The sequence below is a fragment of the Coenobita brevimanus genome, chromosome 98 (genome assembly GCF_032717465.1).
Source record: "Coenobita brevimanus isolate Jiangsu-jjx chromosome 98, ASM3271746v2, whole genome shotgun sequence".
NCBI classification, from domain to species: Eukaryota; Metazoa; Arthropoda; class Malacostraca; order Decapoda; family Coenobitidae; genus Coenobita; species Coenobita brevimanus.
Window position 1 is genome coordinate 15873774 of NC_137051.1, and position 113727 is coordinate 15987500.

The 113727-nt window shown below is 41.9% G+C and overlaps 1 protein-coding gene across 1 annotated transcript; it reads right to left on the reverse strand.

Annotated features, from left to right (window-relative positions):
• Nucleotides 1–15266: 15266 nt before the first annotated feature.
• LOC145414270 (putative ATP-dependent RNA helicase DDX10) lies at nucleotides 15267–105641 on the reverse strand. Its single transcript, XM_080283875.1, has 14 exons — nucleotides 105491–105641; nucleotides 90083–90283; nucleotides 87308–87458; nucleotides 84741–84862; nucleotides 79816–79937; nucleotides 71175–71376; nucleotides 63024–63186; nucleotides 60553–60739; nucleotides 60171–60347; nucleotides 58637–58794; nucleotides 43564–43802; nucleotides 26531–26664; nucleotides 18738–19013; nucleotides 15267–15445 (listed from the first exon to the last, which is right to left on the reverse strand). Exons 1-14 carry the CDS (start codon nucleotides 105629–105631, stop codon nucleotides 15313–15315), a joined length of 2406 nt encoding a protein of 801 aa, XP_080140001.1. The 5' UTR covers nucleotides 105632–105641; the 3' UTR covers nucleotides 15267–15312.
• Nucleotides 105642–113727: the final 8086 nt, after the last annotated feature.

The following is a 113727-nucleotide window of genomic DNA, read 5'->3' on the forward strand; positions in this document are numbered from 1 at the left end:
CATCAGCTCAACCCCTGTCCGTTGTTCTTCCTTGGCTGGCCGGCATTGTGAAGAAAAGTGAGTGATGAGTGACTGATAACAGGCATTCTCTTAGTCGTGATACTGTTTCTGGTATTTTCTTGAAATTTGATTTACAAGTCCAGTCATTAGTCATTAATTCTGATGGCCGCTTTCTCTCCTTCTCAGCATTTTTGAGTTGTGGCAGGAGTGCCGACCACACGTATTTAACGGATGCCAATGTTGTGTTATTCCAGGCTTTGACAAAGAAGTTTATGGCCTGTCGAATGTTATATTTCATCCAGAATGCAGCAACAGTCATTATGGTGGGGGTTGCAGGTATGCCAGGTGGAGCAGGTATGCCAGGTGGAGCAGGTGAGTCAGGTGGGGCTGTGGAGGTGGAGGTGTCTGGTGAGTCAGGTGGGGCAGTGGAGAGGACGGCGGCAGGTGAGTCAGGGGAGGTGGTGAGGGGAGGATCCTCCATCTCCTCCTTGCTGCTGCTCACATTTTTGGCCATTTCTTTCTTCTCTTCATGTGTGTCTGTTTCATTCCTCATCTTGTTATGTGCAGAAGGTGGGGTTGAAGCTGTATAACAACTTGGCACTCGCGAAATAACCATTATTCAGGTGAATCGAAACTTTATTTTAAAAACTGGATATCTATTCTAACTTACCGTGATTGCTGAAGACGTTATTGTTGAAGTGATTATTGGCGAGATCCTACTGTATGTAGTTTTTAGTTTGATGCAGGGCTTTTATAGGCCTCTTTGTGTTGTGTGTACATCTGTTCTCAGGGATTGGTTAGTGTGCCTTTTCTGTGTATACAGGTGTGCAGAGAACCCTGTAAATTTTTAGAAATAAAGACTACATTGAAGCCTTTTCATGGGTAAATTATTACACCCAAAAAGAACATGGAAGTACCTATGCCTAGAAGGTATGGCACTTAATGAGAATAGATATGACTCAAGCAAAAGATTACTTCATCAGTGAAAAAGAGATACCTCGGTTTGCTGGTGGCTGTACGTTTTTAATCTGTCCACTAAAGTGATTCTTCTTTTATTATTTGCTATCTCCAGTTGATTTTACTAGATACAGGAAGGAACTCTAGCAAAGACAGGGTTGTTGAGACTATGTCTAACCCCTCCCATCTGAAGTCTTTCTTGAAGATCACTGGTAGATACTGTAAATTCATGCCTGAAATGTGTATTTCAGCAGTATATGAATGTAATCAATTTACTTAAATAGCAATTTTTTTTTTTTTTTTTTTATACTTGAAGGCTCCAACATGCTTGCATGAGTTGGCCTTGGTCATCTGATGGCGGCTCTCCATGCTGCTCAATCTCTGGCAGCTTCCCTATTCAGTCCTTTATCCCTGAGGTCACACTCAAATGACCTTGTCCCAGATCTTTTTCGGTCTACCTCTCGCAACTCTACCCCTAACAATGACACTTCTCACTTTCTGCACCAAATTACCATCCCCTATCCTTTTCACAGGCCCAAACCACCTCAATCTACCTCCTGATCACACCACCAATACACTCCATTGTAAACCTAGCTCCCCCCCCCCCTCACACTCAGGGACGCACCGTACATCCCCTAATCATTGCCATATCTGTACGTTTGGGCCTGCAAATACCATCTTCCTTTTCTGCCCAGGTCTCACTACCATACAGCATTACAGTCCTAGCACATACCACATACAAAGGTCCCTTAACACAAAAGAGAGAGCCCTCTCAATGTCAGGAAAGGCAACAGCTCCCTGAACTTCTTCCAACCACTCCTCACTCTAGCTGCAGAGCTAGCTTCACACCCACCTCCTGCACATAACATCCATCATCCAGTCTTACGTTGCCCCATGAGGAGCTAGAAGCCCGGGGCTAGGCATTTAAGATGGAGTGACCAGCCTCACTCATCCCTGAGTGGCATTACATAAGCAATAAACCCCAATCACCCCTTGGATATAAACCTTCACCGGCTCAATCCGACTGGAGCACAATAATTACCCACTAAACCACCAAGCGCCAAAATCTGGTTATATGGTTACCACCCAGCATAGTAAATGGTTTCCTGGTGTACAGGAAACCATTTGGCTTGTCACTCAGTGCAGAGTCACCCACAGGCAGAAGGGAAAGGAAAGAATGAAGGAATGAAAGACAGAAGAGGGAGTGTAAAGTCACCCGTAGGCAGAAGGAAGAGAAAAGAATGAAGGAAAAAAAGACAGAAGATGGAAGGAAACAAGGATGGAGGAGAGGACAGAGCAGACACCCGAGAGCAGCACTACATTGAGTGAGTGGATGGTGGGTGCCCCCAACTACCTACTGCATGTCTCCCAATAACAAAACTCTTCCACATGCTCAAGAGACTTGCCAGCAAGCTCATTCCTTTCATGCCTGGCAATCTCTACATGCTCTCCCCTACACACCACACACGTAAAATCAGCGTTATCTCGCAGTCTACCTCTAATACAACTACTGCACATCTCTTATGCACCCACTTATCACAAACACTGCACAAGGTGGAATTACTTCCCATGCCCACACATGGCCACTCTCCCTCTTCTCTGACAGTACTGCCACCAGCCCTAGATACCATCACTTTTGCTTTATCTGCATTTACTCTTAAGCCCTTGTGCCCCATACCATCTCTCCACCTCCTAAATTCTTCCTTCACCTCCCTTTCATTCTCTGCAATCAACACCAAATCATCAGCATATAACATCTCCCACGGAAGTCCATTTCTGAAGTCACGTGAGAGGGCTTCAAGTACCATGATAAACGACAAGAGGCTCAAAACTGACCCCTGGTGCACACCAACATTCACAGAACACTCATCACTCAAATCTCTATTCACCCTTACCTGGGTGGGAGTATCCACATACATGGCCATAATGACCCTAACCAGCCACTCTTCGATCCCAAGCTTTCTCACTGCCCACTTCAGAACCTCTCTGGAGACTTTCAAATGCCTTCTCCAAACCAACAAAAAGTGCAGTTTGCTTTTCTTTCCTATATATTTTTCCTGAAGCTGTCAATGAATATGGTATCAGTGGTCCCACCTCCTGGCATAAACCCAAACTGCTTCTCATCAATATTCACTCTTCTCTAACCATACCTTCTATAGTAGAACTCTCTCCATTACCTTCATTATCTGGTCTAAAAGCTTTATGCCTCTATAATTTCCTCTTTCCAGGGCATCACCCTTCCCTTGTGCACATTTACAATTACAGTCTTCAGCCAATCATCTGGGACAACACACTCATAGCATTTTGATAATGTGTCAGTGTGATCAGAACAGCAGTATCTGACACACACAAAAACAAAAACTTGGTGGAAAGACATAACATCTTTTGAGTCATGCTTTGTCTCTTGCCTGGGTAGCTGTATTGCAAGGCATACAAGTAAAAAGTTTAACAAGTGTGTCCAGCAGTGCAGAATGGTGCACTGTGTTGCAACATAGGTTAATGTATTTCCTGGACATGGCATCACAACCAATACACAGTTAACCTCAAAGAAAGAAAGGTACTAAAGATTTGGACTAATGGAGGCAGTCACATGAACTTCAACCCCCTTCGCTTTGACAGCATGAGATAGTTCAATACCATGACAAATTCACTGGGCGTGCTGTTAAGAAGATAGTTCTCCTGCTATGATTTTTTTCCCTCCTCAGTCCTTGCTTTGTGGACCTTACCTTACCCCATCCTCAAATGGGAAAATGAAGTCAGGATGACGATGACAATGATGATGATGATGATTATGGTGATTATTATAAATCCATACATCCCCAAGTATTTCCTTTATTTTGTATAAATCCACACATCCCCAAGTTTTTCCTCTATTTTGTATTGTAAATTATTTAAGTCTCAGGGGCTTTACTGAAGGTTGACATTGCTCTTTTCCTGTAGTCAGCCATTCTCCTTTGAGGGGATAGGGAAGGAAATGAGCTGTTTGTACAAATGGGCAGCATAATCTCATGATTCTGCCATTGTCACAGCATGAAGGTTTCCCTCTCCATTTGGGGAGCGCGGTAACTTGGTGGTAGGGTGTCGGGCTCGTAATCGTGAAGTTGAGAGTTCGCGCCTTGCCCGGTGGCTGCTGTGCTGGGAGGGGTAGCGCTCTCCTGTAACCCTAGCAGGGCTATATGATCTGATGAGGTCTAGCTCGGGGATTAATCCCTTCCCTCTCCAGTACAACATGAAACTGCTAACCTCAAAGGTAAATTGAGTAACACAAGCTGTTACCTGGTAATTGCCCCAGATGCTCACCATTCACATCCATGAGGCAGACCAAAACTAGGCAACCAGGTGGAATCCATAAAAACACCGGACTGTCTAATGTGTATCTGAGATACACCAAGAAGAAACCCTAACTAAAAAAAGAGCTACAGTAGTTGCAAAAGTATGCAGGAACATAGAGATATTCCAAAGAACATGTGGGATAGGGAAAATACTGAGATGGACACTTAGCAAGTTCCACAGAGTATAACAAAGAATGCTCGGCCTTACTTAGTGTTACCCGAGAGGGACTGGTTAACAGGTAAAGTAAGAGAAGTGAATCAAACAGTGGGTGCACTTTGAAGTGTGGTCAGGGGAGCTGTATCAGTCGCAGTTACAACCATGACTTAAAAATGGGTTGCATTCTGTAAATTTAACTGCCATTATAGTAAATAATCCTTTATAAACCAATAATTATTGTTTCTTAGCCACACTCCTAATAAAAGTAATTAAACTAAAACTATTTAGAACATATTACATCTTCAACAACCATGATTTACTACAATCCATATTTATAAGAGGTCTAAATGCTATGATAAATGTTTATGAAATGCAAATAAAACTGAAAATCATAAAACATTGCAACAGGGTGCAGAATGAGCCAGTCTCTCAAAAGAACCCATCAGACAACAGCTGCAGAGGCTGTGTTGCACTGACAGTGGGAGTGCTGGGTACAGTTACACTGAAGATGGCTCATGAGGAATGTTCTTATTGCTCTTCACTTTCTGACATTTTTTTCAACACTAATGTGCCTGTGGCTGTGGTGCTGTCCACTCCAGCCACAGTCATCACTATTAAGGCAACAATGTGAGCCACTGTCCTTGATACACTATATGAAAAAGCAACTTAATGATTTACAAATTAAAACCATGCTAAGTAGTTCTTCAAAATATACTGCATGTCAACACGGACAGCTGCAAGAGTGCAGAATACGAAGTAAGAGCTGTAACATGGCCCAACTGTTTTAAAGCATTTATCATGAGCTTCATCTGAAAGACACTGTAGATAATGTAGCTCCACGATTTCAGGAAAAGAACAGGATATGAATTCTAGGGCTGAGTGAAAGAAGGGCCAATGTCAAAAACTGCTCATATGGAGATAAGGGCACCAGGGGGCTTGTAAAATAAAGGTCTTTCAGTGCTACAAAGGCCAATGTCGCCAGAGTCCTAGGGAGGATGCTATAACACAACTAGAAGACGGACCACGGAAACTTGCGCCTAAAAAGCTGAAGGACCTGATTGATCTTCCTCTGATTTCTGCTGGAAGTAAACATTTCTACAGGAGCTTACAGGTAGCAGATGGTGTAGATGATGATTATTTAGACGATGACACCAGAGTGTAATTTCTCATTAGTCTTTATACACCGAAAAATGATTATCTTAAAATTTTTGGAGATCTGGCTAATGTTTCAAATCAGGAATGATGTTTATGAAAAATAAATATATATATAATTATCAAATTTTTGTTTATAAACAATGGAAATATTACCTAAGATAAGGAAATTACACTTAGGTAAATTTAATATTCATTTAAAAACATGTAACAATAATTTTATTTAAAAAATATGCAAATTATTATCGAATAAGAAAAAATTATGTCATAGGAAAATATTCTTTACATATATTTATTATTTTTATTCACAATGCAATGCAGCTTTTAGTTACTGGAAAGACACTATGTGATTGCTACTTGGCTTAAACAATAATGAAAAAAGTACTTTTATGTCTATTCTTCTTAGCTGAATTTTAGTGAAGCCTGCAAACTTTTAAACGCGTTTTCCTCAAAACCTCATTTTTTGACATTGGCCCTTCTTGCACTCAGCCCTAGAATTATAGCTCATGATCTATCTATCTATAACCAGACAGTATAATTCTATAAGGGGTGACTGTTTGTCTTTGAGTTTGTTGTTTTACGGGAAGGGGCACTGATCCTTCACCAACCCACTTGCTGACACGTAGGGAAAACGTAGGGGCTGGTTATGGTTACCACCCATCCACCATCCAATCTTATGCTGTCCCATGAGGAGCGCAGGAGCCCGGGGCTAAGCAAGCTGGTCCTTAACCCTTTAACCGCGGGCATTGTTTTGACCCGACTGCCCCCCCCCCCCATGGGGGTTCCAGCCAAAATGTAAACAAACTTTAAACCTTTATAACTCTGCACAGAATAAATCTAGAGCGAAAAATAAGGTACCATTAGAAAGTACTAACCGGCTTTCCAATGATGTAGGTTTCATGATTTCGTTGACTATCACTGGATGGGCAGTGCCATTAGAAGTGGGCGATCTAAAATCACTATTTTTCGCTCACACACCATTACCAAATGCCAACCTCATTCTGATAATAATACCATAAACATATATGAACACTGCACATATGATAAACACCCACTCTGTGTTCACTGAGGCAGGTAAAAGGCACTGTAATTGCCCGCACTTCACTGCCACATCAGCGCTGTTGTCACTCACAGCTGGACAGATACTGATGCGTGTTTGGTCAGGGGTGGGGTGGGGGGCCCAGGGGGTGGGAGGAGGGAGGTGGGGGTCAGCTGGAGTGAAAGAACTTAATAGCTACTCTCCCTTGAAACAATTGGCGCACGGAAAAACCCGCGGTATTCAAAATATTCACAAACATTCCAGAATGACACCCGCGGTTTGGTCCAGTTTTTGTAATGTCATTCTGGAATGACACCCGCGGTTAAGGGGTTAAGCCTTGTACACACCGAGATACAAAGTCTAGGGACAGTCGAGCGACTATGTATCTCGACTGTTGTGAGACAATCCAGATACAGACGGGCAACAGTCCAGAGACACATTGGAGACAAGGCAACTTTGTCTCTGAATTGTCTAGAGACTGTTGTGAGACGGTCGCTAGACATTTCTGCTACTTTCTCGCTGGACTGTTGCTAGACAATTGAGAGACAGTCCAGCGACTTTGTAGCGCATCCGTAATTGAACCATCCACCTCGTGAATTTTGAAATATCAGTTTACAACCAACATTTGTCATATTAAACTCAAGAAGTGATTTTCCAGTCACAGGCAAAATGTACATGTGAAAATATACATTTATGGACGAAGATATATATATATACAGGTAACTCGCACGGAACACGTGGGTTTCGTTCCTACCGTGCCGTGTTAGGTGCGAAATCGCGTATATTTAAACTACTCCGTATTTTGCTCCCTAGACCCCCCAAATGTGTTGTTTTGCTGTTATCTGTCACTGGTAATCACTAGAAAGCACTTTAAGTGGTTAGAAGGTTTATTTAATGTTATAACTCACAAATACAGTACTCCAGAGCAAAACTTCAACACACAAATACTGTACGTAAACACAAAGAAACATTCCGACGCCGATCATAGGTAATCATATAAATCAGGTTAACTGGTACCAGTGCTTTAACTTACAAGTACATACCAGAACAGTACATATTTAACTTAGAAATGTAGTACTGTGATATCGAATGATTTCAGTACATAATCTGTTAGGAATGGCTGTAAAAAAAAAAGTTATGAATACATTTTCACCTTTTTGATATACGTTTATGATAGTTTCGAGTTATTTTTTACGTTATCGTTGTGCCCATGCTTGGAAGAGGGAGCGAAAGAGTTGAATTTTCAGTCCTAAATGAGAAAACTGCACGTCCTCCAAGGCTAGACTCTGCCACGGGAGAATAAAGTGGAGGGTTAGTCCCATTAGCAATAAGGAAGTTGTGTCACAACTTCCAGCTCTCACACCACGAGAATGGCTAAAAATAGAATAGTAATGCAGTTTCAGAACTAACATTAAGTCTAATTATTACGAATACAGATACAAAGCAGAAATAAATACGTTTACAGACGGGGAAAACGTACTTCTTCCGTCAAAACATGTTCATCTTTCTCTATCATTTTACGTTCATCATTTTACCTTGTTATTTTCGCAATATATATTGCTGTCTCGTAAACAGGGTGGTTGTTTGTGTTTTGCAAGGGAGGAAAAAGATTGTATTATCTGTCTGGGTCGAGATAATGGGTGTAACTATGTGTGGTTAGGCATGGCCACGAGCGAAAAAATCGTACATCCACTCATCACGATAGCAGGTGGTGAAGTGACAGATGATACATGAGAGGGTGAAGTCAAGGTCAGTCTCATGTCCCAGATTTTCGTTCACTTCCCGAAAGTTTTCAGTTTTCTAGACGTTGCATTGCATCAAATGATCCAAACCATTACAGCAAACCTGAGCAAATAGGTAAAGATACCAAGACAAAACAAAAAAGGCAATATTCCGACGCCGATCATGGGTAATCATATAAATCAGGTTAACTGGTTACAAAGCCTTATTTAATGCTTTAATTGCTTACAAGTACATACCAGAACAGTAAATATTTAACTTACAAATACAGTACTGTAGAAAAGCAGTACAGTAAGAGTTTAACGAACAAACAAAAAAGGCAATATTCCGACGCCGTTCATGGGTAATCATATGATTCGGGTTAACTGGTTACAGGGCTTTATTTAATTATTTAACTTTATTTCGGTGCTTACAAGTACAGTACATACGGGAACAGTAAATATTTAACTTAGAAATACTGTACAGTACTGTGGAAAAAACGAACAAATAAAAAAGGCAACATTCTGACGCCTATCAGGTAAACTGGTTATAAGACTTTATTTCTTGCTTTAACGTTATTTAATAGTACTTTAAGTTGCACATAAACTTACCAGAACAGTACAGTACTGTAAATATTTAACTTACAAATACTTTGCTACTGTACTCGGGAATGTCTCACTCACTGAATAATTTCCAGCCTAGGTCGTCACGTAATCAAAACAAACCGCTCGCTGCGGGGACGTTCGAGGATTTGATCTTTCAAAGGCCTCTCCTGCGTTAATTTGTAGTTTTCAAAATGGTTCTTTAATCTTACGTTGTCTTATATGTATCCCAGCCCTTACCGTGTATAATTGCGAGCGCGTTCCGTGAGATCGTGTTCCGTGCGAGTTACCTGTATATATATATGGGGTAATAAAAGAGGTACAAGGTAGGGTAGTGGATGTTGGAGTGGCCCTGGTGAGAGAGGATAGTGTTTGGAAACTCCCTGTACTCTTGTTTGCAGATGATACTGTGTTGTTGAGTGAAGACGAAGGGGAGCTGCAAGGCTTGGTGGATGAGTTTGAGAGAGTGTGTAAGAAACGGAATCTAAAGGTGAATGTAGGGAAGAGTAAAGTGATGGTCTTTGAGAGAGGTGAAGTCAGTGAATGTACTGCGAGGTTGGATGGTGAGGAATTGGAAAATGTGAGTACGTTTAAGCACTTGGGTAGTGTGATGAGTAAGGATGGAGGTTTGGAGGGTGAAGTGCTTGAAAGGGTACAGCAGGGAAGAAAGGTTGCTGGTTCTTTGAAAGCAGTGATAAGAAACAGGGAAGTGAGCATGGAAGTGAAAAAGTTACTACATGACAGTATTGTGATACCAACTCTAACGTATGGAAGTGAAGCTTGGACATTGTTGGAAGGACACAAGTCAAGAGTGAGAGCAGTGGAAATGAGTTATTTAAGAGGAGCCTGTGGAGTCACATGGAGAGACAGGCTGATGAATGAGGATATAAAGGAGCGTTGTGGTGTTGATGTGGATGTGATAGGAAGCGTTATGAGGAACACACTGAGGTGGTTTGGCCATGTGGAGAGGATGGAGGGTGAAAGACTGACGAAGAGAGTGTATGTGAGTGAGGTGGAGGGGGGAAGAGGGAGGGGGAGGCCGAGGATGAGATGGAGGGATGGGGTGGAGAGGTATATGAGAGAGGGGGGTGTGAGTTGGGAGCAGGGCAGTGAAATGGCGGGGGACAGGGCGACTTGGAGGCGATTTATTTGTGGCCACCCCAAACGGGATTGAGGCGTCTGGCAATAGATATAGATATATATATATATATATATGTGTGTGTGTGTGTGTGTGTGTATATATATATATATATATATATATATATATATATATATATATATATGTACCGTATATACCGGTATGTATATTTAATTTCAATCATTCATCACCCCATCCTACAGTGCCCCATGAGGAGAGCATAGGAGCTCGGGGCTAGACAAGTTGGTCCTGACATTTAAGATGAGAGTGACCAGCCTCACTCATCCCTGAGTGGCATTACGTGAGCTATAAACGCCAACCATCCCTTGGATATAAACCCTCACCGATTCAATCCGATTGGAGCGCCGTATTTACTCACTAAACCACCAGGCGCCAAAATGTGGTTATATGGTTACCACCCAGCGTAGTAAATGGTTTCCTGGTGTACAGGAAACCTTTTGGCTTGTCACTCAGTGCAGAGTTACCCACAAACAGAAGGAAGAGGAAAGAGTGAAGGAATGAAAGACAAAAGATGGAGTGTAAAGTCACCCGTAGGCAGAAGGACAAGGAAAGAATGAAACACAGAAGAGGACGGAAGGAAAGAAGAATGGAGGAGAGGAAAGGGCAGACACCCGAGAGCAGCACTACATCGAGTGAGTCGATGGTGAGCGTCCGCACCTACACACAATGTGTGTGTGTGTGTGTGTGTGTGTGTGTGTGTGTGTGAATAACTGCCAAAACCAACAGTGGATTCACTAAAGCTAATAACTGTCATGACTGAACCATATACGTACCCATAATTTTTCAATGATGTATGTAAAACGTGTAAATATACCATAATTATTATTAGGACAGACCCGTATACATACAGTATAATCTTTCAACGATGATGTATAACTTTTATGGAAAATTAGAGTATATAAATATACTCTATAATTATTTAGGATAGAACCATATACATATAATTATTCAATGTATGGTACAACTGTTATGCATAAATAATGTTAAAATATGTGAATACTGACTCCTCATAGCAGGAGGCGTGCATTTTTTAAATGCAAACTTAAAAAAATAAAGAAAAAAAAATCGTCATCCGTTGCCAAACCCCTCCGCACCGAGCAACTTTTATCTTGTCTCCCATATCTAGTGGGAGACAAGATACAGCCAAAATCTTGTCTTTGGACTGTCGTGCGACTGTCCAGCAACAGATTTAGACTTTCCTGAGACAGTCGCACAACAGTCTAGTGACATTGTCGTATGACTTTTGCTGGATAAAGTATCTCGGTGTGTACGTGACCCAGAGACAGTGTCTGGCAACTGTTGCGAGACAAATTTAGATTTTTCTGAGACAGATGCGAGACAGTCCAGAGACAATGTTCCGTGACTTTGTATCTTGGTGTGTACGAGGCTTTACATTTAAAATGAGAGTAACCAGCCTCACTCATCCCTGAATGGATTTATGTGAGGATTAAACCCCAACCACCCCTTGGATATAAACCTACACAGGCTCAATCTGACTGAAGCATCTTAATTACCCACTAAGCCACCAGGCACCATAATTTGGTTATATGGTTACCATTTAGCGTAGTAAACGGTTTCCTGGTGTACAAGAAACCTCATGGCTTGTCACTCAGTGTAGAGTAACCCACAGGCAGAAGGACGAGGAAAGAATGAAGGAAAGAAAGACAGAAGAGGATGGATAAAGGATGGAGGTGATACACTCTTGAAAACAAGTTTGAGTATGGCAGATAACAAGGATTGTAGCCAAACTAGAAATTCCATTAAAGTAAGGCAGTTACATGGCCTATAGTCACATAAATTACATGTGACTTTGAGTATCCAGCCACTGATTTGGAGATGCTACGTGAGATGTGGGGTTATATGGAAAAGTATAGGTGAAAGAAATAATGGTATCCTGCCCTCAGCACACAAAACCATAGACCATCCATATCATCACCTTTCACTGCCTTCTCCATCATTTCACTGTGACATAACACTCATTCTCAACTTCATTTGGCATTTATTTTACCTTAGACTGAATGGGTGTTTCACTGGTCCTGGTATTTTCTGTCAAAGGGTGACTAATTACTGTTTTCAAAGGTACTTGAACCAAAGCTTCTTCTACAGTTACTGAACCAAAGTTGTTCTCAGCCAAGGAACTGAAGTTCATATCAAGTAGACCTTGGACTGGACTGGGCTGGTAACAAGATGATACCACAAAGGAAAGGGTGCATGATAAATTTCCAGATTTGTGCCTGGATCACGGATACCACTACATAAACATCACCACATACTCATAATATTCCAGTCATAAACATCTATAAACACAGCACATGGGTATTCTTTTTGATTTGTCAAACTTACTTGTTATGAAACACAAAGTCATTAGATTTTTTAGTGGTAGGTAAGGGGCGCTCACCGTCCACTCATTCAATGTAGTGCTGCTCTTGGGTGACTGCCCTTTCCTCTCTTCCTTCCTTCCATCCTCTTCTGTCTTCTTTCCTTCATTTTTTCCTCTTCCGTATGCCTACGGGTGACTCTACATTCACTCTTCTTTTTTCCTTCATTCTTTCCTCTTCCTTCTGCCTATGGGTGACTCTACACTGAGTGACAAGCCAAACAGTTTCCTGTACACCAGGAAACCATTTAGTGTACTATGCTGGATGGTAACCATATAGCCAAAATATGGTGCTTGGTGGTTTAGTGGGTAATAAAAGCACTCCAGCTGGATTGAGCCTGTACACGTGTATACCCAAGGGGTCGTTGGGATTTATTGCTCCTGTAATGCCACTCAGGGATACGTGAGGCCAGTCACTCTCATCTTAAATGTGCGGACCAACTTCCCTAGCCCTGGGTCCCTACGCTCCTCGTGGGGCAACACAGGATTAAATGGTGATGATGATGATGATTAGATTTTTTTTTTTTTTTTTTTCAAAGTACTAGATATCATATTCTTGTGTTGTTCATATAATTCAATTTACCTCGCTTAAAGAAAGTAACGCCTGAGACAAAGGAAGTTGTTACATGCAGATGTAGCAGGTGACTCGCACTTCAATTCCTGGCAACACTTATGCGACCTCTGGATATCTATAGGGATAAGGAATTTTCCAGCTAATCTCTTTGTGTACTGTTCTTTACAACGTCAGTATCTATAGTAGGGTGTGGTGACCATCCACTCACTCAATATGCTGCTTCCTACCTCTTCCTCAGATGACAATGCTGAGTGACAGGCCTAATGGTTTCCTGTAACCAAAGAAACCAAATAACACAGTGATGTGGCGCCTACTATGGTGCCCTGTTAACTAGGTGGAAAGATGCAAATGTGGCATCCATCCAGGAAAAAAACCTCCAAGCTATTCCCTGAGCCTCGTAGCAAAGCGCTGTCCACCACAAGGGAATGTTGGTTCACTGCATGCAAATGCTTGCTTGTGGTTGATGATCTGCTCAGCTAGACAGACTGGAGTTGGTCTACTACTGTACTATTAATACAAATTCAATTTGAGAATTGCTGTATTTTGGCTTTTCTAGATAACTTGATGCAGCTTGAGTGAGACTTTTTGTAATCAGAGGATTACTGTAGAAACATTCTTCTCCACTATAGTGAGAGGATGTAGTTTGTTCTTGCTATTACCATATGAATTTACACACCTTAAAGGAGACCTTCTCTTAGTGATGGGGTTAATATGGCCATAGCATGCTTCTTTACAAAATCACAAATTTTGCTTTGAACTGTATGAGGTCTGTTCAGAAACTATTCGACTTTAGGCTCTAAAAAAAATAAATACCTAATTGTTGAGCTAGGACACTAATCCCCCTCATAGTAGCACCCTTATGACTTCACACATGTAGCCCAGGGCTCTTTCCACTGCCTGAAGCATTTTTCAAAGTCGATTTTTGATATCTCATGCAGGTGCTTCATCACATTCGTCATGATCTCTTCTCTCGGATGAACGTTGCTCACGACAAGTTGGAGTGTGTAAATTGTGATCCAGAAATTCTGATGACTGTTATCACTGGAGATAAGACTTGGGTGTATGGGTACAACCCAGAAACCAAAGCACAGTCATCCCAGTGGAAGCATGCAGGGTCACCTCAGCCAAAAAAAGCACAACAGGTCCATAGCAAGATGAAGTGCACTCATATGCTGACAGTTTTTTTCAACTACCACAGAGTTGTGCACCAAGAATATACACCAGAAGGTCAGACTGTCAATGAACATTACTACCTCGACATTATCCATTGTCTTCGAGACGCAGTTTGGCGGAAGAGACCAGACCTTTGGATAGTGGCAAGTTGGAAGCTGCACCATGACAATGCCCCTGCCCATTCTTCTCAACTGAATCAATAATTTTTGGCCAAGCACAACATCCTGCAGGTCCAGCAGGCGCCCTACTCACCAGACATAATTTTTGGCCAAGCACAACATCCTGCAGGTCCAGCAGGCTCCCTACTAACCAGACATGGCTGTGTGTGACTTTTAGTTATTCCTGAAGCTCAAAACTTCACAGAAGGGTTCCCAATTTAAGACAAATGAAGAGATAATGATGAATGCAACGAAGCACCTGCAGGCAATACTGAAAACCAACTTTCAAAAATGTTTCAAACAGTGGAAACAACACTGGGCTACGTGTGTCAAGTCAGAAGGGGCCTACTTTGAGGGGAATTAATGTCCTAGCTCAACAAGTTAGCTATTTATTTTTTTAGAGCCTAAACTCAGATACTTTCTGAACAGACCTCGTAGTTATGCAATATATATATATTTTGGGGGCAGTGTAGCACACTAAAGATAACAATCTCCATAATTCACTCAGACTACTTATTTATGCAGATTACAATCATATTCTTCAGATGTGTGACTGAAGTCAGTTTCCTGAGGAATAACAGATTGTGTGCATAACCTTGCACAACACATTGCCTTCCTTTCCACTTCAAGTTACATATATCACTTGAAATTTAATACAGCTTATGAGTCTCTGGCCCCATTTCAGTAGGCATATTTTCTCTGATTTCTGGACTCAGCTTCACTCCACCCTCAGGTGGAAAAAAATTATGTCTGTATGATGATGAGGATATATATGACTATATTTGTAAGTCAGTTTAACCTGCTATTCAACAAAGCACACACTAAAGATACAAGAAAACTCTCTGGGATGACAACATAGTTCAGTCCTCCAACACATAACACTGGCCTTCATCACTCCAGAGGTGAGAAGTAGCTATCTTTGTCCTCCGAGGAGGAAGAGAGCCAGCTGCTCTTGCTCGTCAACAGGCAGGTTCTCCAGGGTGTTGCTTTGGGCCAGTCGTGCTCGCTTAGCCTCTCGTGCACGATCCTTGGCACGCCTCTTGCCACTGGTGAGAGAATGTGAAGGTTAGAATACAGAGAACAAAATTCTGCTTAAAGTGTGTGTGTGTGTGTGTGTGTGTGTGTGTGTGTGTGTGTGTGTGTGTGCAGGGGAGCACCCAGGAATTTTCTAAGGGGGGGGCCCATAGTGAGGTGAGGTTAGGTAATCCGAAAATTACGGGGAGGTCATATGCAGGTTTAGAGTCAGGGGGCTCCTGGCTCATGTGTTACTCTTTGTTTGTACTTGCCAATTTTTCATGTTTTGCTGTTACCAAAATAAATATACAGTATATAAATTTTTTTAAAGGATCCAGAGAGCTAAGGGGGGGGGCCTGGGCCCAGTGGTCCCCCCCGGGTGCACCCCTGCCTGTTTGTGTGCACGTCCATAAGCATGCATGAATGCATGGTTAACTACCAGCTAATTACTAGAGAAGCACTTGCAATAAATGTAATACAGCAGTGCACTTACTGAAAACTGCTGAAATTGTTATGGCAGGGTCATGAATAAAGCTTTACGACTTTTCCCAGGCATTAAAAGTATGAGAAGAAGGTTCCAGTGCCAAACTCTTACTGAACCTGCAGTGTGGCAGCTATGACGCTGATTATACCTAAAGTGGTGGATCATAGGCTTCTTATCTGGTGAAATACAGTAACACCCAATTCATGTGTACACTTAATTTCCTCCATAATACCAGTTTTACTACCTAGAGCATCATCTACCGATATATGCTTTCATAAATCTGTAAAGCTATATGGATGGTCAAAAAAAAAAAAAAAAGTTAATGATCTAAACTTGCAATATGAAAATATAATACAAATGGTCATGAGAGATGTCACTGAGCTAATTTCTTTTTCAAATGAGCATACAGATAATATGAACTCATTACTAATAACTCTTATTAACGGGACATTACATATTTGTTAACCTTGTTTATTCTTATGTAAATATTAATGTGGGTAATATGTAGCTATGCATAACAATGTGTAGCTGTGAGATGGGCTACGTGACTGATTTTGCAGCCTTAGGTGCCGCCACTGCTTGGATTTTGATTATGTAGCATCTTTTGAAAGCTAGGGTTGGGAGCACGCCCAGCTCTCAGGCAGTTCATACCAGGTCGTCATCCAGGGTCAGATTGCATTACATCTAGTCACAGTAAAGAATAACTCTGGTGACGAACTTTGAGTTTACCCTTCGCATAGTCTATCTATTTCATAGTACACATTGGGGTGAATATTATATAAGTAGCTTAGGTATACTGCAGGTGGAGACATGAATGAGTAATATGGTAAGGGTGTAATTGGATAAATAATATAGTTAACTCCTGACTACAGGGGTGTATAACAATGAATGGGGCAGAATGCTGTAATGCAAGTAGTTGGATTCAATAAGGAAGGAAATATATTTACTGAACAAGGCCATGTTAAAATTCAATGAAAGTGGAGTAAATAAGATGACAAAGTGAAAGTGAATTTAATGCCACCAATACACTGTGTAAAATAACTCAAGTTTCAAATCCAAATTAGCCTATGGGTGTGAGACCGGTGGGAAAAAAAAAAAAAAAAAAAAAAAAAAAAAAAAAGTGGAAATGGGGCTTATCGAGGAATGTGTGCAGACTGTGGCAAGTGGTCAGCATAAGGAATAATGTGATCCTTGAAAGATCTGGAGTAATGAAGCATGTGGACACCAATCAATGAGAGTGCATTGAAATAGTATGGGTATCTGAAGAGCATGGGCACAAACTTGGTGAAAAGGATGTATCTGAGTGAGTTTGAGGGTGAGGGAAGGCATTATGGTCAAGGTGGATAGCAGATGTGATAAACAAGTGTGTGAAAACAAGGTATGGAGGTTTATAAGACCAAGGAACTGTCTGAACTGAGTTGGCTGAAAGAATTTTATATGGAGGAGTGTATGACAAGGGTTTGGTATCCTGTTCTTCCCAGAGATGTGATAGTTCTTGGACTGATTCTAGCTGACCGGTAATGCATCATCAATCATCATTATCATCAATCATCATCAACCACCACCGCCGCTGCCGCCGCCACCACCGCCACCGCCACCGCCACCACCACCACCACCACCACCATCATCATCATCATCATCATCATCAATCATCAATCATCATCATACAGACCTCCTTTCCCACTCATCATCATCATCATCATCATCATACAGACCTCCTTTCCCACTCTAGAGAAGGGTGAGGATGATTATAATAAATTGTAAATATATGGTTTCTGCTGAAAACACACACAATAACCACTGTCACCTTAGAATATACTTAGCAATTACTCCTGCTCAAATAATACAAAAATACATGCAATTAAAAGCTAATAATAAGTAAGATCTGAGTAGCACTGAGGATCACCTATACTACTATACTTAATGCCTTGTATCTGGTAATACACTCTTTAGCTATTCTTGCTGATTCCTGAAGACTAGTTAGCTACTGATATAACTGTACAACTGGGAGGTTAGGTACAGTCTTATCCCTTTACCACTACAGTTGAATGAAACTGTTGAATAAAATCATCTTATATCTGCTGGGTTAAAATGAAAAAGACATCACTGGAATGAAAGGGTTAACTTGCTTCCTGTTCCACATGAGATAAGTGGAACTACAGGTAACAGAAGACTTCAACTGGGAAGGAGACATATCTCATTTCCTGACTGTGTGTCTGGAGATATAAGACTACTTGCATTATATACTTAAAAGGCAAGCAATCTGTCATCACATCCATAGGACTGTTTAGCTACTTCAGCCAGATGATTATTTTCAAATCCCTTCAGTCAGATGATTGTCTTCAGATGATTCATTCTACTGAGGAAAGACTGCTGAAACTAGAAAGATTAACTATATTCTTCATTAACGTTTTCACTAACACAGTGCTTTCTTCAGCTGAATAAAATCATGTACAGCAATAGCAGCAAGAATAAAAATAAATGACATCCTTGGTCTGCAGAGCTTACCCATACGAGTCATATGAGGGTATCACATGGGGTGAACCAATGAAATTTATACTTTAGTTAAGGCAAAGATTAGACAAAGAGGATGTCCAATATGATCTGGTGACAAGGAAGAGCACTGATTTCAACAGAAGAAAGTTTTCAGAAATGAATGCTTTACATGTGAAAGGTAGCGCTGGATAAGTAAGACCTCACACATCATTATCATCACCATTCACAAATTTTTTCCACAATTAAAGATGGGGAGAAGTAGGATCCAGGAAAAAGGAAAGGGGAAAAAATAAGTGTGAGTACTAAAACAGTTTGTATTTTCTCCTCATACTAAACATCCTTACCTAACTGTAACCTCTTCTTCAGATATACTTCCTTTATCATCACTGTCATAATCTGGGATGCTCTCCTCTTCCTCACTTCTTTCCTCTTCTTCCTCTTCATCGCTCTCGCCTCCATTCTTCTCGGGACCATAATGTTTATCTGGGTCCGGTAAGTCATCTATAAAGGCCTGGGTGGTGTCATCTTCACTTTCTTCACCACTATATTCCTCCTCCTCCTCCTCTTCATTTTCCTCACCCTTCTTTTTGTTGTTCTCCTTTTGCTTCCTCTTTTTCAATCTGAAATATTAAAATATAGCCTCATCATAATCATAATCATCCAGACCTCCTTTCCCACCCTAGGGCAGGGTGAGGAGTAGTTGCATCCAGACAACCCAAGTTTCCCCACTCCATTCACTCACCACACTTCCATTCTGGCTCTATCTGATATGCCAAAAACCTTCACCACATTCTGTAGCTTTACATAAAAGTACCTGATAGAGTCAATCCAGATGCTGTCACAGTAAAATGGGATGCCAAATGCCTGATCATGCACTTCTCCTCACAACATTCATCCAGCCAGCTTGATCTCTTGTCAGTTCCCTAACCTCACTGACTCTTATACATCTCTTCCTCACACACTGATCCATCATATCCCTCCACCTTCTCCTTGGCTTACCTCACCACCTCCCTCCATCAAATTTGCTCAGATATACCTTTTTCACCACTCTATTGTTATCCAGTCTCTCCACATGACCATACCATATCAGTACAATCTCTTTAATTCTGGTGTCCACAGACTCTGCATCTGTCATCAATCACATTATTTAGTATCCTATCCACTCTCTGTACTAAACATACATTCCTCGGCAGTCCCATCACTGCTCTCACTCTTGACTTTTCATTTTCATGCCACACCACAGTCTCACATCCATATGTTAAAGTTGGCACTAACACTCCTTCATGTAAGCCTCGTGCAGCTGCAACACTCAAGCCTCTGTTTGTTATCAAGGCCTTCATGGCACCAGCTACTTTCCTTCCTTGTGTCACTCTAATTTCCACTTCTTCTGCACATTTTCCTCTCTTTTCTATCACTGTACCCAGGTATTTGAAATCTCTCACCAATTCCAGTCTCTCACCATTCACTGTAACATCACACTGGGAGTCACCTTCTCTCTCGATTACAATCACTTGACTTTTTTCTACGTTTACTCTCAAGGCACGGTGCTCACAGACATCAGTAAAACTCTGCACTTGTGTAACAAGTTCTTGTCCAGTACTTGCAAGTAGCACTGCATCATCAGCATACAACAAATCTGAGATATTCCATCCATCACCATTCATAACCAACGCCATCACTCTCTCCATTACTTGTGTTTTTACTTTTCTCATCACCCCAGTCATATGTACATTGAACAATCATGGGTACATCACACAACCTTGTTGCATGCCCACACTGATCCTGAACCATTCACTTAGATGCCCATTTACCCTTACACATGCCTCACTAGCATCATAAAAACTCTTGACGGCACCTAGCAGCTTAACATCTACACCGTACATGCGCAAAACCTTCCACAATCATTCTGTCTACTTTGTTGTATGCGTTTTCCTGATCCGTAAATGCCATAAACACCTTGTAATTCTTCTCACAAGCCTTCTCCACTATCTGTCTCACTGCAAATATTTGATTCACACATCCTCTGCCACTCCTAAAGCCACCCTGTTCATACTCACTAGAACTTCTAATATCTCTCATACAATCTCTATAATAATTCTTCCATATACCTTCCCTACCACACTGAATAAGCTTATGTCATGATAATTCTTGCACTCACTTTGCTCACTTTTATTTTTGTACAGGGGTACAATCACAGCCCTTTCCCATTCTGCTGGCACAGTTTCACTCATCCATGCCTTCATACATACCTCCAACAAGCACTTCATCCCGCTCTCTGCACTACACTTAATCATCTCAGCATATACCTCATCAACCCCAGCTGCTTTACTGTTTTTCAGCCACTTCACGGCATTCCTCACTTGTGCAAGTGTCCGGTTTCCTAACATTGCATTCCTTCTCTGCACACCCCCCAAACCAATCATGTTTACAGCCACTCTGCTCTCCCTATTCCCATTCATCAGGCTTTCAAAATATTCTTTCCATCTGGTCCTTCCTTCAACCCCATGGGTTAATCTAACACTTACAACCTTCGCCCTTTCACATTTCTTTCTGCAGTCACTTCTACATTTCTGCACCTCATTCCAGCATAACTTCCTATTTTCACAGTAGTTTGCATTCATTTTTCTTCCTAGATCATCATTTACCTCCTCCTTTTTCCTCTTCACTAGCCTCTTTACATGCTTCCTGCTCTCAATATATTCATTTCTTATTTCAACTGAACACCTGTTCTGTAAACACTCTAACCACTTCTTCCTCTTTTCCTCCACTGCTTTCTTAACCTTTTCATCCCATCATGCTGTACCTTTCTTCTTTGTTGTTAGTCTTGCCACACCACACACTGCTTTAGCATTCCTAACTAAGAAATCCCCATATGCATTCCACAAGCCGTCCAGATCCATTTCATTCCAATCCACTGATTCCAACTCCTCCCATACTTTGGTCCTGTATTCATCTGTCATTTCTCTGATCCTCAGCTTCTCGACTTCCAGCCTTCCTCCCTGACTGCTCCTCTCACTCCAGGTCCACCTCACTCCTCTCAGCTTGATCTTGCATACCTATCTATCTATCTATTGCCAGACGCCTCAATCCCGTTTGGGGTGGCCACAAACAAATCGCCTCCAAGTCGCCCTGTCCCCCGCCATTTCACTGCCCTGCTCCCAACTCACACCCCCCTCTCTCATATACCTCTCCACCCCATCCCTCCATCTCATCCTTGGCCTCCCCCTCCCTCTTCCCCCCTCCACCTCACTCACATACACTCTCTTCGTCAGTCTTTCACCCTCCATCCTCTCCACATGGCCAAACCACCTCAGTGTGTTCCTCATAACGCTTCCTATCACATCCACATCCACACCACAACGCTCCTTTATATCCTCATTCGTCAGCCTCTCTCTCCATGTGACTCCACAGGCTCCTCTTAAATAACTCATTTCCACTGCTCTCACTCTTGACTTGTGTCCTTCCAACAATGTCCAAGCTTCACTTCCGTACGTTAGAGTTGGTATCACAATACTGTCATGTAGTAACTTTTTCACTTCCATGCTCACTTCCCTTTTTCTTATCACTGCTTTCAAGGAACCAGCAACCTTTCTTCCCTGCTGTACCCTTTCAAGCACTTCACCCTCCAAACCTCCATCCTTACTCATCACACTACCCAAATACTTAAACGTACTCACATTTTCCAATTCCTCACCATCCAACCTCGCTGTACATTCACTAACTTCACCTCTCTCAAAGACCATCACTTTACTCTTCCCTACATTCACCTTTAGGTTCCGTTTCTTACACACTCTGTCAAACTCATCCACCAAGCCTTGCAGCTCCCCTTCGTCTTCACTCAACAACACAGTATCATCTGCAAACAACAGTACAGGGAGTTTCCAAACACTATCCTCTCTCACCAGGGCCACTCCAACATCCACTACCCTACCTTGTACCTCTTTTATTACCCCATCCATGTACAGATTGAACAACCATGGAGACATGACACATCCCTGTTTCAAACCAACTTTCAAAGAGATAAATTCACTTAGTTCACCATCCACACGCACTGCAGCCTTCGCACCATCGTACATACTCTTCACTGCATTCAACAACTTCCCATCTACTCCATATATTCTTAACACTTTCCACAATCCTTGTCTATCCACCCTGTCATATGCTTTCTCCAAATCCATGAAAGCCGCATACAACTTCTTTCCCTTCTCTAGAAACTTTTCCACTAAAGATCTAAGAATGAATATCTGATCTACACAACCTCTTCCCTTCCTAAAGCCTCCCTATTCTTCTCCAACTAATTTCTCTGTTCTTTCTCTAACTCTGTCTATAAGTATCCTACCACAATCAATATATAAGTTGACAGACCTCCACATTGTCCTGTCACGGCCCTCGTATCAGCAACCATTCCCAGCATCGTCCTCTCTATGAGCATGTAATCAATCATGCTCCTTTCAACATGATCCCCATTCCCTCTATACCATGTACTGGATATTTATGTGCATCTCTGTGTTTGAAATACGAGTTACAAATGCACAATCTCCTTTCCTGACCCATATCCTTCAGTCGGTTCCCATTACCATTTTCTCCTGGTACTCCATTACAACCTATTATGTCTTTCTCAGGACCAGTGCCTACTCTTCTATTCATATTGCCCATTACAATCACCTTATATCTCCTGGGCATTTCTCCCACTGCTTCACCCTGCTCATCCCAAAACCTGTCTTTCTCTCTCTCACTTCTGTCATCACACGGTGCATACACTACAATCACTCCCGCTTGCACCTTCTCAAATTTGACGCTGACATACATACATCTCGAGCTGACACATTTGTAGTCTTTCATTCCACTCTGCCACACATCATTCATCAACAAAGCAACTCCCTCCTTGCATCTTCATCGTCCATTCATGCCTGATCTTATATATTTCACACCCTCCCACTCCTCCACTTCACACCCTTTCATCTCTGTTTCACAAAATACCATCAAGCGTATCTCGCATTCTTGAACACGTTCACCACTTCCGTTCTTCTTGTTCTCCTCATTCATACCTCTCACATTCCACATGACTATGCAATTCTCTTAAAGCACATACAGCAAAATGTGCTGAAATTTCTTTGTGAACACTTCCCATGCTTCTCAGTTCACTCTGCTATTCATATTTTTCTCTGTTCACTATGGAGTGTGTCCTGGAATGTATAAGGGAAACAGTGATTGAGATGCAGTTTGGATTTAGGCCTGGCAAAGGGACCACTGGTGCCATATTTATTGTCCAACAGCTTCAGGAAATACATATAGGAAGAAAGGGGGAGCTATACTTTGTTTCTGTCTCTCTGAACACGGCCTTTGACAGAATTCCTAAGGAGGTGGTGAAGTGTACAGTAAGAATGCTTGGGATCAAGGAGTGGCTGGTATGGCTGGTAAGAGTGGTTAGGGCAGGGTACAAGGGTGCTCACACCAGACATGGGGTCTATTACTGGGTTTCTATTACCATTACTTTCAACTGTTCTCTATTATATTACTATTACTTTAGTGGTTATCTATTATGTTACTATTACTAATACTTGGTCATCTATTACTATCTATCTATCTATTGTCTGATGCCACAATCCCGCAAGGGGTGGCCATTTGCCTTTGAGTTATTTGTTTTACGGGGAGGGGCACTAACTCTCCACCAACCCACTTGCTGACACGTAGGGAGCACACATGGTTTGGTTATATGGTTACCACCCAGCATAGTAAATGGTTTCTTGGCTTACAGGAAACTATTACTATTAATATATTATTTGCAATAACAGAAGTTATTTAAACTGAAAATGGTTATCATTTTCATTATTGTTGGGAAGCTGTCCCACGTAATGCACAAGTATGTCTCGATCATTTGATGGCTAGAAGGTCACTTTCCATTTTGCATGGTCTCCTGTGGTGTACCTGCATCATTGAGAGTAGCCAAAAGATAACTAAGGTCTAAGGTGAGAGGGTTATTTTATATGACAAAAGGCAACCAGTATTGATATGTTTCAAGGAGATCACTACAATTTCAAGGACTGTATATAGCCATTGGCCAGTGAGGTACTGTTTATTCATAATTTCTTATCTTATTTACATTTGGCAATATATATACATAATGCAGTGATATCACTAGCTCTGTGCATTAATTCTGGGTGTGTTATGTAACTTTTAGTTGGTTATAGTTGTTGTGGGAGATGCAGTTGCCAGACAGCGCTGTCTTTTATTGTTGCTGTGGGAGATAGGCTGACACTGCATATATAATTTATTCTGATGACACATGAAGACTAAATAAGTGTCTGTAATAGGAAAGTAAAATACTATTATCTATAACTTTGTCTTCTACTGCTATTACTATTATTATTACAGCTATGATTTTTAATCTATTACATTTACTATTACTCTAAAAATCTTGTAACAGTCTATTACTATTACATATTACTATTACCCCGTGTCTGGCTCGCACCCATGAGAGAGTGAATGGAGATATCAGTGATGAGTTTTCCGTGAATGTTGGTAAGTATCAGGAGTCAGTCTTGAGCTCCTTATTATTTATTATGGAGCTTGAAGCTCTCTCACATGACTTCAGTAATGGACTCCCATGGGAAATGTTGCATGCTGATGTCTTGGTGTTGCTTGAGGAGCATGAAAAGGAGGTGGAGGAATGATTTAGGACATGGAAAGATGGAATGGGTACAGGGGTTTCAGAGTAATCGTGCATAAAACATAACTGATGATATCTAAGGCTGGTGGTGGTATTGTTAAAGCAAAAGGAAGTGTGGCCATGTGCAGTTTGTCATAGGGGTGTGGGAATTAACTCCGTCTTGAGCAGTGTTTGTGATAAGAGGGTGCATAAGAGATGTACCAGTATTAGAGGTAAGCTGCGAAATACTGATAATTTCGTTCATGAGGTGTGTCAGGGAAACCATGCAGAGACTGAGATGAATGAAAGGATTGATCTTGCCAGAAAGAGTCTTCACTGTGTAAAGGAGTTTTGTTATTTGGGGACCCTGTTATGTGTTGGAAGTGGGGCTGGAGCTGGCTCTGTGGCTAGGGTAAGAAGTGGTTGGAGGAAGTTCAGAGCTGTTCTCTCTCCTGACAAAGAGGACTCTCTTTCCAAGATAAGGGGTCCTTATATGTAGCATATATTAGATGTGTAATGCTGGACAATAGTGAGACCTGGGCAGTAAAGGAAATGGATATTTGTAGGCTCAAACATACAGACAGGATAATGATTAGATGGATGTGTAGTGTATCCTTGAATGAGAGGCCTGGGGGGGTTAGGACTGCAACTAAAGATCTGAGAGGAAGGATGGGACTTGACTGCATTAGTGTTGTGATGAGCAGAGGTAGATTGAGATGGTTGGGCATATTGAGACGAGTCGATGACAACTGAATGTGGAGGGTTAGAGGTATGAATGCTGAGGGTAGGGTTGCAAGAGGCAGGCTGAAAAAGAACCTGGAATGACATTCCAGTGTGGAACCTCAGGGGTAAGACACTGAATTGGGAGACTGCTGAAAATGGAGCAGCATGGACAGCCACCAGTAGGTGACCAAGGCCAACACATGCAAACATGCTGAAGCCTTTATAAATGAAACAAAATGAATCTCAGCTATTCATATGAAAACACTGCAGAATTAATCTGATACTCATCACTGGAAGACAAAATATACTGTATTGTGGTTTTATGGCTGCCATTTTTTTCTTGTATTTTACATTACATCAATTTAAGGATGACAACAATGACAACAAACCATTTCTGAGTTACACGAGCTAACATGTAGAAGTGTGTCTAATCCATACAGAGAAGATGGGGAAGCATGACAGGAAAATGTGTGTACACACACCCTCAGTACCCTCTCTTATGTAGGGGCCTGTTCTCTTTCACTCTCCTTTTCCCTTCCATGTTTTTTTTTTTTTTTTTTTTTTTTTTTTTTGTGTACATACAAAGTAGAATCATCCAAGATAACAAGAACACAAATTATTTCTAGCAGAAATTAATGATCAACCAAAACCATTTGTGAATAACTGGACAATATACCTTACAACTGTGACTAAACAGTAAAATAATTCCTCAAAAAATCATTTCAAATTACTTCTATGCCCGGTTATGTACGTTACATTTCTTACCTGTTCATCTGTTTAAGTTTCTCAGCATGCAGTTTCTTGTCAATGTGGTCCTCTTCCTTCATGATCTCCATCACCCGGGATATATTGATGCCACTGGTCTCCTTGCTGTCTTCCTGCTTTGCTGCATTTGATACCTGAGTAAACCATACACTGTACTATCTAGACTTCTTATGGCTGAGGAGACTTCATGATAACAATATAATAAAACCTCATTTTAATGTAGCTCAACACACTGGATATCAGATTTAAAGGACACTATGAAGTCATTGGACTTCCATCGGCTATAACAAACAATGTCCGTTAAATGGGGAACAATACATGTGTTTCATGAAGAGGTGTAATGACAAGGATGTGAAATAAACTGCAAAAGACAAAATTATGGGCCAAATTAGTGTAAAATGGGTATGGTCTTCATTTTGAGTACTCGAATACACCATTGTACTCACTTATTTTTTATACAGGTGCTTGAAATCCCACCTTGGAGGGGACCATCGGATATAACCGATTTTTGGCTTTATTGGACCAAGCTTTCCCCCTATTAGTCAGTCATACTGAGGCTCTACCGTACGATTTTTAGTCATTAATGGCTTCATCACAATCTACCATTCATCGTCATCAACTAGCAGAGGCTAGTTCCACAGCTAGAAAGAGAAATGGATGGAAGAAGTTTAGGGAATTGTAGCCTCACCTAACTAGGAAGGGGGTCTCCTTTCGTACAAAGAGTGCTCTCTACAAAACATTTGTGAAAGTGTTATGCTGTATGGCAGTGATATTTATACGATGAACGAAGAAGATACAAGCACTCTGATTTCTACAAAACATAAAACATGAATGTCAATGTAACTGTCACAATTAAAACTGTTTTAACACTGACACTGTGCTGCAACAATGTGTCGGTGCTTATTAGCTTGACAAAGTAATTACCATAAGTTTACAAAACTGCTAGTGTTACCATTCTATAATGGATTTACCCCTCCCTGCATGAAGATGCGATTCATGTTCTTTGGGTGATTCCTGGTAAACACACAGAGACGCGAATCAAACCCCAAAGCAGAAAAAAAAATTGCCAAAAATTAAGCTTTCGGCTGATTTGCGTCAAATTTTGGTGCGTTCTAGCAGGCCAGTCTCATGTCCAAAGTAAATACTTGGCAACACTGTCGGCCCTCTCATGGGAGAGTGTGCATCAGTATTCCTCAGTATCTCACCACAAGCCGGGCTGAAGGGTAGTGCTCCATTCGTCGTCCCTCTAACACCTCCATATTCCCCGTCCCACCCAAGGCAGAAGAGCCACGATTGAAATACTGTTATTGTATAGTGTTTGTGACTGTACTGTGAAGTGATTGTGTCTATATGGAACAAACATATACTGTTCGTAAAGCATTGGGTCCCGTTATCAGCCGTTAGGCCTAGAGGAAGGAGTCGTGTTTGCTATAGCGGGGTTTGCCACTCTGCTTCACCCTGCCCCTAATGATGTAATTTACCTATATAGTGAAGCCAATGCTTTTATTGTGTGAAACATATAGTGCCTGGATTAATGAAATAATTGACCTATCTTAGCAGGCGTTACGTACGCCATAGAGATACGCCTTAGTCGGTAAGGGAACAGGCAGTCGCGTATGTCAAAGAGTCAGGAAGGGAATAACAGAGGAGGTTGGGATGAAATCAATGTGATAGTGTTACACGGCGTATAGCTTTAGTATGAAATATGCGTAAACTGCATAGTGCAGCGAGTGTTCGTGGAGAAATATTGTGTGCATTTGACTGACTGATTGCAAACATAGCACAAGGAGGAGAAACAACAAATACGCCACACAACCACATACTTCAGTGAAAAGGTATTATACCATTCTCAGAGAGTGCTATACTGCACATGGTTTAGTGTGAAATATACGTACATAGTGCTGCGAGTGTTCGTGGAGAAATTTATTGTGTGAATCGCATATGTTAGCGCAAACGTGGCACAAGGAGGAAAGACAACAAATACACCACACAACTACAGACTTCAGTGAAAAGGTATTGTACCATTCTCAGACAGTGAGAGAGTACTTATGGTTTTGTGTGAAATATACGTATGTACTGCAGCGAGTGTTCGTGAAGAAATGTTGTGTGCATTAACTGACTTAGCACAAACATAGCACAAGGAGGAGAGACAATAAATATGCCATACAACCATATACTTTTCAATGAAAACCTACTGTGCCATTCTCAGACAGTGCTATATTGCGTATGGTTTAGTGTGAAATATACGTATACAGTACACACACACACACACACACACACACACAAACCTCAAATATGGCCGAAAACGTAAACACTGAAGGACTCGACTTTCCAGGATTTGATAGAAATACCAATGTCATGGATCCGGTTAAAACAGTGATGATGAGGATTAGTGAACTTGAAAAGAAAGTCGAGAATCTAGTGTTAAAGGATGTGTCTGAGAATACGGAGATTACCATACAGAGTCTGATCCAGTCCAATGAGACGGCGAATGAGGAGATTAGAAATTTGAAGAGGGAAAATACAGAATTGAGGAGAAAACTAGAAGAGAGTCTAATAAAACGGAGAAGGTGAGTAGTGTATTAGAAGAGCATAAGACAAGTGGGCACACATAGAAGATGAACAGAAAGAAGTGGTTAGCTTAAGAGAAATCATTCAGGAAGAAAGGGAAATGAACAAGAAAAAAAATGGAAGAAAATGTAGTGAAAATACTGAAGAAAAAAGAGAAAATAGTGAGAGAAACTGTAGAAAGGAACAGATGCGTGGTAATATTTGGAAACAGAGAGGAGGAAGAAACGGTTAGATCCGTGAGACTCGAGAGAGACACGAACTTGGTGAAAGGAATATTAGGCAAGATTGACCCCGAAGGAGACAAGTGGGTAAAAGAAATTGAGGATAGGGCCTTATAAGAAAGGGGAAACAAGGCCAATGAGAGTCAAGTTTTCATCAGAAAGTGTAATAAATGATATACTTAAAGCGACCTGGAAATTAAGCACAGAGGCAGGGATGGAAAATATTATAATAAGAAAAAACTTGAATGACGAAGAAAGAGAAGTGTTAAAATCATTGAAGGAACAAGTAAAGGAAAAAAATGATAGGAGGACAGAGGAAGAATGTAATAATTTTTTTTGGAGAGTGATGGATATGAAAGTTAGGAAGTGGTATGTACGGAAATAGAAGCGAAGGAAACTAAGGGGGATAGCTATGAAAGACCAGAAATCGAGGAAGTGATACTGATGGAGAGAAGGAGAGAAGAGGGTATAAAAAACATCAAAACTAATTTGAAGGCGATATACACTAATGCTGATGGTTTAATATTGGCAAAGCTTGAAATTAACGATTTCTTGAGAGAACATGAACCTGATGTCATGAGCTTTGTAGAGACCAAATTAAGAGAAGATATTGATGTTCATTTGGGAGATGGTAAATACAAACTGTGGAGAAGAGACAGAAAAGAAAAAACAGGAGGAGGAGTGATGATAGCGGTGAAGAACAACATAAATGTAGATACCGTGGAAATGGGAGAAGGCAGGGCTGAAGTGATATATATGAAATTAGAAACTGGAGAGAATGTCAAGAGTGATATGGCGGTAGTGTATGTTCCCCCTTAGACGAGAGCATGGAATGATGACGAATACCAGGAGATGTTGTCAGATGTGGCTAGTTATTCACAAAAAATAATTGAGAAAAGCAACAATATAATTTTGGTGGGTGACTTTAAATGTAAAATGGTGAACTGGGAGGAATGGGACTCAGGAGGCAGCGAGGATTCGTGGGGCACCATATTATTAAATATAATAATGAATATTGTGGTAGGTGGTGGCAACCATCATCCACGCACTTGATGTAGAGCTGCCTACTTCTTCCTTAGCCTTTATCATTCTATTTCTGTGTCTGCCCTCCTCTCTTCATATTTCTCCAATCTTTCCTGTCACTTCTTATTCCTTTTCTTTCTTTTACAGGTGGCTCTACATTGAGTGACAAGCCAAATGGTTTCCTGTAAGCCAAGAAATCATTTACTACGCTGGGTGGTAACCATATAACCAAACCATACGTGCTCCCTACGTGTCAACAAGTGGGTTGGTGAAGGATTAGTGCCCCTCCCCATAAAACAAATAACTCAAAGTCAAATGGCCACCCCTTACGGGATTGTGGCGTCTGGCAATAGATAGATAGATAGAATAATGAATAATGTGATGACGCAATGGGTCAGAGAAGAGACACGGTTCCGAGGTGAGGACACACCAGCAAGGTTAGATTTACTGTTTACCAAAGTACCCGACGTAACAGAATCATTGAAATATTTCTGTCCTATAGGAAAAAGTGATCATGTGGTCATTGTGTTCCTGATCTTAATAGGGAAAGTCGAGCCATGAGACAAGCTTCATAGACAGGGAAGCTACAATTTTGGGAAAGCAAATTTCACAGGATTGAGAAAATTTTTTGAAAATGCGGACTGGAGAAAATTCAGTGAAACAAGAGAGATACAGAGGAAGTGGGATATCTTTCTACACCTCTATAATTTGGGAGTGGAAAATTTTGTACCAAGAGTAAGAGGGAAAGAAAACAGGAAAAAGGAGTGGTTTAATAGAAGGTGTATGATAGCTAAAAAAAAGAGAGAGATAAGGCGTGGAACAACTGGAGAAAGAGAGGTAACAACAGAACAAAGGAAGAATATAAAAGAACTAGAAATAAATACACAAGAATACGTAGAGAAGAAGAAAGGAATTTTGAAAAAGGTATAATAGACAAATTCAAGGATGAACCCAAGCTGTTTTATAGATTTGTTAATGGCAAACTGAAACAAAAGGAAGGAATCACCAAATTGAAAGTAAAAGGAGAGGTCTATAAAGATGCAGCAATGCAAGCTGAAATAATGAACAAATGTTTCCAATCGGTTTTCACTAATGAAAAAGAGTTTGTGGAAGGGGAGGGAGTGTTTAGAAATGTACCAGTGATAAAAGATATAAAAGTGGAGGTACAGGAAGTGTATAAATTACTGGAAACCCAAGATGTAAGGAAAGCCCCAGGACCTGATGGAATTTCTAATTGGGTACTGAAGGAATGCAGAGAACAACTGGCGGATAAAATTCACAGTTTAATCGTGTGTTCTCTGGAAGAGGGGAAAGTGCCACAAGAATGGAAGAGGGCAAATGTGGTACCAATTTATAAGGGACGAAACAGGGAAGAACCCCTGAATTATAGACCAGTGTCTCTAACCAGCATGGTTGCAAAATTGTGCGAGACAATCCTGAAAGACAGATGGATAAAATATCTAGAAGAGATGAATATTTTGGCTGAATGTCAGTTTGGATTCAAAAGTGGAAGGTCATGTGTTTCTAACTTGTTGAGCTTTTACTCAAGAGCAATTGACGTGGTACAGGAAAGAGATGGTTGGGTGGATTGTGTGTACTTAGAGAAGGCCTTTGATAAGGTACCTCATAAGAGACTAATGTGGTAGTTAGAATATATAGGAGGACTGAAGGGGAAACTCCTGGAATGGATGAGAGACTTTTTGAGAGACAGACAAATGAGGACAGTAATAAAGGATAGGATGTCTGGATGGAGGGAAGTAACAAGTGGAGTCCCTCAAGGCTCTGTGTTGGCGCCAGTAATGTTCCTGATTTAAGTAAATGATATGGTGAAAAAGTTACTACATGACAGTATTGTGATACCAACTCTAACGTACGGAAGTGAAGCTTGGACGTTGTTGGAAGGACACAAGTCAAGAGTGAGAGCAGTGGAAATGAGTTATTTAAGAGGAGCCTGTGGAGTCACATGGAGAGACAGGCTGACGAATGAGGATATAAAGGGGCGTTGTGGTGTGGATGTGGATGTGATAGGAAGCGTTATGAGGAACACACTGAGGTGGTTTGGCCATGTGGAGAGGATGGAGGGTGAAAGACTGACGAAGAGAGTGTATGTGAGTGAGGTGGAGGGGGAAAGAGGGAGGGGGAGGCCGAGGATGAGATGGAGAGATGGGGTGGAGAGGTATATGAGAGAGGGGGGTGTGAGTTGGGAGCAGGGGAGTGAAATGGCGGGGGACAGGGCGACTTGGAGGCGATTTGTTTGTGGCCACCCCAAACGGGATTGAGGCGTCTGGCAATAGAGAGATAGATAGACTTTTTTTTTTAGGTAGTTAATAGAATCACTACCTCACAGGTATTTGTGTGCTTTTTTTTCCCCCCCAAATATATGTAGCCAAGATTTTGAAGATATGAATGTGTGAATGACTGCATGGTCAATTTAGCTGAGAACAATGACTGATAATTTACTTATTTGGCTTTCTCATTCCTATTTTAGAAGCCTACCCTCTTCAGTTTATACTGGTACAACACCAATTTTCCGGCATCGGATGGTCTGGCCCCTCTTTTAATCCACATACAATTATGAGAGGAAACTTGAAATTCCTGCACTAGCCAGACTAGTTTACCGAGCAGCCACAGATAGTGTTGCTTGTAGTGCATGATCACCTGAACTGCTTACACTGCATGTATTGGTGGTGATCCCTGTATTTCATCTGATTCTTATCTCATTTTAATTGCAGTTAACCCTAGCTACAGCTTCTGAGAAAGATGCAAGTATCAATTGTCATGTCAAGTGTAAACACCAGTCTATTCCAGTACAAACTTCCTTGATCATGGTTGATTTGCTTACTAAACTACCACAATGACAAAACCCCTCAAATACCAAATAATGCAATATTGTGCCTGTAAATGGGAATAAATATTAACTGGTTCTACATCTACAGGTCTACAGTCCCTTTTTTAACAAATACCTGAAAAATAACCCATGAAAAGACTGGAGGGACTAGATCAGCACTGTTTATACTGATTCAGGTACTCTTAATCAAGAACAAGATAATTCTTTTCTCTCATATTTCTCCTAACTAACTTTGTGAGCCAGCATTGTTATCAATGCAATTTGACTACGTATAAGAAATTCTAACAACTGACCAATCCCGACCTTCAATTTCTGCATTTGTGAGTATGAAACTTCTAATTTTTTTTTTAATACAAGGAAGAAGAAACCAAAGGCTAGAAGCCCACAAGGACTGTTCCCTCGAAGAAAAAATAAAAACAAGATAACAGAGAGCCAAATTCAAGATCCGTTCATTTCAAGATGCCTGGACACTGTGTTTAAAGACTGGAGGTCACAGACAGCAGGAAATAAAGACAGAGGAAGACAATTCCAGAGTTTACCTGCTGCATGCAAGGAGGACTGGGAGTAATGGTTCATTCATTCATTCATTCATTGCCAGACGCCATGTATCCCAGACGGGGTGGCCAAGGGCTTAGAGTTAATTGTTTTACAGGGAGGGGCACTAATCCTCCACCAACCCCACTTGACACGTAGGGATGCCAACAGCATCTGGTGTTCCCAGGCGGTCACCCATCCAAGTACTAACCAGACCCAACGTTGCCAACGGCCATACCACGTTGAGTACACCGCTTCCCGTCCAATCAGCGAAGTTAAGCAACGTTGAGTAATGGTTAACAATTGCATTTGAGTTGGACAGAAACGAGATGAGACTTTGCTGAGTGCTACATGCCTGCTGTAGTGGAGGAGAGATGCAAGCAGATAGTTCAGAGGGGCAGTGACCATTAAAGTAGTGAAAGAAAAGAGAGAAAGATACAACAATGTGGCAAAGAGACAGAGGTTGAAGGAAGCCAGTAAGAGGAGGAGAATTAATAAGGTGAAATGCCTTTAACTCCAGCTTGCTAAGAAGAGCTGTATGTGGGAAGCCTCCCCACATATGAGAGTTTTACTTTTCACAGGGATGAATTAAACTCGTGTACAAAGTCAACAACTCTGCAGAGATAAAGAAGGTATGGAGATGGCTATCTCTTTGAGGCTGATTTTATGAGAAGTTATATTATGATCTTCCCAAGATAAATCCCAAGACAATGAAACCCCAAGTATGTTCAAAGATAAGGCAGGATTGAGTTGGGTATTGTTAAAAATTAAAGGATATTCCTGTGGTACATTCTGATGGGTCAAAAGACATAAGAACTGAGTTTTTGATGCATTAAAAGCTACAAGATTACTTTTACCCCACTCACAGATAAGAGCCAAGTCAGACATTAAGTTTGCCATAGCCTCATCCCTTGTTTGCTGAAGTAACTGCTGAGATGGACGCTGCGGGATGCGGATGGAAAGGTGAGAGGTGGAGTCATTAGCGTATGAGTGGAAAGAGTTAGATGTACAGCTAAGAAGGTCATAGATGAACTGATGGAAGAGAGTTGGTGATAGGACAGAACCGCGAGGAACAGCACTACCGATGGCCCAAGGAGAAGAATGGTGGCCATTTACAAGAGCAGCTACAGAATGACCATAAAGGAAGCAAGAAATCAAGGCACAGATAGAAGAATAGAAACTGTATGAGGGCAGTTTGGAAACTGAAGATTTACGTCTGAATTGACTGAAAGTCTTTGAGATACCAAGCACAATGGCAAAACTTTTGCAAAAGTCCTGAAAGGAGGATGACCAGTAGTCTGAAAGGAAGGTGTGAAGATCGCCAGCAGAGTGTCCCTGGCAGAACCCATATTGACAATCGGAATGGTTATGATACGAAAGGTGCTTCACCGTATTTTTGTTACAAACAAATTTAAAAACTTCAGAAATACAAGATGTTAAGGCAATTGGATGATAGTTAGAGGGCTGGGAATGGTCACCTTCTCTGGGACAGACTGAATGAGAGGAAACTTCCAGCAAGAACGAAAAGTACAAGTTGACAGACAAAGGGGAAAGAGTTTACCTAGGCAGGGTGTCAGCTCTGATGCACAGTTCTTGAGGACAACAGGAGGGATCCCTTCAGGCCCATAGGCCTTGTTAGTACTGAGGCCAGCGATGGCAGAAAATGCATCAATTAAAGAAATTTTAATGTCAGCAATGACAGGAAGTCCGGTACAGGGGTGGATCAGCCAGAAAGATTGTTGGGAAGGACTGTTGCTATAAGTTGTTTTGGCAGGGGAGGACAGACGGATATGGAGGAGTTGGTGTGATGGTTGCGGAGAAATGGGTGGAATATGTTATGAATGTTTTGAGAGTAAGCGATAGGATATTGGTTGTGAAAATTCTGTTGGGAAGAAAGATAGCTGTGATTATATCGGCATGTGTTCCACAGGCAGGATTGGATGAATCAGAGAAAGATAGATTTTGGGATGATTTAATACGTGTAGTGGGTGGTACGCGGGATGATGAGATAGTGATTTTGGGAGGGGACTTAAATGGTCATGTAGGTGAAGCAGCACAAGGTTATGAAGGAGTGCATGGGGGATGTGCATATGGTCTAAGGAATGCAGAAGGGGAAAGGATACTCGAGTTTGGGGAGGCAACGGACATGATTGTGTGCAACACATATTTTAGGAAAAGAGACAGTAGGTTAATTACGTATGAGTCTGGGGGAAATAGCAGTCAGATAGATTATTTTCTGGTTAGGAGGGCCGATAGGAGGTTAGTGAGGGATGTTAAAGTTATAGGAAGTGAGGAGTGTGTGCAGCAGCACAAACTATTGATTTGTGATATGGTGCTTAAAGAACAAGTGATGAAAAAGAGGACTTATGTACCTAGGAGGAAAATATGGAAGCTGAAAAACCAAGTAGTAAGGGATGCCTTCTATAGCGAGTTGAGGAGAGTGGTGGCTGAACAGGGAGCTGTAGACAGAGGCGTTAATGAACAGTACAGAGCCTTCAAGAACAATTTCTTGAGAGTTACTGATGTAACATGCGGCTGGACAAGAGGACCACCAAGACATAAAGTAACTTGGTGGTGGGATGAGGGTGTAGAAGCTGCAATTAAGGAGAAAAGAAGGCTTTTCCGGGAATGGAAGAAGGGTGGTAGCAAAGAGGAATATTTGGCTGCCAAGCGTAGGGCTAGGAGAGAGGTATACAGGGCAAAGTCTGAGTCACAGAGACAATTACTTGATAACCTAAATCATGGGGAAAGGAAAAATATATTTAGGGTGGCAGGTCAGGTGAAGAGGGATAATCGGGATATCATAGGTGAGCAGTGTGTGAAGAATGATGAAGGAAGGGTAGTGGTGAACAGTGAGGATATTAAAGATGCATGGAGAGAGCATTATAACCGGTTGTTGAATGAGGAGTTTGACTGGGACAGGGAAGGTTTAGAGCCAGCAGATCCAGTGTCAGGCCCTTGGCCTTTGATTGATACTGCTAATGTGAGTGAGGCAATAGGCAGGATGAGGGTGGGGAAGGCAGCAGGTGTGTCTGGGTTGACTGCCGAAATGTTGAAGGCCTCAGGCGATATAGGGGTGAGTTTAGTCACTGACCTGATAAATAGGATTATTTATGAGTGTGTTGTCCCTGATGATTGGCTGAAGAGTGTAATTGTAAATGTGTATAAAGGGAAGGGTGATGCCCTGGAAAGAGGAAATTATAGAGGTATAAAGCTTTTAGATCAGATAATGAAGGTAATGGAGAGAGTTTTAGAAGGTATGATTAGAGAAAGAGTGAATATTGATGAGATGCAGTTTGGGTTTATGCCAGGTAGGGGGACCACTGATGCCATATTCATTGTTCGACAGCTTCAGGAAAAATATATTGGTAGGAGAAGGGATCTTTATTTTGTTTTTGTTGATTTGGAAAAGGCCTTTGACAGAGTCCCTAGAGAGGTGGTGAAGTGGGCAATGAGAAAGCTTGGCTTGGAGGAGTGGCTGGTTAGGGTGGTTATGGCCATGTATGTGGGTGCTCACACCCAGGTGAGAGTGAATGGAGATTTGAGAGATGAGTTTTCCGTGAATGTTGGTGTGCATCAGGGGTCAGTCTTGAGTCCCATGTTGTTTATCATGGTACTTGAAGCCCTTTCACGTGACTTTAGAAATGGACTCCCGTGGGAGTTGTTGTATGCTGATGATTTGGTGTTGATTGCAGAGAATGAAAGGGAGGCGGAGGAAAGGTTTAGGAAGTGGAGAGATGGTATGGGGCAAAAGGGTTTAAGGGTAAATGCAGATAAAACAAAAGTGATGATATCTAGGGTTGGTGGCGGTACTGTCAAAGACGAGGGAGAGTGGCCGTGTGCAGTTTGCCACAAGGGCGTGGGAAGTAATTCCATCTTGTGCGGTGTGTGTGATAAATGGGTGCATAAGAGATGTAGTGGTATCAGAGGTAGACTGCGAGATAATGCTGATTTTATGTGTACGGCGTGCCGGGGCGAGCAGGTGGAGATCGTCCGTGAAAGGATTGAACTTGCTGGTGAATCTCTTGAGTGTGTGGAGGAGTTTTGTTATTTAGGAGACATGTTGTGTGCTGGAGGTGGGGCTGGAGCTAGCTCTGTGGCTAGGGTGAGAAGTGGTTGGAAGAAGTTCAGGGAGCTCTTGCCTCTCCTGACATTGAGGGGGCTCTCCCTACGTGCTAAGGGGTCTTTGTATGCAGCGTGTGTTAGGAGTGTGATGCTGTATGGCAGTGAGACCTGGGCAGTGAAGGAGGAAGACATTCGCCGGCTCAGACGTACAGAAATGACAATGATTAGGTGGATGTGCAGTGCGTCCCTGCGTCCAAGGCCTGGAGGGGCTGGGTTTACAATGGAAGAGTTGAGAGGTAGGATGGGACTGGAGTGTATTGGTGTTGTGATGAGGAGAGGTAGATTGAGGTGGTTTGGACATGTGGAGAGGATGGGGGATGATGATTGGGTGAGGAAGGTGAGAAGTGTTAATATTGGGGGTGGGGTTATGAGGGGTAGACCGAGAAAGACATGGGACGAGGTCATTAAGTGTGACCTTAGGGTTAAGGGACTGAACAGGGAGGCTGCAATGGATCGTGCAGCGTGGAGAGCCGCCATTAGGTGACCAAGGCCGACACATGCAAGCATGTTGGAGCCTTTAAAAACGAAAGCGAATGAGGAAGTCTAAGGGGGGGAAGTGATGGAGGAACTGCACCAGAATCGTCTAAGGTGGAGTGAAGAGTTCTGCTTTATCAGTAGAAGAAACAGCTATAGAGCTATCACAGAGGAAAAGAGGAGAGAAGGATGATGAAGTAAAGCTGTTACAAAGGTTTTTGGCAAGGTATCAGAAGGAGAGAGAAGAATCTGTGTCAGAGAGTTCATATCATTTAGAACAGTAAAAGTCCTTTAATCTGACCACCCCCGAGTATCCAAATACTGTACTCTGAATTTTTTGAGACACCACTGTAGCTTTAATGAATACTGTAGCTACAGTGATAAGATAATTTTAAGAGCAGTAATAAATTTACATGTGCAGAATGAAAATTAAGTGAATAACAGTAAGTTACTGTTGAGTGAAATGAGTGAAAACTAAGTGAATCAAGTGGATTTTTTCTCTGGGCTTTATCTATGGATTTACCTGGCGTGGACTTGCTCTTGGACTTGGGTGTACCTGTCTGCAACTATTCAGCTACACTTCCATGCACTTCCGGTGCATAAAACAATAACCCATAACAGTTTAAGTGTTTATTTAATGATCACGTACATATTTCTAATGTTTTCAGAAGTCCCTCCCAATAGTAAAAAAAAAATAAAAAAATAAAAAAATAAAAAATAATAATAAAAACAGAGAGACCCTTGGTCCCCAGCCATTTGGATTACAGGACTTTTACTGTACAAATGAAATTATTTTTGGCAGAGTGATGGACAGACTTAGCACGGTTCAGGCCAGAGTTAGAAAAGATATAAGATTCCGGGTTTGGCATGGCTCTGGTACCTTTTGAAGGCCCTCTCCTTGTTGTCAATAGCATCAGAAGAAGTGTGATTAAACCAAGTTCCCCCCCCCCCCAATAGTCACAGAATAAGAGAAGGGAATGTATGCTTCCATGCCCAAGAGAATACCCTCCGTAATGCGCGAGGCACACACAGATGGCTCTTGGCCACGGAAGCGATGATCATTCCAGGGAAAATCAAAGAAATACTGTCTGAGGGCCTCCCAATCAGGAGCTATAAAGTGCCAAAGTTGCTGCTTCTTGGGAAGGTTCACAGCCTTACTGGTGTGATAGCACAGTGATAAGATTGTGATTGGAGGAGTCCAATGGAAAGAAAAATCGATTAACAGAATCAGCAAAAGGATTATTGTAAAGAATAGGTTAAGTATGTTGGAACTATCTTCAAGGCAGTCAGGGACACGGGTAGGGTGCTGCAAAAGCTGCTCTAGGTCAATAAGGGTAGAAAAGATTTAGGCATGTTCAACAGGTGGCTCAGGGGAAAGAGAGGAGAGCCAAAGGTGGTGGTGAACACTGAAATCACCTGGAATGGAGATTTCAGAAAAAGGAGAGATTGATAGGATGTGTTCCATCTTAGAAGTAATATAGTCAAAAAACTTTTCATAGTCAGTAGAATTATGGGATATGTAAACATCATCATCATCATCATCATCATCATCATCATCAGCCATTATATGACCACTGCTGAACAAAGGCCTCCCACAACCTTCTCCACGAATTCCTTGGCTGAGCCAATCTTTGCCACGTTTTCCCTAGAAAATTTCTCTATCTCATCTCTCCACCTCCTGTCTGGCCTTTTTCTGCTAAGCTTACCATCTCTTGGTGTCCAGTCAGTCAACCTCTTGCTCCATCAATTATCCCTTGTTCTTGCCACATGGCCTGCCCACCTCCATTTCTGTTCTTTTAAAACTTCTATAATATCTTTGACTTTAGTCTGCTCTCTCACCCAAGTTGATCTTTTCCTGTCTCTTAAAGATATTCCCAACACTGACCTTTCCATTGCTCTCTGAGAACGAATTAATTTAATTTCCATCGATTTTGTCAGTTTCCAAGTCTCACAACCATAGGTCATAGCTGGAATTATACATTCGTTATATACTTTTCGTTTCATACAAACTGGCAAGCTACTTTTCATAATGTCTCTATGTTTTTACCGAAAGCTTTCCATCCAATTGTAATGCGTCTTTTTATTTCGCTATCATTATCTTTCGTTAATTTTAGTACTTGTCCCAGGTAATTGTACTCCTCAACTTCTTCAAGAATTTCTCCACTTATTCTTATGACGCTCTTTGGTGTTTGAGGATTAAACATTAGTTTTACTCCGGTTCATCTTTAGCCCTACTTTGAGACTTTCTCTGTTCAGGTCATTTAACATTTCTTGCAACGTCTCTGCTTTTTCTGAGATTAGGACAATGTCATCTGCAAATCTTAAATAGTTTAGCTTTCCTCCGTCTATGTTTATTCCTTTGTTTTCCCAGTCTAGCTTTCTGAAAATACTTTCTAGGCATGCTGTAAATAACTTTGGTGAAACTGTATCTCCCTGACGCACGCCCTTCTCAATCTTAATTTTCTCTGAGTCCTTATGTAATTTAACTGTAGCAGTTCCCTCTTTATATATGGTTTCAAGCAGTTTTACAATGTTCTCATTCACTCCTTGTTCTCGCAATGAATTTATAATCGAAAGCCTTTTCGCAATCAACAAAACCCAAGCACAGTGGTTTATTATATTCTGTAGTTTTCTCAATTAGCTGATTCATTGTGTGCAGATGATCAGTGGTCGAACAAACAGCGCAGATATATTTAGTCACAGAATGACATAATAGCCAAAGTCAGAGGGTAGAGAATTCAGAAGATTCAAGTTCTGGAATGTGATAGCAAGATATGCTGTTCCATGCATATACACAACAGCCATCTTTGGCCTTGAAGTGAGTATAGAGAAACTGGAGGATACAGAGATGCTATCAGTGCCTCAGACAGCTGAGTCTCAGTAATAAAGAGAAGATCAGCTTTAGAGAAAGACAGGTGGTGTCTAATAGAGAAAAAATTAGAGGAAAGGCCACAAATGTTGCAGAAATGAAGAAGTGAGTCAGAAAGTGGTTCCAAGCATCTCTCTTGGCCGCCTTCAGGAAAGGGGCAAATGGTGGGGGTTTTCATGGTCCTCCACCCCCCTGGATGCCAAGGCTGTATTTTTTTAAAATTTATTTATTATTATTATTATTTTTTTTTTTCAAGAAAAAGTGTGGCTTGTAATGTGAATGCAGTTTGATGCTGACAGTTGGAGGAACTTGTAGTGGAGAGTACGTTGGCCTACTCTCTGTGTTGCTGAAACACTAAAAAAGTTCAGTAAAGCGGGAGGGTCAGAAGTTAGTTTCAAAGACTGATGAAGCATGAGCTTCAGCTCTCCCATCATCAGCTTTCCATCCACCTTTGGAGTACTGCCCTGTTCGACTGGTGCTACAGTCCTTCAGTTAGGTTTACCCTTTTAATACTATATCACCACTTCAGTTTATTTTTCATTACTACCACAGTCAAATCAAAAGGTTATTTCCACCACTGGTATCTACTAAGATGCTACAAGTGGGTGTGGAGTGCATAAGGTGTTATTTGCATGTGGATGCCAGTCGCCACGAGGTATGCTGTTACCTTGGTAACCAAAATGTAAATTACCCAGTGACATACTGCTCTGGCCATCCGTATCTTTACGTATATTTTCATGCACCTGTCTGGTCACACTGGTCTATTAACAGCTATATGGGGGGATTTAATGCAAGAAGATATTTTCATTATGCTAAAAACAAGCAATGATGCGGGATAAGGTAGAACTGCTGAAAAAAATGGACTGTGGTGTCTCTGTGCAGAAATTGCATGAAATATATGGTACTGGTTCATCAACTGCTCATGATCTAAAGAAGCAATGGGAAAAAATACTGAAATTCTATGCAGACAGTGATTTGAAGAAGCAAATGAACATAAGAAAAACTATGAAAGATGGTAAGAGTGCTGAGCATGACTGTGTGATGATAGAATGATTTCAACTGTGTCGAATGAAGAGGACTTGTCAGGTAATTTGATAATGAACCAGCCTCAGTTGTTCGATAAAGAACTTAAATTAGAACATGACTGTGATTACACTTAAGAATGGTGGGTCACAAGTCTATCTATCTATCTATTGCCAGACGCCTCAATCCCGTTTGGGGTGGCCACAAACAAATCGCCTCCAAGTCGTCTTCTCCTCCGCCATTTCACTGCCCTGCTCTCAACTCACACTCCCCTCTTTCATATACCTCTCCACCCCATCCCTCCATCCCCTCCTTGGCCTCCCCCTCCCTCTCCCCCCCTCCACCCCACTCACACACACTCTCCTCGTCAGTCCCCCACCCTCCATCCTCTCCACATGGCCAAACCACCTCAGTGTGTTCCTCACAACGCTCTCCATCACATCCACATCCACACCACAACGCTCCTCTATATCCTCATTCGTCAGCCTGTCTCTCCATATGACTCCACAGGCTCCTCTCAAACAACTCACTTCCACTGCTCTCACTCTTGACTTGCATCCCTCCAACAACGTCCAAGCTTCACCTCCATCTGTTAGAGTTGGTATCACAATACTGTCATGTAGTAACTTTTTCATTTCCATGCTTACTTCAATGTTCCCTATCACAGCTTTCAAAGTACCAGCAACCTTTCTTCCCTGCTGTACCCTTTCAAGCACTTCACCCTCCAAACCTCCATCCTTACTCAGCACACTACCCAAGTACTTGAACATACTCACATTTTCCAATTCCTCACCATCCAACCTCGCTCACAAGTGCACTGTTGAATTACTGAATGGCCTTTGCTGGTCCTTGTGGAATTATTACATGTGACATATATGGCCTCCATTTGTCTAGCAAAATTGTTTATCTGGCAAGGATCTGGAACCATGGACAACAGAAAACTGGTGTTGTACCTATGGCAGGAATTAGTTTAAAAAAAAAACAAAAACAAAAAAAAAAAAAAAACAAAAACTAGAATGGCACTCAGTAGAGTGTATACTTCCACCAAGGCCCAACATGCAGTTCCTTTTAATTCAGTCAAGTCTAATCCAATATCAAATTCCTGGATCTGCACCTTTATCCGGATTCGCATCAAAATTTAATGAGTCTATTCTGGGCCAAGGCCCATTCTTCTACCAAGTTTTGTAGAAATCCGTCCAGTAGTTTTTGTGTAATCTTGCTCACAAACCAACCAACCAACAAACAGACAGGGGTGAAAACATAACCTCCTTGGCAGGGGTAAAAATAATAATAATAATCATATGAAAAATTTCCTCTGATATAATAATTTGTAGTGTCCACATACCTGTTGCTTTGTGGGGTCATGTATCAGCTCTCCCTCATCATCAAACAATATTCGGGTGTTGACCTGCAGCTTCTTTTGCAGTATCTTCTTAGCAGCTGCTGCCTTGGTCACAATTTTCTTTTTGTTTTTTCCATGTTTTTTATTAAAATCAGCTGAAGCAGCATCTTCCTCCCCATCAGGTCCAAGATAAAGGGTCTGATCTGCTGCAGTGCTAAGGAAGTCATCATCATCGCTATCATCTGCAGGGACAGAAAACACTCATGATTAAATCTGTGGTCAGGCAGTTCAAATCCCCCAATCAGAAATGACAGCCTGGTCCTGTGACTAATCTTGATTCCCAAGAGATGACTGGAAGTTTTACCATCCATCCATCATCTAAACCTGTGTTGTACCATAAGGAACACAGAAAGTTTTACAATTATACAGTACCACTGAGAGAATGCAGGCCATTTACTCTGAAAGGTACTGAACAACATTCGCCTAACCTCATGACCTTAGGCTATACTCCAAAGGGTATCATTACTGTGTCTGATTGAGGGATATGCCTTAACTATGCTTAATGTCATAAGATAGCTCAGTTACACAGAACTAGTCTTCCCTGAACCATTCTAATTCCACTTCCTTTTCACCAATGGTTTCCAAATTCCATGTTACACCCCAAATCAGGTATTGATGGAGGTTCCTGAGGATCAAGGTTTAAAATTTAAAAAATGAAATAAATAACATTACATGAATATCACCAGTGTTCACAGAGATGATTTCAAGAAAAACCACTAGATCTTTAACCCCTAACCGCTGGCTGATGTGTACAGCCGTCATGATTCAGGGTGTGGAGCATCGCTGGCTGACGGCATATACCGCACTCACCTTCCTGCCACCCACTGAACTCGCGGCCATTTTCTATGACAACCATGGGGTAGGTAGGTTCCCAAGGTACCCCACTGATGCACGGCTCTGTCTGTAAATGGTACTGGTAGAGTATAGAGTGATGTCTTTCTTATGCTCCTTGTCCAATTCTGTCCCTCCACTTGAGGGGCCGATTGCATCGTCGACCCCCGTGAAAGTTCTGCCCTTACTGCCGGGGAAAGGGCTCAGTGACTGAGCAGGTGTATGGGGAAATTGTAAACAGTAAACAAGTATGCACGTGTTTTTTTTTAATACATAAGTGAAATGTAATAAGTGTTTAATAAACTGTTTTACAAGTGCACTGCAATAAGTGTTACTGTTTATGGTTATCTGTGAAATAATGATTGGAAATACCTTGAGTAACCCTCTCTAGTACTGTACAATGAAAGAAAACCAAAAGTCCATGGGAGAGTAAGAAAATGACCTGGTTGGCTGTAACTAAATTTTTTCCCCTCATTACACAGAAAATAAAGTTAAAATGTGAGCATATGCATATCTGTGATGTGAAGTACAAAAAAATGTAAGCTGCGTATAATAACAGTAATATTTTCACATTGCCCCTGATTAGTACAAATTAGTCACTATTTCTGTACAAGTAATTACCTCATACTCAACCACAGTGCATGAAACAGCCAGAGCACTTACTTCTCAAAGTGCAATTATCCATAATCGTGATGTCAAGTGCAAATATAAGTGCTGTAGTAGAGGGAAATTAATATAACTGATGCAAGAAGTAATAAAAATGAAGAGCTATTTTTTTCCCACACATCTACAGGGCATAGTGCTGCTATGAAATGGGTGGAAAACCGTATGGGGAGCCACATGTAAGGGGTGATGACTCACCCTTACGACGGTGAGTAAAGTTGAAAAAATTATTGGAATATTCCGAGGGGCCGGGCAGTGTTACAATCACCACTTCGGTCAGTGCTGCCAACGCTAGCCAGCAAGTGCAAGGCCACTGACAGTGGCCAACGACTAGATTAGCCTGCCAAAACACGGAAAACCAGTCATCTTTAACTTATCCTTACTCATCGACAGGACCACTTGGAGACCTCAGGATACTTTCATTTGAAAGAGGAATAGTTGATGAGTCTTACGTATACTTAATTTTTTCTCTAGCTATAATAGTTTGGCAGATATTAGGGTTTGAAGTATGGGTATTTTTGCCAAAATCTCAGAAATCCCCTGTAAGGAGGAATAGGCAACAACTGGAAACCCCATGCAGCTAAGGGTCTTTAAGAAACTCATGTATAGATACAATGCACTGAAAGTTTATCATACTATCAGGGACGTGCACAAGGGTGGGGGGGACTTGGGGGCTTGAGCCCCTGCCCTTTTTCTTCCTCACATCAAAAGTGCCTTTGTTATCAAAATTAGGGAATAAATGTGTCCTTTTTGTCATAATCATGGACTTAAGCTCGCCCTGTATTTTAAAATGTTCTTGCACTAATTTGCGCTATCGTATCATAACCTCATGCTTATTATGTATTTTTTTATTCAAGGATACACAATGAGTGGTGAATTTTTAGCGTATAAATCAGTTTATGACGAATACCACCCGTCTAGCCGAGTCTTCTGAAGATATGGATAAAAGAAAACTGGTCCCTTCTTCAGATCACCCCTTCATGTTTTCCATCCATCCATCATCAAATCCTATGCTGCCCCATGAGAAGCATAGGAGCCTGGAGCCAGGCAAGTTGGTCCTGACATTATAAGATGAGAGTGACCCACCTCACTCATCTCTGAGTGGCATTACATGAGCAATAAACCCCAACCACACATTGGATATAACCTACACAGGCTCAATCTGACTGGAGTGCCTTAATCACCAACTAAACCACCAGGTGCCATAATTTGGTTATATGGTTACCACCCAGTGTAGTACTGTAAATGGTTTCCTGGTGTACAGGAAACAGTTTGGCTTGTCACTCAGTATAGAGTCACTCATAAGCAGAAGGAAGGAGAAAGAATGAAGGAAAGAAAGACAGAAGGGAGTGTAAAGTCACCTGGTGGCAGAAGGAAGAAGAAAGAATGAAGGAAAAAAAGACAGAAGAGGAAGGATGGAAGAGAGGAAAGGGCAGACACCCAAAGGAGCAGACTGGTTTCAAACACCGAAATGCTCTACATTAACAATCACTATGACTGCAGCCTAACTGTGGGCCGCTTAAAGGCAAAAGCCCGCTCCAATAACCTGTGGATGGGGTATTGGGGAGAAAAAAATAAATAAAAATAAAAATAAAAATAAAACTGGGCCAGTCAAAGGCAGCTGAATTTATTTACCTAGTTGTGGTATACAGGAAATCATCTACGCTCATGGTAACCCATCTCTGTGTCTCAACTGGTCAAACTTTGCTTTAAACTCATTTAAGTTTTGGACTGGACGGCCTCTTTGTCCAGGCTATAGAACAGGTCAAGGGACGCAAGGGCGTGAGGGGGGGGGAAATAAAAAAAAAAAGAAAAGAAAAGAAAAAAGGACTGGTGGTGGTACTGAATGCAGAGGAAGAGTGACCATGTGCAGTTTGCCACATGCGTGAGGGAGGTAACTCCCTCTTGCACAGCTGATACGTGAGTGCATAAGAGATGTAGTGGTATTAAAGGTTGACTGCAAGATAATGCTGATTTCATGTGTGTGATGTGTCGAGGAAAGCACATAGAGATTGTCAGGCATAAAAGGATTGGTCTTGCTGGTGAGTCTCTTGAGTGTGCAGAAGAGTTTTGTTATTTAGGGGCTATGTTAGGTGCTGGAGGTGGGGCTGGAGCTAACTCTGTGGCTAGGGTAAGGCGTGGTTGGAGGAAGTTTGGGGAGCTGCTGACTCTCCTGACAATGAGAAGGCTCTCCCTCTGTGTTATGGGATTTTTGTATGGAACATGTGTTAAAGCATAATGCTGTATGGTAGAGAGACCTACGCAGTAAAGGAAGAGGGTATTCGTAGGCTCAAACATACAGAAATTACAATAATCAGATGGATGTGTAATGCATCCTTGCATGCGGCTAGGTTTACAATGAAAGAGCCGAGAGGAAGAATGGGACTGGAGTGTATTTGTGCTGTGACGAGGACGGGCAGATTGAGATGGTTCAGGCATGTAAAGAGTATGAATGATGACAATGAGGTGCTTCTGAAAAGCCTAGCATTCCACTAGATGGCTCCATGATTAGGACAAAGACATTCCCCGCACTGTTTAAAAAGCATACTTCTCATTGTTAAATACCTACACTGTTGTGTGAAACTGTGAATCACAGTACAGTACAGTAAAATCTGTACTATCCGCACGCCCATTATCTGGACTCCCTGCTTACCGGACATTTTGGGACAGGGCCTTGGGGGGGGGGGGAATCAGACATTTTTTTCAACCGTACTTTGAAACTGGCGTGCTGCACCGAACAGCTGTGTTTACGCTCGGTGCTTGCTTCCCGCCTTCCCACATCCCTCCCCAGTTACCACCCAACTACCATCCTAACTAAACGCTCATTCAACGGATGCCACATGTGCTCGTTTTTGTGAATAAACAGTGAATAAGCTGCTATACCTCGCCACTAGACCACATGGGAATTTACAGTGTTGTGCAGTATTATGAAATTAGAATTCAGAGTACAAAGATTACAGTAAGTACAGTGTCCAGTAAACTGGTGGTTGAAACTGGCGTGGAGCAAACAAGAACAAAATGTGCAGTGTTAAACAATTATAACTCATAATGCAAAGGATTAAGTGCAGCACAACACTGGATTACTGCACGTGCTTCAAGAGCATTTTCACCACTGCCAGAGCCTTAGAGGAGGCGGGTTAACCTTCATAACGAACGACCACGTACGTGTTGTAAGTACTGTACTGTACCCTGTACACTGCTAAATATTTTCCATGCTCACTTCTAATTCCTCATTCTCTGGTTCCTTTTCATTTATTTCATACTTTCTGTCGCTTATTTGTGTGAATAGGGTCTTAAATAGGTGCTATGCATGTCCAGTAGAGTTATGTAGGTGGTTTTCTGAGTTTAGCTAGGTTAGGGTCCATGTAAGTACCAGTCCCGGAGGCAGGGGCCCACTATCCGGACGGACCCACTTTCCTGACGTGCCTTTGGCTCCATTACATCGGATAACGGAGGGATTACTGTAATGTCGTATATTGTAATATATCTATCTATCATCCAATCCTACATTGCTCTATGAGGAGTGTAGGAGCCTGGGGCTAGGCAGTTGGTCCCGAAATTTAGATGAGAGTGACCAGCCTCACTCATCCCTGAGTGGCATTACACGAGCAATCAATCCCAACCACCCCTTTGATATAAACCTTCACCAGCTCAATCCGATTGGAGCACAATAATTACCCACTAAACCACCAGGCGCCAAAATTTGGTTATATGGTTACCACCCAGTGTAGTAAATGGTCTCCTGGTGTACAGGAAACCATTTGGCTTGTCACTCAGTGTAGAGTCACCCACAGGCAGAAGGAAGAGAAAAGAATGAAGGAAAGAAAGACAGAAGAGGGAGTGTAAAGTTGCCCATAGGCAGAAGGACAAGGAAAGAATGAACGAAAGGAAGACAGAAGAGGATGGAAGGAAAGAGGGATGGAGGAGAGGAAAGGGCAGACACCCGAGAGAAGCACTACATCCAGTGAGTGGATGGTGAGCGCCCCCACCTACCACAATCGTAATATCTATCTATCTATCTATCTATCTATTGCCAGACACCTCAATCCCGTTCGGGGTGGCCACAAACAAATCGCCTCCACGTCGCCCTGTCCCCCGCCATTTCACTGCCCCGCTCCCAACTCACACCTCCCTCTCTTATATACCTCTCCACCCCATCCCTCCATCTCATCCTCGGCCTCCCCCTCCCTCTTCCCCCCTCTACCTCACTCACTTACACTCTCTTCGTCAGTCTTTCACCCTCCATCCTCTCCACATGGCCAAACCACCTCAGTGTATTCCTCCTAAACATTCCAATCACATCCACATCCACACCACAAAGCTCCTTTATATCCTCATTTGTCAGTATGTCTCTCCATGTGACTCCACAGGCTCCTCTTAAATAACTCATTTCCACTGCTCTTACTCTTGACTTGTGTCCTTCCAGCAACGTCCAAGCTTCACTTCCATACGTTAAAGGTGGTATCACAATACTGTCATGTAGTAACTTTTTCACTTCCATGCTCACTTCCCTTTTTCTTATCACTGCTTTCAAGGAACCAGCAACCTTTCTTCCCTGCTGTACCCTTCCAAGCACTTCACCCTCCAAACCTCCATCCTTACTCAGCACACTACTCAAGTACTTGAACGTACTCACATTTTCCAATTCCTCACCATCCAACCTCGCTGTACATTCACTGACTTCACCTCTCTCAAAGACCATCACTTTACTCTTCCCTACATTCACCTTTAGATTCCGTTTCTTACACACTCTTCCAAACTCATCCACCAAGCCTTGCAGCTCCCCTTCGTCTTCACTCAACAACACAGTATCATCTGCAAACAACAGTACAGGGAGTTTCCAAACACTGCCCTCTCTCACCAGGGCCACTCCAACATCCACTACTCTTCCTTGTACCTCTTTTATTACCCCATCCATGTACAGATTGAACAACCATGGAGACATGACACATCCCTGTTTCAACCCAACCTTCAAAGAGAAAAATTCACTTAGTTCACCATCCACACACACTGCAGCCTTAGCACCATCATACATACTCTTCACAGCATTCAACAACTTCCCATCTACTCCATATATTCTTAATACTTTCCACAATCCTTGTCTATCCACCCTGATTTATGCTTTCTCCAAATCCATGAAAGCCACATACAACTTCTTTCCCTTCTCAAGAAACTTTTCCACTAAAGATCTAAGAATAAATATCTGATCTACACAACCTCTTCCTTTCCTAAAGCCTCCCTGTTCTTGTCCAACTAATTCCTCTGTTCTTCCTCTAACTCTGTCAATAAGTATCCTACCATACACTTTTCCTACTGTGACTCTTCTCACAAACTGGACAGCAGAACACAGTCACATCCCACACCTCACCATAAACAACACCCCCCTACCACACACACACACACACACACACAAAATCCTTGGTGTAACATACAATACATCAGTGTCATTTAAACAACACATCACAAACATTAAAAATAAAATAACTCCAAGACTCAAAGTTTTGAAGTCACTTGCCCATACAACATTTGGACACAACAAAGAAACCACCACCACAGTATACAAACAATACATATGTTCAGTGATGAATTATGCAAGCCCTGCTTGGCCTTCTAACCTCACCAAAACACACTACAACACTCTACAGACCATACAGAACAAGGCCCTAAAAATAATCACAGGCTGCACAGCTACTACACCCACAGACCACCTACATCAAGAAACCAAAGTCCTCAAAGTCAAGGATCACCTAGACATGAGAGGCACCCAGTTTCTTGCTGCAGCCTCCACAAACCCACAACATCCACTACAGTACATGGCAGCACATCCACCCACACCAAGGAACATCAAAACAACACCCAGCACACGATACCATACACAAATACTGTCATCTCTCCCCCCTCGCCCACCTCAGACCAGCTTCCAGAAGCATATCCACACTCAGATCACTTGCCGCTCCATTCAGTCACTTAAAGATAACATGTAGCTGCATGCACAGCCTCCTGACATCCACCCTTCTGAATCCTATCTTCTTCGTGAGGACACGGTCCACCTAGCCAGGCTGAGATGTGGGCACCATCCAGCCCTCTTAAGCTACCAGAAGAGGCTGGATGACTCAGTTGCTGATGCCTGTCCAGGATGCAACACAGCACCTCATACTATTAAGCACATTATGGAAGACTGCATTGCACACAATCACCTACGCCAACAACACAACATACACACTTTGAGAGCTCTGTGGGAAAGCCTGGTCTCGGCCTGGCCTTCCTAAGGGACTCGGGGATGTTCGGCCAGACTGCCTAGGGAACAACTACTACTACTACTGCTATTACTACTATAGTAGGACTCGCCTAATTATGCGGCTGTGGTGTGTCCCGCGGCTGTGGTGTCCCGCACCTGTGTACAGTGTTGCCACGTTTTCTACAGTATACCGTTATCTCTCTCTCTTTCTCTCTCGCTCTCTCTCTCTCTCTCCTGGCAGGAGATGTGAGCCACCTTGAGTACTTTTGATTCTTGTATAAGTTATTTATAATTGTGCTTTCATTTGTTAATTTGGTTTTGTTATACTTAGTGATATTTATCATTTTTTGTATGCGGTGACAGATGACCTGTTATTGGAGTACCATGATTGATTTTCATTCATTCATTCTCTTTCCCCTTCCCCCCTCGCGAGTGAATGTTTTTTTTTTTTACTTCGGTATTGGCATAAGTCTACTATTTTGTCCTACATATTACCTTATGATTATAAATGTGATTATTCCTCGCCCTTAAAATTACGGTAAAAGCCAGTAAATGTGAGCATTTTTCCCTAGCAACACCTGTACAAGTTATGCTTGGGTCTATGGAGGTACTTACTTTAGACTGGGTGTGTCAGTGTTGCCACTCACAAGAATTATATGAATTATTTCTTTTACTTTGGATATTGGCATATTTCTTTTTTCAGGCTCATTATCATATACAGTAACCCCTCCAATATCCGGATCAATAGAGCCATAGGCAGGTCCGGATAGTGGTCCTGTCCGGATATTGGGCCCCAGTTTATGGACTTGTACTTATGGACCCTAACTCTGAAAAACACCTATACAACTCCCTCTGGACATGTATTGCACCTATTTAAGACCCAAATCACACCAATAAGGGACATAAAAGACTGAAATAAATGCAAAAGAACCATAAAATGAGGTTTTAGAGGTGAGTTTATACAATATTAAACATTCTGGGTACTTACAAGTCCCTTGCTCTTGGACTGGTTTGAACCGCCAGTTTGCAGTCCACAGTTAATCCTCTGCACTCTAAATTCTAATTTCTTAACACTGCACAACACTGTAAATTCCTGTGTGTTCTAGTGGCAAGATATTGCAGTTTATTCACTGTTTATTCACAAAAAACAAGCACCTGTGGCTTGCACTGTTATGAGTATCTGCTCTCCATCGGAGTTAAGCTGTGACTGTTGATGTTGGTGGGGTAACAGAGTTGCCAGATCGCAACAGCCACATTACCAATCTCCTCAACTTTCATTGTCAAATATAACTTTTCATTACCAAATTCGTAAAGCTAGCATATATTCTTCACTAATTATATATACAAGTGGAAATACATGTAATCACTCTCCTTATAACTAACACCATGTTGATTATTTTCACAATATGTAGGGTAGCAGATTAATCAGAGAGAGCAAACAATCCACCATCTCCATCCTGTGTATCCTCATACATGTGAAAAATCCATTTGGTAATGCATTATTCTAATTCATTACCAAACGAATTTTTCATTACCAAATTGGCCCACATTTGGTAATGAAAAATACCAAATGGCAACCTAACAGGGGAGGGGGGAGGGGGAGGAAAGAAGGGGTGAAGGGACCATGGTGTAACAGCTGTTTGGCGCCAGGCGGGAATTTCAAATTATGGGAGGGAAAAAAGTCAGATTTTTTTCGAATTTTTTGCGGTTTTTGGCCCATTTTGGGAATATTGGATCCCAGGAGGATTATGTCCGGTTAGTGGGGATGTTCGGATATTGGGCGTTCGGATATTAGAGGGATTACTGTATCTATAACTGATATTATTACCCACCCTAAAACTATGCTAAAAACCATTGAAAGTGACTACAATTTCTTTTAGAAACACTACAATATGTATGCCATGTTTATGTGTTACTGTATAAATATTTTATGCATAATAAGATTACTGTTGATTCATCCATCTAAATACACAAGTGGAAGTTTTATTCATCTGAATTTATCGCATTTGTGATGCCTTGTACATAAATAGCTTCCGTTTCACATCGCAAGTTGGGGAAACGTGGCACCATTGTACACAGGTGCGGGCCACACCAAAGCCGCAAATTTAGGAGAGTCCTACTGTACACTTTTCCTATTATACTAAGAAGACTGATGCCCCTATGATTACCACACACTTCTTTTTCCCCTTTTCCTTTGTACAAGGGAATAATTATACAGTACCCTCGCGTCCAACACGGTAATATTGTCATGCATGGGTCCTGTGTTGGACCAAAAACGTGTTGGACGAACAACAGAGCTTATGGGAAAAAATGAATTATGTCAGCAACCCTAGGAAAAGTCACCCTAAATACCTACCATATACCTATACATATACTGGTACTACTGTAATTATAATAAATGATACTGTACTATGAATGATAACTAACCTTTTAGGATAATGTTGGTGGGCTTGCTGGGAATGGAAGGTGATATCCGAGATTAGGTAGTCCTACTGGGTCCCTGGAGGATGGCTGCTGGCGTCACTAGCGGGTAATGGCTGCTGCTCCTCCTCAACCTCCCTCATAAATCCTTTGAAATTCCTCTCCCCTTTCTTCTGCCTCTCGATGAATTCTAGCTTGGTGGCCTGAGGGAGGTGCTGCCGCTTCTTGGGGTTCTCAAAAGGCTTCCTAGGCATAGTGAGCAGGGTAAAATGCAGTAGCACGGGCAGAAAATGCAGCGAGAAAAAAGCACCGTCCAATGCGAATTATGCAACTGAATGGTGCTGTGGTGAGAGAAATTTAAACAAAACATCACGTGAGAGCAGAAGCGTTTTTCATTGGGTGACATCACGATCTCGTCACGATAGCGAGCGGGGGAGGCTACTTGATCAGAAGTTTTGATTGGCTGTCAGTGTCACGGGAACGTCCAGAATGACAGTGTTGGACCAGGGGTGATAGTGCTAGAGGCGAACTCTGCAGATTTCGCCCACTTCTCGGAGTTCCGTCAGTGTTATGCTTACACACCCATTTTACAGTACTTAAATCATATTAAATCGTACTAATTTTTTGCTCTCCGTGCTGGACGCGAATCGTGCTGGACAAACGCGTGTTGGACGCGAGTGTACTGTACCTGACTTCCAATCCTCCAGGACTCTACCTTCCTCCCAGGCCAATATAAATAATACAAATTGAACACGTATATATAATGTAGTGTGAATTGTTTATATTTATCATAAACGGAAATTAAAATATCATTGATGGCATGCGACGGCAACCTGCTCTTTCAGTGGCCCCATATTATTTAATTTCTGCTACATTTAGTGCAAGTTAAGTTTTTAATACAGTTTGTTCAGACTGTAAATTACGCCTAGTGGGAATTTTGACTCATTCAGTCTCTATGTGGACAGAAATTTAATACTGAGTAAATACTGGGACATTTTGCTCACTCCCTTCATGCACGTGCACCACAAGACAGTCCCATGTTGCCCCTCAGACCCTCCAAAGCAATTACAGTATCTTACTTCATGTAACCTAACTAGATCACAAGTTGTCTAAATTATATTATTTTAAGCATAGTCCTCGTGCGTTTGTTTTGAAAACAAATCTCTCGTGAAAAAATTAAACACAGGACTGACTTGTGGCGCGCATGCGTGATGGGAGTGAGCAGGATGTTGAGTCCCAGTATTTACTCGACATTAAATTTCTGCCCACATAGAGATTGAATGAGTCAAGATACCCACAAGGCGTAATTTACAGTCTAAACAAAAATATACAGTATATATTAAGAACCAAACTTGCACTAAATGTAGCAGAAATTAAATAATATAGGGCAACTGAAAGGGCAGGTTGCCATCACATGCCATCAATGATATATTAATTTCTGTTTATGATAAATATAAACAATTCACGCTACGTTATATATATATGTGTTCTATTTGTATTATTTATATTACGATATATGACATTACCATGATTCAAAGTTTCACACAACAGTGTAGATATTTAACAAACAATAATAGGCTTTTTAAACAGCCTGAGGAATGTGTTTGTCCTAATTGTGGAGGCATCTCGCAGAATACTAGCTTTGAAAGCACCCCATTGGGTGCAGAAAGTAAAAAGTGTGAACATCAGGGGAAGGGGTGCAAGAAGCAGACTAAAAAAGATTTGGGACAAGGTCATACAGTATGACCTCAGACTGGGGACTGAATAGAGAGGCTGCCATAGATCAAGCAGTGTGGAGAGCAGCCATTAGGTGACCAAGGCTGATGCAAGCAAGCATGTTGGAGCCATTATAAACAATACGAATGAAAGCTTGTTAGCAGGGATTGTGTAGAGTCTCACCATGATATGCATTGTGTCTTGTCTAGCAACATAAAACACAAACCTTGAAAACTCACTCACTGGAAATAATTTTTGTCTATTGAATTTTCGTATAAGCCCCATTATCAAGAGAATGGATACTTTTCATTCTGTTTAAGTTACTAAAATTAATTCTCTTTAGTTATTCAATAAACCTAATTCGATTAATTCGGTACTCACATATCAACAGAAGTGAAAATTCAAACTATTTGTTCAAATACTTTGGGACATCTCATGAAAGATATATACTTTTCATTTTGCTTAAATATTCATTTACTGAAATTAATTCTTTTCGGTTATTCAATAAACTTAATTAGATAAATACAGTACTTACACATCAATAAAAGTGAAAATTCAAACTACCCGTATAAATATTATGGGATATCACGGCAGAAATACAGTGTACAGGTGTTTGGAGCCGCAGTAAAAAAAAAAAAAAAAAAAAAAAAAAATAGGGGGTGGGGGTGGAGGTCAAGCATTGCTTTAAGTTGACTGGTCTGCTTGGCCAGACAGATTGGGGTTATGCAAAAACAACAACCACTCCTCTACGATACTACAACGAGGAAGTAAAAATCATTCACAAAAGTCTCTCTCCATTCATGTGCACATCATACTGAGTCACCTGTCTCAGTATCCTAACCATAATGTTAATATGCCAGCAAATATGCACCCATCCACACATGGACAAGTAGTGGGCATTTTCAACTCCTACATACCAGTTGTCTGAATGGACCGATGCTAAAGGGGTGGACGAAGACTGCTGTGTGTTGGCAGGAACCACAAATGCAATCCCGCCACAGTTTGAATGGTTCGCCATTTGATCTTGTTACCAAAGGGTAGGGAGAGGTGTCTACCGCCTGATGCACGCATACCTCAATCTTCTCTGTGACTTAGTCAGGTGTAGAGTGATGTTTTCTGAAACTTCCTTGTCTGATTCCATTCCCGCCTCAAGCGGACCCCTTGCCTCATCCACCCCTGACGTGCCTCTGCCCAAGGATACTAGGAAATGGCTCAGTGATGGTGCCATAGGGTGTGCCTTGGATGCTACCGAGTCTAGTTTACGTAGTAGTGGAGTAGTTATCATGTTTAGAGTGAAGCCAAAGTTGGGGCCACATGCACATGCATGGAGACATCCTGCTTCAAGTACCAAAAGTTACTCATCTTCACATCCATACTTACTGACGTGACCACCTGCAGACCAGAGGATGTTTTCAATCACAAGAAGACTTGGTGAATGATATGGTCTTTAATTTGTTTCCCTAACTGCTATACTTTCCAAGATATGATGGAGTGAAAAAATGGCTATTTTGGGAAAGATGCACATAGTGAGAGGGCAGCCACAACAAAAAAAAAAGGCCCGGCATCTAGAGGTTAAAGCACTACATGTCACTCACAAGTTCGCATGATGTAATATTTATAAACATCACATCTAATTTGTAAATAAATTCTGGGCACAAGGGAGGCCTCAGGGTACAAGATATAAGTACTGTACTACCGTAGTAGCAAACTGACATAGGAGGTCTGTCAAAAAAAAAAAAAAAAAAAAAAAAAAAAAAAAAATTATTTACAACATAATCAGACTTGGCTCCTTCAAAATACTCCCCTCTACTGTTCATACAATGTTCCTAAGGTTTCTTCCGGCTATGGAATGCATCCTGGGATGCATTTTCAGGGATGGTGTGCAGTTCTTGTGGCGAATATTCTTCTATCTCTTCAACTGTACGAAACTGACATCCTTTCAGGGTGGCTTTCAACTCAGGGGGGAGGGGAGAGATCCACAGGGGCCATATATGAAGAGCAGGGTGCAGTCAGGTCATGCTTAGCTAGAAAGTCATACATAATGAGAATGAGAAGGTGCATTATCATGGTGCAGCATCCAGGTTTGGTCTGTCCATGCCTCAGGCCTCTTCCTTCATACTGCCTTCCTCAAACATTTTGGGGTGTCCAAGTTTAACTCTTTATTGACGGTCTGACCACACAGAAAAATCTCATGATGAATGACACCCTTCCAACCTTCCAATAAAAAAGACCATCAACGCCATCTTCATGTCTGAGCTAATCTGACTAGCATTTTTTGCTCAAGGTGATGTTGTTTTAACCCACTGCGACGACTGCTTTTTTGTTTCCACATCATAGCCGTATACCTATGTTTCATCACTTGTTATGATGTTTTTCAGATAGCTTTTGTCAGCATTTGAACAATCAAACAGTTCCTGACTGATTGTGACATGGTTCTCTTTTTGCTCATCTGCCAGCAGATGCTGCACAAATATTGCAGCAACATGATGCATCTTCATTTTTTAGGTTAAAATCATGTGGCTTAAATTTTCAGATGCCAACATATTCTGAAACTTCATGGACAGCCAGGTGACGATTTTCATGGATCACAGCACGCACTTTCTCAAAGTGATCTTTGTCTGTTGAAGTGGAAGGCCGAGAAGATTTAGAACTGTCTTCGGTGGATGTCCTTCCTGATCTGAAGCACTGGAACCACTTGTGACACTGAGTTATGGTTCAAACAATCCTCCCCATACACCTGTTGCATCATCTGAAAAGTCTCTGTGAAAGCTTTTCTCAATCTGAAACAAAATTTCATGCAAACATATTGCTCTTCAAGATCCTTCATTGTACAACTTGCTACATATCACTAAAATGCACTAAAAACACGTTCACTCAAGCATGTGTACCTTGATAACTATGTACTGTGGCACGATGTGGTTAGTGTCTGATTAAAGCTCAGGGTCACCCCTACACACTGCTCCTGTTGTGAGCATGCTACACTGGTTCTTTGGCGCGCTGTTTAAAACGTTAGTTTTTTTTTCATTTTACATGAAAGAACTGTCAAATAAACTCTTGGACTCAAACTGTTGTGAGCAATGCATAGCTGACACTTATCAAGTTCTCTGCTAGTGCCTTCAGCTAACATCATTACTTTAAATTACCAACCTGCTCCAAAGTCCAGTGTGGTAAGCTTTCGCTCCAGTAACCTCTGACTCTCCATATGGGGCTCTTCACTTGCTCCTGTTTTGCTACCCTGTCCAAACTTCTGCTTTAAACGTTTTTCCAAGAATCTTATTCTTGGAGTTACAGCCAAACCCAGTGATCTGATGATAAATGAGCAGTGTTACAGTAATACTAGGGAAGACAAAACATTACTATATGAGGGATGCTCTTGGTAACAGATCAGTTTACTTCAACTCTGTCTGCTACGTGCCTGGAAACTTATCAATAAATTTACATTGTATACAAGAGTTCTTCCAACATCTCTACGTTTAGTATTTGGGACTTTCACATATTAACATCTCTACATGCCTCACAATATCACTGCTTTCTTTTTCCTTTCATGCCACCTCATTCCCAAGCAATGAGAGAAAAAGGTAAACTGGATCAACAGTCCTCTAAATTATTTAAGACTAAACGGTTAATCCATCCATCCATCTATCATCCAATTCTACGTTGCCCCATGAGAAGCGTAGAAGCCCGGGGCTAGGCAATTTGGTCCTGACATTTAAGATGAGAGTGACCAGCCTCACTCATCCCTGAGTGGCATTGCATGAGCAATAACCCCAACCACCCCTTGGATATAAACCTTCACCGGCTCAATCTGATTGGAGCGCTGTAATTACCCACTAAACCACCAGGCGCCATAATTTGGTTATATGGTTACCACCCAGCGTAGTAAATGGTTTCCTGGTGTACAGGAAACCATTAGGCTTGTCACTCAGTGTAGAGTCACCCATACGCAGAAGGAAGAGGAATGAATGAAGGAAAGAAAGATAAAAGAAGGAGCGCAAAGTCACCCATAGGCAGAAGGACGAAGAAAGAATGAAGTAAAGAAAGACAGAAGAGGAAGGAAGGAATGGAGACAGGAGAGGAAAGGGCAGACACCCGAGAGCAGCACTACATCGAGTGAGTGGATGGTGAGCGCCCCCACCTACCACCAAATAATTAATCCTTAAATATAGTAATATTAAAGTCTTTTATATTCTTTCAGTAGTCCATATAATTACATTCTAACACTGAAATTAATATGTGTAAAAATATATCAGTTATAACTAGTATAATCAACAAAAATGTGGATGGAGGAGATGGACAGATAGTTCTGTTACTAGTGCTATAGATGATCTCTCATGAAATGGTGTAAGATAAGACACATATGAAGTAAAGTACACATAAATTTACATTCATTAAAGATGAATATAGCACTGTATTCTCTGAACATTCTATGCTGAACTGAGACAGACAGAACAAGAGAGATGGAAACACTCACTGCAGCTGGTGTGAATGGGTATATTGTTCATGTTCACCTAAAATTTTCATAAAGAGATATATCTGAGCAGTCAAAGGCTCCCCAAAAGTATATCACGTAACCATATTTCTGATACTGATGCACCTATGACCAATACTTGGGCAAAAACCATTAAGTTTTGTTCTGTTTAAATTAATTCTACCAGTCTGAGTTCAGCATCACTACAATTACCTTGCAAATGCATCCAGGTCAATAGATGTTACATCAAAGACTTTTTTATCTTTCATAAGAGCAATGTGTTTGAGATATGCTTTGAATGCTCGAACTGCCTCTTCCTTCAAACCAGGGTATTTGCTGAGGATGACTTCCACCTTCACCTGGACTCCATGTAGCTTGCTTGGGTCAACACTAAAAAAGAAAACAATCATCTCAAGAAGAAGAAAACAATCACCTTCACACTGAAGTAATTATGGGGAGTAATTCAAATATAGTGTTAACATACTTCTTACTTTACTCTTTACTTCATAATGAATAACAATGTCCTGATACTTTTGACAATCATGAATGATATAACCCAACAATTTATAAAATAATACCCCCAACAATTACTCACTCAAGTATTTCTATGGGTATATTCTTGGCCTTAAGATTTGTCACCATAGCCTCTTCTTCTGAAGGTGTGAGCAGAACGATGGCCTGGCCCGTTTGGGAATATCGTGCAGTACGGCCTGCTCGATGGATGTAAGTTGTCACGTCTTCCGGGCAGTCTGCTTGTACCACCCAATCGACGGCAGGGATGTCTATGGAACAGGTGAAACAGATCACAGCAAGTTCTTGTTACAAGTCCATGGAGTGTTCCATCCATCCATCGTCCAATCCAATGTTGTCCCATGAGAAGCACAGAAGCCCAGGGCTAGGCAAGTTGGTCTTGACATTTAAGATGAGAGTGACCAGCCTCACTCATCCCCGAGTGGCAAAACGTGAGCAATAAACCCCAACCACCCCTTAGATATAAACCTACACGGGCTCAATCCGATTGATGTGCCTTAATTACCCACTAAACCACCAGGTGCCATAATTTGGTTATCAGGTTACCACCCAGCATAGTAAATGGTGTACAGGAAACCATCTGGTTTGTCACTCGGCGTAGGGTCACCCACAGGCAGAAAGACGAAGAAAGAATAAAGGAAAGAAAGAAAGAAGAGGGAGTGTAAAGTCACCTGTAGGCAGAAGGAAGAGGAAAGAATGAAGGAAAGAAGGACAGAAGAGGAAGGAAGGAAGAGAGGAAAGGGCAGACACCCAAAGCAGCACTACATCGAGTGAGTGCATGGTAAGCACCCACACCTACCACTACGTAGTCTTCCACAATATCAGAAAATTTCCCCAATAACTGGTAGTTAACTAGCAGGAAAGTGCAAATCAGCTTAAAAAAATAATAAGGATTTAACTGAATATACAATTCATCCAACTTAGCCCCTTCACCAATATCAGAAAATTTCCTCAATAACTGGTTGTGTAAACTAGCAGGAAAGTGCAAATCAGCTTTACAAGTAGCAATGGAATTAATTACAGCATTAATATAATAACAATGACTCTGGGCTTAAAAAAATAATAAAGACTTAACTGAATATACAATTCATCCAACTCAGCCCCTTCACCAATATCAGAAAATTTCCCCCAATAACTGGTAGTGTAAACTAGCAGGAAAGTGCAAATCAGCTTTAGAAGTAGTGATGGAATGAAGTACAGCATTAATATAATGTTTTCCACAATGACTCTGGGCTTAAAAAAATACAGTACAGTAATAAGGGCTTAACTGAATATACAATTCATCCAACTTAGTCCCTTCACTCCATTCTATATTCGATTCTTGCTACCTCCAAAGAAATGAATTCCGTTTGGGAGAGACTTCAAAGTTGAGAGGTTTGACATGGTTTTCAATGTTTCTTTCACTACAAAAGATCTCCCCTACAATGAACTAAATCACTTGCAGGTTGCATATATCAACCAACAGACTACATCACCAGAATGGATAAACTTGACTTGAGATATTTTGTCCTTTTGCAACATATTTCCTGAAGCGTAATGGCAGAAGATAAAAGACAAGAGGTGCTATCGCTCTACAATCTTTCCACAGTAAATCTTCACAACTAGCATCATATTCTAGTGTATCAGCTCAGCATTTTAATGCACCAATGGTAATACAGGCCAGGGTAAAGTGGACAGAATATAATACAATACAGACTTAGTAGGTTTCAAGGTATTTCACAGACTATGACCAATAACCAGTTATCACTTGGATTTACTTTTGCAAAATGGAAAGGTCAGTGCAGATGCTATTTCCTGTTTTTGTAAAAATACAGTAAATCATGATTATGAAAGGAAGATTATTTTAGGTTCCATTGTAAATCTCAGTCCAGGAAATTGGACAGTAGCATGTTTTATGATCAGAAGGTTCAAAGTGCGGGATGTTACAAGAAAGTGTTAGAACAGTCACTCTTACTGAGTGATACAGGCACACCTCACTTAACATATAAGAAACGTGCAGCCAAATGCTACTTTCAGTAAAACAACTCAAAGTAATACAAGTGCTTCCAGACTGGGCAGGGAAGGGGGAATATTCTTTCTCCCAAGCAACCGTAGAAAGAATTGTGACTTATGAGCGACTTTTTACGAAAATAAATTCTCGTGCACTTTAATTTTAAAGAAATAACTAACAGTCAACAGACTGTGAGATATTGCAATAAAATGTGATATGGAGCCAGGTTTCTGGGGACTTGAATGACTTGTAGATAACTGCTTGGGCCATTTCACTGATCACAATGTTAATAGTTCTCCTACTTACAAACTTTCTCTTTTGTAACTTCTGGATCCATTTCACTCCATCCATGTGTGGAAAAAAAAAGAGGCGAGATGAATGATAATAACTGCTACACTACAGAATTACATGTACTACAGAACCATTACTAAAATTACAAATCCCTCTATTCCTGTCTTAACTACTTTATCAATTCTTTTATGAAAGAAAGTCTCAAGGGTAAACAATAAACCTACAGAATAAGCAAAGTAGCAGACAAGACCTACCAAGCCCTCTGGCAGCAACATCTGTGGCAAACAACACTGCATTCTTCTTGCGGCAGAAGTCGTCATAAATGGCCATGCGACGCAACTGATGCATGGACCCATGGAGCCCCATCACAGAGAGGCCAGGGTGCAATTTGCAGAACATGTCATACATATACTGTACCTGCAACATATTACCACATCTAAACATAATGTAATGTTATTACATTGTCATTAACCGGTGGATTGTGTAATTACCTTTTTTTATTCCACCCCGTGGTGTGCAAAAAATGAAGGAAAAAAACTATTTTTTTGTTATTGTTTATTATAAACTTGAAGATATGCATCCAGGGCATCACCTGGTAAAAAAAAAAATAATAATCTCTCTCTCGCTCCGTCTTTGAGTAGGGCCATGCGTAAGTTTACGTAAGGGAGTAGTGAAAAAATGAAAAAAATAAAACTAATTTTTTTGGTTTTGTATGCAGTATTATAAACATGAAGATAAATATCCAGGGCATCATCTGGTGAAAAAAAAAAAAAAAAATCTCTCTCTCTCCGTCTTTGCATAGCACATTGCGTTAAATTTGTGTAGGGGTGGAGTGGTTAGCAGTGGTGCATGGCCAGCACAGCCTAAGATGTGGCTTGCAATTCAAGGGTTAAACCCACCCTATATCACACAGTCATTTAGGTAGCAAATACTGTATATCAACTTGATTCTGAGGTACTGTATTACTGGATAGAGATGTGCCGATACCAAGATGTTGGCCAATACCGATACTGATACCGATACCCACTCTTCAGCCGACACCGATACCAATACTCCGATACTAACATATGGCCGATACTCTGCCAATACCGATACCGATACTTTTTTATTTTGATTTCCCTGTGTTTAATCTGTAACTTCTGTAAGCTTATATTATAAAAGTATAAAATTACTTGTATTTTAATATTAGAAATAGGGGAAGCTGGAAGTTACTACAGGCCTATAATTGCATGGTACTGACAGTATATTAAAAAAAAAAAAAAAAAAAAAAAAGTCATAGACCCATAGAGCTGAAACTGAAATAGTATACAGTGTACCCCCACACAATGCGAACTCACATGATGCAAATCACCTACAATGCGAGGTCAACCCAGAAAATGCTTATTTTTATCGAATGCGAATCTGTGAATCAAACTTCCCAAAATGAGAATCGGCTGTATTATTCCAAGGCAAAAATGGACTTCCGCCATTACTACGAGTGTCAGACTGGACAATGCAAGTCAGTCACATGAGGGCAGGTGACTGGCAACGAGCCAGATTCAAAATGGTGGGTGGCTAGCCAGCTATCTGCATGCCATCTACTGACACTCCTGGGTAAACAGAGACTTCTCCACATTGCAGTGAAAATGCATGTTGCACCTCGCATCCTGTGGTCCGTTTTAGCATCGTAGCAGTACCTACCTGTTCATCATGTCAACTTTGAAGGCTTTATGGCACTTCCAAGAGGCCTCAGCAATGACAGTGAGACTGACAATGGGGTGCCCCGACCTGCGGGGCAAGAGTAGACACCCCGAGCCTCAGATACTCACCCTCCCTCCCTTCTTAACAAGCCCAGAAGTCACTTAAATAAAGGTACATGGTGTTCTGTTTGTCGTTATACTTGTTGGTCCAACTAGAAGTACTATTAGACAAAGTATCAGTTGGGCAGAGTAGACTGGAAGGGGATCCAAAGACCATGCCCTGGGTGGGCTGTCCACCATATACCATTTTTCCCATAAGATCTTTGGTTCACACAATGCGAAATCGTAGAATGCGAGAGTTTCTGTCGCCCATCAACTCTCATTGTGAGAGGATGGACCGTACTGTATATAGTTTGTAAACTTTTACCCAGCATCCACCTGTTTGTTGAGCACATGGAAAGTAGGGACCCTAAGAGTGCAACTTCTCATGACCTCAGCTCTTTATGGCATGAGAAGTTGCACTCTTAATTCAGTACTGTATCCATGATCTTAATTAGCTGACTCAGTTCTCAAGTACCAAGTGGCAATTATGAGCTTAAGAAGTCAGAATAATAAAATGTTTTGTTAAGTTGATAATCTGCTTGTGTGAATAATAAGTAAAGGGCAAAGAAAAGTATCGGAATCTCCGCCATATTTTTACATTGCTGATACCGATACAAAGGGGTGATACTGCCAATACCGATACAAAAGGCCGATACTGCCGATACAGATACTATCCGCACATCCCTATTACTGGCAGTATGAAAAACTTAAATCCCTCATGCTCATCACAACAATTTGTGTTAATCAAAACACAAGTTAACCTGATTTCGTACTGAATCGTTTGTAATGGCTCCAATATGCTTGCATGCATTGGGCTAGGTCACCTAATGGCAGCACTCTATGCAGTTCAATCTCAGGCAGCCTCTCTATCCAGTCCCTTATTCCTGAGGTCACACTATGACCTCATCCCAGGTCTTTAACGTTCTGATGCTCTACCCTACCCCTGATGTTCACACTTTTCGCCTTCTGCACCCACTTATCATCTTCCATCCTCTCCTCGTCCCCAAAACATCTCAATCTACCTTTCCTCATCACTACACTAATACATTCTAGTCCTATCCTTCCTCTCAACTCTTCAGTCATAATCATAGCCCCCCCAAACCTCACATTCAAGGACCTACTACACATCTATCTACTCACTGTAATTTCTGTATGTTCGAGCCTACGAATATCCTCTTCCTTTACTGCCCAGGTCTCACTACCATACAGCATTTACAAAGATCCCTTGACCTGGACAGCCCACTCAATGTCAGAAGATGCAACAGCCCCCTGAACATCCTCCAACCACTCCTTACCCTAGCCACAGAGCTAGCTCCAGCCCCACCTCCAGCACATAACATGTCTCCCAAATAACAACACTCTTCCACACGCTCAGGAGACTCTCCAGCAAGATAAATCCTTTCATGCCTGACAATCTCTACATGCTCTGCCCAAGGCAACTCACACATGGGATCAGAATTATTTTGCAGTCCCCTTCTATACCACGACATCTTTTACGCACCCACTCTTACACACAAACACTGCACATGACAGAGTTACTTCTCACAAACTTGTGGCAAATTACACTTGGCCACATTCCCTCTGTTTTGACAGTATTGCCACCAGCCCTAGTTACCATCACTTTTGTTTTATCTGCATTTATTCTCAAGTCCTTATGCCCCATTCCATCTCTTCATTTCCTAAATCTTTCCTCTGCTTCCTTTTCATTCTTTGCAATCAAAACCCAAGTCATCAGCATATATCTCCCATAGGAGTCCATTTCAGATGTCACAAGAGTGTTTCAAGAACCATGACAAACATTAAGGGGCTCATGACTGATTCCTGATGCATGCCAATATTAACGGAAAACTCATCACTCAAATCTCCATTCATTCTCACCTGGGTGTGAGTACCTACATACACAAACAAGACCACAGTAACCAGCTACTCCTCAATCCCAAGTTTCTCACTGCCCACTTCACAAACTCCCTAGGGGCTCTCAAAGTTCCTCTCCAAATTGACAAACACGCTCGATCTATCTATCTATTGCCAGACGCCTCAATCCCGTTTGGGGTGGCCACAAACAAATCGCCTCCAAGTCGCCCTGTCCCCCGCCATCTCACTCCCCTGCTCCCAACTCACACCCCCCTCTCTCATATACCTCTCCACCCCATCCCTCCATCTCATCCTCGGCCTCCCCCTCCCTCTTCCCCCCTCCACCTCACTCACAACCACTCTCTTCATCAGTCTTTCACCCTCCATCCTCTCCACATGGCCAAACCACCTCAGTGTGTTCCTCATAACACTTCCTATCACATCCACATGCACACCACAACGCTCCTTTATATCCTCATTCGTCAGTCTGTCTCTCCATGTGACTCCACAGGCTCCTCTTAAATAACTCATTTCCACTGCTCTCACTCTTGACTTGTGTCCTTCCAACAACGTCCAAGCTTCACTTCCATATGTTAGAGTTGGTATCACAATACTGTCATGTAGTAACTTTTTCACTTCCATGCTCACTTCCCTGTTTCTTATCACTGCTTTCAAAGAACCAGCAACCTTTCTTCCCTGCTGTACCCTTTCAAGCACTTCATCCTCCAAACCTCCATCCTTACTCATCACACTACTCAAGTACTTAAACGTACTCACATTTTCCAATTCCTCACCATCCAACCTCGCTGTACATTCACTAACTTCACCTCTCTCAAAGACCATCACTTTACTCTTCCCTACATTCACTTTTAGATTCCATTACACACTCTCCCAAACTCATCCACCAAGCCTTGCAGCTCCCCTTCGTCTTCACTCAACAACACAGTATCATCTGCAAACAACAGTACAGGGAGTTTCCAAACACTATCCTCTCTCACCAGGGCCACTCCAACATCCACTACCCTACCTTATACCTCTTTTATTACCCCATCCATGTACAGATTGAACAACCATGGAGACATGACACATCCCTGTTTCAACCCAACCTTCAAAGGGAAAAATTCACTTAGTTCACCATCCACACGCACTGCAGCCTTCGCACCATCGTACATACTCTTCACAGCATTCAACAACTTCCCATCTACTCTATATATTCTTACCACTTTCCACAATCCTTGTCTATCCACCCTGTCATATGCTTTCTCCAAATCCATGAAAGCCGCATACAACTTCTTTCCTTTCTCTAGAAACTTTTCCACTAAAGATCTAAGAATGAATACCTGATCTACACAACCTCTTCCCTTCCTAAAGCCTCCCTGTTCTTCTCCAACTAATTTCTCTGTTCTTTCTCTAACTCTGTCAATAAGTATCCTACCATACACTTTTCCTATTATACTAAGAAGACAAATGCCCCTATGATTATCACACACTTCTTTTTCCCCTTTTCCTTTGTACAAGGGAATAATTATACCTGACTTCCAATCATCCGGGACTCTACCTTCTTCCCAGGCCAATCTGCACATCTTCCACATCCATTCTACTGCTATCTCTCCCCCATGCTTCAGCATTTCACCACACACTCCATCAATTCCTGGGGCTTTCCCCGATTTAACCTTCTTCACTGCTTCCACAACTTCTATCCTACAGATTTCTTTCTATCTTCTCACCTCCCTCCTCCTCCCAGCTATTCTCCAGCCACTTATACTCGCATTACTTCCATCCTCTATGTTCAACAATTCCTTAAACTGTTCACTTTTTCTCCCTTCTCCACTAGTAATCTACCATTTTTATCTTTCACTCCCCTGCTAACTTCACTTCCACCCTGTCTTACTCTTGTCACCTCTTTCCAGAACATTTTCTTACAGTCCCTCCACTTTACACTCAAATTCCTTCCAAATTCCTCATCCACTCTCTTACTCTCTCTTACTAATCTTTTCACCTCTCTTTCTTTCTACATAAAACTCTCTCTTGAGTGTTGTTGAGTGAAGACGAAGGGGAGCTGCAAGGCTTGGTGGATGAGTTTGAGAGAGTGTGTAAGAAACGGAACCTAAAGGTGAATGTAGGGAAGAGTAAAGTGATGGTCTTTGAGAGAGGTGAAGTTAGTGAATGTACAGCGAGGTTAGATGGTGAGGAATTGGAAAATGTGAGTACGTTTAAGTATTTGGGTAGTGTGATGAGTAAGGATGGAGGTTTGGAGGGTGAAGTGCTTGAAAGGGTACAGCAGGGAAGAAAGGTTGCTGGTTCCTTGAAAGCAGTGATAAGAAACAGGGAAGTGAGCATGGAAGTGAAAAAGTTACTACATGACAGTATTGTGATACCAACTCTAACGTACGGAAGTGAAGCTTGGACATTGTTGGAAGGACACAAGTCAAGAGTGAGAGCAATGGAAATGAGTTATTTAAGAGGAGCCTGTGGAGTCACATGGAGAGAGAGGCTGACGAATGAGGATATAAAGGAGCGTTGTGGTGTGGATGTGGATGTGATAGGAAGCGTTATGAGGAACACACTGAGGTGGTTTGGCCATGTGGAGAGGATGGAGGGCGAAAGACTGACGAAGAGAGTGTATGTGAGTGAGGTGGAGGGGGGAAGAGGAAGGGGGAGGCCGAGGATGAGATGGAGGGATGGGGTGGAGAGGTATATGAGAGAGGGGGGTGTGAGTTGGGAGCAGGGCAGTGAAATGGCAGGGGACAGGGCGACTTGGAGGCGATTTGTTTGTGGCCACCCCAAACGGGATTGAGGCGTCTGGCAATAGATAGATAGATAGAACTCTCTCTTCCGCCTCTCAACTTCTTCCACGCCCCTATTTCTCATCCATTCATTGTATGCTTTCTTCTTTTGTGCCACAGCCTGTCTCACCTCTTCAGTCCACCATGCTGTTCCTTGCACCCCCCTCTGTCTTCTCTTCCTTCCACACACATCACATGCTGCACATATTTCTTCTGTAGATATCCTACACACACCTTCCACGTCTCCCATCTGCTCCAATTCATATTTGCCTAATCGTTCCTCCACTTCTCTCTTATACTCTGCCTTTTTCTCATCCTCTTGTAACCTTTCCACTCTCCTTGCAACTACTCCTTCCTCTCATCTTTCCCTTCTTCTATTCCCCCATCTTACTTGAATCCTAATTCTGGCCACCACCATGTAGTGGTCAGAAAGTCCACTCCCCCAACCTCTATAAGCTCTTGCATCCATTACACATCTTTACATCCTTTCATCCACACACTCATAATCAATCATTGCCTTCCTTTCATTCAGTTCACCACCCACCCCTCTCATCACTCGCCATGTATACCTGTGGATCATTTTATGCCTGAAGAGGGTATTGGCTATCACCAACCCCCTCCCAGCACAAATGTCCACTAACGCACTCCCATTCTCATCTATCTCTGCAGGCACACCCCACTCACCAACTATTCCATCCACCTTCACATTCCCAACTTTACCATTCATATCACCGATCAATAACACTCTCTCATTTCTTCCAAACTTTTCCATGCACACTTCCACATTTGTCCAGAACTCTTCTCTCACTCTTCTAGCACGATCTTGCGTTGGCGCATACACACACACAATCGCCCACATTTGTATTCCAACTTTCAACTTTACCCACACAATCCTTGACCCAACTGATCCATACTGTCTTATGCTCTTCTTCCATCTTTTACTCACAACTATACATACTCCTTCCTTTGCCCTCTCTTTCTCACCTACTCCTGCACATATACCCCATCCATACTCCCATTCTCTCACACTTTCTCTTCTCCATTTTGTTTCAGTTATTCCACATACATCCACTTTTGCACCCTCAAGCACCTGGACAATCTCTCTCTCTTTCACATCATTCGCTCCCCTTACATTCCACGTTCCTATAACCATGTCCTTTGTCCGGTCCTTGGTCGTCATCGTTTGGTCAGTCCTTGTCCGAGGCTTATTGTTTGTTTTTTTAGTTACCGGTAGTTGTTTTCCAGGGAGGGGCACTAACCCTCCGCCAACCCTTTTAGTCGCCTTTTACGATAAGCAGGGATACTGGGGGAGTATTCTTGAAAACCCCCCGATGCTGTCGGATAATGAATATGGCATCAGTGATTCCTTTGCCTGGCATAAACCCAAACTGTATCTTATTAATATATCTCTTTCCCTTGTCATACCTACTAGGACTCTCCCCATTACTTTCGTTATCTGGTCCAACTGCTGTATGCTTCTATAATTTCCTCATATCACATGACAGTTATTCATAAATAACACCACTGTCCAGAGAGGGACACCTTCATATGGTGAGAATGATAAAACCAGGTGACTCCTCTGTTATATAGTGCAAGCATCCTTGAACTCCCTCCCTAATCCTCAAAAAGGAGGAAGGTGAACTCCAGCAGCCTATCTTCAGTCTGCTGCCCACCAGATTCATTTTCAGATAAGCCTGGTCAATGAAGAATTATTGTGCAATTTTCCCCTTGTTTGTTGTGATTACACCCCCTACAAATTCATGCATTTTCAGCGGCAAGGTAAAGAAGCCAAACATGCTTTACTCTACTAATGGGCTTCATATATGACTCTCACATACTGGGGCCTTGTCTGTACCATCATATTCTTTGTTTTTATAACACAACTATTAATCTCAAAATCTTGTATATCCTCAAACTAAAATCATTTAGCTTTTAAGGTTTTTGGATACAAAGCACTGTAGGTAGTGTACTGTAAAACACTCACTTGTTTACAGGTGGCCAGAAAGATGAGGATCTTGTGCTTCTTGTGGTATCTGATGAAGGACCATAGGAATGTGAATTTGTCATGAGCTTGACATACTACATAGTTCTCCTGGAGACCCTTTGGTGTGGTGGATTTTGAATGTTCGTGGACTGAACAGTAGATGGGGTTACGGCAACCAGCTCTTACCAAATCCTTTACGTCCCTAATAAGAAACATTTCATAGTACAGGAGTGAACTCTGGTTTACAAATTTTTCTAAGTAAAACAGGCGTACCAATGAAAAAGGCTAAATAACTGACATACAATACATGGAAACAGTTAACTCACTGACATGTCTCTTTTCATTAATATTGTGTAGAAAAGAACTGGAAAAAATATAATGTAATTAAAATAAGCACTAGTCCATAGCACTCCATAACCATTAAGTACTGAAACTGGTGAAGATTGTACTATTTATCTGCTCTGAATAATCCAAACATTTAATGAGACTGGATGATGGATGGATGGATGAACTGTAACCGACTCAGCAGCAGCTACTATATTGGCATCTAATTCAATGACATAACAATCAACATTTCTATACTTCATCCATTCATTTCTATCCTCTGTAAATTTTTTGTGTTTTCAACTTCTATACCAAATTTTTCAAATATTAACTTACCACATCCAGCCAGCTTCTTGACCTTCCAAAACTCCTCCTACACTTGCTCACAAATATCCAATTTAACACAGTACAGTATTCCTATCCACTCTAACCTTACATCACCATCCTATCTACAGTTGGTGCTGTTGTTGTTGTTGTGCTAACCATCAACCACAAGCAAGCAACTTCCTCTGCAGGGCCATCCTGTTCAGTGAACTGATGTTCCCATGTGGCTGACGCACCTTGCCACAGTGAGGTGCGGGGGTAAGTGTGAAGATTTGGTTCCTAGGGGGACGGCACATTTGCGTCTCTCCATCCAGTTTACAGGGGCACCATGGAAGGCTTAATGTCACCCCATTACTTGGCTATAAGCTTGCCACCCAGCTTAGTAATGGTTTCCTAGGTTACAGGAGGCCATTTGGCTTGTCAATGCAGGGCCACCTGATGTCCAAAGAGTAATAAATAGTGACAGGAAAGTTTGGAAAAATACGAAGAGAGGAGGAGAGACAGAGAAAAAGAATGACAGACAGTATGGAAGAAGTAGGTTGCACTACATCAAGTGAGTGGATGATGGGCACCTTCACATATCACCATCACATTTAAAGTAAAAAATAAAATGACTATGGGACAACTCCATAAAGAAAGTTGTTTACCTGTGGTTGATAAGTCTGCTGGGCCTGGCAGGCCCAGGCTGAACAACAACAACAACTTCAATACACAAAAAGTCTCCCATGTTGTTGTTGTTAGCCCTTTCAACTCAATGACATATTCTCCTTGTTTATTCTTGCTACCTCCAGATGATTTTATTCACTTTATCAAGGGGGCCAGTGAAGGCTATACTTAACCCTCAAATGCAAAATGTCTATCTCAAGGTAAACAAAATTACCTGGAATTAATAAAAATATACAGTAAACCCTCTCTAATTCGAACCTGAATAATTCGGAAATCGGTTCATTCGGATCATTTTTGACCACCAGACAAATAATTTTAATTCGGATAAAAATTTGAATTAAGCGAGACGTCCGAAAAAGGTTCCAGTGATTAGTGGACGTGAACAATTTTTATAGTGCTAAGTGTAGTAATAAATGTAATTTTTAAGAACTGTACAGTACCTTCGGAACAGTTAAGTGTACTGTACTCTACTACTGTGTTGCAAGACTTCATTACCAAGGTTTGACACTATGTCTGATGATATGCAGGAAGTGGAAGGAGAATATAAAAGAGTATGGAACAGTGGGTGCAAGGATTGTATGGGCGAGGATGGAAGTAGGTATAAAAGCGTGGGTGATTGTATGTGTGTATGTGTCGACAGAGGACCGAGTGGCAAGAGTGAAAGATGAGTTTTGCGCGAGTGTAAAAGCATGTATGGACAAATTTGAGAGGAGCGAGAGAGTGCTTTTGACTGGAGACACGAATGGCAAAGTTGGGAATGTACGAGTGGATGGAGTGGTTGGTCAGTGGGATGTGCCAGCTGAAGTAGATGGGAATGGTAGTGCTTTGGTGGACATCTGTGCTGGTAGGGGGTTGGCAACAGCTAACACCTACTTTCCATATAAGATGATCCACAGGTATATATGGAGAATAGTGAGGAGGATGGATCGTGAACTTGTTGAACGAAAGGCAATGATAGACTGTGTGTGTGGATGAGCGAATGAGAAGACAAGTGTTGGATGCAAGAGTGTAGAGAGGGTGGGGGAATGGAGTCTCGGATCATCACTTAGTGATGGCCAAGGTAAGGCCACGAAGAAAATGGTTTTAAGAGATGAAGGAGGAGACAGGAGGAAACAGCTCCTGTGAGAAGAGTGGAGATGCTGCAAGATAGTGAGAAAATGGCAGAGTATAAGAGGATAGTGGAAGAAAGATTGGGAAGGTATGAGTTAGAGCAGATGGAAGGGGTCGAAGACGTATGTAAGATATTCACGGAAGAGACAGGCGCTGCGTGTGAGGTGGTTTGTGGAGTGAGAAGGAGATGCAGGGGTGTGCAAGGGACAGCAAGGTGGAACGTTGAGGGGAAATGAGCTGTGGAACAAAAGAAGAAGGCATATAGTGAATGGTTAGCGAGCAGAGGTAGAGGAGATGATGAGAGAGAGAAGAGAGCGGTATATGTGACCAGGAGAAGGGAGGTGAAGAGACTGGTGAAGGAGAATAAGAAAGTGGATGAAGAATTTGGGAGGAGTCTGAGTGTGAAATGGAGGGAGTGTAAGAAATTGTTTTGGAAGGAGGTAAAGAAAGTAAGATAGTGTGAAAGGGGAAATAGCAGGGGAGTGAAAGATAGGAATAATAGACTGTTAGTGTTGCTCTCGAGTTTCAGCCCTTTCCTCTCTTCCATCCTTCTTTCCATCCATCCTCTTCTGTCTTTCCTTCATTCTTTCCTCTTTCTTCTGCCTGCGGGTGACTTTACACTCCCTCTTGTGTTTTTCTTTCCTTCATTCTTTCCTCTTCCTTTTGCCTGTGGGTGACTCTACACTGAGTGACAAGCCAAATGGTTTCCTGTACACCAGGACACCATGTACTATGCAGGGTGGTAACCATAAAACAAAATTTTGGCTCCTGGTGGTTTAGTGGGTAATAAAGGTGCTCCAATCGGATTATGCCAGTGAAGGTTTATATCCAAGGAGTGGTTGGGGTTGATTGCTCAAGTAATGACACTCAGGGATGAGTGAGGCTGGTCACTCTCATCTTAAATCCCAGGACCAACTTTCCTAGCCCCGAGCTCCTACGCTCCTCATGGGGCAACATAGGATTAGATGATGGACGGATGGATGGTGGAGAAGAGAGAGAAATTAAGGAGATGGAAGGAGTACTTTGAGGATTTGTTGAATGTATAGAGTGAGAGCAGTGCGAGTATAAGTGGTTAGGGAATGGGTGGGAGAAGAAGAGATGAGAGGAGGGAGGAAGAGATCAGTAGTGGAAGCAATGAAGAAGATCAAGATGAGAAAGGCCCCAGGAATTGATGGAGTATGTGTGAAATGCTGTGGTATGGGGGTGAGATTGTTGTGGAGAGGATATGGAAGTTGTGTAGATTGGCTTGGGAAGAGGGAAGGGTTCCAGAGGACTGGAAATCAGGTATAATTGTTCCATTATACAAAGGAAAAGGGGAGAGAGAAGTATGTGGGAACCGTAGGGGTATCTGCCTTCTTTGTGTGACTGGAAAAATATATAGCAGAATACTCATTGATAGGGTTAGGCATATGACAGAGGAGCTAGTTGGAGAAGAAAAAGGGGGATTTAGGAAGGGAAAAGGGTGTGTAGATCAGATATTTGTTCTAAGATGTTTAGTGGAGAAGTATCTAGAGAAGGAAAAGAAAGTGTATGCTGCCTTCATGGACTTGGAGAATGCTTATGACAGAATAGATAGGTAAAGTATGTGGAAGGTATTAAGAATATATGGAGTGGAGGGGAAATTGTTGAGTGCAGTGAAGAGTATGTACGAAGGAGCTAAGGCTATGGTGCGAGTGGATGGTGAGCTGAGTGAGTTCTTTGATCTCAATGTGCGACTGAAACAGGGTTGGGTGATGTCTCCATGGCTGTTTAATATATACATGGATGTGTAAAGGAGATGCAAGGTAGGGCAGTGGATGTGGGGGTGGCTCTAATGAATGAGGGTGAGATTTGGAAGATTCTGGTGTTGCTGTTTGCTGATGATACAGTATTGTTGAATGCAGATGAATGGGAGTTGCAAGGTTTGGTGAATGAATTTGGGACAGTGTGTAGGAAGAGGAATCTGAAAGTTAATGTAAACAAGAGTAAAGTTATGGTGTTTGAGAGGAATGAAGTCAAAGAATGTACAGTGAGGTTGGATGGTGAGGATATGGAGAATGTGAGTGCATTCAAGTAATTCGGTAGTGTGATGAGTAAGGATGGAACTTTGGGGGTTGAAGTGCGTGAAATGGTACAGCAGAGAAGGAAGGTTGCTGGTTCACTGAAAGCAGTGATGAGAAATAGGGAGGTGAGTTTTTCAAGAATACTCCCCCAGTATCCCTGCTTGTAGTACAAGGCGACTAAAAGGTTGGCGGAGGGTTAATGCTCCTCCCCGGAAAACAACTAACTAAAAAGACAAACAAGAAGCCTCGGACAAGGACTGACCAAACGATGACGACCAAGGACCGGACAAAGGACATAGTAATTGGAACATGGAATGTATGAGGTGCGAATGATGAGGTGAAAGAGAGAGAGATTGTCCAGGTGCTTGAGGGTGCGAAAGTGGATGTATGTGGAGTAACTGAAACTAAATGGAGAGGTGAGAGTGTGAGAGAATGGGAGTATGGATGGGGTATATGTGCAGGAATAGGTGAGAATGAGAGGGCAAAAGAAGGAGTGTGTAAAGTTGTGAGCAAAATATGGAAGAAGAACATAAGAGAGTATGGATCAGTTGGGTCAAGGATTGTGTGGGTAAGATTGAAAGTTGGAATACAAATGTGGGCAATTGTGTGTGTGTATGCGCCAACGCAAGATCGTGCAAGCTGAGTGAGAGAAGAGTTCTGGACAAATGTGGCAGTGTGCATGGAAACGTTTGAAGGAATGAGAGAGTGTTTTTGATCAGTGATATGAATGGTAAAGTAGGGAATGTGAAGGTGGATGGAATAGTTGGTGAGTGGGGTGTGCCTGCTGAGATGGATGAGAATGGAAGTGCATTAGTGGACATTTGTGCTGGGAGGGGGTTGGTGATAGCCAATACCCTCTTCAGGCATAAAATGATCCACAGGTATACATGGCGAGTAATGAGAAGGGTGGGTGGTGAACTGAATGAAAGGAAGACAATGATTGATTATGTGTGTGAGGATGAAAGGATGCGAAGATGTGTAATGGATGCAAGAGCTTATAGAGGTTGGAGGAGTGGACTTTCTGACCACTACTTGGTGGTGGCCAGAATCAAGATACAAATAAGATGGAGTAATTGAAGAAGGGAAGGACGGGAAGAAGGCGTAGTTGCAAGGAGAGTGGAAAGGTTACAAGAGGATGAGAAAAAGGCAGAATATAAGAGAGAAGTGGAGGAAAGATTGGGCAAATATGAATTGGAGCAGATGGGGGACATAGAAGGTGTATGCAGGATATTCACAGAAGAAATACGTGCAGCATGTGATATGGCGTGTGGGATAAAGAGAAGACAGAGGGGGGTGCAAGGAAAAGCGTGGTGGAATGAAGAGGTGAGACAGGCAGTGGCACAAAAGAAGAAAGCATACAATGAATGGATGAGAAATAGGGGCGCGGAAGAAGTTGAGAGGTGGAAGAGAGAGAGATATGTAGAAAGAAAGAGAGAGGTAAAATGATTAGTAAGAGAGAGTGAGAAGAGAGTGGATGAGGAATTTGGAAGGAATTTGAGTGTAAAGTGGAGGAACTGTAAGAAAATGTTCTGGAAAGAGGTGAAGAGAGTAAGACAGGGTGGAAGTGAAGTTAGCAGGGGAGTGAAAGATAAAAATGGTAGATTACTAGTGGAGAAGGGAGAAAAAGTGAGCAGATGGAGAGAACACTTTAAGGAATTGTTGAACATAGAGGATGGAAGTGATGCGAGTGGCTGGGGAATGGCTGGGAGAAGGAGGGAGGTGAGAAGACAGGAAGAAATCAGTAGGATAGAAGTTGTGGAAGCAATGAAGAAAGTTAAATCGGGGAAAACCCCAGGAATTGATGGAGTGTGTGGTGAAATATTGAAGCATGGGGGAGAGATAGTAGTAGAATGAATGTGGAAGATGTCCAGATTGGCCTGGGAGGAAGGTAGAGTTCCGGAGGATTGGAAGCCAGGTATAATTATTCCCTTGTACAAAGGAAAAGGGGAAAAAGAAGTGTGTGGTAATCATAGGGGCATTTGTCTTCTTAGTATAATAGGAAAAGTGTATGGTAGGATACTTATTGACAGAGTTAGGGAAATATCAGAGGAATTAGTTGGAGAAGACCAGGGAGGCTTTAGGAAGGGAAGAGGTTGTGTAGATCAGATATTCATTCTCAGATCTTTAGTGGAAAAGTTTTTAGAGAGGGGAAAGAAGTTGTATGCGGCTTTCATGGATTTGGAGATAGCATATGACAGGGTGGATAGACATGGATTGTGGAAAGTATTAAGAATATATGGAGTAGATGGGAAGTTGTTGAATGCTGTGAAGAGTATGTATGATGGTGCTAAGGCTGCAGTGCATGTGGATGGTGAACTGAGTGAATTTTTCTCTTTGATGGTTGGGCTGAAACAGGGATGTGTCATGTCTCCATGGTTGTTCAATCTGTACATGGAAGGGGTAATAAAGGAGGTACAAGGTAGGGCAGTGGATGTTAGAGTGGCCCTGGTGAGAGAGGGCAGTGTTTGGAAACTCCCTGTACTATTGTTTACAGATGATACTGTGTTGTTGAGTGAAGACGAAGGGGAGCTGCAAGGCTTGGTGGATGAGTTTGGGAGAGTGTGTAAGAAACGGAATCTAAAGGTGAATGTAGGGAAGAGTAAAGTGATGGCCTTTGAGAGAGGTGAGGTCAGTGAATGTACAGCGAGGTTGGATGGTGAGGATTTGGAAAATGTGAGTACGTTTAAGTCCTTGGGTAGCGTGATGAGTAAGGATGGAGGTTTGGAGGGTGAAGTGCTTGAAAGGGTACAGCAGGGAAGAAAGGTTGCTGGTTCCTTGAAAGTAGTTATAAGAAACAGGGAAGTGAGCATGGAAGTGAAAAAGTTACTACATGACAGTATTGTGATACCAACTCAAATGTATGGAAGTGAAGCTTGGACATTGTTGGAAGGGCACAAGTCAAGAGTGAGTGCAGTGGAAATGAGTTATTTAAGAGGAGCCTGTGGAGTCACATGGATAGACGGGCTGACAAATGAGGATATAAAGGTGCGTTGTGGTGTGGATGTGGATGTGATAGGAGGCGTTAGGAGGAATACACCGAGGTGGTTTGGCCATGTGGAGAGGATGGAGGGTGAAAGACTGACGAAGAGAGTGTACAGTATGTGAGTGAGGTGGAGGGGGGGAGAGGGAGGGGGGGAGAGGGAGGGGGAGGCTGAGGATGAGATGGAGGGATATGGGGTGGAGAGGTATATGAGAGAGTGGGGCGTGAGTTGGAAGCAGGGCAGTGAAATGGCCGGGGACAGGGCGACGTGGAGGCGATTTGTTGTGGCCACCCCAAACGGGACTGAGGCATCTGGCAATAAATAGATAGATAAACAGTATGGAAGTTAAGAAGTCACTGCATGATAGTATTGTGATCCCTACCCTGATGTATGGAAGCGAGGTGTGGACCTTGCAAGAGGGGAACAAGTCAACAGTGAGAGCAGTGGAAATGAGTTACTTAAGAGAAGCATGTGGAGTGACATGGAGGGACAGCTTGACGAATGAAGAAGTAAAGGAACGTTAAGGGGTGGATGTGCATGTAGATGAGAAGATTAGGAGAAATACACTGAGGTGGTTTGGACATGTGGAGAGAATGGAGAATGAAAGACTGACTAAGAGGGTGTATGTAGGTGAGGTGGAGGGAGGGAGAGGGAGGGGTAGACCAAGGATGAGGTGGAGGGGTGGAGTTTAGAGGTACATGAGGGAGGGGGGAGTGAGTTGGGGGGAGGGTAGTCAAATGGTTAGTGACAGAGTGACTTGGAGGCATTATGTCTGCGGCCATCCTTTGCGGGATTAGGGCATCGGGCTATAGATAGATAGATAGACACTATTTTATTTATTGTATTGTGCACTCTCTGAGGAGAAAGTAATAATATACTGTACTGTTCAATGTGTTTGTGAAAATCTCATGTTTTAGTGAGCGTGGGTGTGATTTGGGATAGGAGCATGCATGAGCTCCAATAATTCGGATTTTTGGATAATTCAACATGAGGTTCCCCCCAATTAATCCAAATTATAGAGGGTTTAATGTACTGAAAAAATACATTACCAGATTCAAGAGATTAATTCTTCAGTAACTTACAGAAATATCTGTCAGCTTCCATATTTTACAGCACCAACTGATGGAGAAATGCTTGCTATTTTGGAAAACACTACTGATATTAAAATGTGTGTAAAGTTAACTGTGTGGTCACCTGGTCTGAGTGGCTGAAAATAAGAGTGTCTGTCGATCAGATGGCAATTCCTCTAATATGCTGTTCATGGTGTCTGCAAATCCCATGGACAAGCACTGGTCAGCTTCATCCAATATTAACATCTGCAATTAAATAAATTCAAATCACAATGACACAGTGCTGCTGACAGGTTTCTAAAATATGGAAACGTTACCAAACACCAAAATCAGCTATGATATAGCAATTCCTTGTTTAACACACATTCACTAAAGCATTTTTCAACCAAACTGTTAATCAGCTATGCAACACTTAAGAAAATGCTAGCATTCATTATTAGCCAGTCAGGATGTGTAGTGAACAGTTACTGTTGATATGACACACAAGCATTTATCCCAATATTTTATTTACTTCTTTACACTACTGATGAACTTTAACATTTACTTCAGACATATACACCTTACCAAAATACCAGATATATTTGGATACTTATTTACAGCCTTGATTTTTATTTCCAAACATCTGGAATGATCCTCCACACTGGAACAAAGAACTCACTTAAAGTGCTTTTCACTTACAATGTTAGTTTATAGGTATACATCTACAATAATTAATGAGGAATAGATGACTTCCAAACACAAGATGGAAACTGCTGCAAAAATGAAAACCCAGCTACCAAGATATCAAATGGAATAATGAAACAAGACCATCTTTATCTATCTATCTACAAAGATATATATATACAGTGAGTCCTCGAAATACGAAAGGGACAGGGACCAAAAAAAAAAATTCGTAATCCGAAATTTCATATATTGAAACGATTTTCCCCATTGAAATATACATATAAAAGGGGGGATGTGTTCCAGGACCCCATTGGACCCCCCCACTGAAACTTTACCCCTCCTATTTAGAAGTATGCAATACACGTATACAGTACTACTGTATACTATTGTACAGACATAAAAAAATAAAACATACAACTAATTACTGTAGTACTAGTACACTGTGCAGTTAATTATAGACCTGTACTGCACCTGGAGATTCGTGTCATTGATATGGTGCTAAGTCACATGGTGGGCCCCTATTGCTCCTCTGGTACTTCCTTGAGTGGTGCAGGTGTTTCTGAAGCTGCTGATGGTCCAATTCCTCTCCAGAGTCAGTGTATGGTGTTGTTTCTTCTTGGCAGCTGCTTCCCCGGATGCTGGAGATGATGCAAGGCACTTGGAATGCATGGCAAAAATACGAAACAAGGAAGAACTGTGAAAAACTGCGTAACGTACAGTGAAGCTGAGAGGAGAGGACGGATGTGATTCGACTGAGAAGCGCGCAAAAATGTGTTTACCAGAGAGGGGTTAGTTCGTTTTCTTGCCACATGCGAGCGCGGCGCTGTGCAGTGCGCCCATTTTGAATTTTTCGTATTTCTTCTCGTATCGTTTTCATACCATCAAGACAGATACTTTTGTATTGTGGAATTTGTCCTACATTCATCGCTTTCATACCATCGGAAATTCGTACATCGAGTTTTCATATTTCGAGGACTCCTGTACCAGATATATATATATATATATATATATATATACACAAGTGATTGGTGGAGGTACCCACCACCCACTCACTCAATGTAGTGCTGTTCTCGGGTGCCTGCCCTTTCCTCTCTTCTTTCCATCCTTTCTCTTCTGTCTTTCTTTCCTTCATTCTTTCCTCTTCCTTCTGTCTAAGCGTGACTCTACACTGAGTGACAAGCCAAATGGCTTCCTGTATGCCAGGAAACCAATTACTGTTCTGGGCAGTAACCATACAACCAATTATGGTGCCTGGTGGTTTAGTGGCAACTAAGGCACTCCAATTGGATTGAGTAAGTGCTGGTTTATATGAAAGGGGTGGTTGGGGTTTACTGTTCACGTAATGCCACTCAGGGATGAGTGAGGCTGGTCACTCTCATCTTAAATGTCAGGAGTTCAAGACCAACCTGCCTAGCTCCAGGATCCTATACTCCTCATGGGGCAACAGTGGATTAGATGATGAATGAATGAAATATATACTGATACAAGAGAGAGAGAGAGAGAGAGAGAGAGAGAGAGAGAGAGAGAGAGAGAGAGAGAATTTTCTATTGTGTCATCTTCTTTGATATTCTTTTTTGCTGCTCATATAGTAAGGGCAGAAACAATGCCCAGTAAAATCCCACTACTACCATGAAAGCCAATTTGCAAGTTCCCACAATTTTCAGTATCAGTTATGTGGAAAATGCTGTGATAGCTACTTTGGAACCATTCCCTGACTTACTGTGAGGACTACTTGTACACTAGCATATCTTAACTCCTTCACTCCAACAATGTATTTGTTTATTCTTGCCACCACCAGATAATCTTCCTTTGCTTAAGAGAGGCCTCTCATGCTCAATAGGTAAATGAACAGTATTTCAAACCCTTCCAGTTAGACAAGTCTCTCTTAAGTTGTATAAACTCACTGGAAAGTTGTAAGAATAAACTAAAAATAATCAATTCATCATCCACTCTACCAGGCCCATAGGGGTCCGAGGCTAAGTTAAACAGACCAGAATATGAAGGTAAGGTGACCAGCTGCTCCCCCTAAGCATCATTACATGAGCAATAAACCCCAACCACCCCTAACAATGGATCATAACCGGCTGGAGAGACCAAACTCATAAGAACACGTGGTGTACAAAACACTGAATGAGGGAAACAAGGCTAATGCACCACATCAGTACATAGCACAAAGGCCCCCTCTCAATCTCAATGCATACATAAGAGAACTATTCCATACAGAGGAAAGTATATGTATTTAAGTGTGACAAAGTTATGTCACAATATTCAGGAGGTTAATAACATACAGCTGACCCTCCTCCAATGTACCTACATTCCTGAAAGTTGCGTGTTTGACAAAGTAGAAAATATATCCTATGGGAAAACAGGTGCTGAGTTCCAAAGGATTGTGGAAAGGATGGTTCATGGGAAAAGAAAAAAAAAAAAATCCATCCATGGATGGATGTTTTTTTTTTTTTTCCATGAACCATCCTTTCCACAATCTTTTGGAAAGGATGGTTCATGGAAAAAAACAAAAAACAAAACAAACAAACAAAAAACAAGCTGATGCACAGTACTGTACTTTCAAAATATGGATTTCCCTACATGTCAAGTGGGGTTGGTGGGGGATTAGTGTCCCTCCCTGTAAAACAATTAACTCTAAGCCCTTGGCCACCCCATTTGGGATACGTGGTGTCTGGCAATGATGATGATGATGAATAACTTGAATGTAAACAACCAGTCCATCAGTAGTTTAATTCTGACTGTAACATGTAACACTGCTACAGAAGTTAACCTTCCCAAACAACTGACTGCTATTGTATTCTTGCTCTTCATATAGTGAAAATCTTGTTGTATTACATCTCTTCTAGAGTGTAAACACGATACTAGCAGTAACAGATGATTGTGGGTGGGGGTGGGAGTACCTTAGCTCACCTGACCTGGAGTTGTATTTATAAGCTCTCTTTAACTAAAGTCATTCAAATTATACTTATTAAACTGAAAACTGTGAAAAGAAAGGTCTGTTATATTACTGTTGTCAACTGTTATGAAGCCTTGTTTATCCTGTAAATTTGTGACAATTCTTTATTAACCCGCCCTGTCCTGGAGTCGTGAATTCACGTCCTCACATGATGTGAACTCATATCCCGGAGACGTAAATTAACGCGGCAACATTGCAAGGTCCCTAATTTGCACAATTTTCAATTTAATTTGCACAATTTTCAAATTTTGCGAGTGATTTTTGGCATGTATACACGGGACACCTTCCTCTACAAGATGCCAGGCAGGGACAATGCCTTACCCAGCATGACCTCCTCCCCCCATTGCATGCCCTTTTCTCAGCAATTCACCTGTTATCAGTGACCTGGGCAGTAAAGCCATGTCATGCCACGGTACGAAATTCAGGGCCAGAGTGATTCCCCAATCGATGACAATGTGGAGGACAAACATTAGAGGAAGAAACAGTCAGAAATGATGATCAGGTAATGTGGCAAAAAAAGGTCAGGAATGGTGATGAGTTAGTGAGTGAAACAATGCTTATAATGCCTATACTACCATTTGAAAACCAATATACTCTCGTACTACATATAAATTCGTACCAAATAAATAAATAAATACCGTTTATGAGTGGTGTGGAATAGTTATCCTCCCATAGAACTCATCTTCTTTGCAGCCAGCCTGATAGAAAACCCTGTAAGGTAAGGAGGTACTCCTACCTGGATCGAGTATTTTAAACCTCAGGTGAGCAATTTCTCTATGAATTTTCAATGATTCTCACCAAAAGCGGATGTTTGAGCCCCCCCCAAAAAAGGTCCAAAAATGTCAGTACTGGGGCGTACCACTGCCCAAAAAACGTCGGGATGGGGGGGGGGGTAATACTTTTCCAGCCTCAACATGATCTCCCTAGGTGTATACTGCATATCATACATTACAAACTTGTTTATGAGTTACTGAAATAGATGTAAGTGAAGGAGACAGTCTTTTTATTTGATCGAGACAATATGTCAGAATAGTGTTATATTTATCTGGGGTTAAATTTAGTTAAAATAATAAATGTATAATTATAAGAAGTTTCTTACTTGTTAGGACAAAATTAGATGGTTTGGAACATTAAGTCATCAACTAGGAGGAAGGTCAGAGAAAAGGGAAACTCTGAATAATACAGAAACAAAAGTGATGGTAGTTGTGATAAAGAAAGCCCCTCCCCCCCAGCCATAAGATTGGCAGGGTGATTTTTTCTGGGTGATTTTTTCCCCTGCCCAGGCAATTCAAACTATGGATAAGTAAAAAGTCAGGTTGAAATGTATAAAAACAGTCACAAACATGCAACCATGTAAACATGAGTTTTATGTCTGAGAAGCTAGTGTTGGAGGAGGTTTGGCTGTAGAAACTTAAAATTCTAACCTGGACATTGTTTGTATCAAATTCTGGATTCTCTGTCATGTGCTGGAGGAGGCGACCTGGGGTACACACCATGATGTTGCAGGAGTGCACACGATTCCACTCATATTTCAAGTCCTTCCCACCTGAAAAGCATATACAATATACAGTAATCCCTCAATTATCCAGACGTCCATTATTTGAGTTGGGAGCAGGGCAGTGAAATGGCGGGGGACAGGGCGACTTGGAGGCGATTTGTTTGTGGCCACCCCAAACGGGATTGAGGCGTCTGGCAATAGATAGATAGATATAGACATATATATACATATATATATATATATATATATATATATATATATATATATATATATATATATACTGTATATATATATATACATAAACATATATATATATATATATATATATATATATATATATATATATATATATACATATACATAAACATATATATATATATATATATATATATATACATAAACACATATATATAGTATATATATATATATATATATATATATATATATATATATATATATATATATATACATAAATATATATATATATATATATATATATATATATATATATATATATACAGTATATATATATATATATATATATATATATATATATATATATATATATCTATATCTATATCTATCTATCTATTGCCAGACGCCTCAATCCCGTTTGGGGTGGCCACAAACAAATCGCCTCCAAGTCGCCCTGTCCCCCGCCATTTCACTGCCCTGCTCCCAACTCACACCCCCCTCTCTCATATACCTCTCCACCCCATCCCTCCATCTCATCCTCAGCCTCCCCCTCCCTTTTCCCCCCTCCACCTCACTCACATACACTCTCACTGTATATATATATATATATATATATATAATGTTATTTTTAAAAAATTGCATGACAGCTGGGTAAAAAAAAAAAAAAAAAAAAAAGTTAATCAATAACAGACTTGTTCCTTTAATAGTTAACTTCACTAAGACATACAGTACCCTCACGTCCAACACACGTTTGTCCAGCACGATTCGCATCCGGCACAGAGAGCAAAAAATTAGTGCGATTTAATATGATTTAATTACTGTAACACGGGTGCGTTAGCATAACATGGACGGAGCTCCGAGAGGTGGGCAAAATCCGCAGAGTTTGCCTCTAGCACAATCACCCCCGGTCCAACACGGTCATACTGGACGTTCCCGTGACGCTGACAGCCAGTCAAAACTTCCGATCAAGTAGCCACTCCCTCCTGCTATCATGACATGATCGTGATGTTGCCCAATTAAAAACGCTTCTGCTCTCACATGATGCTTTATTTAAATTTCTGTCGCCACAGCGCCACTCAGTTGCATAATTCGCATTGGACAGTGCTTTTTTCTCGCTGCATTTTCTGCCCTTGCTACAGCATTTTATCCTGCTCACAATGCCTAGGAAGCCTTCTGAGAACCCCAAGAAGCAGCGACACCTCCCTCAGGCCACCAAGCTAGAAATCATCGAGAGGAAGAAGAAAGGGGAAAGGAAATTCAAAGGATTTATGAGGAAGGTTGAGGAGGAGCAGCAGCCATTACCCGCTAGTGACGCTAGCAGCCATCCTCCAGGGACCCAGTAGGACTACCTAGTCTCGGATATCACCTTCCATTCCCAGCAAGCCCACCAACATTATCCTAAAAGGTTAGTTATCATTCATAGTACAGTATCATTTATTATAATTACAGTAGTACCAATATATGTATAGGTATATGGTAGGTATTTAGGGTGACTTTTCCTAGGGTTGCTGACATAATTAATTTTTCCTCATAAGCTTTGTTGTTTGTCCAACACGTTTTTAGTCCAACACAGGACCCGTGCATGACAATATTACCGTGTTGGACGCGAGGGTACTGTACAGTGAGGGACTAAAGTTTGCCTACTAATGTACCTACTTCACACTTAGGGGATGTTCATCACTTTCCTCCCTGACATATCACATCAAAGTCACATATGACCCAGTGATGAAAAATAAACAAGCTTATGTCCCTGACTGTATGTGGGTTACTGATCACTGCTGGGTAATGGGAGCCTTCAAGCAACAGTCACAGACAGTACCACCCATCCAAGGAATTTCCTCAGCATTTTTGCAACAACCATACCTAGATGTGGGTACATTCCTTTGGTTTTCCTGTCACTCACTAAAAAAAGTTTAAGACATAAAAATTCTAAGATCACCACTGAAAAACTTCTAAGTTTCAGTGTTTTCTGATAGCTGCTGGAAAACTGTATCCATCCTGAATGAAATCAGTAAAAATGAGAGTTGAATGAAAAATAAACAATTTTAAAGATAATGGTATCACTGTTTGGGAAAAAATAACAAAAGCAATTAAAAAAAAAATGTAAAAAATTATAACAACTAACCTCATATTACTTGTGCCAAGCAGTAAAGCAAGAAAGAAAGAAAAAGCTTACCAAAAGGGAACTCCACAGTGTCGATAAATCATTATATAATACGGGTTGAGGTCTTTTATTCTAAAAAAGAAAAAATTATGATGCATATTCCTCAACATGCTTGCACCAAGTTATTTACTCACCAATCACCAAGCCTACAGAGAAGTCATGGCACTTGCCAACTTTGTTCAACACCTCAAATATCTGATATGCCAGCTCTCTTGTTGGAGTGATGATCAGAGCACCCAGGCCATCAAGCTTTGACCACTTATTACAGTAAAGTAACTCCAGCAACTGGAAAAAAAAGGAAACAAAATAATGGAACTGACTGCTACAAACTATCATCATCACCATCAACATAGACCTATATCTAATGTAAACAAAGGATGGAGAGAGCCACAGCAACTGTCCCTGATCTGTGTCAGAATATGTATTACATGAGAAATGAGGATCAAATTACAACATCCAATTCCTTCTTGTGTCATGGGAGATACAATGTACTTTTATGATATGATGAAGTGGTGTGGAAAATTTGTACAGTTTGAATATTATTCAATTATACTGAATATTCCCTGACCTAGTGTAGGATCAATCTCACCTTTTTGGAAAAAGGCTTCTGCTCTATCCATTAAATCACCACCACCACTAATTTATACAATTATTAACCCATGGAGATGAAGTAAGGACCAGATGGAAAGAATATTTTCAAAGTCTGATGAATGGGAATGGAGAGAGCAAAGCAACTATTAACATGATTGGTTTTGGGGATGTACAGAGAGGGAATGCAGTGCAAGGAAACGTGACACTTGCATAGGTGAAGAACGCTGTGAAGCGGCTGAAAAATAGGAAAGCTGCTGTGGTTGATGAGGTGTATGCAGAGATGAAAGTGTAGTGGAGAGAGTGGAAAGAAGTGCTTGTTGGAGATATGTAAGTAGGCATGGATGAATGAAACTGTACCAGTAGAGTGGAAAATGGCAGTGATTGTACCCCTGTACAAAAATAATGGTGAGCAAAGTGAGTGCAAGAATTATCGTGGCATAAGTCTACTGAGTGTTGTAGGGATGGTATGTGGAAGAATTATAACAAAGAAAGCAAGATATATCCGAAGTCCTTGTGAGTGATGAACAGGGTGGCTTTACGAGTGGCTGAGGATGTGTGGATCAAATATTTGCAGAGGCACACAGTGGAGATGGCATGTGAGAAGGACTATAAGGGGTTTATGGCATTCATGGATCTGGAAAAAGCATACAACAAAGTGGACAGAGAAGGAGTGTGGAAGGTTTTGTGCACGTATGGTGTAGATAGTAGGCTACTAAGTGCCGTCAGGAGTTTTTATGATGGTCGTGAAGCAAGCGTATGGATAAATGGGCATCTAAGTGAATGGTTCACGATCAATGTAAGCATGCGACAAGGTTGTGTGATGGACCTATGGTTGTTCAATATATACTGTATATGGATGTGGTGATGAGAATAGTAAAAACACGAGTAATGGAAAGAGAGATGGCATTGGTAATGAATGATGATGGATGGAATATCTCAAATTTGTTGTATGCTGATGATGCAGTGCTACATGCAAATAATGGACAAGAGCTTGGTAGACTAGTGAAGAGTTTTGTAGATGTCTACATTTACTTGAGAGTAAATGCAGAAAATAGTAAAGCGATGGTTACTGAGAGAGAAGGTGACTCCCAGTGTGATATTACAGTGAATCGAGAAAGACTGGAATTGGTGAGAGTTCAAATACCTGGGAACAGTGATAGAAAAGGGGGGAAAGTGTGCAAAAGAAGTGGAAAGTAGAGTGACACAAGGAAGGAATATAGCTGGTGCCATAAATGCCTTGATAAAAAAAACAGAGTCTTCAGTGCTGCAGCTGCACGAAGCTTACATGAAGGAGTGTTAGTGCCAAGTTTAACATATGGATGCGAGACTATGGTGTGGCATGAAAATGAAAAGTCTAGCATAAGAGCAGTGGAGATGGGACTGCTGAGGAATGTAAGTGGAGTACAAAGAGTGGATAGGATACAGAATAATGTGATTTGTAAAAGATCAAGTCAAATGGTTTCCTGTACACCAGGAAACCATTTTCTACGCTGGGTGGTAACCATATAACCAAATTTTAGCGCCTGGTGGTTTAGTAGATAATTATTGCACTCCAATCAGATTGAGCCGGTGAAGGTTTATATCCAAGGAGTGGTTGGGGCTGATTGCTCATATAATACCACTCAGGGATGAGTGAGGCTGGTCACTCTCATCTTAAATGTAAGGACCAATTGCCTAGCCCCTGGCTCCTATGCTCCTCATGGGGCAATGTAGGACTGGATGATGGATGGATGGCAAAGTGAAGAAGTCTGTGGACACAAGACTCAAAGAGAGCGTATTAAGATGGTTTGGTCACATGGAGGGAATGGATGACAATAGTGATGAAAAAGGTAAGTCTGAGCGAATCTGAAGGAAGGAGGAGGCGAGGAAGATCAAGAAGAAGGTGGAGAGATATGGTGGATGAGTGCGTAAGGAAGAGAGGCATGGAAGTTGGTGAGGCTAAGAGACCGACAAGAGATCGAGCCAGCTGGATGAATTTTGTGCAGAGAAGCGTATAACCAAGGATTTGGCACCCCTTTTTAACGTGACAGCATTCAGACTGGCTCTATCAGATAGGTATAAGTGAAGCTACAAATGTGATTAAATTTTTTTGGCCTCTTTGACAGAGCCAGGATTTTGCGGGCTTGAATGATGAGCAAATGGAAGTGTGCCCCATTGAATTGAGCAAACTTTGGCTGTCTGGATGTTGCTACTCCTCACCCTGCCCTAGGGTGGGAAAGGAGGTATGGATGATGATGATGATGATGATGATGATGATGATGATGATGATGATGATCCTCCTCCTAACCATCATCTTATTTTCTCCCCTCAGATCTCACCGGGATAACAAATGCCAGTGTTTTTCCAGATCCTGTTTTAGCTGCAGCAACAACATCAAGTCCCCTCAGTGAGAAGATCAGACTCTGTCGCTGGACTTTGGTGGGCACTGTGAACTTCCCTTCCTTCAACCCCTTCAATGTCTTCTTGCTAATCGGTAACTTGGCAAAGCTCTGAACCTCATCTGGATTCACACTGGCTAGCTGGAAAAAAAAAAAAAAAAAAGGTACAATAACATAAGAATTCCAGGTAGATTTAAGCAAGCTATCCGCATTACACAATACTGTACTGTGCAGTCACGACTCAGTTTGCAATGGAGTTACGTCAAGTGAAAACCCATCATATACCGATTTTTCATAAATCAATGTCACTTTAACATGGGTTAACTGAGATATGCTGGGGGTCAAGGGTCACATAACCTAAAACCTCAAAAGACATTTCTACCCCCGTTATGAATTATGTCCTAGGCTAGTCCATGTTGTCACCAAGGGTTCCCCCAAAGGCTGGGGGAAAGCTGGAGGGCCTGGATGATCACTCTAGGCTGGAGGCAAGGACTGATGGGGAGAGCAAAGGGGGTGAAACATGGAAAAACATGGTAGTGTGGCAGTGGTGGAATATATGGGTGAGTCAGGCAGCGATGGAGACGAGACAGACAAGCCACAGGCAGGTTAGGCATGACCTAGTGTTTGAACTCCACTCACTGATGGCCTTGGCTTTTCCTCAGTGCTGGTGGTTATCAAACTGGGGAAGAAGGAGATGATAGAAGTCTGTATTGCTGTCTTTTTCTTAGTTGCCAAGAGCTCCCTGCACAACCTCAAGTGTTCCTCTATGCTGTATGTCACTGCATCATTCCTCACCAGGATCAGGTCCTTGTCCTGGATGTAGGCAATCGTGTCTCAAACCCTGCCTTGTGCGAAAGGTTGAGGATTTCACAGTGGATGCATTCTACCACTAGAAACCCTTAGAAGGAGTGAATACACTCTGGCCATGATTTCCCCCGGACGGTGTTAAGTGTGCTCAGTTTGACCTCTTTCCACACCACTGTGATGTTATTGATGGATTACTTGATGTTGTATTTCTTCCAAAAGGGGACACTGAGTCAATCTCCCCCAAATCGCTCAGTCTCACCTTTTGTTCCATGGTGCAGTGTAGGTAGTGGGTCTTAAAAGTGGAGATGACACCCTGGTCCATGAGCTGATGCAATGATGTGTTGGGGGGGCTGTCAGGGTATTGTCAACCTGAAGGAGATGGTGGATTGCCTGACTGTTGCGACTGGCATGGTCATGCAGATGGAGGGACAGGTAACCTGCCATGTAAGATCAGCAGAGTGTGGAGGTCAACAAAGCCCTGGGATTACTTTTCCAAATAACTCCCAAGATCTCCTTAACATACCTTGCCAGAGTCCAGGGGTTCTACCAATGATAAACAAGCAGAAGTTTCAGCTGAAGGTCCCCTTCTGCAGCTGCATTAAGGAGGAGGATTAGACACCCAACTGTTACCTCAAAGCCTGGTACACATCACTCTCCCTTGCTGATGTAGATCTTGTGGGAGATACATTTCAAACTTTTCAAAATAGACCCACTGCATCAAGGTTAAGGACCTATTTTGGAGAGTATCTCCCCCTTCCTCGATGATCAACTTACACATGGCAGGGAAGGCATCAGTTACCAGGCATCAGTCGCCACATGGTCAGCACTAGCAGCCTCCCTGTGCATGGACACACATCTAAGACCAGAATGGGCCTTAAACCACTCACACCACTCTATGCTTGCCTTAAACTGTTCGAACCAACCTGAGCTTGACTTGAACTGCTCTGCTGCCTCCATTCCTCTCTTTTCCTCGAGATCTTTCCACAGACTGGGAGCCTTGGTGCAGATGAAGCAACAATGCAGGGAATGCATGAACCCACAGCACTATGAGACGCTCAAACGCCTCCATATTGGGTTCCTTAGTTTCAGTTAGGCACTCAGCAGTCAGGGTAGGCATGTCTTGCAACACAGAAGCCTCATATTTTTTCATTAAGGTCAAGACTAGACTGGGGCACCTTAAGGGCCTCAGCAATCCTGCTTACCCTCTACCCCAACTTATGGAACTGAACAACGTCCAATTTAACATAGAAGGGAAGGCTACACCTTACTCTTTTAGGTTTGCCTTTGGTGCTAACAGCAGCACCACACCTTCCCTTTGGGGTTGCACCCTTACCAGACATGATTTCAAAGTCACAATTTTCTGTATTTCACACACAACAAGTTATCACTCCACTTAATGTTGCACACTGCAATATTTGTTGCACACTTGCACTGTTATCTGGTGTTATTGATGGTATTTCAATGGTCTTGCATGTGTGAGAGAGTTACTTAAAGTAGGGAGCACAAGGGAGATGATCACAGCTACGGGACACATGAGCAAGTGGACAAGTGTCACAAGGTATGAAATGAGTGGTGCAAAGAAGGCAACGTGGGAAGAGGCCTGATTTGGGAATTCTGTACATGTAAACACTGGACGGCAATCTTGGGTCAAACGTCTGATTGCTGGCTTGCATGTGCAGCATGGACAAGACTGTCACATGTGGCGAGCACAATTATCAAATATAGTACGCAAATTTTGCAATTACTAACCTGAAACTTCGTAAAATGTTTACTTCATTATTTACTGAGGACATACCAAACCATCCACCTTATACTGAGTTGTGACTGAACAGAACTGCTTTTGCCAAAGCCAAACACTCCTTAGCTTTGTTGACTTCCTACAATTTCTTAAGGCCTGAATCATGCTGTACGATTGCAGCCAGGTATTCTTTCCCATCCTGGTATCTCTAACATACAAATATTGCAACAGCAGCACATATTTCATGAATGAATCATGTTCTGTCAGGGTTGTGATGAAATGATTTAAATCATGTGATCTAAATCAACTTAAATAAGAGTGAAAAAAATCATGATTTAAATCAAAATATAATTCTTTATATAAATACAGTAAAAATAAAGACGAAAGAGAATGTGATGGATGTGTATTGTACAGCTGCATCAAGTCTGCTTGGCCTGTACTCTTCCTGTACTGATCTTGATCAAGTCAGGCACCAATGATTGCCTTTTGTTACAAGGCAAATAATAAAAAACAGAGGAAAAAAGGCTCTTTGATAATAACAATAAATGCTCTGGTTAGGAAAGGGGGGGATTAATCCCCAAGCTAGACCTCATCAGATCATATAACCCTGCTAGGGTTACAGGAGAGCACTACCCCTCCCAGCACAACAGCCAACAGGCAGGGCACGAACTTGCAACCTCACAATTATGAGCCCAACACCCTACCACTGAGCTACCATGTGCTCCCCCTCCGGTTAGGAGCCTTTAATGCATCAGGTCTTTTCAAGCTGTATTGCAAATTTTGGGTAATACATGTATGATACCAAAATATGATTTCATTTAACACCGATAACGGCTTAGTACAAAAAAAAAGATTTCATATGTGAAAAAAAATAAATAAATAAAAATCCAATTAAGTAAAACAATTAATTTAAATTTAAAAATCTGATTTAAATAAAATACTACAGATAAAAAAAAAATCTATATATCTATATCTATCTCTCTCTCTCTCTATATATATATATACAGTAAAACCTCAATATAATGGACTTCAATAGACCAGAATTCGCTTTTATCGGACTTAAGGAGCTACTGGACTAAATACCTATATATCGGAAAAAGTCCGATAAAGCCAGAAGCAGTCCCGAATGCCTGACCACTTCAGCTATCTTCACCACAATAAGGTAAAGAAAAGACATGTTTATCAGTGTACAGCACAGTATTATTATAAATAATATATCATTTGATTAATGAAGAGAAGTTATAATACAGTACAGTACCACAATGGTAGTCAAAACAGTTTAAAAACTGTTCATGCGATCCAGACTAATATCTGATATATCGGAAAAAGTCTGGATTAGCAGGGGAAAGTCCAGATGTCATTTTTATTGGAATTTTGCATTTATCGGAATGGTTTGGGCCCCAGTTAGTCCGTTATAGTGAGGTCTTACTGTACATATATATATATATAGTGGAATCTCAAATTTCGACAGTTTAGAATTCGATGAATCAAATTTCGATGCATTTTGGAGTGGTCTGCCTACTTTACTTTTCGATGCAAAGTCGCATATTTCAATACTCTCAGGGCCAGACTCCAACCAAAACAAGCAAAGATAATATTTTTGATGTGAACCAAAATGCTGGAAGTGAAGGAAAATTATAAGAAAAAGTATGAACCTAACATGTGGAGAGAATGGAGAATGAAAGACTGACTAAGAGGGCGTATGTAGGTGAGGTGGAGGGAGGGAGAGGGAGGGGTAGACCGAGGATGAGATGGAGGGATGGAGTCGAGAGGTATATGAGGGAGGGGGATGTGAGCTGGGGGGAGGGTAGTCAAATGGTGGGTGACAGAGCGACTTGGAGGCGTTTTGTCTGTGGCCACCCTTTGCGGGATGAGGGTGTCGGGCTATAGATAGATAGAGAGCTAGATGAACCCAACCTAATATCATACGTGACATGTACTCTCAGGGCCAGACTCCAACCAAAACAAGCAAAGATAATATTTTTGATGAAAACCAAAATGCTAGAAGTGAAGGAAAATTATAAGAAAAAGTATGAGCCCTAAACTAATATTATATGTGACATGTGTCAAGAAGAGAATGAAAATCAACATCATTTATTCATACTTCACATGAAGCATACGAGATAATTCACCGTCAAGTCAATTCGCCCGTCAGATAATTCCCCGTCAAAACATGGATGATTTCTCATCATGACAATTTGCACCCTGGATGATTCCCCGTCATTTTACAAATATCTATCTATCTATCTATCTATCTATTGCCAGACGCCTCAATCCCGTTTGGGGTGGCCACAAACAAATCGCCTCCAAGTCGCCCTGTCCCCCGCCATTTCACTGCCCTGCTCCCAACTCACACCCCCCTCTCTCATATACCTCTCCACCCCATCCCTCCATCTCATCCTCGGCCTCCCCCTCCCTCTTCCCCCTTCCACCTCACTCACATACACTCTCTTCGTCAGTCTTTCACCCTCCATCCTCTCCACATGGCCAAACCACCTCAGTGTGTTCCTCATAACGCTTCCTATCACATCCACATCAACACCACAACGCTCTTTTTATATCCTCATTCGTCAGCCTGTCTCTCCATGTGACTCCACAGGGTCCTCTTAAATAACTCATTTCCACTGCTCTCACTCTTGACTTGTGTTCTTCCAACAATGTCCAAGCTTCACTTCCGTACGTTAGAGCTGGTATCACAATACTGTCATGTAGTAACTTTTTCACTTCCATGCTCACTTCCCTGTTTCTTATCACTGCTTTCAAAGAACCAGCAACCTTTCTTCCCTGCTGTACCCTTTCAAGCACTTCACCCTCCAAACCTCCATCCTTACTCATCACACTACCCAAGTACTTAAACGTACTCACATTTTCCAATTCCTCACCATCCAACCTCGCTGTACATTCACTGACTTCACCTCTCTCAAAGACCATCACTTTACTCTTCCCTATATTCACCTTCAGATTCCGTTTCTTACACACTCTCTCAAACTCATCCACCAAGCCTTGCAGCTCCCCTTCGTCTTCACTCAACAACACAGTATCATCTGCAAACAACAGTACAGGGAGTTTCCAAACACTATCCTCTCTCACCAGGGCCACTCCAACATCCACTACCCTACCTTGTACCTCTTTTATTACCCCATCCATGTACAAATTGAACAACCATGGAGACATGACACATCCCTCTTTCAAACCAACTTTCAAAGAGAAAAATTCACTTAGTTCACCATCCACACGCACTGCAGCCTTCGCACCATCGTACATACTCTTCACAGCATTCAACAACTTCCCCTCTATTCCATATATTCTTAACACTTTCCACAATCCTTGTCTATCCACCCTGTCATATGCTTTCTCCAAATCCATGAAAGCTGCATACAACTTCTTTCCCTTCTCTAGAAACTTTTCCACTAAAGATCTAAGAATGAATATCTGATCTACACAACCTCTTCCCTTCCTAAAGCCTCCCTGTTCTTCTCCAACTAATTTCTCTGTTCTTTCTCTAACTCTGTCTATAAGTATCCTACCATACACTTTTCCTATTATACTAAGAAGACAAATGCCCCTATGATTACCACACACTTCTTTTTCCCCTTTTCCTTTGTACAAGTGAATAATTATACCTGACTTCCAATCCTCCGGGACTCTACCTTCCTCCCAGGCCAATCTGCACATCTTCCACATCCATTCTACTACTATCTCTCCCCCATGCTTCAGCATTTCACCACACACTCCATCAATTCCTGGGGCTTTCCCCGATTTAACTTTCTTCATTGCTTCCACAACTTCTATCCTACTGATTTCTTCCTGTCTTCTCACCTCCCTCCTTCTCCCAGCCATTCCCCAGCCACTTATACTCGCATTACTTCCATCCTCTATGTTCAACAATTCCTTAAAGTGTTCTCTCCATCTGTTCACTTTTTCTCCCTTCTCCACTAGTAATCTACCATTTTTATCTTTCACTCCCCTGTTAACTTCACTTCCACCCTGTCTTACTCTTTTCACTTCTCTCAAGAACATTTTCTTACAGTCCCTCCACTTTACACTCAAATTCCTCATCCACTCTCTTCTTACTCTCTCTTACTGATCTTTTCACCTCTCTCTTTCTTTCCACATATAACTCTCTCTTCCGCCTCTCAACTTCTTCCACGCCCCTATTTCTCATCCATTCATTGTATGCTTTCTTCTTTTGTGCCACAGCCTGTTTCACCTCTTCAGTCCACCACGCTGTTCCTTGCACCCCCCCTCCGTCTTCTCTTCCTTCCACACACCACATCACGTGCTGCACACATTTCTTCTGTAAATATCTTACACACACCTTCCACGTCTCCCATCTGCTCCAATTCATATTTGCCCAATCGTTCCTCCACTTCTCTCTTATACTCTGCATTTTTCTCATCCTCTTGTAACCTTTCCACTCTCCTTGCAACTACTCCTTCCTCTTGTCTTTCCCTTCTTCTATTCCTCCATCTTACTTGCATTCTAATTCTGACCACCACCAAGTAGTGGTCAGAAAGTCCACTCCCCAACCTCTATACACTCTTGCATCCTTTACACATATACTTATTATTAATTAATCAATACTTGAATACCTTGAAGATATAACAAGAGAAATTAGAGGATGAGAATCAATAGTAGAAATACTAAAACAAAATGAATTACAGGTGGTAGCAAATACTGTACAGTAGGAAGAATACTGAAACGAAGAGAAGTACGGTAATTATGCATATAAGGAGCAATAAGAAATGAACAATAGAGACTGAGAAAAAAATAGTCATGTTGTGTAAGGACAAGAGCTCCCAGATGGGAGTAGACACAAACAACAACAAGCCATGTGCAAGGCGATGCTCTATTGTCAGCGGCCATCTTGCGACTGTTCTACCAGCAGCCAGCCATGTACAGCCAAGTGCTGCACTTTCAGCCTGTACCTTCCACTTGTGGACATTCATTTCACTGCAATTTAGTTGCATGTATTTTCTTTGTACTTTCGTCGCAACTTACCTGTTTCAAGATGGCATGCAAGAGTGGTTCTTTGGGTAGAGTGGTAATGGACGAGAGCAACCTGGCACTTCTAAATTTTCGCAGCCAAAGGAGAAATGGCAATACAGGAAAGGGCAGAAATACATCAAGTACAGTATACATTTGCTGACAGTATGGCAATACAATGCAGAACTACAGTTACTTAATCACAATTATAGTTCATACAGTTTACAGGGGGTGTGGGCAAAAAATCATGATTTTAGGTGGTTAGGTTCGGAGGCCCCGGACCCAAACTAATTTTTCCCATAAGAAGTTGTTTAAATTTTGATGTTTTCAATTTCGATGTGTTTTTTTGGTACATATCCCCATCAAAATTTGAGAATCCACTATATATATATATATATATATATATATATATATATATATGCTATTTTTTCCAACCCTGAGTGTGAGTAACCTCCCCCATACCAAGAAGTGCTACCCTGTGGTGCATTGCTTTACTTCCACTTCCAATTCACATTATTATTTCCAATTTTATAAGTCTGTTACTTGAACAGTGATAAACAATCATGACTAATGGATGCACAGCAGCAAGTGGGAGGAAAAAAGACCCAGTATGGTACTCTTTTGACAGAATTCCCAAAGGCACAAACAGGGTTGAAAAAAAAAAAAAATCACAGATTAAAAAAAAATCTGATTTAAATAAAACAAATCTGATTTGAATAAAAAAAATCAATTTTTTTGATTAAAAATAAAATCTATGATTTTTTCCAACCCTGTGTTCTGTTATTATTACGATATTCTGTTATTATCAACCTCATGTGGTTCAGAGTTGCATCATGGACAGTGGGGTAGTTTGAAGGGTAGAGTGGGGGAAGTAGCAGAGATGCTGACTAGGAGGTGGATGAATGTTTGTTGCATGCAGGTCAGATATAGTGGAGGACCAACCACAACGACTGCTGGAAGGGACTGTCAGTATAAGCTATTTTGGTAAGGAAGTGTAGACGGATATGGTGGTGTGGGTGTGCTAGTTGTTGAAAACTGGGTGGAATGTGTCATGAATGTAATGACAGTGAATGAAAAGTTTATAGCAGTGAAAATATTGTTTGGTAAACTCATTTCATTTATATTGGTGTTAAGCAACGTTGGGTCTGGTTAGTACTTGGATGGGTGACCGCCTGGGAACACCAGATGCTGTTGGCATCCCTACGTGTCAAGTGGAGTTGGTGGAGGATTAGTGCCCCTCCCTGTAAAACAATTAACTCTAAGCCATTGGCCACCCCGTCTGGGATACATGGCGTCTGGCAATGAATGAATGCTCCACAGGCTGGCTTGGATGATGTAGAAAAAGACAGACTCTGGGATGACTTGATAAGTGTGGTGAGTGGTATGGGGGATGATGAGATTGCAGTTTTGGGAGGGAGCTTAAATGGTTATGAGAGTCAAGCAGCTCAAGGATATGAATGGGTACAGGGAGAATGCACATATGGTACAAGGAATGTGGAAGGGGAAAGGATACTTGAATTTAGGGAGGCAATGAACATGATTTTGTGCAACATGCATTTTAGGAAAGAGACAGTAGGTTGATTACATATAAGTCTAGGGGAAATGGTAGCCAGATTGACTATTTCCTGGTCAGGAGGGCTGATCAGAGGTTGGAGAGGGATGATAAAATTATAAGGTCAAGAGAGTGTGTGCACAACACAATTACTGAAGTGTGACATGGTGTTCAAGAAGCAGGTTGTGAAGAAAAGGACCTATGCACCAAAGAGGAAAATGTGGAAATTAGGGATGTGCTAATAGTATCGGTATTGGCAAGGTAAAAGTATGGCCGATACTCCGATACTTTTCTTTGCCTTTTATTTATTATTCACACAAGCAGATTATCAACTTAACAAAACATTTTATTATTCTGACTTCTTAAAGTCATTATTGCCACTTGGTACTTGACAACTGAGTCAACTAATTAAGATCACGGATACTGAATTACTGACCTTAGCTCTTTATGACATGAGAAGTTGCACTCTTAGGGTCACTACTCTCCATGTGCTCAACAAACAGGTGGATGCTGGGTAAAAGTTCACAAACTACATATACTATTTCAATTTCGACTCTATGAGTCTATGACTTTCTGCTTCTTCTTCTTCTTCTTTTTTTTTTTTTAACTGTCAATGCCATGCAATTATAGGCCTATAGTTACTTCCAGCTTCCCCTATTTCTACTATTAAAATACAAGTAATTCTATACTTTTATAATATAAGCTTACAGAAATTACTGATTAAACACAGGATAATAAAAATAAAAAAGTATCGGTATTGGTACCTGTATCGGCCATTTGTTAGTATCAGAGTATCGGTATCGGTATCAGCCAACATCTTGGTATCGGCACATCTCTAGTGGAAATTCAGAAACCCAGCAATAAGGGATGCCTTCAATAGTGAGATGAGGAGAGCTGTGATTGAAAAGTGAGCTGTTGACAGAAGTGTTGGTAAACAGTACAGAATCCTCAAGAACAATTTCCTGAGAGTTGCTTATTCAGTGTGTGAATAGACAAAGGGCCCACTAAGGCACAAGGTAACATGGTGGTGGAACGAGGGTGAAGAAGCTGCAGTTAAGAAGGCTTTTCCAGGAATGGAAAAATGGTGGTAACAGAAAAGAGTACTTGGCTGCCTAGTGTACGGCTAGAAAGAAGATATACAAGGCAAAAATCTGAGACTCGGGCTCTTATTGGATATCCTAAATAGCATTGAAAGGAGGGCTACAGCAATTAAGGTGGCAAATCAAATGAAGAGAGAAAACAGGGATATCACAGGTGTGCAGTGTGAGAAGAATGATGAAGGAAAGGTGGTGGTGGACAGTGAAGACATTAAAGACACCTGGAGAGAGCACTGTCACCAGTTACTGAATGGGGAGTTTGGAATAGGGAAGGTTCGGAGTCAGTGAATCCAGTGTTCAGACCTTGGCTTTTGATTGATGCTGCTACTGTGAGCAGGGCAATTGGCAGGATGCAGTTGGGGAAGGTGGCAGGTGTGTCTGGGTTGACTGCTGAAATGCTGAAGGCCTCAGGAGATAAAGGAGTGGGTTTAGTTACTAATTTGATAAATATGATTATTTATGAGTGTGTCCTCTCAGATAACTGGCTGAAGAGTGTGACTGTAAATGAGTGCAAGGGGAAGGGTGATGCCCTGGAAAGAGAAATGATTGAGGCATAAAACTTTTGGACTAGATAATGAAGGTAATGGAAAGAGTCCTAGAAGGTATGATTAGGGAAAAAGTGAATACTGATGAGATGCAGCTTGGGCTTATACCAGACAAACGGACCACTGATGCCATATTCACTGTCTTACAGCTTAAGGAAAAATATACAGGAAAGAAAAGGCAGCTGTACTTTGTTTTACTTGATTTGGAAAAGGCCTTTGATAGGGTCGCTATGAAGCTGAAGTGGGAAATGAGAAAGCTTGGGATCAAGGAGTGGCTGGTTAGAGTGGTCATGGTTATGTATGTGGGTGCTTGCACTCTGGTGAGAGTTAGTGGTGATTTGAGTGATGAGTTTTCCATGAATGTTGGCACGCATCAAGGGTTAGTCTTGAGCCCTTTTCTGTTTGTCATGGTGACAGAAACTCTATCATGTGACTTCAGAAGAGGACTCCCATGGAGGAGGATGTATGCAGAAGGCTTTGTGTTGACTGCAGAAAATGAATGGGAGGTGGAGGAAGTGGAAAGACAGAATGGGGCACAAGCATTTGAGGGTAAAAGCAGATAAAACAAAAGTGATGATATCAAGCACTGGTGGCAATACTGTGGCTATGTGCAGTTTGCCCTGAGGGTGTGCAGTATTTGTGACACCGGTAAGTGGGTGTACTGTATAAATGTAGTGGTATTAGAAGTAGCTTGCAAGGTAATTCTGATTTCATGTGTGCGGTGTTTCAGGTAGAGCACGTAGAGATTATCGGGTGTGAAAGGATTGATCTCGCTGGTGAGTCTCTTGAGTGTGAGGAACTTTTGTTATTTGGGGGAACATGTTATATACTGGTGGGTGGGGCTGGAGCTCTGTGGCTAGGGTAAGGAGTGACAGGAGGAAGTTCAGGGAGCTGTTGCCTCTCCTGACACTGAGAGGGCTCTCCCTCTGTGCTAAGGGATCTTTGTATGCAGCATGTATTACAGGTGTAATGCTGTATGGTAGTGAAGCCTGGGCAGTAAAGGAGGCGGATACTTGTAGGCTCGACTGTAGAGAAATGCAAATTATTAGAAGGATGTGTAATGTATCCTTGAATGCAAGGCCTGGGGGGGGATAGGTTTATGACTGAAGAGTTGAGAGGAAGGACAGGACTGGTGTGTATTGGTGTTGATAAAGAGAGGCAGACTGGGATGGTTTGGACACATGGAGAGGATGGGGGATGACAACTGGGTGCAGAAAGTGGGAAGTGTGAACGTCGTGAGTAGGGTTGTGAGAAGCAGACCCCCCCAAAAAAACCTGGTACGAGGTCACAGAGTGACTTCAGGAATACAGGACAGAACAGGGAGGCTGCCAGAGATGAGCGGCATGCACAGCCACCATTTGGTACACAAGCCAACAGGTGCAAACATGCTGGAGCCTTTATAAACAATACAACACAATACTGTGTGGTGATACCATAGGTAAAGGTGATAGTAGAGTGGGAAGGAATACCTGGCCGCAACTGTCAAGTATCTCAGTCCTGAACTTCCCACCTACTTCACCGAGTATACTTAGGAATACAATATACAGAAGACTACACTATAATTCCAAAGAACATTGACTGATGAACTGAATTTCATACTACAGTATACACAAAGCTAATCAAAGTTACATTGCATACTTTCAAACATATTGGCATCAAGTTCTTCAAACAGTTAGATCTGGGACTTTCAAGCAAGTACCAGCTTCCCTACAAGTCATTTTACTCAAATGACAAAATGTGATAAGTTTTGGTGTGGAACCCTTCCTTCTGAAAAATACCTCTGGAGGTTTTTCTTTGAAAATGCTTCTGCTGTTATTACTTGACTTACATACCTGTACTGAAGAGTCTAGCTCTACACCCCCAAAATTCATGATAAAGCAACATAGGTCTGGGTGACGCATTGAGGGATGGTGTACATTAGCTTTTTATTTCAAGTGAATCAAGCTGCAAGAAGAAAACAGCAGTCATTGTGTGATCAAATATTAATAACATGAATTGTCCAGAAAAAACTGCAGCTTATTAAATATGATCTTATAGGAGAATTTCTCCAGTTTACTAATTTCAGTAACTGTAATCCTGTCACTGTTGGGATACAGAAACTGTCACAGTTAGTTCCCTTCATCTGCACAAATTTGCAATGCATACTCTTACTGCTGTGAATGTGCTTTCTTCATCATGAGTTTAGTGAAAATAAATACCACTCCAGTATCACAGATGATGACTTTCTTGACTATCTTAATGTAAATTATCAGACTATTAAACTATAATTCTGAGAACTACCATGTAACACATGGTATAAATTCTTACATCAATAACAATCACATAGTAACACTTTCATGAACAAATGGGGCCAAAACTAATCATCTGGTCCCATCTCCTATAACAAAAATTATGGATGACTGTTTGCACTCAAACTGTGCATAAAATGACTGAAATTTCTGTGCACTACAAATATAGTTCAATTCATAAAATCATAATCCCAAATGTTTATACTAAGCCCAGTGACACTGACCAGTAACATCTGCTGTAGCTAAATTCACATTTTATTCAGTACTGTATATAAACTGATGATACAGCTAACTCAAAAACAGTTTTTGAAAGCCAATATTTGGTGAACAGAGATTTGTTACAAAGAGGGTTTACTGTATTAAAAACACTAATAAGAAACTCAGGAATGCATATAGCACTGTATATACAGTAGAAACTATAAAGGCCACCAGATTTCTGTCGACTATAACAATGTCTGTTAAATGGGGCACAATATATGTGTTTCCTAGCTTTTTCACTCCAACCTGGCCTGATATTGCCCTCTCCCCATTGTGACTGACGAGCTGTAACAACAGACTACAGTAATACTGTCAGTCCTTGATTTACGACTGGGTTACATCAAGTAAAGACAGATCGTAAAATGATTCGATCGTAAATCAAGAGTATATTTCCATTATAATTAGGGGGTTACATCAAGTGGAGTTGGTAAATTCACACACACACACACACACAAAAATCCTTAACTCACCTACATCGGTTCCTTTGCCGGTGCTGTGTTATCATCACTGACACTGTCGACTGGAGCAGCTGTAAGACATCGGCAATCCTACTGGCCCCTTGGCCAACCTTATCCTGCTTTACAATCGCCAACTTGATGTCGAGGATAATGGTTCCCCTGACCTCTTGGGCTTGCCCTCAGCAGGCACACTAGCACCTACCTTATCACCCATGCTAGACATGATTTTCAAGTGCTAAGCACAAAATCAAACACAAAACACCAAAACACAGGCACTGAAACGCACCAGAATGATCGCAACACAACACTGAGTACACTTGCATTGCACTGTGTTAGTATGAGGATGCCAACGGATGGTATGATGCAAAGTTTTGCGAGGGAGTTTGGAGAGCACATAATCACTGGGACTTCATGTGGGCAATTGGAGAGCTGGCAGGAGTTTTGGCTCTGCACAGATGAGCTAAAAGTTAAGCTAGTGTAAAATGGGTATAGCTTTCATTTTTAGTACTAGAACTGACTGCTGTACCCATTTATTTTCAATATGTGCCTGAAATCCCACCTCATGAGAAGAACGTCGAATTATTGGCTTTATCAGATCAGGCTTCCCTCCATTTAGTCCATCATAGTGCGAGTCTACTATATGAGGTGCTACCCAAAAGTTCCACTAATTTGAATATTGTAGGAAAATAAGTTACCTTACATCCTAGTTCTCACTGTTGCCTTCTAAGTAGTCCCCTTGGACACGTATACAGTGGTCCCAGCGTTTTTTCCGTGAGTCCATGCATTCTGGGAAAGCTTCAGGCGAGATGGTCTTGAGCACCTCCTGTTATTCTGTGTGGATCTCCTAAATCAAGTCAAACTGATGCCTTATCAGTTGTAATTTCAGCTTGGGAAACATGAAAAAGTCACAGGAGACAATGTCAGGCGAATAGGGTGGGTGGGGAATGACTACCATGTTAGCAGAAGCCGGGAACTGACAGACAACAATTAATGTGTGGGCGGGGGCATTGTCATGATGCAGGACCCAGTCCTTGTTCTTCCACTGTTCTGGATGTTTGCAGCAGATGTTCTTCCTCAGACACTTAAAAAATTCACAGTAAAACTTTCTGCTGACAGACTGACCAGGTAGGATGAATTCCTTGTGAACAATCTCTTGGATATTGAAGAAAACGATCAATATCGACTTGACATTGCAGCACCACTGCAAAACTGCCAAACCACCTACACACCACATTATAACAGTAAGCATAGCTCAACAACACGTCCGTTCGCAGACACGGCTGGGGTCACACTGACACAAAAGGGATGCTGCTGACTCCTCCTACCAGCAAAATGCAAAACTACAAATGGTTGGCTCCCTCTGTTCAAATTACTGGAACTTTTGGGTAGCGCCTCATATGTACAATAATTACCGATACAGAATTCTCTGATATGTTGTAGCTACTGTATTTGTAGCTATGACATAATTGCTAAAATTTCAAAACCACTGAACAAATACAGAGCAAAATTTATTTTATTTTATTTTTTTTTTACAATATTCTTTATATCAGAACCCCATGATTAAGCTGCAATAATTACTGACCATAAGATATACAAAAATAAGTAAGTATCTACTGCACCTCAGCCTTTGCTTTGTGAAGACTGCTTATTTCGTCTTCATCTCGAGCTTTCTTCTTTATTTTAGGCTTAAAGTGTGGCTTCTGATTCCTGAATCCATGCTTTTTCTTGAAGTGATGAGGCTTCTTTGCTTTGTCCATCATGACGTCACATCAACTTTGTTAACCTGCAAATGAATAAACATATTTACATTCAGAACATAAACCGAACAGTATATTCATCCTCTGAGTTATACAGTTCCAAGACACGGATGCCAGGTACAAGTTCAGTGGCAACAAAAAAACATGACCCCCAATCCTACTTAAAACAAATCTTCACACGAGTTATATGGTATGAGTCTGTGGAAAACCCCCCTGACTCTTCAAATTTGGTGCATGGTGGCATCTTGGTACAGGAGCCTCAACCCATTAAAAAAAAAAAAAAAAAAAAAAAAAAAAAAAAAAATATCAGAAAGCCCATACCTCTGCCACTGCCACTAAAATGGATCTGGATCTGTGGATATAGGATCCGGATCTGTGGATACAGGATCTGGACCATCCCAAAATTCAATTAATTCTTTCTTGGTCCATGGCTCACCTTTCCACAAAATTTCATTAAAATTCAATGAGAACCTTTGGAAATATTGTGCAGGATACTCTGAATCCATCCCCAAATTCCCCTAGAATAGGTTAGGTATACTGGGGTAGGTTTGGTTAGGTTTAGTGTGTTTGGTGAGGTTACGTTACATATTCCCCTAGGATAGGTTACGTATGTTGGGGTAAGTTTGGTTAGGTGTAATGTGTTTGGTGAGGTTACGTAACGTATTCCCCTAGGATAGGTTAGGTATGTTGGGGTAGGTTTGGTTAGGTTTAGTGTGTCTGGTGAGGTTATGTTACGTATTCCCCTAGGATAGGTTAGGTATGTTGGGTTACATTTGGTTAGGTGTGGTGCCATTGGTAAGATTACGTAATGTCTATTTCGTTAGGTTTCGTCCATTCCATTATGTTACCTGGTGGTGCAGTATATTTTTCTGGTGGTTTTTGATGCGATTTGAATTGTTTTTTTACTTCATTTTTTTTGGATAATGCTTGATTTCACCGACTTGTCCAATCAAAGTTCATGATTGGAAAAGAGAGGAAATGGGTCATTTCCAACAAAAATGAAGGTCAAAGATATTCGAATCGCATCAAAAACTATATATCAGAAAAATATACTGCACAATCTGGGAGGTGTATTGTCCACTTGTAAAAATTTACTGATAATGTAGCCCTGCTAGGGTGACAGAAGAATGCTACCCCTTTCAGCAAGGCAACTACTCAGGATGGTTGCGAACTCTCGACCTCATAGTCTCAAGTCAAGCGCTCTACCACTGAGCCACCCTGCCCCCCCATTGCCTTGTAGAAAAGTAATAGGTTTTACTGACGAAATCTACCTATCACAGTGTAAATATGCAGTGTAACAGCTCAATTTTGAGTCACTACTGGCACGACGAATAACACTATGGAAGCCATCTTATCGAAATACCAGTTTTTCAGACGCCACACATCTGGCTAAACAGCTGGGGCTGTTTTGTTGGTGTCAGAGTTCTGTATGAAACTGTATGACCAAGATAACCCGTACAAAACCCGGCATTAGAACTATACATAGGTTCAGGATCACAGATCTGACACGTGCAGCTAATTGGACGAAAACAGACTCTTCCGTGATTTACTCTTACCACCACTGTAGTCTCACCTTATTTTCCTTCCCTTTGTAAATATCACGATGTCCTGCTTCTATGCAAGCACTCGGTTTATCTTGCAATATTCTTGATAAATTATGGTGAATAATGCAACTCTCACATTCAGTGTACCAACACAAACAAAACCAAAACAAAGTACAAATAATTCGGCTCTTTTCTGAATTTATTGGTTTATTCATCACATGAATTATTCGGCTCTTCTGAGAGAGAGAGAGAGAGAGAGAGAGAGAGAGAGAGAGAGAGAGATTTAATGAGAACATCTTCCATGGATTCAGTTTGTTTTTAAAGCTCGAAAATGTGGAAATTACTGAAAAGCGTACGGATTAGTTTAAACAGCAAAAAGACCTTACTATTTTTTATAGTTCATTCCTTACTGTTCGTTTGTTTTCCATATTTTATGATTAAGAGTGTAATGCTAGGTGTTTTTGGCTTGGCTTCCCGTTCCTTAAACGCCTAACATATAGCGGGGCTCGCTTTCGAGACCGGGGCTTGGACAAATAAGAGAGAGACAGGACACAAAAACTCCAGGCAACAACCTTACACGTATATTACCTTAGTCAGACAGGGGAAACAGCAGATGTTACAGACACAATATACTGGGCGATTATAAACTCTTATAACTAGATAGGGTTAATAGTATCTCGCAGGATACTGTTTGGGAACGCAGTGAAAATAATATTGGAGGCGGAATGGGTCTTTAAGCGAGTGGAGATGCTCGAGTTCTCACAAGAAAGTGTGTGCCATTCAGCCGGTGCCCGTGGGAGACGACCAGCTGACGGACCCCCGCCAGAGGCGACGCTGCAGTCCAACCCTGACGACGGCCCGAAGGAAGGGAGACCGCAGACGCCGGATTCCCCGCGGCACCCATGTAACCCTGGGGCGCGACCTCCTCAGCCCTAGACGACGGCGAACTCCTCCCCAGGGCAGGCACAGACAAGCGCACCTACTCGCGGTGTTTGACCCGAACCCCTAAGACCAGACTGCTCAGCCAGGCCCCACGAGAAGTGGGCCTCTCATGACGCCCGATCACAGTCTGCAGCAAACGAAGTCACCTTTGAGGGTCATCCCGTGGCCCTTGAGAGAAGGGACACCAGACGGGACCCCTCCAACACCTGGGGACCACCCGGCTCCTGTAGCCTAGCTGGAGTCCTTCAGCCTGCCCATTACATATTGTGCCTATAGTGCTGTGATATATACAATGTGGAACTAATGCTCTAGTGACTACCTAGTGTGCCTCTGTATCCATATTGTGTATTGTGTTTTACTAGTATACTACTCCTACCTCTGCACAGTATATGGCGAGACACTTGTCTAGGACCCCAGTAACGAACTGTGTGAGATCTACCATCACTTGTACGGGGTCCGTTCAGTGTCCTTACGAATGGATAGTATCCTGCATGATATCAATACCACACACACCAGTCAGAGCCCTCTAGTCTGTCTAGTACATTTGATAGTGAAGAGTGTATCGTGTTTAACTCCCATCCATATTGTATGAAGGTTGTAATTAAGATAATACACGTGTAAGGTTGTTGTCCAGAGTTTTTATGTCCTGCCCTTCTCGTTGTGTGTTCTAGCTCCGGTCTCGAAAGAGGACACCGGCTTTATAGCTGGTGTTTCTAGGACGAGAAGTCGGCCTAAAAACACCTAGCATAACAGTAACGCTAGCGATAAACTAATGGGCTAGAATCATTTTTGTCGCCCAAGATCGGTCTTCGTCTCCAAGATCTTTCTTGCCCCTCCTTGGTTTCGGCGGCATAACAGGCTCAGCTTGGGATGATCTGAATCAAGATCTAAAGATCTTGAACTGAATATTCGGTATTTCCAGATTTAAACATCCGTAATTTACTGCGCACCGAAAACTCACTAGAATTATGTCTGGCAAATATAATTATTGTGGCAAATATTATTTGCCACTTGAGCAGGGGTCTCTATGAGTTAACTGGGCACCTTTTGTGCCATACGCTCCTTTTATGAGCTTTTGCTCAGTAAGGCTGCATTAAGAACTAGATTTGGTTCCAGCAGGTTATACGGGTATTAGGTAAGGTTGCGATGAGTTAATTTAGGTTATTTTATGATAGGGTGGAGGATGGTAGGTTAGGTTTACATGAAATATCTACCAACTTGGACCAAAGAATACCGCACAAAAAATGAGTCTCACTCTATTGCCAGATTCCTTATCTCGTACGGGATGACCACAAACAAACAGCCTCCATGTCGTCCTGTCCAAAGCCATTTCACTGCAGCTCACACACACCCTCTCTCATATACCTCTCCATCCCTCCATCTCATTCTCGGCCTCCCCCTCCCTCTTCCCCCTTCCACCTCACTTATACCTCTTCTCGTCAGTCTCGCGCTCTCCAACCTCTCCACATGGCCCAGCCACCTCAGTGTTTTACTCCTGTAATAACTGAACTGAAACTTAACAAATTAATCACTATCCTGGCCAAGATTCGATCTCAGGCCCCCGGGCTTCATGCACGTGCACGTTACCACCAAGCCGAAGAGAGGATAACGCGGGCTTTTATACACCCCATTACATCCCTCTTTTCTCCCCATGGTGATTAATTTGGTGAGTTTCGAACAAACAAGGTAGTGTAGCATCGGAGGCCACCTCGGGGAGACTGCGGACCGCACCGAGCAGCCCATCCGCGGGATGTAACGACAGGGACGCTGTCAGCTAACCAAGGAACAACATCAAATTGCCAACCAAGCCCCGCCTCACATCCCACACCGCTGCCAACCAATGTAATAACTGAACTGAAACTGAACAAATTAATCATTGTCCTGGCCGAGATTCGATCTGCCCCCCGCGCTTCATGCGCGCGCACGTTACCACTGAGCCAAAGAGAGGATTCCCGCTTTGCCTCTAGGCAATGCGGGCTTTTATACACCTCATTATACTCCTAACGCATTCTATTACATCCACATCCAAACCACAACGCTCCTTCACTTCCTCGTTTGTCAGACTGTCCCTCCATGTAACTCCATATAACCTGTCAAATAACTCATTTCCACTGCTCTCACTCTTGACTTATGTCCTTTCAACAAGGTCCAAGCTTTGCTTCCATACTTCAGAGTTGGTATAAGTACTATCATGCAGTGATCTTTTTTTTTTTTTTACTGCCATGGTCACTTCCCTATTTCATACTACAGCTTTCAAAGAACCAGCAACCTCTCGTACATGTACCCTTTCAAGCACTTCATCCTCCAAACTTCCATCCTTACTCATCACACTACTCAAGTACTTGAATGCACTCACATTTTCCATTTCCTCATCATCCAACCTCACTGTACTGTACATTCAGTGACCCCACTTCTCTCGAAGACAGTAATTTTACCCCTCTCTACAGTCACGTTTAGATTCCGTTTCTTACACACTCTTCCAAACTAATTCACCAGGCCCTGCAGTTCCCCTTCGTCTTCGCTTAACAATACAGTATCACTTGCAAACAACAGTGTTGGAAGTTTCCGAATGCTGTTCTCTCTCATTAGGGCCATTTCAACATCCACTGCCTTACCTTGTATCTGTTTTATAACCCTATTCATAGACAGACTGAACAACCATGGAGACATGACACATCTCTATTTCAGTCCAACATTCAGATAGAAAAATTAAGTCAGTCCACCATCCACACGCACTACAGGCTTAGCACCCTCATATATACTCTTCATGGCATTCAACAGCTTCCCATTTAAATCATATATTCTTACTATTTTCCACATTCTATGTCGATCCGCTCTGTCATGAGTTTTCTTCATATGTATGTAGGCAGCATACAACTTCTTTCCATTCTCTAGAAACTTTTCCTAATAAAGACCTAAGAATGAATATCTGATCTACAAAACTTCTTCCCTTCCTATAACCTCCCTGTTCTCCAACTAATTCCTCTGTTATTTCCCTAACTCTGTCAGTAAGTATCCAACCATATACTTTTCCTATTGCACTAGCATGACAAATGCCCCTACGATTACCACTCACTTCTGTTTTTCCATTTCCTTTGTAAAGAAGAAAAAATATACCTGATTTCCAGTCCTCTGGGACTCTACCTTCCTCCCAGGCCAATCTGCACGTGTCTCATATCCATTCTACTTCTATCTCTCCCTTATGCTTTATCATTTCACAGCACACTTCATCACTTCCTGGGGCTTTCTTCATTATGACTTTCTTCATTGCTTCCATTACTTCCATCCTACAGCCTCCCTTCTCACCTCGACCTCCTCCTCCTAGCCATTCCCCAACCACCTATACTCCCATCACTTTCATTCTCTGTGTTTACCAGTTCCTTAGAGTGTTCTCGCCATCTGCTCACTTTTTCTCTCTCCTTCACCATCAGTCTACCATTTTTCTTTCACTTCCCTATCAACTTCTTTATCACCCTAAGCCTCTTTACCTCCTTCCAGGCCATTTTCTTACATTCCCTCCACTCCTCACTCATATTCCATCCAAATTCCTCATCCACTCGCTTCTTACCCTCTCTTACTAATCTTATCCCCTCTCTCTTCCTCTCTACATATAACTCTCTCCTCTGTCTCTCAACTTCCTCCATGCCTTTGCTTCACATCCACTCGCTAAATGATTTCTTCTTTTGTGTCACAGCTTGTCTTCGTTTCGTTTTTGAAGGCTCCAACATGCTTGCATGCGTTGGCCTTGGTCACCTAATGGCGGCTGTCCATGCTGCACTATCTATGGCAGCCTCCCCCTTCAGTTCCTTAACCCTGAGGTCACATTTCATGACCTCGTCCCTCGTCTATCTCGGTCTACCCCTCGCAACCCCATCCCCAGTATTAACACTTCTCACCTTCTGCATCCAGTTATCATCCCCCATCTTCTTCATTGCACCATGCTGTTCCTTGCACTCCCTTTCGCCTTCTCTTCACCCCACACATCACCTCACATGCTGCACAGATTACTTCTGTAAATATCTTGCATACACCTTCCATTTCCCCCATCTGCTCCAACACATATTTACCCAATCGCTTCTCCACTTCTCTCTTGACATTCTGCCTTTTTTCCATCCTCTTGCAACCTTTCTACCATCCTTGTATGGACTACTTCCTCCTGTCCTTCTCTCTTTCTATTTATCTATTGCAGTTGTACCTTAACACTCACCACCACCAAGTGGTGGTCAGAAAATCCACTCTCCCAACCTCTGTATGTTCTTGCATCCATTACATACCTTCTCATTCTGTCTTCCACACATACACAATCATTGCCTTCCGCTCATTCAGCTCTACACCCACCCTTCTCATCACTCGCCACGTATACCTGTGGATCATTTTGTGCCTAAAAGGGTATTGGCCATCACCAACCCCCTTCTCACGCAAATGTCCACTGGAGCACTGCCATTCTCATCCACTTCTGCAGGCACACCCCACTCACCAACTCCTCCATATACCTTCACATTTCCTACTTTTCCATTCATATCTCCAATCAAAAACACTCCCTTATTCCTCTCAAACTTTTCCATGCCCGCGTCCACATTTGCCCAAAACAATTCTTTCACTCTGCTTGCAGGATCTTGGCGTTGGCGCATACACACACACACACACACACACACACAATCACTCACATTTGTAATCCTACTTTCAGTCTTACCCACACAATCTTTGACCCAACTGACCCATACTCTCTTATATTCTTACATCTCTTGCACACAACAATACATACTCCCTCTCTTGCCCTGTTTTTCTCATCTACTTCTGCACGTAAACCTCATCCATTCTTCCGCTCTCTCACATTCTCACTTCATCATTTAGTCTCAGTTAATCCACATATGTCCACATTTGCACCCTGAACCACAGGGACAATCTCCCTCTCTTTCATCTCATCATTCGCACCCCTTACCTTCCATGTTGCAATCCGTACCATGTCCTTTGTTCGGTCCTGGGTCGTCACCTGAACTGGTCTGTCCTGGTCCGAGGCATTTCATACTTTTAGCTTGTTGTTTTCCGGGGAGGGGCACTAACCCGGCGGTGGCTGAATCGGTAGAGAGGCGGCCTGCGGTCCTAATGGACCCAGGATCGAATCCCGACTGGGGCAGGGAACAGTTTAAGGATTTGAATTTCCTAAATGCAGACTTTCCTGATCTACAAGATGACCCGCCGACATGTCGAAAAATTACCCCCGCTAATACCGATACATCAGTCCTGTATGAGACAGCCCTAGCATGTATTCAATATGGACGGTGGGAGTTAGCGCCGAAGTGGTGACATGTTGAGATGTAGGAGGACTACTGGGCCTTGCGATAGGCCACTGCCCCTGAGAAATAGGCCCTGAAGCCTTTGCCCAGAGTCGGACACGTAAAAAAAAAAAAAAAAAAAAAACTCCGCCAACTAACTTGTTGACACATAGGGAACACGTGTTGGTTGGTTGTAAGGTTACCCAATGTATTAATTGATTTCTTGGTTTACAGGAAATCATTTGGTTTGTCACCGTAGAGTTACCCTGAAATAGAGTATCACTCTACTGAGTGAGTGGATGCTGGGCGCCCCCACCCACACAAAAATAAATAAATA

Coding starts and splice junctions, on each gene's coding strand:
- LOC145414270 (XM_080283875.1), bottom strand. CDS start 105,631: ATGATGGACAAAGCAAAGAAGCCTCATCACTTCAAGAAAAAGCATGGA. Junction 26,665..43,563: donor ATGACCCCACAAAGCAACAG/GTATGTGGACAC, acceptor TGGTTTACTCAG/GTATCAAATGCAGCAAAGCA. Junction 19,014..26,530: donor AAACTTAAACAGATGAACAG/GTAAGAAATGTA, acceptor TTAATATTTCAG/ATTGAAAAAGAGGAAGCAAA.